The sequence below is a fragment of the Micromys minutus genome (genome assembly GCF_963924665.1).
Source record: "Micromys minutus genome assembly, chromosome: 16".
NCBI lineage: Eukaryota > Metazoa > Chordata > Mammalia > Rodentia > Muridae > Micromys > Micromys minutus.
In genome coordinates this window covers 54949281-55071176 of record NC_137985.1, presented here as the reverse complement: position 1 = coordinate 55071176, position 121896 = coordinate 54949281, and the positions used below count along the sequence as shown (strand labels likewise).

Genomic DNA, 121896 nt, shown 5'->3' with positions numbered 1-121896 from the left:
ATGAACCATGGTCTCTGAGGCTGCTCACTCTTCCCTTCTCACTCTGACATGAAGTGCCTGAAAGCAGTTTGTAAACTATGGTGGAAGAAATAAAATAAGACTGAGCTATTGCCCATTTTAAAAAGAAGTATTTCCCTTCTGTAAGCTAAAACACAATGCAAGTTATATATAGGAATAAATAATGCTTGCTAGTTGCACCATTAAATAATAATTATCAGCATGAAGTAAAAATAAGTATTTATTGCCTAAAATGTTGAACCAACATTTTCAGGGTCATTTCTCTATGTACAAAATGGGAAGACTAGATAACTTTTTAGTAAGATAAGTTGATAGTTATGGGGGTTTAAAGGTTAGGAAAAAAAACAGAAAACCAAACATAACCAGAAGATGAATAGCTACATACTGTGACATCTGGCAGCAGGGGGAAATGTTGAATGTTTAAAGTAGTATGTACATACACAGAGTAACATTCAAACCTAATGAGAGTCTTAAACTATATTAGCAAGAGCATGGTTTATTTCCAACAATTTAAACACAAGCAAAACCAAGAATGGAAAATAAAGAGTGGAGGGGAAGGACACCACTTTCCAACACTAGTGGCCATAATTTTCCAAAATGTATGGTAAATAAAAAAAAAAAAGTAAAACAGCTTGTATTAAATTGTCCCAAAAGATGATCCTTATTTTAGTTTTCTTTGGAGCAAGACTGACTGAGTTCTAGTCCACATTTAGATATTATTTTTAAAAATTATCTTCGTACAATGATATTACTGGGGATTAAAAGCAGGAAAAAATACAACTTTATTCAGAGACAGAGAACAGAACTCAGGGCAGGGGTGGGAGGCAGAAACCATGCTCAGCTTTCTGAATGAGTATAAAGAACCAGCTTTGCCTCTCCGTGCTTGTCAGATGTTTGAAACCAACAAACCACAGTTTGCGTCACAGAAACTGGAGGCAGCAGTGCAAACTGCTCTCATAAGGGAAGAAAGAAGAAAGCACAGATGACACCCCAAATCCCGTTAGAGGGGATGTTTACCACCAGTGCCAAAGACCTCCTCTTGAACATTCTTAGTCTCCAGAGAGACTGAATATTCTCAGTGACTGGGAGACTGTGAAGCGGTGAGGCCGATGAGGCCATGTGGATCAACAGGAGCGGTAGGTATGCGCGCATAGCACCAGTGTTTTCAAGTAAGAAAGTTCAGCCTCAAACCAACTGAACTCAAGATTCACATTTTATGCTCTCTCCACAACTTGCCAGAGGGCAAAAGCTGTGAATCACTTCAGCCTGGCTACTCAGTGGTGGCAGGGACTGAAAGGCAGCTTTTCTGTGGCTGAACTGGTGAGTCTTGGGGTTCTTAAGTTATTTCTAGGTCAAGCATCATGGACTCCGCTTGCTTTAAACATCAAATTTGGAACCATCCTCTTTTTTTCTTCACTTTAAAATGGCTAGCCTTCCTTTATGAATGACAACCTCTACAAATGTATATAAATACACTGAAAATACATGAATAATTAATTCTAGAGGCCAAAGGAGGCTTTTTCCTTATAAGAAATTATTCAAAGAAAATGATTTTAGAAATAACATAAAAATGGATTTTAAGTCAAGTTAATACCCCTGGTGTTTAAACATTGAGTTTGTTGTCTGATTACGTATAGTTTACATTTTAGATTCCATGAACTTCAGATCCTGAAGCTTACTGAAAAAACTAAGTTCCTCAATATGGGAAATTCTCTCTGGATGTAGTTTTAGACAGTTAATATTTTCTGCTTTCAAAAATACTTTGAATCTCTCTATATATATATTATTAACAGAATACCCCATTAAATCATATTTCAGATACATATTTTATAGTGCAATTTGCTTCATACCCAATATTTTGGGTAAAATTTGGAAGAGTCAGTTGTCAATCATTCCCCTCTGCAAGTTTTCATATAGCATATTAAGATTTACATTGATATTTGGGTTGTGAGCTATTTCCCCTGGGCACCTTTGCACTATTGGAGGAGACTGGCTTCCTCTCTAGCACTCCCTGCACAGGGTTCAACCTCCTCCCTTAGTCTCTCTCACCAGTCAGATTCAGGGGAACTAATATGCAATCCAAGGGCACTGACACTAGCACTGACCTGTTAAAGTTCTTCCTCTCAAGTAATAAAAAAAATATAGGTAGATAAACATACAGAGATCTGCAGCTGTGTGAATTATTTCAAAGAGCAGACACAAAGAAAATAAACACTTGTTTCATAAGTTTAAATTCATTTTAAGTTTGCTATATTAAATTTAAAAATTAAAAAAATATCAACTTACTATAAACAAGTTAAAATATGTATAATAGAACTTCATGATGAAAGTGTGAACAATCCACAAACAGCCCATGAAAGCAGGATACACTTTGATCTGACATCTCTGCTTACGCTCTGTATGTGATTTTCCCACCTGTCTCTTCCAAGAGAAACCAAAAGACAGTCTAATTTTGTGGCAATCAATTTTTTAAAACAAATTTCCTCATCAGAGTACTTAATTACTTTACAGGGGTGATAAAGAAGAAATAAATGGGAAGTAAGTGGCTCTCTCCCTGTCTGTCACTATTTTTCCACAAAAGCATTCTGTACAAAGCCACCTGAACTTTCCAATCCATTTACAAATGCATTCTCAAAAAGTGGAGTTTAGAGTCTAAAAGTGTTACTTTGTACACTGACTATACAATATATACTGAATGTATACATATACACACACATCTTAAAGATAAGGTTCTCCAAAGGTTTTTCGGCATTCCATCACTCCCGTACTTGGTGGCCTGTCACAGTTATGTGTACTCTTCACTTGACTTGGTGTGAGACGATCATAAGCCATCTTGTATTCTTTGTCAAATGCATCTGCAAAATGCCATTAAGAAATAAAACAAGAAATTCATGTCTGATATTGACCATAGTCCAGCTACTATAACAAAGCCACAGGTTAGGAGCCAAGAATGCATCTCCAGGGTGCTTCTGAGTTCCACAGGCTCACAAATATAGAACCTGAAGAAGGGGACCTAAGAGTACTGAACATGGGCTAGGTAGCACAGAGCAATTTTGATCAAGCATCAGTGCTAAAATCCACACGCATTTTTTTTTTTTTTAAATTTGCTTTCCATGGTCAGAAACACAGTTTAAGAGTAGGCAACAGAACAATGCCTATCACAGTCCAGCAGTCAAGGTACTGGGAAGCTGAGGCAAGAAGATCGCTCGAGGCCTGTCTGGGCTACAGTACAAGTTCAAGAAGAGCCTATGTCAAAACAAGGACTGAGTGCTGGGACTACGACTTGTGGTGGAGCGCTTGCTCTTGCACTGTACCTGGTGATGCCCTTGGTTTAATTCCTAATGCCAAGAAAGAGGAAAAAAAAATCATGGTGATTTTTCCCAACAAAACATGCTCATCCATTTCTTTAGATCTATTTTTTTACAGTTAAAAATTTAGCTCTGCCTGGAATTTATGTGTTTTTATCTAAGTTTCCTATTGTGGGGACTTGGTGGAGAAAGTATAGATTTTAATATTTTAATTTTTAAAAGATATTGTCTTTTAATGTAGCATAGGCTGGCCTTAAAGTTACTTAGTAGCCCAAGCTGACTTGTAACTCATAGCAACCTACCTATAGATCTTAGTCTTCTGAGAACTAGGGTTATAGGCATATGTCATCATGCACAACCAAGAATCTTCTGATATCATCTAGAAGTGACTTTCCCTTCTTTCTCATAGGTAACATGTGGGAGTTCCTACTAAAAGACTGCGGTTTTATAACTATTGCTGTTATTCTATTATTTTGGCAGCACTGGAGGTTGAACCTAGGGCCTTGTGCATGATAAGCAAATTCTGTGATGCTTAGCCACACCCCTCACCCTTCTTAAACTTTTTATTCGGAGACAAATTTATTCTACATTTCCCAGACTACCTTCAACTAACTTTGAGGACAAGGCAGTCTTGAATTTATAATCTTCTTGCCTGAGCCTCCTGGGTAGCTGGGATTACAGGCCTGTAGCACAGGTCCAGTTCACTTTAAACAGACCCTGGAGACATAAATGAGCTATGAGTTATGCCTAGATTTTACTCAGATGAAGAAATCCATATTGTCTTATAAAATGTGCCACAGTGGTGCCCAGTGGAGACTTGTGTAGGGTGTCAACCAACAACACAACCAAGGACAGTCTTTTTTGGACATTTAATGAAATGCCCCTTGGCAGAGGGCAAGAGTAAAGTTTGCATATGCTCTGGGGTTCTACTGGGTAGAAAATAAAAAGATGGCAAATGCAAGCTGAGTGCATAGAAAACCTAGGAAAGAGATCAGGAGTCATAGATGCAAGCATCACCAACAGAATACCAGAGATAAAAGAGAGAATCTCAGGTGCAGAAGATACCATAGAAAACATTGACACAACAGTCAAAGAAAATACAAAAAGCAAAAAGTTCCTAACCCAAAACATCCAGGAAATCCAGGACACAATGAGAAGATCAAACCTAAGGATAATAGGTGTAGAAGAGAGCAAAGATTACCAACTTAAAGGACCAGGAAATATCTTCAACAAAATTATAGAACAAAACTTCCCTAATCTAAAGAAAGAGATGCCCATGAACATACAAGAAGCTTACAGAACTTCAAATAGATTGGGCCAGAAAAGAAATTCCTCTTGTCACATAATAGTCAAAACACCAAATGCACAAAACAAAGAAAAAATACTAAAAGCAGTAATGGAAAAAGGTCAAGTAACATATAAAGGCTGACTTATTAGAATTATACCAGACCTCTCAACAGAGACTATGAAAGCTAGAAGATCCTGGATAGATGTCATAAGATGTTTAAGAAAACAAAAATGCCAGCCCAGACTACTATATCCAACAAAACTCTCAATTACTGTAGATGTAGAAACCAAGATATTCCACAACAAAACCAAATTTACCCAGTATCTTTCACAAATCTAGCCCTACAAAGGATAAGAGATGAAAATCCCCAACACAAGGAAGAAAACTACACCCTAGGAAAAGAAAGAAAGTAATCTTGTTGCAACAAACCTAAAACAAGATAGTCACACAATCATAATTCTACCTCTGACAACAAAAATAACAGGAAACAACAATCACTGGTATCTAATATCTCTCAACATTAATGGACTCAATTCCCCAATAAAAAGACATAGATGATCAGACTGGATACATAAACAGAATCCAGCATTTTGCTGCATATAGGAAATTCATCTCAGTGAAAAAGATAGACACTACTTCAGTGTAAAAGACTGGGAATTTTTTTTCCAAGAAAATGGTCCCAAGAAACAAGTTGGAGTAGCCATTTTATTCTAATATTGAATAAAATTGATTTTCAACCAAAGTTATCAAAAAAGATAATGGACACTTCACACTCATCAAAAGAAATCTATTAAGATGAACTCTCAATCCTGAACACCTATGCTCCAAATGCAAGGACACCCACATTCATAAAAGAAACTTTACTAAAGCTCAAAGCACACATTGTACCACACACAGTAATAGTGGGAGACTTCAATTCCCCACTCTCATCAATGGACAGATTGTAGAAACAGAAACTGAACAGAGACACAGTGAAACTAACAGAGGTTATGAACCAAATGGATTTAACAGACATCTATATTACATTTCATCCTAAAACAAAAGATTATACCTTCTTCTCAGCACCTCATGGTACCGTCTCCAAAACTGACCAAATAACTAGTCACGAAACAGGCCTCAACAGATACAAGAAGATTGAAATAATCACATTTATCCTATCAGATCACGATAGTTTAAGGCTGGTTTTCAACAGCAACAAAAACAATAGAAAGCCCACATATACATGGAAGCTGAACAATGCTCTACTCAATGACAACTTGGTCAAGAAAGAAATTAAAGAAGTTTTAGAATTTAATGAAAATGAAGGTACAACATACCCAAACTTATGGGACACAATGAAAGCAGTGCCAAGAGGAAAACTCACCGTTCTGAATGCCTCCGAAAAGAAACTGGAGAGAGCATGCACTAACAGATTGACAGCACACCTGAAAGCTCTAGAACAAAAAGAAGCAAATATACCCAAGAGGAGTAGACAGTGGGAAATAATCAAACTCAGAACAGAAATCAACCAAGTAGAAACAAAAAGAACTATACAAAGAATCAACAAAACCAGGACCTGGTTCTTTGAGAAAATCAAAAAGATAGATAAACCCTTAGCCAGACTAACCAGATGGCATACAGTATTCAAATTAACAAAATCAGAAATGAAAGGGGAGACATAACAAAAGAAACTGAAGAAATTAAAAAAAACTATCAGATCCTACTACAAAAGCCTATACTCAACAAAACTAGAAAATCTGGAGGCAATGAACCATTTTCTAGACAGATAACAGATAACAAAGTTAAGTCAGGATCAGATAAACCATCTAAACAGTCCCATAACCACTAAAGAAATAGAAGTGGTCACTAAAAGTCTCCCAACCAAACAAACAAAACAAACAAACAAACAAACAAAAAAAGCCCAGGACCAGATGGGTTTAATCAAATTCTAAAAGAAGACCTAATACCAATATTCTTCAAACTATTCCACAAAATAGAAATAAAAGGAACATTACCCAATTAGTTCTTCAAAGCCACAGTTACGCTTATATCTAAACCACACAAAGACCCTAGAAAGAAAGAGGACTTCAGACCAAGTTCCTTTCATGAACATCGATGCAAAAATACTCAATAAAATTCTTGTAACCAAATCCAAGAACACTTCAAAATGATCATTTACCATGATCAAGTAGGCTTCATTCTAGGGATGCAGGGATGGTTCAATACATGAAAATCCATCAACATAATCCACTATATAAATAAACTCAAAGAAAAAACCCCATATGATTATCTCATTAGATGCTGAGAAAACATTTGACAAAATTCAGCACCCCTTCATGAAAAAAGTCTTGGAAAGATCAGGAATTCAAGGTCCATACCTAAACATAGTAAAAGCAATATACAGCAAACCAGTAGGCAACATCAAATTAAATGGTAAGAAATTTGAAGCAATCCCATGAAAATCAGGGACTATTAAAAGATGACCACTCTCCCCCTACCTATTCAATATGGTACTGGAAGTACTAGCCAGAGTGATCATACAGCAAAAGGAAGTCAAAGGGATGCAAATGAGAAAGGAAGAAGTCAAAATACCACTATTTGCAGATGATATGATAGTATAATTAAGTGATCCACAAAATTCCACTGGAGAACTCCTACAGCTGATAAACAACTTCAGCAAAAAAGTTGGATATAAAATTAACTCAAACAAATCAGTAGCCTTCCTCTACTCAAAATAGTCTGAGAAATAAGAGAAATGACACCCTTCACAATAGACCCAAATAATATAAAATACCTTGGTGTGACTCTAACCAAGCAAGTGAAAGATCTGTATGATAAGAACTTCAAGTCTCTGAAGAAAGAAATCAAAGAAGATCTCAGAAGATAGAAAGATCTCCCATGCTTGTGGATTAGAGAATTAATATAGTAAAAATGGCCATTTTGCTGAAAACAATCTACAGATTCAATGCAATCCCCATTAAAATTCCAATGCAATTCTTCAGAGTTAGAAAGAGCAATTTGTAAATTCATTTGGAATAACGAAAATCAACAATAAAAGAACTTTTGGGGGGAATCACCATTCCTGACCTCAAGCTGTATTAAAGATCAATTGTGAAAAAAAAAAAAAACCCTGCATGTTATTGGTACAGATATAGACAGGTAGATCAATGGAATAGAATCAAAGACCCAGAAATAAATTGACATACATATGGTCACTTGATCTTTGACAAAGGAGCTAAAATCATTCAATAGAAAAAAACCCCAGCATTTTCAACAAATGGTGTTGGTTCAACAGGCAGTTGCAAATTGATCCATTATTATCTCCTTGTATAAAGCTCAAGTCCAAGTTGCTCAAAGACCTCCACATAAAACCAGGTACACTGAAATTAATAGTAGATAAAGTGATAAAGTGGGGGAAGAGCTTAGAACACATAGGTACAGAAGAAATTTTCCTAAACAGAACACCAACAGCTTATGTTCTAAAATCAAGAATTGACAAATGGGACCTCATGAAACTGCAAAGCTTCAGTAAGGCAAAGGACACTGTCACTAGGACAAAACAGCAACCAACAGATTGGAAAAAGATCTCCACCAATCCTGCATTTGATAGAGTGCTAATATCTAATATTAACAAAGAACTCAAGAAGTTAGACTCCAGAGAATCAAATAATCCTATTAAAAATGGGTATAGAGCTAAACAAAAATTCTCAACTGGGGAATATCAAATGGCTGAGAAGCACCTAAAGAAATGTTCAACATCCCTAGTCATTGGGGAAATGCAAATCAAAACAACCCTGAGATTCCATCTCACACTAGTCAGAATGGCTAAGATCAGTAACTCAGGTGACAGAAGATGGTGGCAAGAATGTGGAGAAAGAGGAACACTCCCCTATTGTTGATGGGGTTGTAAACTGATACAACCACTCTGGAAATCAGTCTGGTGGTTCGCCAGAAAACTGGACATAGTACTACCTGAGGACCCAGCTATACCACTCCTGGGCATATACCCAAAAGATGCTCCAACATATAAGTACACATGTTTCACTATGTTCATAGCAGCCTTATTTATAATAGCCAGGAGCTGGAAGGAACCCAGGTGTCCTTCAGCAGAGGAATAAATACAGAAAATGTGGTACATTTACACAATGGAGTATGACTCAGCAATTAAAAACAATGACTTCATGAAATTCTCAGACTATGGATGGAAGTAGAAAATGTCATCCTGAGTGAGGTAACCCAGTCACAAAAGAACATACATGATATGCACTCACTGATAAGCAGATACTAGCTCAAAAGCTCAGAATACACAAGAAACAATTCACAGACCTTATGAAGCTCAAAAATAAGACCAAAATGTGGATGCTTCAGTCCTTCTTAGAAGGGAGAACAAAATACTCATAAGAGGAAATACAGGGACAAAGAGAAAGATCATCCAGTGACTGCCTCACCTGGGGATCCATCCTATATGCAGCCACCAAACCCAGTCACTATTACTGATGCCAAAGTGCTTGCTGACGGGAGCCTGATATGGATGTCTACTCAGAGGCTCTGCCAGAGCCATACTGATACAGATGAGGATGCTGGCAGCTAACCATTGGACTGACCACAGGGACCCCAATGAAGGAGCTAGAGAAAGGACTGACTGAAGGAACTGAAAGGGTTTGCAACTCCATGGGAAGAACAACAATATCAACCAACCAAACCCTCCAGAGCTCCCAGGGACTAAAACACCAACCAATGAGTACAGATGGAGAGACCCATGGCTCTAGCTGTATATGTAACAGAGGATGGCATTGTCTGGCATCAATGGGAGGAAAGACCTTTCTTTGGTCCAGTGAAGGCTCATTTCCCAGTGTAGGGGAACACCAAGGTGCTGAGGTGGGGGAGGGTGGTTGGAAGAGGGAGCACCTTTATGGAGGCAATGGGAGGGGCATGGGGATGAGATTCAGGGAATGGGATAACATCTGAAATGTAAATTCAGAGAATATCTAATAAAAGAATTAAAAAGAAAGTTAATGCAAAGATATAATAATTAAGACTATCAATGAAAACCCTTTAAAATCCACAATATGCTATACATTGTATTTTGTACATTTTTTTACAGTTTGTACAATAAACTATGTTATTTATGACATTGAGTTACCTATATCAATGTTTTCTCTTCCCAGTGCCACGAGTGAGAGAAATAATATTTCTCTATACAAACTCCTGTGGGCAAAAAGACATGGAGAAAATATTAGAATCCTTAGAGCTTTTATGTTCTCTGCCAACCCTTTTATGCTACATAAGCACAGAGTAGTATAAAAACAATGAAGCAAACAGGATGCTTCTCCTTAGAGAAATAACCCGCTCATTTGAGATAGAGACTTACCGCTGTCTTTTAAAATGCGGACACTTATTCAGTGTCTCTAAAATCTGACTCATGGGTCCATAGACATCATTCATTTTAATGCTTCTCACCATGCTCTTCAACAGTTCCTGGTTAAAGGAGTTATCACTTTTTTGTAACAAATGGACCATTGGATATTTTTGAGCTATAAAAGAACAGAAGAGAGAATGACAGACATGTTCTCTGTAGAAGAGAAAATACATTGAACATCAACTAACAACAGTTAAAGAAGTTACAAAACATTAATAATAAACCAAGGGCAATAGATAAAGAAACAGAAGTTTAAAAATGAAAGAGAAACAGGGAAATAAGACAATTAATGATAAAAATAGGCCTGCAGAGTTTTGTGTCCTCACACATAAAACTTAAAATAGTTTTCCATAATGAATGCAGCTCCCAAAGGAAAGTCTGTATCAGCAGCCAGGGATGAAAACAAAAAAATAAGGAAAAGAAGAGATTGGGACAAACAATGTATTTCAAGCTGAACTGTATAAAACACAAGCAAGCCTTTCACCACTTACAGAGCAGCCCTCCCAAACAAACCAAGAACTCAGCTCCACAGAAGGCACCTGTATCAACTAATTAACACTCACTCTCAAACAGAAGGGTGCGGTTCTGACCTGTAAGACAAAACCACAGAGACACAGAAGTCAATACACAGTGGAGGCTTTTTAAAGCACTCGGAGATTACTCTCCTGAAGTCAGCATTCTATAACAGCACTTACTGTGGGCATTCCAGAGGATGTACAAGGGTTGCCCTGGATCTTGATGTAATTTCATGTTGTCCCATAACATCTGTATTAAAACATACTTGCTATCTTCAGACATACAGTGACGGGGAATCTGGGTTGTTAAATAAAAATTTATTACTGACCTTTATATAATTTTGTAAATATTTTATAAAGTCTATTTTAGGGTTTCCATTGCTATGATAAAAAACATGACTAAAAGCAATGTGGAGAGGAAAGGGCATTTCAGTTATAACTCTCATCACTGTCTACCACTGAGGGAAGTCAAGGCAGGAAGTCAAGGCAGGAAGTAATTCAGAAGCCATGGTGGAACAATTTCGTGTTTGCTCCTCAAGGCTTCCTCAGCCTGCTTTCTTCTAGCACCTAGGACTACCTGCCCAGGAGTGGCCCCACCCATAGTGGGCTGGGCTCTCCCACATCCACCACTAATTAAGAAAATGCACCACAGGCTTGCCCAAAGTCAATTTGATAGAGGCATTTTGTTAATGGAGATTCCCTCCTATCAGAAGATTGTACCTTGTGTCAAGTTGACATAAAACTGGAAAGTACAAAGACTCATAAAAAATGTAAAGACACACACATAGGAGAGAAAAAAAAGAACAGAAAATACATATTTTTACACATTTGATACCCAATGAAGGAAGACCTACAGAGGTGAGAGGCTAATGATCTTTAAGCAGCAGATTTAACAAGGCGCTTGATGCCAATGAGAAAGGACATCACACAGGGCTAATCTTGTCCCTGCTTACAGCTCCACAGAGAAATAAATCCAGCAGGCTCATTCCCTCCATTCACTATTTCTCAGTTCAAGACCCTTGCCTAGACAAGACAATTGTGGCTAAATTAATATCTCTGTCACTCATCTACATGTACTGAAAAAAAAAAATCAAAAGCACATGCATGGTCACAGACATGCATGTACAAGGGAAAAGACAAAAAGTTCCTGAGTGTAGAGACTATACTTTAGTGGTTCAACCTAAGAACAGGTAAGAACACCCTTAAGAAGCAACGTCTCAGGGCTGAGTAGCTGACTCAGTGGGTTAAGTGCCTGGTGCACAAGTGTGAGGACCTGAGTTCAAATCATCAGAACCTCTGTCAAAGCTGGACACAGCAATGTGAATGTCTGTAACCTCAGTGACTCCAAGATTGGAGGTGGAAAGAAGAGATCCCTAGGATCTTGTGGACTGGCAAACCTGGAGTCCACAGCACAGAAGCAACAAAAGGCCCTGCTTCCAAACAAGGTGGGTAGGGAGTAATGACTCCTGAGGCTGTCCTGGGACCAAAGTGTGCATCTGTGCTCACATGCACAGACACATAGAAATGGAAATACAAAATGGCTGAGGCTGAATGTCAGTGGTACAGTCATTGCCTAGTATATATGAAGTCCTTGGTTTGTTCCTCAGCACTAGTTTTAAAAACTGGGTTAAACAAATAAATGAACATAATAAACTCAAGAGTAAGGGAAGGAAGAAAAGGGGAGTGCACACTTACAATATAAATTAGAGACCCTAAAACATACTGATCTTTCTTATTTCTGATGGGGGGGCTAACTCCTAAACCTTTACGTAAGAGTAATTTCCACATTATTTCTCAAGTGATAACAAAATACTCAATCACATTTTGTGTTATTTTGAGAAGGCTGAAACCATGACTATATTACTGCTAGTCTGCAAATTCAACTAAAGGCAGTTAGTTCTATTTATGTGCTGATTCTGATGGTAGTGAACATGTCAAATATAAAAACAAACCTAATTTTGTATCATGAGGAATATGCAAACAATATGACAATGATAGCATTAAGTTAGCCTTCTAACTTTACTTTTCCTACCTTTGAATACTTGTTACAATGCTCAGAAGAAAGAATCAATCCAGGCAGGTTACTGGGCAAGTCAAGGCGTCTAAAATACCACACCAGGTTCCAAAAGACAATTGGATGATGGTCCACAAAGTCTGCCACTGTTATTGCATGGTCACCTTCATTTTCCAATAAGCTCTCAAGTTCCTTCCACACTACTAAGGGACTAAGGTATGGGACGGTGACAGGATCTGGACTTGGTAGGTGCCATTCTAACCCTAAAGAATCCTGTTGAAGAAAACATACATGACTAATATAAGAATGAGGATGCACTATCATTCTAAATGTAAAACAGACATGAAAAATCTGTGATTTCTGTGAGTAGAAAGCTATATCATGGGATAGGACTCTGCAACAATAATGTAATTGTTCTATATTATACAGATTGTTCTATATAACATATAATTCATATGATCTATATAAAACTAATAATGTTCTTCAGGACTAAGGGAACATAATTTTAAAAAAACAAAACAAAACACTGAAATACATACTGTAGGCCCTTGTAAAGTCGCTGGCAGGCTGCCTGTAGGAATGAGTTTCTGTCCTCCAGGATCATCCTTATCCAAGGGGCCACATGTGCTGATGCTTCTGGCCATTGGGAATAATGGGCATTTTGACACAACAGTTTTTGATCGGTGAGCAGGGATCTGAATACTTCGGGCACATGGATTTTCCTGCTGTTTAGATTTGCTTGCACATTAAAAAAAAAAAAAAAGGAAAGGAAAGGAAGAAAGGAAAAAGAAAAGGAAATCCTGTCAGTGCCTAGACTTCCTTATATTATCTCATCTTAGTACAAGAACCATGTTGATTCTTTTCAGAATCAGAGCTGGGCATAGCAAAATAAATCAAAGGAAATGTGCTACTCAGTCCTCAATGAAGAAATAAGATATATTTTAAGCAGTGGGATAATTGGATCAAATAAACTTTTAATTTTGAAGATTAATTTATTCAAAATGTTTACTGAGTAGACTTTACATAGCATCATGACTAATCCTTGATATACACGATAGAGAAAATGGGTATGTATTTCAGGAGTTGCAAAGAGAAGAAAGAGGAACACAAGGAGATATGAGAGAAGGTGGACACAGAGGTTTTGGGTTTTACAGTCTAAATATTTATGATCAAGTGGGTTGTGTTCACCATGAAATACGACATAGGCATTTTCTTTTTCTGCACATGTAATTGAAACATGGCTTTACCTATTTGGTTACATATGGTGAATTTGGCACTTAAAAAAAAAAGAGTCAAGTTTCTGTATTTAAATATATGTTGGGATTCAGACCCGAAACAAACAGCTAAGGTGCATATTTAACATACCAAAATGAACCTGGCCTCCAGGTTCTCCCAGTATCCCTCAGTTCCTATCTGGCATACCCTGCCCTCTACCCTGAACTTTCCAGGCCAGGGAATAATGTTTTCCCCCCACAGGACTCTATATGTCTCCCCATCCATCTATCTATCCATCCATCCATCCATCCATCTATCCATCCATCCACCCAACCATTTGAGGTGGCGTCTTGTTATATAAACCAGACTATCCTTAAACATCCTCTTTTTGCTACCATTCAGTGATGAGATTACAAGAATATACCTTTTCACAGAAACTTATATCTTAGAATAGTCAACTATTCTTCTTTCACATATGCACAAGTATCATATATGCAGTTACAGTTCTCCATAGCTATACTTACTTATTTAGATCAAAAGTCCCTTGAACAGAGAGAGATGTGTCAAGACCAGAAGCTGATGCTGAAATGCAAGACTGCCTTGTCCGATTTGAGAACGAAGATGCAAAGTGCATAGTTTCCGTTGATGAGCTAGACTTCAAGAAATACCTAGAATATGAATCAAAGACATTTTGAGGAAAGAGGTATTTTAGGATACAATATCCTTAAGCGGAAAGAAAAATGGGGCATGCTGTTACCTTCCAGGTCGTCTTAAATCTCTAATTTCAACATTCAGAAAGGGTAAGAAGAGATTGCCACAAAATGGGCATGTGGTATTGAGATTTGAATCATCTGCTGTCCAGCCAGCCATGATTTCCTCATCATGAACAAGACAATCACAAGTCCTACACCGAGAACAACTTGAGATGAGAACCTAGGGAAGAGAACATTTCATGAAGCAAGCTGATCTGCACAGGTTACAAATGAAAACACACACTGGAAAACTAAAGCTCACAAAGATTCTAAGGCAACAATCAAAAGATTTGAGCAAGTACAGCCACATGCTGTTCATAATGGCAAGGCCAGCGTGTGCCTGCACACGCTGCTGTTGCAGTTGATAAGACTTGAGTCCCTGACTGCACAAACACAAACTCTACTCAGCACTCACTGTTTATTTTTCAGCAGAACCCAAATCTCTTCATGTAAATTAGTGCAAAATAGCAACCATATTTAACAAAATATTTAGAAGCAACATCTTTCAGAAAAACTGAGGAACATTTTAAAGTATAAAGAGTAAGTTTCTCACTGTAAGGAAAGAAGGTATCTTCAAAGTGATGGAATGAGAAAAGTTGGCGACAAGGCCAGACTGTGTCTTCACCAGCCTCAAGTTTATTTATACAACAGAACTGGTTATGTTATGATGCAGAATAAATGTTCAAAGAGAACATGTGTATAACAAGCTATAAATACAAATGTTGAAAATTAAAATGCTTTTACATGTTGTTAAATCACCACCAAGCATGAAATTGTCCTAATAACCCAGCATGACAGCAATGATTTAAAACAACAGGTATCAACAACCCTGGAAGTAATAGTACACTTTGTGAAATTTCTGAGGATACATATTCAATGTCAGTCACTCCACCAATAACCATCAATACTAAGGAAATGTAAATTTTATAAAGCAGTGCACACAGGAACTTTCACGAGGAAGACAGTACCTCCATTGCATAGTTCTGGAAGATATTGGTATTACTGGTGTTGAGAGAAGATGCAGTCTCTGATTTTCCAGGTAAGGCAAACTTTGACAGGGATCCTGATTAAAAAATAAAGAGCAAACCAATGAAAACTGAAGGGAAGCAATCTAAGAATAATTTCTGTCATAAACTTTGATAAAACGCTAACTTGTTCTACGAAGCATGCCAAGAGTAACTGAGAAAATCATCTTCATCATTTCCACTCCTTCTTTTTGTTTTTGTTTGTTTCTTTTGGGACAGGGCTTCTCAGTGTAGCAATCCTACTTGTTCTAGAACTCTCTATGTCAACCAGACTGGCATTGACTTCACAGAGATCTGCCTACCACTGCCTTCCAAGCTCTGGGATTAAAGATGTACACCACTACGACCCATCTGAGAGTCTTTTTCAATTTAAAAGAATGGTGTACACTACCAGCTCACCTAACTATAGGGGATTGGTTAAATTCTGTGTATTAGAAACACTGTGTTTCTCCTTTAGATGTTGTGTGTACTATTGTTTTTTCTAGGAAACCCCATTGTGGTTTTTATTGTTTCTATGTGCCCTTTTACCAATAAAAGACGGTCAAAATCATTTCTACAATAGATACACATAAAAACAAAGCTGTGACATGTTCCACACAGCAAAACACAGAAGTTGGTCAACATGCTTAGTCAGTGCATTTATGTGTGTGCATGAGTGTCTGTGGTGTGTGTATACTGGTGTGTAGCATATGAGTGTTCACATGTGATATATATGTGGAGGTCAGAGGTGAACTTGTTAAGTCAGTGCTCTCCTTTCACTGTATAGGTCTGGGAGATACAACTCAGGCTATCTAGCTTGGCAGCAAGTAGTTTTACCCACTGAGCCATCTCACCTGCCCCAACACATTTTGTCATACTGATGAGACCACGGGAAAATAGGCATTCTTACATGCAGGTACTGAAAATGCAAAATAGTATGCGTCTGAAAAAGGAACTTAGAAATACCATTTCAAGGATACATTGGGAACTATAAATATAGTGGAAAATGGCACATGTTGTAGTGTTATTCAAACTGAAGACTTAATGCTCAGCAGTAGTCAGTGGTTACAATAAACTAATATGGCTACCCATGAACTAAACCACTGTGAAAATGGGGAAGGGATAGTCACAGTGATGATCTGGGCACCAACGCCACAGTCTGATAAGTGAATGGAATATAATGGGTGAGAAAGGCTTATTGCCTGTTACCTTTGAGTTTCAAAATAGTAAAGCTTTATAAAAGGACCTGTGCTTACATTCTTAAGTGAAAAGATAAACAAAAGTGAGATAAGCAGTTACAGAATAGCAGCAAACAGTATGAAAGATAGGGACAGGATCCAGACTTCTCTGAAAGTGCCCTGATTTTGCAACCCCCCCCAATTTTGTTTTACATTTCTATTTTTAAAAAATTTTTTATTAGATACTCTCTGTATTTACATTTGAAATGTTATCCCCTTTGCCCACTCCGCTCCAATCCCCTCTCCCCCTCTACTTGTCTTCACAAAGGTGCACTATCTCCCAATCACCTTCTCTACCCCATTGCCTTGGCATTCCCCTACATTGGGAAAACACACCCTCCCTGGACCAAAGGCCTCTTCTCACATTGATGCCAGACACTGCTATTCTCCGCTGCATATGCAACTGGAGTGATGGGCCTCTCAAAGCATGCTCAATGGTTGGTGTTCTAGTCCATGGGAGTTGTGGAGAATTTGGTTGGTCGACAATCCCCCCTCCCAATTTTTGTTTGTTTGTTTACTATGTAAATCTTCTAAGATTGAAAAAAATCAAACCACGAAGAAAGAAAGATCCTATGAATCAGCAGCATAACAGAATCTAGGCGAACCTTCTAAGGAGGCAGAGCTTCCCAGGCTGGCCCGGCTGGCATCAATTCCCTTGGTCCCTGAAGCCGCACTGCTTTCCTGGGAGGAAATGGCTCCTTCCAACTCATGGCAGACATCTTCATCTGTCAAAGAGGTAGATTCAGAATCCTGGGCTCCCACTGAAGAAAGACTGGTACGATCAGAACTTTGATCCTAAGAACATAATTATAAGCTTAATTTCCTTCACATTTAAAATTGTTATTTAAAAGTCACTTCTTAGATAGAAACCACTACCTACCACCTTCTACCCAGATGAGCAACATTACAACTTTTACAAGAAAAACAACCAATTTTACAAAGGCATATCATTCTGGATAAGTATGTTAGAGATCAACTCTGTCCGTGTGTGTGTGTGTGTGTGTGTGTGTGTGTGTGTGTGTGTTTGCACTCTGTTCAGGTGTGAATGCCCAGGGGTGTGTGTACATTGTGTTTAATTACATATGTGTGTACATATGTGCAGCCCAGAAGAAAACCTTAAGTGTTGTTCCTCAGTAGTTGTCCACTCTTTTTTTGAGACAGGGTCTCTTACTGGCCTGGAGCTTGCTAAGCAGGCTACATTAGAGGGCCAACAAGCCTCAGGGTTCTCTGGTTCCCTGCTTGTAAATGACAAGCACAAGCAACTACAGCTGACCTTTTAAAAATATTCATTTATTTAAAAACATTTCATTTATATTTATGAATATGGCTCTTTCGCATGCATGTCTGTCTGTGCATTCAGTACCATAGAGGCCACAAGAGGGCATCAGCACCTCTGTGTGGGTGCTGCAAACCTAGGACATACCACCCTGAATGTGCCAATCCCAAAGGTTCTAAGAGCAGCCAATATTCTTAACCACTGAGCCAACTCTCCAGTTCAGTGATTTTTATTTCTGATTCATGAACTACTTAGAACTTTGGGATTTTTTTGACACCATACTTGTTAATACTTTTACTTTGATTCTGTTGTGATCAGAGAATATACTTTCATTAAAAAATCTTATTGAGGGCTGGAGAGATGGCTCAGAGGTTAAGAGCACTGACTGTTCTTCCAGAGGTCCTGAGTTCAACCCTCGAAACTACATGGTGTATTACAACCATCTGTAATGGGATCTGATGCCCTCTTCTGGTGTGTCTGAAGACAGTGAGTGTATTCACATACATGAAATAAATAAATAAATCTTAAAAACTTGTTGAGATATAATTTACGTTATAACATTCAGAAAATTAATTTTACAAAAACTGACTTCAAAAATTCAAGAAAATTTCTTATTAAGATTTTAAAACAGTTGAATTAAATGTTTAAATTGAATTAAAATTTTTACGTTTATTTATTTTGTGGAGAAGGGATTATTTGACACCACTGCAAAAGTGTGGAGGTCAGAGGATACCCAAGGGAGTCAGTTCCCCCTTTAGGCTTGGCAGCAAGAGTTTTGACCTTCTAAGTCACCCTACTACCAGCCCCAACTGAATTATGTTACTGAAGTCATATACTGGGTACCCTACAGTGTCACAACCTTGTGTTGAGCCATCATAAGTGCTTTAGGAGACTTAGTAAGGCAAAGGCAGCCTTTATGCTGACAACTATTTATAATGCTTCCTTCCTGAAGATCCAAGTTTTCTTTTTAGTAACAATTTCCTCAGCCTGAACTGCAGTGAGCACAGCTTATATCTTACAGAGAGTCTGTTCTCTATTCATTCTCCCCTTTGTCTGAAGTGCCCTTATTTTACCATAAGCCATGGAGAGAACTTCACTACATACAGACTTGGCCCTGCTGTGTCTTCTTTCAACACCCTAAAGATGCTTTCTCACCAAACTCTTTCCTTCATGGTCATTCTTTCTTTATCCCTTTAGTAATTTTTAAAAATACTTTTAAAGAATTAAGCCACACAGTGGCAGCACATGTGTTTAATCCCAGCACTAGGATCCTGGCAGAGATAGGTGGATCTGAGTTTTGGGGCAACCTGGTCTATAGAGTGAGTTCTAGGACAGCCAGGGCTACACAGAGAAACCCAGTCTCAACAAAACAAAAAAATTTTAAAAGTTTGGGTTGTTCTTTATAGATTCCTTTGGTTGTTAGCTCTTTGATTATGATATGTACAGATGCATTTTAAAAAAAAATTATCTACAACTATTTTGGAGGTCTATAGCACAGCTCATGTGGCGGTTGGAGAATAACTCTCCTCTGCCTTTATATGGATTCTGGGAACTGACCTTAGTTACTAGGCTTGTGCAAGTGCCTTCAATGGCAATAAGCAATCTCAATGGCCCCGAATGTGATTTGTAGCTTGCTGTGTCATGTCTATCTGCAAATTTATACATTTTTTTTCAAATATGGTGAGCTATAATGCTCCTACTTTAAGTATCAACCATCATTTTCTTCAGTCCTTTGGAAATAACAACTATATCTATCCTATTTATGCCTTTCATATTGTCCAACAAGTCTTTAAGGCTCTGTGCACTTTTTAAAAGACTGAGTTAGTTTTTTAGTTTATATGTGTGCTTTGCTTGCATGTATGGATGTGTACCATCTGTTCACAGTGCTCACAGAGGTCAGAAAGGGCACTGGATCCCTTAGAACCAGAGCTACAGACAACTGTGAGCCACCATGTAGATATTAGAAATGGAACCCAGATCTCCTGTTATGTGTCTCTCCAGCCCAGGTATGTGCATCTTTATACTTTTTTTCTTTGCTGTTATCTGTATTCTGTTCTTGAATCTATCTGGTGAGTTCATTTTATGCTATGCAAGCACTTTACCACTGAATTATACCCCTGCCCCTGTTTCTTGTTCTGTTTTTCCTTCCTTTTTGTTGAAAAGGTTTACCTATATAACTTCAGTTGTTTTCGTACAGCTGGCTTTGGTTGTTAGCCATTTGCTTATGATATGTACAGAAGTGGAAGTCAGAGGACAACTTTCCTCAGTCTACACCTAAGGATAATCTTTCCTCAGACTCTTGATCACTGGAACTAAAAGGTGTGCACCACAATGCCAGCCTTTCTGGTTCTTTATAACATCCCTTTTGAGAGAAAATTTCATGTAGCCCAGGCTAGCACTGAAAGCACCATATTCTGTGTTGTAGCTGAGAATGACCTCAGCTTCCAGATTCCTCTGACTCTATACCTCATAGGATTACAGGCACATGCCACCATGATTATCTATTACATCATCATCATCATCACCCCCATCACCATCATCTCACCTTGGCTACTGTAAATGTTAGCTTTGTGTAGCATAAGAGTACTGTAATAATATTTTGGGGACTATGGATGCTTTAGTTTTAGCTTAATATAAAATTGTACTTGGGTTGTGTTTGTTTTGATCTCTGTAGGTAGAGTTTTAACCCAGTCTTTTCTGTCAGTCTGTATCTATCTCTTATGTGTGTAAATCAAGGATTATGCTGAGAGTTAAATAGGATTCCCTTCAAACTCTTTAGCCTGCAGAGGCCTCTTTCCTGATTCTTTTGTACATAAAATATGGGTTCTTCTGTGACTTTAGTTTTTAGAGCTATGATGGCCCACCGTGACTGCCCTTGGGGCATGGAGGTATTGGAAGAGAGAACATGAAATTCATCTCTGTGGGGGTCCCTCCTTGAACTTTGTCAGTTCTTTCTTACTTTGCAGAATTTGTAGTTGTTTATATATATTTTCTAGAATTTATAGTAAATAGATGTAGGGTGAGACGAACTGGTCTTATGCTATCACAGTGAATTCAAACTATCACCTGAAGCTTTTAAAAATATTTCTTTTTTGCTAGACATGAGGATGATTGCCCTAGACAGTAGAGGACAACCTTGAGTACTGCTCCCAGGTACCAAGAACCTAACAAATTGTAATTATATGTATGATATCCACACATGAGTGCAGGTGCCTGAAGAGGCCAGAAGTGCCAGATCTGCCTGAAGCTGTGAGCCTCATGATGTAGGGATTTGTCTACTTTTGTTGTGATATATTTGTTTTAAGACTGGGTCTTCAAGAAACAATTCACAGATCTTATGAAGCTCAAAAAGGAAGAAGGCCAGAATGTGGATGCCTCAGTCCTTCTTAGAAGGGATAACAAAACACTCATGGGAGGAAATACAGGGAGGAGCAAGGATTGAAGAAAAGATCATCCAGAGACTGCCTCACCTGGGGATCCATCCCATATGTTGCCACCAAACCCAGTCACTATTGCTGATGTCAAAGTGCTTATTGAAAAGAACCTGATATGAATGCCTCCTCAGAGGCTCTTATACAAATGAGGATGCTTGCAGCTAAGCATTGGACTGAGCACAAGGACCCCAATAGAGGAGCTAGAGAAAGGACTGAAGAAGCTGAAAGGGTTTTCAATCCCATGGGAAGAACAACATTATCAACCAAACAAACCTTCCAGAGTTCCCAGGGACTAAAAAACCAACCAATAAGTACACATGGAGAGACCCATGGTTCCAGTTGCATTTGAAGCAGAGGACACCATTGTCTGGCATCAGTGGGAGGAGAGGCCTTTGGTCCAGTGAAGGCTCGTTTTTCCCAGTGTAGAGAAACACCAAGGTGCTGAGGTAGGAGTGGGTGGTTAGGAGTAGGAGCATCTTCATGAAAGCAAGAGGAGGGGAAAGGGATATGGGAGTGGGAGGAAAGGGGATAACATTTGCAATGTAAATACAGAAAATATCCAATAAAAATGAGGAAAAAAAAGATACTGGATCTTTGTTCTATTTGGTTTTGTTTTGTTTTGTCCCCCTACCTCACCCCCAACATGACACAAACTAGAGCTATCTGGGAAGAGGGATCTCAATTTTAAAAATGCCCCCAATAAGATTAGCCTGTCAGCAAATCTATGGGTAATGCTGTTAGAGTGCTGTGGGTGGTGCCAGCCCTAGGTAGGCAGTCCTGAGTAGTGAGAGAAAGCAGGATGGGCAACTCATGGGGAGCAAATCAGTGAGACGTTTTCTTCCATGTTTCTGCCCCTGCTCTTGCACTTGAGTTCTTGCCCTGACTTCCCTCAAAGATGGACTTTAATTGGAACATGTAAGACAAATAAACCCTTTCCTCTCTAAATCTGCTTTTGGTCATGGTCTTTATCACAGCAACAGAAAGAAAACTGAAAGTCTTACATGCATGAAAGTCAGTACTTAGGTTAGGCTATCTGCCTGGCTCACCCTCCCCTGCCTCCCAGCACAGGGATTACAAGTGTGCTACTGTAGCTGGTTGTTTCTAATGTGAGTTCTAGAGATCAGACTCAGGTCCTTATGATTGTAAGGCAAGTGCTTTACCAATTTAGATATCTGCATATCTCAGCCCCCTTTCTGTATTTTTAAATTTCTTTTCTTTCTCTAACTCAGTACAGATATTTTTAAGTGGCATCTCTAATCTTTCAATTTGTTTTATTTGCTATCAAATTTATCTATTGTGTTCTCAATATATTTTTCAGTTTTTATGGCTTACAGTCTTTTTTTTTATTCCTCCAAAAGATCCTCATTACCTTGTGAAATTCTCCACTTGCATAATTTCTGTTTCTTTTCCTTTGTTTCCTTGAATATTTGAAAATTACATAAAGGTCCCTTGCTAATACAAATATCTGGATCATTTGGGGTTCTGTTTCCATTACTTACTTTTGATAAGGACTCTAGGGATTTTATTCCTTCAAGAAGAGTATATTTTTGATGTGCTAAATAAAAACTAATTATTGTAATTTAATCACAGATTAAGCCAAATCAATTCTAGCTTTTACAGTCTACCTAGGGATTGCTAATACTCCTAAAGTACAGATTTTCTGGGAGGGGAGGGGAGGAGAACTGGAGATTGAATTTAGTCCTCATGCATGCTAGTGGAGAGCTCAGCCATTGTATTTAATCCTTAGCCCTGGGTATATATATGTCTCTCAGAGTTCAGGGACCTGTTGGAAAGAGCTCCTCCTTTTTTGGCAGCTCATAGATACTAGCTAGCTCTTTTCACCACAGAACTCAACTCCTAAACATTGTTTTCCAGAGGCTTTCTGCTTACCTGTCTCATGGAGCATCAGTATTGAGAAAATGTGCTTCCTCACCCCTTGAAGTATTGCCCTCTCCAACCTTGCCTAAGGAAATCAATCCTGCATTGTCTTTAGAATCAGCAATCACTTTCCCTGAAGGAGATGCCAAGCAAGACAATGCTGATATTTCTCCAATGCCCACCAATTGTTGTCTCTAGATGTAACTAGTCTAAGCAGGTTCCTAGAAGTGAAATATAAAGTGTAGTCTATAAGGAGGTAAGCTATACCACTAAAGAAGTAATTCATTCAAGTAGAAGTTTAGGGAATGTGTGGGAATGAATTTTACGGGCGTGGGATAATGTAAAGAACCTAAAAACAGGACCAGGCTGGGTTTATCAGTGTGGACCTATTGAACAGAGACTCTAGATTTAATATGAAAGTTTGAACAGTTAAAAAAGGTGCTGAGAGTTTGACTAGTTGGCTAAAGTATTTGTCAGAAGATGGCCTGATTAAAAGAAACTGGAGAGACCTGACATGCCTTAGTTTAGTATTAATGAAGGGATTTTGAGGCTGAGTAAAACTGGAATGCAGGGATGGATTTGCTGTTTAGAACCTAATACACCATGATGGAGAGGTCCAGAAGACATGGTTTCCCTAACACTGAGAGAGGACAGGGGAACTTTGTCAGACGTTATGGTGAGAGATGTGGCCACTCCACTGCATGAATGAAACATAATAGGTCTAACTGGACCCTGAAGAGCATAAGCATGAGGCAGCACTGGCTTTCCAAAGGCCAGGACAAGACCTTCCATTCCTGAAGCCCTCAAGTTTTATATTTTGTGCTCCCCACCACACCTCTTTCATTCCTCTCTCTCCTCTCAAAAATGGCAAACCTAATGTTCTAGGCTCACAATTAGTAGAAATGCCTTCTGAGGAAAAAGACTATTGATTTAGTTTCTTTGTGTAATTTCTTGCTTTTCTGTTTCCTAACTGTGGTAGTTCTCTGATGATTATAAACACATACTTTCTATACTTCCTCTACATTTTTGCTCTTGGGAGAAATACAAGTCTATCACAAGATACTTCATCCTATCCAGGAGGAGACAGCATACTCCTGGTTAGTAATTTTTGGAAACATACTGAACACTGACAAAAATGTATATTCTGAAGAAAATCTGAAGAACATATACTGCTCTTGCAGAGAACCCAAGTTCACTTTCCAGCACCCGCATGGCAGCTCACTACTGTCTGTAACTATAGATTCCAGGAATCCTGTATCCTCTTCTGGCTTCTGGAGACACTTGAACATAGTTAAGACAGATGTGCTCCTAAGTAAGCTGTAAGTGATAGTGGTGGAGATAGCTTAGAAAAAGAAAAGTAGCAAATGCCAGCAAACCAACCTTTGATGATGTGGTGTACATGGTGAACTTTGAGTACCATTTGCTTGCTTTCTCTGCAACTCCTTTCCCAGCAGTGAACACACTGTGTCTTAGAACATCAAGTTTAGGTACCAGCAGTGTATCTAAGTTAAATGAAGGTGATGAATGGGCTAGTGTGTCTTGAGATCCTTCCCTAAATGGACAAGTGGGTGAGAAGGCTGGTGAAGACCACAGTCTATCCCTTGGTCTTTCCTCGCTTTTGGTGTAACTTTTGGATTTGGTAAGTCTCACTGGCCTCGGAGAATTAGGAGGCAGGCTTGATCTTCTGCAGGCCTTGACCAATGTTGGACTTTTCTTATTGGTTAACTTATCATCACATGTTCGTTGTAAATCAACGCTTGGTGTTCGGCTTGTCAAAGGACTGCTCATGTTATTCATGTACATCTCAATCTCTTCAGCTAAATTTCGCCTGGCAGATGGTGTTGAGATGCTCTTGTTATCATCTTCATCCTCTTCCTCTTCCACTTTCTGCTGCTGCTCAGTCTCAGCAACCAAAAGCGATAAAGGATCAAATCCTGTTACAACATCTTTTTTTTCAGAAGGTTTTACTAAAAAGCTGCTATTCATACGCTGAAGCCTCTTGGGATTTTGTGCAGTGACACATCCTACTTTTGATCCATCTGCTTCAGTATCTAAATCTTCTAAGTCAAAGATAACAGGAGACTCCACTTTATCCAGGCAGTTAGAACTATCGAAAGGTGTGTCATCATCACTAGACTCCTTCTCTAGGCTGTCTCTCTTTGATCTTACTGGTGGTTTTCCAATATCAAGACTATTTGGCCTTGTGCTTTTTGAGATAACATTTGAAAGAATTTTTGCATCAGCTCCTAATTTTTCAACCATATCTCCAGGGTTTGTTTTCTGGTTAATTCTATTCAGCATAAACCCCATCAGTACCCCACCACTAAGGTTACGGTTCCTATTTCCCCAAGGCATTTGCTGCTGCAAATGAGATTCATCATCACTTTTATGTCTTTTCCTAAAGCATCTGCTTGGCATGCTCTGTGCTTCATTTGTGTCCTCAAGAGATGGCATTAAGATCAGCTCAGGTGTGCTTTCTGAAAAACAAAACAAAAAAAAATGTGCTTTCAGTTATGAAAATGGACTCGGCAATATGTCATCTTAAATATTTAAAATACTAGTAATGGGAATGAAAATAGCAGATGCTCACTGGTGCCTGGAACTCCACAGGTCCCATTTCAGGCAGTTTACTGCTATTGTTGTTATAAACATTCTAACACTCAGAGCAGACAAAACAAACATGCAGAGAGAGAATCTATTTAGCCAAACTTACACAATTTTTAAGTAACAAGACTTAGATTCAAATTCAAATTTGCCTAATGAGAAAGGCTATAGTTCTATCCATTAGAATATACTGCTTATAAAAGAAAAACTTACCAATAATATATATATATATTTAACAGTATAAATTTATACTAAATTAAGCTGTAGAACTGTAACTATGCTAGAGAAACTTGGGAGTCTAAGCCATCCCCTTATTACAATGGAAAAAAAGCCCCAATAACAAGTCAAACCAATGGTACCTGGCAACTATATCAATTTTATCCACATGTAAAAGTTATTTTTAAATCTTCAAATCTTTTCTGACTATGTATATAGGTTAAGTAACTTTACCTTTGTTTCAATATAGAAATCTCTGTATTGTATTATGCAAATATTTTTTAAAAGAAAAACATTGATTTTTGGCACTTATTTGTTTGTTTGTTTATTTATTTATTTATTTATTTATTTATCTATCTATATATCTATCTATCTATCTTTGGAGACACTATCTCACTAAGTAGCCTGGGCTTTCTGAAGCATGTTAAGTAGATTAGGGGATCAGGAACTCAGAGATTCACTTGCCTTTGACTCCCAACTGCTGGAATCAAAGGCATGAATGACCATGGCCATGGAATTAGATTCTTAAACTATCTGAAAGACTATTTAGTTTGTCTCTGAATAAACAGGAACTACACTAGACTACAAAAGCATGTGGTTCATTTAAAAGTTGGCTAGATATATGTTCCCCTCAGATTCACTCCTCCCCTCCCCCTTTTTTGCATAGTTTCCCTTCTGAAAGTCCCAACAGTTCAAAACGCAGCACTTAGGCTGCAGATGTGCCTTTATACCTTGTTATAATAAAAGCTTGAGAAAATATGATATAAAACACAAAACCCAAGCTCCTAAGTTTTGCTAGGAGAGGGCACACAAATATATTCTAATAGATAATTCTAGTGCATTAAGATATTTACAAAATAAATATTCACTGGTATCAGTAGGATGGCTCAGTGGGTAAGGATATCTGCCACCAAAAATCAAATCAAATCTAATTGTAAAACATTTAAAAATACAAACTTAGTAGACACAGATATAATCTATTCTGTATGCACAAATGTAAACTGTTAACTTACCCTCACATTCTCCAGACATTTTATCAGCACTGTCATTATTTGCACCATTGAGGCGAACTATAGTAGATGAACTTTGGTAACTGAGAGTAGGGAGGCAATCAGCACTTCCTTTTGTACTCTCATTCTCTGATACTATAAAGGCAAAAATAGAAATGTTAACAAAATTAAACTTATGTATGTTTCAGGATGTATAAAGAAGGGCTTTTAGTCTTAGATAGTTCAAAAAGAAAATTGGTGATAAGAGTATACTAACTGCTTCTCTACACACTTGTCAAATAAACCACTGCACTTAAAGGCCATCAGGTGTGGATCAAATTACTAAGAGCTGGTTATATATAAGGCTCACATAGCATTTTATATTTTCTCTTTGGTTGTAAAAGACACACTTTGGAGTGGGAAGAAAAGGGAACTATAAATTGTAATTCACCAACAAACTTTAAGTAAAGGTATTGTGCTAGCTAATTTTATGTCAACTTGACACAAGCTGAATTCACTAGGGAGTAGGGAGCCTCAACTGTGTAAAATGCCTCTATAAGGCAGGCCTGTAGGGCATTTTTTAATTAGTGAGATGGGAGAGGGTCCAGTTTGTTTCTGTCTTTTTTGTTTCTGCCTTGTTCCTGCCTTGGCTTCTCTCAGTGGACTGTGGCTTGAGGTATGGAAACCAAGTAAATCATTTCCTCCCAAGTTGCTTTTGTTCATGGTGTTTTATCATAGCAGTAAAAGACCTAATTAAAACAAGTAGTATTAAACGTCAGAAAAAGAAATCTGCTCTAAAAAGAAAAAAAATAGACATTTCCAGTACAAGTATTTTAACATGAGTCACACAGCACTCACTTTTTAACAGGGTTTGTTTGGAAAGTGTCTCACCACTGAGCAGTCACACTTGCTACATGATTCTTTTGGGAGAGAGTACTAGGTAGTAAAGAGGATCAGTGAGAAGGAAGATAATTATAACAGGAAGAGAGAAGGCAAAACTAGTACTTTTTTACTTAAAGTTATTTGTATTTCCTGTGCATGAATGTTCACATGTTTACATAAAATCAACTTAAGAATTGATACCTACAGGAACTAGAATCACTCCCGTTTATATCCTTTGCCCCTTGAATGTTTTCAGTAGATGTGCCCTCTTTTCTAACATCGTCTTTAGATAGTGAACTATATCCAAGATCACATCGGCCACCTGAACAGAAACAGAAACAAATTCTATGCTGCTTATAATTGAGATTATTTCTGAAACAAATTTAATGACCAGACAGAAGATTATTCAATTGCAAAAATCCCAAGGCCAACACAACACCCTGAATGAACACCCCTGCTTCCTGTCCTGAGAGACAGCACCCCAGAAGGGGCCTGATTGTGGTCCTCTGAAGGACTAAGGTATTGTCTGTGACAGGACACAAGGTATTGAGTGGTGACATTCCAGGAATGGAGCACGGATTAACATCTTGGGTCTGCTCATCAATCCCCACAACACCTGCACAAAATTCTTTAGTGAAACCAGCTAGAATGGGGTTGCGTGCACTAGTGTTTAGATTTTCTATGGACATCAGGATAATCTCCAGTCAAAAGCATTATTCTGTTGGTTGCCTAGCACCTACTTCCATTAACATACATGAAAGGAAAAATTTCTAGGTAACTTGCTTTTGGTTCCACATTGTAGTCAAGTACATATATGCATTTACATTACTCTGAGGGTACTAAAACCAGGCAAGCTAGACAGTCTTCATTCAAGTCCATCTAGGTAAAAGTCTGGGTTGTTTCTTAAAGCTAGGATCTCCCATATCCCTGACTGGCCTGGAACTCTCTCTGTAGACCAGGCTGGTCTTGAAGAGATCCACCTGCCTCTGCCTCCCGAGTCCTAGGATTAAAGGTGTGGACTACCATGTCTGGCCTGAGTTCTATCTAAGCAATGGAGAACAGAAATTCACAGGGAATTCATAAGACACACACATAGGTAACTGAAATTCAATGTCTAATGATTCTACCAAAGTCAGGTTCCTTTAACTTCACTGACAAATATTTTTTTCTTAAAACTGAACCAAACAGTTATAGAACTATACCTTAGTACAAATATATAGGAGTGAGAAAATATAGTATGTTAAAATTATGTTTAAAGTGATGGGCCTGGTGACACACACCTTTATTCCAGTACTCAGGAGGCAGAGGCAGGATCTGTGAGTTCCAGGACAGCCAAGGAAGAGAAACTGTCTCAAAACAACCCTTTCCCCAGCACTCCACAAAAAGCTAAGGTTCTGAGTGGCAGGTGATGTGTAGGAATGTGTGATTTTAAGTAACTTGCTGTTTTTGTATGAACTTCCAGTTCCCAGATTTATAAAACACAAAGTTATGTTTATAAGAATAAAAATAAGTTTTGTGAACTTGCAAAAAATTCTACAGAGGTTATATCTATCACTCACTCAGAAACTTACTATTATGTCTTTGATATTAATATAAGTTGTTTTGCTTAAAGGACCTTTCAGGTCTTATTTCCAAAGAAATCGCAAATAGAAAAATTTAAAGATATTTTTGTTAGATTTCACAGTATTCTGAACCAACCTTTTAAAAAAAGGCAAACTTAATAGAACACCTCTTCATTTTAAGGAACTAACCTTAAGACTGATTTTCATAACTGATTAAATTCATACTGTAGGATCAAGAATAAAATCAGGTAAGAAAGAGTCAATGTGCTACATTTTAGCAGAACCAGTTCACATTTATAAGTCTTAAAAGTAGACTTAAAATGAAAGAGACTGAAATAATGTTTCCATTTTCGGAAACAGCATTCTTCATGTTACAATGTTTTTTTTTTTTTTTTTTTTTTTTTTTAAGTTTCTGCCCATTAAGAGTTTATGCTCATAATATACTAAAAGTCATATTTTTAAATAATGACAAGTCAAAATTCCACAAGTAATTTAGTGGGTTTAATATTAATGCTTTCATGTGTGTGTAAAATTACTTATTTGTAGTGTGTGTGTGTGTGTGTGTGTGTGTGTGTGTGTGTGTGTGTGTGTTTGGACATGTTTGTGGACCTCCAGACAAGTGGCGAAGCTTGTAAGAAGAGTGGGTCCTCTCTTTTCATGTGGGTGCTGGGAATGGAAGTCAGGTAACTGAGTGTGGCAAGAAGTGTCTTTACTCACAGACCCATAGTGCCTGCCCTTATGTACAAGTCTTGAATATCAATGAAAGTAATGTCATAGTCACTGCTAGGACTTTTGCATTTAAATTGAAACTTTTTCATTTAAAAAGGTTTAATTTAAAAGTTGCAAAAATTTAACAAATTTAAAATTTTAGAGAAAGTTCTTGGTGGTGCTCTTTACCAGTTTTCTCCTAACCATACCCTACACAACCACAGCATAATATTACAATTAGAGAATTAATATTGGTGTAATACTCTTTTTATTTTTCTTTTTCTTTCTTTCTTTTTTTTAAAAATATGGAACGCTTCATAAATTTGTGTGTCATCCTTGTGCAGGGGCTATGCTAATCTTCTCTGTATCGTTCCAATTTTAGTATATGTGCTGCCGAAGAGAGCACTGGTATAATACTCTTAACTCAGACACATCGGTAGGATTTCTTAAGAAAATCTGTCCAAGAAAGTAATATGTCAAGGGGCTGGAAGTACAGCTCATTGGCAGAGCCCTGGCCTAGCATGTACATTTGATTCCTTGCCTTAAAAGAAAGGCACCCCTAAAATGCTGAAGAAATTTGTGGCTACCTAGAGTTAACTGTATTATCATGAACTAAATACTTGAATTAAGTACTCTGTAACCTCTCCAATAAATAATAAAGAAAGCTACATGTAGCAATTAAATTTAATGTCAAGTGTCTAATAGAAATAAAAAGTGACAGTTAAATATGCCATTGAAAACAAAGTAAAAACACAGACTAGCAAATATAGTTTTAAAATGTACTATAAGAAATGTATATAGAAGTACACAAAGATGTCTGTTCTGCAATGTGTGTGCCTTGACCACTATCCATGCAATCATGACTGACAGCATCCGTCACTGCCATATGCTTCAAAAATCTAGTTTGACAGCATTTTAGAAGTACCAACATGACACAGCAGAATTTGTTGTTAAAGCTAATCACTTACTATGGAACCAATGGGGAAAGTGCTACATACTCAGCAAAATTCAGCTACAACACAGAATCTATTGTGAATTACTTATGACTACTAAAACAAGATCACTAAAGGTTGATAATTTAACAACTGGAAAAAGAGGAATCTAGTGTTTCCTAAAATGGGAAGAAGTGTCTAATACAGGTAGGATTTCCTTAATCTTAAAATCTGAAACCTAAAACTTATGCACCAACAAGACATAAGTGGAAAATTCCACAGATGATCTCATATAGTAGATCATATCAAGCCTCAGAAACATCATAAACACAACATAAAATGAACATAAGGTTGTGTGTGTAAGTTCTACGTGGAACAAGGAGGTTTCTGTCTCCCATGTAGTTCATTACACATTAACAAACACTGAACAGCTAAAACTTTCTGACTTCAGGTTTCCAGAACCAGGCATTGTGTACAATAGTTAATTTTTAATTAAAAAGTTGCTGGCTGGCATAAATCCCAGAAAATATTCAGTATTTTTTATGTTTTTTGTTTGATTTTTAAATATCTGAGCACTCTATTTACATATCTGCATGCCAGAAGAGGGTATCATGACCCGCCATGTGGTACTGGGAACTGAACTCAGGACTTTTAGAAGAGCAGCCAGTGTTGTTTTTTTTTTCAAATCATACATTTTTTATTGATTATCTTACTAATTTACATTTCAAATGTAGCCCCTTCCTGGTTTCCCATTTTATCCCCCAACCCCTTTGCCTCTGTGAGGGTGCTCCCCCCCCCCATTCCCACCTCACTGCCATGGAATTCCCCTATGCTGAAGTGTCAAGCCTCCACAAGACCAAGGGCCTCCCTTCCCATTAATGTCTGACAAGGCCATCCTCTGCGACATATGTAGCTGGAGTCATGGGTCCCTCCATATATACTTTTTGGTTGATGATTAAGTCCTTGGGAGCTCTGGGTGGCCAGGTTAGTTGATATTGTTGTTCTTCCTATGGAGTTGCAATCTCCTTCAGCTCCTTTAGCCTTTTTTGTAGATCTTCCATTCAGGTCCCTAGGCAGCCAATGTTCTTAACTACTGAGCCATCTTACCAACCCAAATATTCACTATTTTAAGTACTTAAAATTTTCTAAATATATAAACTTTCACCAATTAGTTTTGAAAAAATGCAAACCATGTGCATACCTTATAACTCTTTAATTACCTGAGAGCGCTGTCTGTGGTAAGTGTGGATGTTTCTTTAAAGCTCTTTTGAACTGTGCAACTCCTAAAACAACATTTCTTACTTTTGTCCAGAGGAAATAGCCGCTACGACTTCTTGAAGGCCATGTACTTTCCAAAACAGCCTATTCATTTAAAAATACAGAATTACTAAAACAATTTTCATAAATGAATATACTTCTGAATCAAGTTAAAGAAGATAAAAGTAGATTGTTAACACATTAGAAAACAAAAGTCTTAATTTATGAAATATATTCTGAACATTCTAAAACAAATACCAGTAGCCCCTGACTATTTTTGCTATTAACTTAATGTTGTACAATGACAAAAACATATTTTTCCTTATTAAATTCAAATAATTACCTTATTGTAATACCCATAAGTGATTGCATTGGGGTCAATACCAGCTTTTTGCATTTCAAAAAGCACTCGAACCGCAAGTACAGGCTGGTCGTACTGTCCACAGAGCTGCATGAGAATGCGGTAGCACACCTGCAACACAGGTTGAGAGGTACAGAGACATAAACACACGTCTGCACAGGCATCTACATTAATAACACATTGGGGAACATGTTATTACCTCATCGGGTGGATCCATCTTCTTCAGCTGCATTTTTTTAAGCACATCATATGCTGTTTTCAGAGCCCTGACTTTGGAATGACAAACCTTCACATAAGCTGGGAGACAAATAAACCACAATCCATAACAGTGACGTAGCAGACACCGAGACCACATCTGAGGTATAGAAGAATACCTCTTTGCAATCTTATGGGCTGATTTGATTTCCTAGAAAGAAATCCAAGGTAGCATCCTTATTAATCTGAATGGTGATCACAGAAAGTTACATGCTTTTTTAAAACTTTCGACAACTAATATATGTTAAAGTCTCCTCTTGAGTTCTATGTGATATATAAAGTTTAAGGTCTGATTACTACAAACTACATTCAGAGCATCAAGCACCTTGTCATCTGCTAAAGATTACATCTGTGAAGTAAAGGTTATCAAGGGAAGATGAACATCAGATGTACTTTTGGTCTGATACTTGATTACATGAGGAACACAGTTTCAAAGCACCTGTTTTGTTCTTCTGAACATGGGAGAAGGGCTGCCAGGACTGCTTGGTTTTGAAGGTAGCTTGTTTTTTCTCGCTTGTAGAAATCCTTCAGGCCTCTCAAATAAATTGTTCCTGAGGACTGGAAATCCATTATAGCTGTTTCAGAGAAGAAGAAATTGCCTTTCAACCACAAAGAGATTGCTACTAGCTAGAAGAATTAACACCAAATAATGCATTAACTTAGAATTTAAATATAGTTTCCTATCAGGTTATAAAATATACTCAAAAATAAATATTGTTTATAATTAGACTTAATAGATCTGGAAATGAAAGAGGAAACACATTTTAATGACCTTGATATCAAATTCCAAAGCAACTCCAGCAAACTTTTTAAAATTAGTGTTCATATAAATACTTAGCTAGTATTTTTGCATATGTTATTGGTAGTAAAGGAATCACAAAATGAAATTCTTTCAAACAAGACAACCAGTAATAATGTTGCTTTGGATAAAGATATTTGCTGGGGATTGTGACACATGCCTTTCCTCCCAGCACTTGGGAGGCAGAGGCAAGAGGATCTCTAAGTTTGAGGCCAGCCTGGTCTACAGAGTGAGTTCCAGGAAAGTCAGAGCTATACAAAGAAACTCTGTATCAAAACAACATATATATTTACATAACATATTTTTCATATATATAATTTATACTGTCTCTTAAAAAGATGGAAACAGCAGTGCAGGTGTGACCTCTCAGCACACTGGGCTAGACTCTCACGTTGTTTTGGTTGGCTTATCAGGTTAGCTAGTGGGTTTAGGATCTCACTTTTGGAAGAAAGAAACAAACTGTGATTCAATGAATTACAGATATGAAACAGTACTAAAATCCTTAAATAAAGTAGTATAGAAGAATAAGAACAATTTAAAATATAAGAGGAAATACAGCCTTAGATAAAAGTACATGTAGATAGCATTGAGAAAAAAGTAACAACTGTGTCCCCATGGCTCTCATCTTAATGGACCCAGGACTTTCCTGTCTCCCCTGAGACACTTGAATGCAGGGATAGCACATTTGTTTAAGTCTATATAGAAATCTCTCAGCAGTCTCTTAAAAAATTCCTAAATTAATAATAGTAGATGTCAACAAGTCTAAAATTTCATGTCTTACAAATTTATAAAACATGAGTAGCTTAAAATTATGTGCCTCACAAACTAAGGCAACAGATAATGAACCTAAATTACATTCATTATTTCTTTATAAATCAGCTACATTAATTAATATGTGTGTGGCCATAAAGGAGGAGTAGGAGTGAGGAAACTGCTTTTAGTGAAAAGTAAAAATCAAAATTCTATAATAAACTAATACAAGTGAGTATTGTCTGCTCTAATTTAACAAGTATTGATAGGTATACTTAAAAAAAAATTAGAGATCTACCCAAGCATATGAAAAATTTATTTTACAGAGAAACCCTATCTTAAAAAAACAAAAAAGTTCTTTTCCCCCGTCTTTGCCTCAAAACTTAATGGATATGGGATAGATTTGCTTACCACCTAAAAATTAGAGATCTTTAAGTTTGTATTTTTGAAAATAACACAGTCCTTAGAAAGCTATGCGACCGATGAAGGATTGCTTCCCTGTCAACTGCATGCGCTGTTTCTTGAATACCTGTACTGTAATGGCGGCTCTTCACCATTGGGTAGATGGGGGATCTCAGGTGGTGTCACAAAAACAGTATGTTCACTTTTGAAAGATGCATCCAGTTCTATAAGTCGAACTTCACCACTCTTGTCTGTATCCACCTGAAGTTTTAAAATGCATTTAAAGGCCATACTGGTTAGGCAACAATTCATTCAAAGAAGAATGGTTAGTTAAATATACCATTTCCACCAATATCTACTAAAGAACTATCTTTAAGAAGTACCCTAACCTGCTGAGCAATCTTGGTAGCCCTATTTCTAATTTTATGTTTATCTATGTCTTTGTTTTAATTGTATTTATTTACTTATTTTGAGAAACCATCTCACTATGTAGCCCAGGCTGGAACTCACAAGATTTGCCTGCCTCTGCCTCCCAAGAACTGGGATTAAAGGTTTGTGACACTATGCCCAGTTCCATGATTATGTTTGCCATACAGATTTTTTTGTATATGTTCTTCCTCCCAAACATGCACACCAACAATTATCAAAATGTTAAATGTGAGTGATAGCATCACTACCAATTTATTTATATTATTCTCTATATTGTTTATTTTCCAATTAAAGTAATGAGTATTAGTGTTACTTAGTTTTTGAAAAACTCAAAGTTATTATTGTTAGAACACCACATTTTTATCCTGTTGGAGGATATTTAAAAACCTGTTTGTACAGAAGAAGCTAACTTTCTTTTTTTTAATTGAACAGCTTTATTTTAAAAACAAAGATAAATGTACAGATTTTAAGCATTTTTGCATAAAAGTATACCAATACATTTTTGTCAGTACTTGGTTTTTTTTAAAGGTTTGATAGTGTGCATTAAGATCTTACTAGTTACAATGAGCATAAAGTACATGTAAAACAAGATGTGACCTGGAATTAGTCAAAGTTTTCTTGGTGTGTAAAGATTAAGCATAATGGTTTTTCATTTTCTTTTTCATTTTTTTTTGAACTTCATATAGTCTGTGAGTTGTTTCTGGGGTGTTCTGAGCTTTCTGGGGTTAGTATCCCATTATCAGTGACTGCATATTATGTCTGCCCTTTTGTGACTGGGTTATCTCACTCAGGATGATATTCTCTAGATGCATACATTTTCTTAAGAATTTCATAAAGTCATTGTTTCTGATAGCTGAGTAGTACTCCATTGTGTAAATATACCACAATTTTTGTATTCATTCATCTACTGAAGAACATCTGGGTTCTTTCCAGCTTCTGGATATTATAAATAGGGCTGCTATGAACATTGTGGTGCATGTGTCTTTGTTGTATGTTGGAGCGTCTTTGGGGTATATGCCCAGAAGTGGAATAACTGGGTCTTCAGGTATTACTATGCCCAATTTTCTGAGGAATCGCCAGACTGATTTCCAGAATGGTTGTACCAGTTTACAACCCCACCAACAGTGGAGAAGTGTTCCTCTTTCTCCACATCCTGGCCAGCATCTGCTGTCATCAGAATTTTTGTTCTTAGCTATTCTGACTGGTGTGAGGTGGAATCTCAGGGTTGTTTTGATTTGCATATCCCTGATGGCTAAGGATGTTGAGCACTTCCTTAGATGAGAAGCTAACTTTCTATTTTCAGCTTGTCAGAAAGACTTTCAGGCTGCCCTGTATGGAGCTTCCCATATGGAAACATTGCTGAGCCTGTCTGTTTCTCTGAATTATAACTTGAGAAAATGTAACTTTTAACTTTATTTTTTATCATTTTCTTTTGGCATGCTTTTTCTGACCCTCTGAGCTTCTCACCCTCCTTCTGAAGTCTCCCCTCTCCTCTGACATGAGGCTTCTTGCTGTCTTCCACTGATACACAGACCACCTTTCCCAGATCTCACTCACAAGGCATGGCTTTGTCTCTTCTCTTCCCTCCCCTGCTCACCCATAGCTGCCAACATTTACAGACTGCTTGCTCCTACTTTTTTTTTCTCCCAAACACTAATAAACTAGTCCTTGAGCACCTTTCTGCAGCCTGGGGAGAGGATGTCTATATTGACCCCAGCAAGGATACAATGAATACAATAAACCAGAGGAGCATGTGCCCTATCAGCACTCAACACTGGTTTGTTTGTGTGGTGCTGAGGACTCAACCAGAGTCCTACACTGTGTAGGCATGCAACCTTCCACTAAATTACAAACCCAGCCTAGTATGGTCATTTTTTGACAGCAAGGTATGTTCAAACATTTCTACTTTATTTTTATTTTAAGAGAATAACAGAATGTGAAAAAAAAAAACCACCTATCAGTGCTATCAATGTTTTGTAGGTTTGTAATAGAAACAAACTACAAGTAATACGTGTGTCAAACAATAGGTAAATAAAGAGCAATTCACCAGATAAAGTATAGTTATCAATAATAAAAAATAATAATTCTATAGCTTTCTGCCTGAATAAAACATATACAACACCTTCATTGCTTCTTAAAGTCCCATGAGAACAACAATAAGAAAGTTAGAAATAAGAAACCAAGATATCCTGCCCCAGAAGCATTGCAGGTGTGGCTGTTAATGTGCATCAGTAGGTGTCAGAGAGAGAAAAGATATGTCTATGCTCAGTGTTCTGACCTGTGAACATTTGAATGATTAGTAGCCTAACTAATTTTCCCCTGGGGGGGAAAAAATGGGCCTGACAGGATAACCAGTTAGGTGCTGTATAGGCTAAGTCACACTCCCAGGAAAGGGAGTGAAGTCTAAAACAAACACCCTTTGCTTAAGACCCAGGCCTGGGTAAGGAGCCAGCCAGAGATGACCACTAGACTGGTGCCATGGGTCCTTGATGGGGAACTAGCCTGAGATAACCACCAGTTTGGCACTGCACAGATGCTGGGAAGCAGACTATGCTCAGATAACCCCTGCCTAGTGCTATAATGTAAGAGTGGGCACAGTACTCCCAAGAGAACCCTAGAGACCCTGGGTGCCACTAAGAAGAGCAAGTAAGTAGTAGAGAAATGGAAGAGAAAACGAAACAGAGGATGTGGGTACAATGAAGAGAGGCAGAACTGGAAACTATGGGATAGTAAAAACAGACTGCTGTGAGTAGCCATTGATGCTATCTAGAAGCATAGTGGCCTGTGCTGCTACCAGGGACCAGGTTTGGGTCCGTGGCTCTAAAGTAGCAGGCAGATATCTCTGGTCTGGTCTTCTGCCTGGGAACATGTTGATGTCTGAAGGTTGTGCAGAATTGGCCCCACTCCTCACCTGGGCATCAAGAAAGAGCTCATCCTAGGGTGGTGTGAAAGCAGAAGAACTGCCCCTGCCCCTAATCAGCTGCAGTACTTGGCCCACACATTGTGGAAATTGTGGGTGAGCTGCCTTGAGGATATGAGTGTGGGAGAGCTGGCCCTGCCACCTATCACCTGTGCCATGGCATGTTTGGTGGTATGGACCAGGGAGAAATTCACCTTCTCTCCCTTTGGCCCTTGTCACCGTTGGCAGGAGGGAAACTGGCTCCAATGGGGTCATGAGAGCTGGAGAGCAGGCCCTGCCCCTCACCTGCTGCAGTACAAAAGAGCAGGCCCTGCACCTCAACAGGACAGTACAGTTGAGCTGGCCCTGAACAATGGGGTTGTAGGTAAGCCAGCTCTAAGGGCAAGTGCAGGAGAGCTGGCACTAGCACTTGTCTGCTGTGCAGTAGGTGGCTTGGATGAATGAATGATGCCCCCTTCCTTTTTCCTCATCCTTCAACACCTATGGCAGACAGTAGAGCTGGCCTCAGGGTCATGATAGTAGAAGAACTGTCCCTGTCCCTAGTGGCTGCAGTACTCAGGAGAGTGGGTCCTGCACTTGCCTGAGCAGCAGGGTAGAGCTATCCCTGGTTGTGAGGGTTGCTGGTAAGCGATCCCTGAAAGCAGAAAAACAGGCAGGCTGAACAGCTCAGATATCTCTCAGGCCCAGATCCAGGACTTTGAATTGGCCACCCCAATATCTACCCCATCTATGAACTGCTGGAATGCATGAAGAGGCTGGTCCTACAGATCCAAAACTAAAGGATCTCCATGACACAGTGCAACAGCAGGATATTAATTAGAGTGGCACCCCAGTGAGGTTCCAGAATTGGCAGAGTAGCAGAAGCCAGAGGCCTTATACAGATTTTACAATAAACATTTGCAAACAAAGAAGCATAGACAAAGGAGTATACTGTGGGGCACACTTTGACACACTACAGCTTCTTTAAGATTTTTTTCCTCTGTTGATGGGGAGGTTACAAAGCTACAGGGTAGGAATGAGAAGAGGGGGATATGAGTAGGACTGAGGTGCATGATGTGAAATTCACAAAGAACCAATAAAAAAGAAACCAAGACAAAATGAACTGGAGGGAGACAACAGCAGAACTGTTCAAACATTGACCAGGCACTGAAGAAAGGAAGCAGGAGGATGCCAAGATACAAGCTGTTGAGTGCTTTGGATGTTAGCCATAAAACATGCTGTGTGAGCTGGAGAGAGGGCTCAGTGGGTCAACTGTCTGTCACACAAGCAAGAGGACATGGCACCATGCATCTATAATCCCCATGCTGGGGGAATGTGACAGGAGGAGTATGACAGGAGGGTCCCTAGTCCAGTGAGAGCAGTGGCCTGAAAAAACAGAGGCAGAGTAAGTTTGCTGCACTCTGGTGGAAGGCCACATAGCCAGGTGTATGGGTAGCACCAACTGTATTCAATGGGTTAAAAACAAAGAAGGACACAAAAAATTGAGTGGGTAGGGAAGGCGGTTAATCTGGGAGGAATTGGGGAATAGGAGTTAATAATGATCAAAATACATGTTAGGCAATTCTCAAAGAACTGATAAAAATGATCAAAAAATATGTTTTTAAAAATGTAGGAAGCAATAAACAAAATACCTAATAGTGACCTTTGGTCTGAACATACACAGTACACAAACACACACACACACACATATATTTATATCACACACACCATGGACATACACAAACATACAAATATCACACACATACCATGAACATATACAAACTTACACATATCATATATATATATATATATATATATATATATATATATATATATATACACACACACACACACACACACACACACACACACACACACACACACATATATATATATATATATATATATATATATATATATATATATATATACATACACACACACCATGGAAAACACAAACATATATACACACAACCATGCCCTTGAAGTTGGAATAAAGGTGAGACTGAAGCAAGAACATTAGCACCTTCATTTAAAAACTCCCATAACTCAGGAGTTAGAAACTACCTCTTATCAATGCTAGGAGAAGGCTAGGCATTTGCTGCTTTGTTTTCCAGGGTGAATCAAAAGACTTTGTATTTAGAGACAATGGAGGAGCTGAGTTACTCAGAAGGGAAGATAACCAGGGAGAAGAAACCTTAAAAACAATCACAACAAATAAGTCTACAATCAGGAAGCAAGAACAAGATGTCAGATAAAAAAAGAAACATTCAGTATGTTTGTATGGAAATTGCAAACACATCAGAAATAAAAGTATATTATAAGGAATGTCAAAGAAATCAGTTAAAAAGCAGAAAGATGGGGTGGAAGGATAAGACAATAAAGAAACTATCAGGGCACAAGTGAATGGGGCGAAGAGGAGACTCTAATCAGGGAAGGGGAAATAGAGGAGGACAGAGCATAAAGTAACAGTAAGGATACCTGAATGGCTCATAAGGAATCATACTATTAAGTATCCACCTAAAAAATACCTATAATACATTTAAGTTGATGTGTAAATATGCACATATAGCTTAAATAAAAATGTCCAATATAGGCTGACAATGCTTCTCCCTAGAGCCACAACCATGAAACAAAAATTCCAACACCAGGTATGAGATGCTCTCCTTTGAACTGTTGGTTAGGATTGTCTAACAGACTCACAAAATATTATAGACTACTGACTGTTATTACCCTTGGACATCCTCCAGATATAGAAGGTAAGTCTCTATTGTTAAAGACTCTGGGAGAGGTGCCAGAAGCCTAGAGCTGAATATAACCTGAAAGCCTCCTCTCTGAGGACCAACAACCACAGTACCAGAAAGCTCCATGCATGCTTCCAAAGGAGAGAAACAACCAACAGTTCTGTTCAGCTATGACACTTGTGAACCCAAGGGTGAGCAGCATGGCAAGACAACAATTGAGTGAAGGGCTCAATAGTCACATGCATATCTTAGCAGGATCCATTGGAATTAAGATCTTTATGATAGAAATTGTGCCAGTAGTGAAAACTTAGCCAACTACCCAGGGTTGGTGAAGTTCATGAGTCTTGGCAGAGAACCTACAAGCTCCATTAAAACAGCATAATCCCTAGCTACTTTCTAAATAATAGTCATACCCACAGGTAAGTGTAGTTTTCAACCTCCATCAAAGAAACTTCTTTTTGCAACTGTCAGAGAGCATTACAGAAAACCACACCAATCAAATGCCGAGATGAGAAGCCTCATCTGTCCTGACCAATATATCTACAATACAACTTGTACATGTAAGTAAGGCTCAGAGATCACTGTGAAAGAGAGGGTAGAAAGATTGAACAAGCCAGAGAAACAGAGAACTTGCTATGAGACTATGTCCCCTAGAAATGTCAGAAGCTATGCCCATGATTGAAATCTTACCAACATGGCTTCCTAAATGTGATTTGAACACGTTCAATACCAATAGACATGATAAAGTAGAAAGGGAAGCTCATGAGGTCCCAGCCCTAGACAAAGAACTACAGACAACTAAAGAGCTGAGAATGGGAGACACAGACTCCTCTAGGAAAGAGCTCTGATTAGTTATCCATGACCTGGTCAGCCCTGAAAACATGTATATATAACTGACATTATACAGACCGAGCTGGTTGTAATTATGTATTTAGGAACACACACACACACACACACACACACACACACACACACACACATACACACACACACACACACACACACACACACACACACACACTACCCCATCACCAATAGTCACCAGAAAAAGGACATAAATTTGAAAGAAAGCAGAAGATATACATGATAGGGTTTGGAGGAAAGGAAAAGGGGAAGAGATGTAACTATACAATAATCCCAATATATATATTTTTAAAAGTAGAAGATGAAAAGGAGAAAATTATGAGGATCAGGCTAGGAGAGTCAATATTCAAATAATACATATTGAGAGTGTATGTGCATAATAAAGGAAATTAAAAAATTCTAGAAGTGAAGGAAGTGAATTCCCAAATTAAAAGGATCCACACACATCCATTCACTGAATAAAGAAATGCTTATAAAAGGCATTTCCCCATATTCCCAGAGATTCCAGGATAGCAAGGATCTTCGAGGTGCCCTGAGAGAGAAAGAGATCAGACAGAAATGTCTAGAAGTCAGGATGGCATTAGACTTTTTGTCAGTATCTCACAGGGTAGTAAAAGACAATGCAGCCATGAATTTCAAATACCAATTCAACTAAGTTTGCAATCAAGGGATAGAGGAGAAGGCATTTTCAGACAGCTTCACTATAACAGGGAAATACTCTAAGTAGTTACTGAAATACAAGCTGAAAGTAGGGCATCCAGCTCCAGCAAGAGGCTAATAAAATTACCAAGGTGCTGGAGGAGGAAAAGTCTAGATGGTAGACTAGAAAGCAGTCAGTTCGTATTAAAACAATTAAGATGAAACATTACAGTAAGATTTTTAAAACATAAATGGATAAGTTGGTGTACTGAAGAGAGCTTCATTCTTCTTAAGTTTCCAGATGAATCAGTGTTAGGCTGAGGACAAAAGTAGCATAACTGTTCACTTTAAGGGAGAAAGACAATGTGCTTCTGTATTTCTCTGCACTACAAAATCAAATTCAGTCTGAAACTGGCCCATAAATTCAATACTTTGGCAAAGACATTGCCCTTTAATTGTATGCCTAAATTTTGCATTGAATTATAAATATAGCAATGTCACAAATCCTACATTTATCACCTGGACATCTCTGTCTTTGGAAAGTATAGTCATAACTGTCTAAATTGAGAGAAAAATAGATCCAACACCATGCAGAATAAAATTAAGATATTTTCATATTCCCTTTGTATCCTTCCAGAAGACACTGATATGCTCAGGAAATGCTGTAAATGAAGACTTGAAAAGCCAGAAAAGCCTCTTAGCTGACAATCCGATACAGACTGCCTGCAGCTGAGTCCCTTCTAATAGAAGCAGACTACATGGATTTAAAATATAATCACATGAAGAACAAGGACACATGTTCTTAAATTAGTCACAAATAAAATGCAAATAATTCTTATGTTGTTATTATTTCTATTCATCATTACTCATTTCAAAATAGACTCAAGTATTTCTAGTTTGAATATGCTAAGGTCAAAAGAGGAATATGTCTAACTTATGTTCAAGCACAGGTATGGGTTGGTGGAGGGAACTAATATGTTTGTTTGTTTATTTATTTATTTATTTATTTATTTATTTATTTTCCATTGTTAAAATTTCAGAGGTAAGAAAATTTGTTTACTTTAAAAAAATGAGTTCAAATTTACCCAACTAAGAAACAGCCTACACATAAATGTTTTTTTTTTCTCAAAGAGTAATAAGACATTCTGAAAATGCTTGCAGCTTAAAATTATTTATTGAGTTATGTTCAGTGTTCTTATAGGGGTACAGGACTATGAAAGGCAGGAAGATTATACTTATATTTCAGGGAGTTCTGTTCTGTAACTCCAGAGATAACTAACTTCTACTCCAACTTTACACATAAAACTTATTAAAATACACATTAGGTCTTATGATATTTTATTTTCTCCAATAAAGTGTCTCTTGAATTATAACAAAACAAATATGAATAACCGTGGTTTATTATACTCATTCTCAGGATTTCATTAGTTTGTTTTTGCTTAGCTTTGTTACTAATCTAGACCTGCACCGTACTTCTTAGCTTTGATTTTCTGCTTAGTCAGTAAAATCTTCAAGTAGTTCAATGTATGTATATAAGAAATTTTTCATAGAATCCTGACTTCTTAAATAGGTGTTGGGGATTGGTTCTAATGCTATGATTCAATAGGGAATCTGCGTGAGTAAACACTGAAAGTCCTTGTCCCTAATTGGCTTATGATTGATCAATAGAGATGCCAGTGACTAATGGCTGGGCAAAGGGAGATGGGTGGGACCCTTAGATTAGCACAGGCTAGGTAGGACAAGGGAGAGAGCAATAAACAGAGGATCATCATAATGTGGTGGGAGGCAGATCAGATTTAGAACTGCAGGAGATAAAGCCAACAAGCCATGTAAGAATTCGGGTAGGTGGCCACTGGCTACTGGTTACTTCCCACTTCTCTAATTGGGCCTGGGATAGCAGGGGGAGGTTTAGGAGTGTCTAGCCTTTGAGGTAGCCAAGGCATTTTAAAATTAATTGGTGTGTGTGTGTGTGTGTGCACGCGCGCGCGAGCATGTGTGTGTGCCTTCCATTTGCAAATCCAAAGAGTTCCTGGGCAAGTAGTTGGAGGCATGCAACCTGGCTGGAGCACAAAGCTGTGTTGCTGAAAACTCACTGGTACAAATAGGTTACAAAAAGAATGTTAGAATGTGAACTCAGGTCCTTTGCAAGAAAAGCAAGTGCTCTTACCATTGAGCCATCTCTCAAGCCCCCTGGAATTTATATTTTCAAAGAAATTGTTTAAATCATCTATTGTCAGAGCAGAGCCTGGCCCATCTGCCACCCGGAACGGTGGCTCGTAGAGGCTGAGCAACTGGTGGGTGGGAGACCTGGGCTGCTGGGGAGCAGAGAGATCTCTGCGGAGTGTACACAGAAAGTGCACACCCTGCCTTGCCCTGCCCTGCCTTGCACGATCCAGCGACTGGGAACAGAAAATTAGAACTTCTGTTTCCACCCGGAGGCGACTTCAGGACGCAGAGCAGAGCCTGGTCCATCTGCCACCCGGAATGGCGGCTCGTAGAGGCTGAGCAACTGGTGAGTGGGAGACCTAGGCTGCAGGGGAGCAGAGAGATCTCTGCGAAGTGCACGCGGAAAGTGCACACCCTACCTTGCCCTGCCCAGCCGTGCCTGATCCAGCAACCAGAAACAGAACGTTGGAACTTCTGTTCACACCCGACGACTATGAGGCATAAAACAGGGCTCGGCCCATCTGACACCTGGACCAGTGGAGAACCAGGGACACAGACCAGATACAAGGGAAAGGCAAGAACATATCACTGACAACAAAATGGCAAGAGGAAAGAGAAAGAGTATATCCCAAGGAAACCAAGACAATCTAGCAACACCAGAACCCAGCTCTCCCATAACAGCAAACATTGGAATTCCAAACACTCCAGAAAAAGAAGACACAAACCTGAAATCATACCTCAAGATGCTGATAGAGATACTTAAACAAGAAAGGGAGGAAAAGCAAAAAGATTCAGAAGCTTTTAAAGAAGAAACAAGAAAAACATTCAAAGAACTCAAAGAACTAGAGGAAAACAGAACCAAAGAAATAAAGGAATGGAAGAGGGAAATTAAAACAGAAATTGACACAATAAAGAAAACACTAAAAGAGATAACCCTAGAGTCAGAACACCAAAAAAAGAAATCAGGAGTCACAGAAGCAAGCATTTCCAATAGATTACAAGAGATCGAAGAGAAAATATCGGGGGCAGAAGACAACATTGCAAACATAGACAAAACAGCCAGAGAAGATGCAAAAAACAAAAAGCTCCTAACCCAAAATGTCCAGGAAATCCAAGACACAATGAGAAGACCGAACCTAAGGATAATAGGAATAGAAGAGGGAGAAGAGTATCAACTAAGAGGCACAGTAAATATCTTCAACAAAATCATAGAAGAAAACTTCCCTACCCTCAAGAATGAGATGACCACGAGCATAAAAGAAGCCTTCAGAACTCCAAATAGGTTGGACCAGAAAAGAAATACCTCCCAACACATAATAGTAAAAACATCAAGTGCCCAAAGCAAAGAAAGAATACTAAAAGCAGTAAGGGAAAAAGGTCAGGTAACATATAAAGGCAGACCAATCAGACTCACACCCGATTTCTCAACAGAGACTATGAAAGCTAGAAGAGCCTGGACAGACATCATGCACTCCTTAAGAGAGCACAAGTGCCAGCTCAAGCTGCTATACCCAGCAAAACTATCAATCACCATCGATGGAGAGACAAAGATATTTCAAGACAAATCAAAATTCACACAATATCTGACCACAAACCCAGCACTACAATGAATTACAGGTGAAAAACCCAATACAATGAGGGAAAATACAGCCTAGTAAAAACAAGAAAACTCCTAAACAAGAAAACTAAAAGAAGAAAAAAACACAGACATCCAAAAAGGCAATAATGGCAGGAAACAGAAACAACTATTCCTTGATATCTATTAACATAAATGGTCTCAACTCCCCAATAAAGAGACATAGACTATCAGACTGGATACATAAACAAAATCCAGCCTTTTGCTGCATACAGGAAACTCATCTCAGAGACAGAGACAGACACTATCTCAGAGTAAAAGGGTAGGAAAAAAACTTCCAAGCAAACAGCTCCAAGAAGCAAGCTGGAGTGGCTATTCTAATATCGAATAAAGTAAATTACCAACCAAAAGTTATCAAAAAAGATAAGGAAGGACACTTTTTACTCATTACCGGGGAAATCTGTCAGGAGGAACTCTCAATCCTTAACATATATGCTCCAAATAAAAAATCACCCACATTCATAAAAGAAACCCTACTAAAGCTCAAAAAATACATTTCACCCCACACAATAATCGTGGGAGACTTTAATACCCCACTCTCACCAATGGACAGATCAGGGAAACAGAAACTGAACAAGGACACTGCAAAACTAGCAGAGACTTTGAACCAACTAGAATTAATAGATATATACAGAACATACTATCCTAAAGTAAAAGAATACACCTTCTTCTCACCACCCCATGACACCTTCTCGAAAATTGACCACATAATTGGACACAGAACGAGCCTCCATCGATATAAGAAGATTGAAATACTCCCATGCATCCTCTCAGATCACCATGGTCTACGGCTGGTCTTTAACAACAACAAAGACAACAAAAAGCCCACATACACATGGAAACTAAACAACGCTCTGTTAAAGGATAGCAGGGTCAAAGAAGAAATAAAGAAAGAAATTAAGGATTTTCTAGAATTCAACGAAAACGAAAACACAACATACCCAAACCTATGGGATGCAATAAAAGCAGTATTGAGAGGAAAACTCATAGCCCTAAGTGCTTCCAAAAAGAAATTGGAGAGAGCTCACATCAGCAACCTGACAGCACAGCTAAACGCCCTAGAACAAAAGGAAGCAGATATACCCAAAAAGAGTAGACGGCAAGAAATAATCAAAATTAGGGCAGAAATAGACCAAATAGAAACAAAAAAAAAACCATTGAAAAAAATCAACAAAACAAAGAGTTGGTTCTTTGAGAAAATCAACAAGATTGAAAAACCCCTAACCAGACTAACTAGAGGGCAAAGAGAGAGTATCCAAATTAACAAAATCAGAAAGGAAAGTGGCGACATAACAACTGAAGCTGAGGAAATTCAAGAAATCATCAGATCCTACTACAAAAACTTATACTCCACAAAATTGGGAAATCTGGAGGAAATGGACGAATTCCTAGACATATACAAGATCCCAAAATTAAACCAGGACCAAGTAAACCATCTAAATAACCCTATAACACCTAAAGAAATAGAAGAAGTCATCAAAAGCCTCCCAACCAAAAAAAGCCCAGGTCCAGACAGGTTCAGTGCAGAATTTTATCAGACATTTATTGGGGATATAACACCAATACTTGCCAAACTATTCCAAAAATAGAATCAGATGGAATATTACCCAACTCATTTTTTGAGGCTACAATAACCCTCATACCTAAACCACACAAAGACCCTACAAGGAAAGAGAACTTCAGACCAATCTCACTTATGAACATTGATGCAAAAATACTCAATAAAATCCTTGCAAACCGAATCCAAGAACACATCAAAACGATAATTCATCATGATCAAGTAGGCTTTATCCCTGGGATGCAGGGATGGCTTAACATAAGGAAATCCATCAACGTAATCCACCATATAAACAAACTCAAAGACCAAAATCACATGGTCATATCACTAGACGCTGAGAAAGCATTCGACAAAATCCAACACCCCTTCATGTTAAAAGTCCTGGAAAGAACAGGAATCCAAGGTCCATACTTAAACATAATAAAAGCAATATACAGCAAACCAACAGCCAACATCAAACTTAATGGTGAGAAACTTGAAGCAATCCCACTAAAATCAGGGACTCGACAAGGCTGCCCACTCTCCCCCTACCTATTCAACATAGTACTGGAAGTCCTGGCTGGAGCAATTAGACAGCAAAAGGAGATCAAGGGGATACAAATCGGAAAGGAAGAGATAAAAACATCACTCTTTGCCGATGACATGATAGTGTACTTGAGTGACCCCAAAAATTCCACCAGAGAACTCCTACAGCTGATAAACAAGTTCAGCAAAGTGGCTGGATACAAAATTAACTCAAACAAATCAGTAGCCTTCCTATACTCAAAGGACAAACATGTGGAGAAAGAAATTAGGGAAAAGGTACCCTTCACAATCGTCACAAAAACTATGATAAAATTTCTTTATGTGTATTTTCTTTTCCAATATGTCAACAAAGAACTATAAATACAATACACTGTATTTTATAAAAAAAATCATCCATTGTATTGACTCCTATTATATGAATAAGGAACCTATAGAAATCCCTAGACAATCTAAAGTATTAACTACTAGGAGATCTCCTTAGGACAGAATGTAAAGAGATTGAGTAAAATTACAAGTCTTGTACAGCTTACAATATTAATACATATCTCATTAGACTATGTGACATTAGTTTTTGTTTAACTAAAACACATGACTTGTGAATAAAATACAATAAATACATAAAAAAGAAACACTAAAAATTCTCTTTTTAAAACTTAAACTAGAGTCTTGCCACCTAGCTCAGTGCTCCCAAGTGGACTAATGCATTGCTGCATGTCTCTAGATAAGTCCTGGCCATCAGTTAGGTCTCATATGACTCAGTTAGCTCTCTCTCTCTCTCTCTCTCTCTCTCTCTCTCTCTCTCTCTCTCTCTCTCTCTCTCTCTCTCTCTCTCTCTCTTGCACACAATTATTTTTGTAAAATGGCTCTAGAAAAAAAAACTTACAGATATGCCTTCCCATTTCTTTCAATATTTTATTTTATAAGGCATGCTTAAATATTTATTAAAATATTGGAAATGGTGCTGGAGAGATGGCTCATCTGCTTTTTCAGAGGACTGGAGACTGGAGTTCAATCCTCATAGCCCAAATGGGTGGCTCACAAATTAACAAGAGGAATTGTGAAGGTTAGTGTTAACTGTCAACTTAACTGAATCTAGAACTATTAGAAATATGGGCTTTAGGTATATCTGTGAGTGATTGTCTTGATTAATTAAGGTGAAATGGCTCATACCACTATGGATGGTACCATTCCTTAGGCAGAGGACTCTGGACTATGTAAGATAAAGCAAGCTGAAAATTCATGCATGCATTCACTGCTTTTGTCTTCTAACTATGAAGCAGTGGTCTCAAGCTCCTGATGCCTTGACTTCCCTCACATGATAATATGAGCTAAAATAACCCCTTCATTTCTTAAGTAGCTTTTGTTAAGAGTATTTATCCTAGAAACAGGAAAGGAAACAAAGATATCATCTTTTAAGGACATGATATTTTGTTCTATTATTGATGATGTCCACTTTGACCACTTAATTTTAATGTACTGTCTGTCAAACTTTCCCACTATACAGTTCAGTTCACATTTATTTTGTAGGCCAGTACAGCACACTATGTTAAGATCTTGCTTATCATCAGACTTTAAATTATCAATTGATGTCTGCATAGACATGATTTCCCATTTATTCAACAGGTTAATTCATTACTAACATTTAATGCTTGAGTTGTCTCAGATCTGAGATATATGTTATATGCCTCTATCATCCTTGGGGTAATTTCTTACTCCCTACTACAGGGTATTTTAGAGTTTATCTAGGACTTTTCTTTGCCCTAAATCTGTGGCCAATCATTTCTCCAAAGAGTCCTGATCCCTTTTGCTATTTAAAAGCCAAAGTCTATGCCTCTTTGGTATGAAAGTGTGGCTACTCCCAGGTTCTCACAATATACAGAGCCACGGAATATATGTGTATGTACATAGATACATGTACTTATTTCTATAGCTGTTTCTATCTTTGTTTATCACGGAAAACCAATAATGTGTTTCCGAATTCTCTCTCTCTGTCTGTTTCTTGGTTTGTTCTACTTCTTTCTAAGTTTGTATGTGTAGATGCCTTTCCTGACCATGGCAATCTTTATCAGTTTGAATACATTTACCTATGTAAACATCTTCCCTACCTTTGTATAACCTCTTCCCCTCTTTGGTACTCTGCTCCCATGCAGATGACGTCTTCATCCTAATCTGACAAATTTGTACACACTGAATTTCATGCCTACCAGGCCAGCATCTCCTTCATCCAAGTTACAGTCTAGCATCTCATTTGCTACGTCCAACCCCTACTCTGTTGACCCTGTGTAGGCTCTGAGCTCCACACTCCTCACCATTGTATTCTTCAAATCCTGGTTAAGTTCTGATACCTGTCTGCCCCAGGAAGGATGTTCTTTCCTTCTTGTTCTGAGTCCCGTGTAAAGCTAGATTTCTGAATGAAAGCTCTTTGCTCGTGGCTGTGGCTCAGGTATCTCCTCTAGGCAACTCAACTTTCTTAACCATACTCAAGATTAGACAGTGTGTTCAGAGCCACTGTTTTCCTGCTTCCTTTGGTTCTAGCATGAACCCAACTTCACCTCACCTAATAATAAAAGGATTGAGCAAAAAATGAATAATTTCTTTAAAATAGAGTTAAAATAAGGTATAAGTTCACTCTCAATTATAAAATTAGTTATATGATGTCTATTATGCTATGCTCTCTACTCTAAGCATGTAATATCCCAGGATGTTAGAGGTTCATGTGCTTGGGAAAATGTCCTACTCTATAAGTGCAAATATAGGGTTAGGAACCTAACCTTAACCTTATCAAGATAAAATTCTTACAAAACACCTTTAAGAGTATGCTTTTGGGGATGGAGTGACAGCTCAGTGGTTAAAAGCACTTATTGCTTTTGCAGAGGACCTGAGGTTGGTTCCCAGCATCTGCAGCAGGTAGTAAACAACTATCTATAATTCTAGTTCCAGGCTATCCAATGCCCTCTACTGGCCTCCCACACTCTCGTATACATATGTATATAATTAAACAGTGATTTAAAAATTTTTTTCAAAAATAAATATGCTTTAAGAAAGATGGCTTAACAGATATAAGTGCCTGCCACATAGGCTTAACAACCTTGTTCCCTCTCTGGAACACATAGTAGAAGAGGACTGTCTCTCAAACTGTTCAAGACTGTTCTCTACCCTGCCCACATGTGCACAGCTGCACACACACACTTACGCTACTACTAACAATAAATAAAGTAAAATTTAATAAAAGTATGTGCTGCAATTTCTAGGAGACTGCCAAAATTCTCATTGTAAGTGGTCAAGTATGAAAATAAAATTATTTTAGACTTTTGTTACGAGCTATAAATAGAACAATAACATAACATCTATAGCAGTCACATAAAATAAGCCATGGCACTGCAGATTACTGCAGACTACTTACTTTATCCACACAGTCATCAAAAAAGGCTAGGCTTGCATCTTTATCGCTGACAAAAGAACATTCCTCAATGAAGCGAATAAACATTTGTGTTTTGGTCATCATGTTATAGAATTTTTGATGTGATCGGTCCCGGCTTCTTAAGAAAGCTATTCAGTATAAATAGATAATATGAGAATAGATTCAGAAAAATTTTTGCTAAAAAAAACTTGATCAACAATATCATCTATATTCTCTTTTTGTTCATTATTTTACTGAAAAACAAAACAAAACAAAAGTTCTTTGATAAATGAGGAAGAAATAGAGAAAACAACAGAAAAGGGACACACAGACAGTGGAAGCTTTCACCCGGAGTTATGGTACTGTCTTGATAATTAGACATAAACTAGTATAGCTCAGCCTCTACAACTGCTGCTGTGGACAGCATGTTTCGTGTTGTGTGCATACTTTCGCTGCCTCTTGTTCTCTCTCTCTCTGCACTTATTCTATTTAAGGTCATGACTAAACTGCTCACTCTCTTACCTTCTAATTGTTCATCTTCTTGACTACATGCTCTATGAAAGAAGTACCTCTTTTGTTACTGATATATTCTAAATATTCAGCATTGCATGGCACCAAACACATACTTACTAGATTAATTTCTTTTTCAAATATTAAATACAAGAGAAAATAAATATATAGCATGATACCAATTCATTGTACTATGGGCTTCCCAACTTCCCTTTTATCCCCTTGTAGTATAGACAGAAAATAGTATTTGTAAAGCGAACTGAAATAAAACAAAAAAGTCCATTCAAGCCTGGAGATGACCATCCCAGGGGTTTGTGGCAGCCCTAAAAACAGAGACAGTTGGTACCTCAACACAAATGTGACACAACAAAGTGAAATTAAATGTGCTTGGGAGGTCCTGTAGTTCTCAAACAGAACTTCTCTTCTTAGGACTCCAATTAATGAAGAACTTCCCTACAGAGCTGGCACTCACACGGCCCTCAGAGCAGGTGCCTGTTTTGCTAAATATGAACTATTAATTCAGAGAACCAATGATTTGTTACAAGTTTAAGCTTAACAACATGAAAGCTATAACATTACATTATCACTCACCTTGAAGGGCAAAAAGAGAGGTTGCATCTGTTGCTGTCTCAGATGGGGCTTGTGTTATTGGCCTTAAGTATGATCGATAACCTTTTAAAATAGAGGCCATGAAAAACAAGAATGCTTCCTGGATTTCCAGATCTATCATGTGCAGCCTCTTTCCGGAATTAAAATCATAATCATTCATTGCTAAGTCCATTAGTCCATCATCTCTTGGTCTCTGCTGCACTGTGAAGAAATACAGGGTTTGAAATTTTGCCTATGAAAAATAAGGCTCACACTAGTTTTAATGAAATGTATCTTTTTTCAAAATTGTTCACATAACCACAACTCTTCCATTTACATCACTTTGTAGTATGCAAACCTCAAGAAAAACTTCTCTACCACATTTAGGTTCTGTTGAGCATATTTTATCTAATTTACAACTAAAATTATTCCTGTAAATTTATCATCAGAGTAAGTTCATGCTCTAACATAACTACATATGTATGTGTGAGTATGTATGTGTATACACACACAAGTAAAGAAAGTTCCTAACAACCACAGCACTAGAAACATAGAATCATTTTGATTCCTTTCTTCATAAAATCCAAGTGCCTGAAGGATTAAAAACAAAAGGACTAAGAAAACTAAAAGCCTCTTCATTGACAACTCAATGACAGGGCCAATAGATGGTAAGGAGTAGTTTACAGTAGAGGAGCCTGGCTGAGGCACTCTGTCCCTTCCAGTACGGTGGATTGAAAAGCCCAGTAGCCGTCAAGCAGGAGTAACCAGAGCACACTGATGAGAGGTGGAGGAGGGAGCATGGCCACTGAAGCACTCCTGCCAATGACACACAGCCTGATTTTACAAGTATTCTCCTAGATAAAAAAAAAAAAAAAAAATCACGCCAGGGACCATTTGATAACGTAAGTATAATTTTATAAAAATTTATTTATTTTACTATGTGTATATTTTGCCTGTATGTCTTTATGTATATCAGGTCTGTTGGATTTCCCAGAACAGATGATTGAGAACCATCATGTGGATGCTGGGAGTTAAATCTGGGTCCCCTGAAAGAGCAGTATTGTGAAAACAATAATAATATTAAAAACTATTTTAGAGAATATTCAGAAAAAAACTTGAAACTACCTGCCTCTGATTTGGAACTAGATCCTCTTGCTATAAAGAAATGTATTTACAAAACTCAGGATAAGGAAGACATGGCAGGTTGAGTGTTTATTGTGCACACATGAAGGCATGCATTTAGATCCCTAGCCCATATAAAAGCCAGGCATTGCCACATGCATCTGCAACCCTATGCATCTTCAGAGGCAAGCTGAGGGAAGATGGAAAGATACAGGGAGATCTCAGGGTCTCAGTGGATAGCCAGATTCCAGGTTCACTAGGATTTTTATCTTAAAAGTAAGGTGGACAACAATAGAGGAAGATCTCCACACATAACAGGTAAGTGCATTTATATCCACACTGAAAAACAGAAAAAAAAAATAGTAGCACTTGAATGTGGTCTGTAGATAAGGATGCTCAAATTTAATTCCTCAAGTTTAACAACTTAGTTGTAGTGATGTCAAAAATGCCCTGTTGGTAAGAAATGCATTCCACTTAGGTACAACAGAACACTTACTCTCAAAGGGTCAAGACAGAAGTTCCTAATATTTCAAAACTTAAAGAGCTTTTAGGATATTAGAAACAGTTACTTATCTAAACTCCCAGTATTCCCTTTTTTAAATTTTTTTATTATTTTTTCCAATACATTTTTTAAGGTTGTAATTAAGTAATTGTGGGTACATATACATACACATATGTGTGTGTACTTTTGAAGAATCAGAGCATATTACAACAGCAGAGACTAGCAACACAGGGTCCATCTTTGGTACTTTACACAGTCAGATGGTTCTAGAAGGGCTCATTCACAAATACTAACTGAGAAAATACTTCACAGGACTTCAACTTTGATTAAAATAGTAAAACAGTAAACATCAACAAAAGATAAAAATAAAACATAACCAATACTACAACTGTTCAAGAGGAATAAGGGCCTTTAGTCTCAAAGCTTCCTTCTGTTGGCCCTTAAGCACCTGAAGTCAGTGTGGGCAGGGCTGGAAGCTTTCCTTCGGGGTCTCAGGCAGCAGCCACTATACCCCATTTTCATAGGCAGCTTTAATACTCTGTTCGTTTTCTTGGCTTGGGTTTTTGTTGTTGTTGCTTTAGTTTTTTATTTTTCAAGACAGGATTTCTCTGTGTAGCCCTGACTGTTCTGGAACTTGCAGTCTAGACCAGGCTATAAACTCAAGAGATCTGCCTGCCTCTGCCTCAGCGCTAGGATTAAAGAACTGCACTACCAGCACCAGGATTAACACTCTGTTCTTAAATAGTCTGATTCACAGCTGAGAATCAAGGCATGCTTACAGGACCAGCATTCTGAAGGAGGAGGTAGGAGAACTGTAAATTCATAATAAACATAATAAACCCTGGGCTAATAGTGTTCCTTGGAACACGTCTCTCATAGAAAAGACAAACCTCTTTGACTCACTCAGATAAAGCTGAGGCTCAAAAGGGTGCAGGGCATGTCTTGAAAGCTACTCAAGACGTCACAAACGTTTCTTCTTGAAGCCACTTCCCTTTCACAACACATACACAGCCACCTTTCTGATGCCTTACCTCAGGCTACTCCCTGAGTTCTCTACACTGTCTCCACACATTTCTTTCCCATAACTTCCCCTCTGGTGAACAGCGACTGAAATTGAGAGTACTGGATTCTCCCCTACCTCCTACCGGCCACAGTCTGCCAAGGCCTCTGACTAAGGCTAGATAAGCCAGCTTCAGATGCTGTGTGATGCTGACTAATCCAATGTTCTACAGTTTGTGAGTCTGGAATAACAAACCATCAGCTGAAGTCACTGTTGACAGGTTAGAAATTATCATCGCTGCTATCAAAATCCGGGTCGCAGAGCAAATTTTTCCCTCCCTTCTTACACAGAGGAGGCTCTAGGTTTTCAAAGCTCAGGTCACTGAACCAATTTATCTGCTGGTCCCCCTGGGAACTGCCGTCTGTGGAGGAGCACTGGGAAGACTGCACAAGGTTCCCTTGGGCTACCCTTGCTGTCTTACTGGTCTCTCCTGCCCCTCCTGAAATATGACAGGCTGACTTTGTAGAGCTTCTCAGAGTTGGACAGCAGATGAGGGGCCCCTGTGAGCTACAAACTGGAGCCTGGGGACAGTGATGCTCAGTCATGAAAGCACAGTCGTTCCTTGAAGTCTGTTCTTGCTTCCTAGCCAGAAGCCCGCCTTTCTTTGGTCTCCTAGATTGCTGTTTCTTGCCTCTCCTCCTTTTTCTGCAGGTCCTACCTTTCTGTTCAGCTGCTGATGGTTCAAGTAAGTCAAAAAAACACAAGCTTTGGGCCTCATATTCGGGACAGACATTCTTCCCTCTTGTTTCAAACTTATTTAAGTCCAGCTGTGAAGCTCTTTGGGCAATTAGATCCTGGTCATTGCCCACCTTCTGGCTTGGGAGGCTAGAGAAGTGGTTACTGAGGCTTCTGGTGGTCATAACCCAGCTCTTGCAGTAAGTCTGCATGGTCTTGTTCTTTACAAGCTCATTGCCTCTATGGTGTCCGTCTGTTGGCAATGATGCTTTTTGAAAAACATCACTTTCTGCTCTTTCACCCAAGACACCAAACTCCTCAGGCCTCTGGGAACTCCTACTGGGATTTCCTGTAGGAGACTCCTGGGCCTGAGAAGTAGCTGGCTCCTCAGAGGGATACTTTTCCTGCCTGGGAAAATGGAGGCTCTGGATCAGAGATGGTGAGGTCTGAGAGGTGCTGTCTTTCAGCTGCACAGTCACCTGGGGCTCAGAGGTGAATTTTTTCAGCTCTTCTAGGACACCGGGCACAATGAGCTGGCCTAGACTGTCACAAAGCTGCTGGAAGTTCTTACTCTGCTGGACCACTAAAACTTCAAGATTCTTCAGGGTGGATTTCATCTCCATAAATTCTGCTTGTCTAGCTGCGCATGTCCTCTGTATCACAAGGACGGCCTGTTCCACGATGCCTTTGTCTTTCACTGCCTCAACCATCAGGTCATGCTGGACCCTCGAAGTCTCTTGAAATCTAGAGAATTCTTTTGTGTCTGTTTTGGGTGTCTTAAGTAAGCAACAGCATCCAAGGATGGTAACAGAATCTCTGAATTTTCAGGACAGAACTGAGATCCAAAGAGGAACTGGGAATCGCTGAGAGAACAGTCAGTCTGATTACTACTCCAGTTAGATGGTTTGGAGATCCCAGAGCCTGAGGGAATACTGAGCATCTCTTTGACATTCCAGACATTAAAATTCATTTTTTATGCTTCTCCACATGTACCACACAGGTTACCACACACACACCTTCCAGCGACTTCCGGGCCATTCTTAGTGTCTTAAATCTTCACAAGTGTAGGCTTTTGTATGCCCACATTTCATAATAAAAACATGAGAACTGTATATATTGTTTCAGCACTATTGGCCATATTTCATAAAATAAGTATTAAACCTTAGATACTGAATAGACCGTTGTTATAATACTGAGAGAATTTAAGAAATAAAAGCTTAATTTTTATCAGAAATTCTGGGTCACTATCAAGATATGTTCTTACATAAGCTTTTTTCGTAAAACATTTCATATCCTAAAATCAATTTTTATCTTATTTTTAGCAAATGGCAGATGGCTTCAAGACAGGCATTAGAGAAGAGATTGGGACCTGACTCTTCTTTCACTGACAACAGCATTTTCTAATGTTCTTTAAATCATCTATCTTAGATGTGTAAATCTTTCTGTTTTATATATGAAGAAAATATACCTGTGGCAATCCTTATTTCCTCATGTTATTTCAGTAATGGAAAATTCAAGAAAATGACCACTTCAGTACCCTTTTGGATTTTATTATCCAAAGGTGGTTTTATGAAAATCTGAAAGTTGTGAAATACTTATTTATAAATTACTCATTTGGCTTCTAACATACTTTGCTTTGATATTTATTTGCCCTAAAGACTGTAAACACTTTCCTTTCCACAGGCCTCCCTCTGTCATTTTTTTCTCTCAGCCTTATTTATAATAGTCAGAAGCTGGAAAGAACCATGATGTCCTTTAACAGAGGAATGGATTCAGAAAGTGTGGTACGTTTACACAATGGAGTACTACCAGCTATTAAAAACAATGACTTCATGAAATTCTTAGGCAAATGGATGGATCTAGCAAATATCATCCTGAGTGAGGTAACCCAATCCCCAAAAAAACCCACACATGGTATGCACTCACTACAAAGTGGTTATTAGCCCCAAAGTTCAGATTACCCAAGATACAATTCACAGACCACAGGAAGCTCAAGAAGAAGAAAGACCAAAGTGCAGATGCTTCAGTCCTTCTTAGAAGGAGGAACAAAAATATTCATAGGAGAATATTCGGAGAAAAATTCTGAAGCAGAGACTGAAGTATAGGCCATCCAGAGACTGCCCCACCTGGAGATCCAGCCCATATACAGCCACCAAACCCAGACAATATTGCTGTTGCCAAGAAGTGCATGCTGACAGGAGCCTGATATAGCTGTCTCCTGAGAGGCTCTGCCAGATCATGACAAATACAGCTGCAGATCTCATAGCCAACCATTGAACAGAGAACAGGGTCCCTGATGGAGGAGTTAGAGAAAGGACTGAAGGAGCTGAAGGGGTTTGCAACCTCATAAGAACAACAATACCAATCAACCAGAGATCCCAGGGACTAAAACCACTAACCAAAAATGAATGGACCCATGGGCTCCAGCTGCATATGTAGCAGAGGTTGGCCTTGCTGGGCATCAATAGGAGGAGAAGCCCTTGGTCCTGCCAAGGCTCAATGCCCAGTGAAAGGGAATGTCAAGATGGGGAGGTAGAAGGGGGAGCATCCTCATAGAAGCAGGGGAGGGGGCAGGGATAGGGGGTTTAATGGAGTGGAAACTGGGAAAGAGGATAACATTTGAAATGTAAATAAAATATATCCAATAAAAAAAAAAGAAACAGAAAAAATTGCATCAACTGACTTTTTAAAGACAGGGTCTTGCTGTGTAGTAGCCTAGAACTTGTGAGCAGAGGCTAGTCTTGATCTTACAACAACCTAGTTGCCTCTGCCTCAGAGTGCTGCTGGGGCTACAGCTTCTGTAACTGTAAACCATGCTAGACTAAAATAGCTTTTTTTTTTTTTTTTTTTTTTTTTTTTTTTTTGGATAGGGTCTTACTAGTAGTTTAGCTAGCCTGGAACTTATTATGTAGTTTCAAGGCAAGCCTTAAAATTTTGGTGATTATCCTGCCTCAGTTTCCCAAGCGCTGTGATTATATGTGTGAGTTATCATATCCAGTTACCACTTTCTTTAAACAAAATCAGTATCAGTTCCAGAGTCATGCTCACTTTAGCAGCATAGTTACACAAACTAGAATTCATTCAGAACAGATGGGCCCTGTGTAGGGTGACATACAAACATTCTCTATTTCCTTTATTACCTATATTTCCTTAGCTAAAAAAGAAACATAATTCAAAGTCACTCATTTTCTCAGAATATGTTACATTCCTTAATAAGTTATCCACTTACATTTTGCCAACTGCTGGTGCAAATTATTCAGTGTATTCATCAGGTTTTTACATGGCTTCTTTGGAAGAATCTTCCAGGCTACATTTTTTTTGTCACCAGTTCTGAGATTAAAGGACAACAAAACACTTGTTACACGAACCTTTGGAGGGTATATTCCTGTCACATTTATACATAAAGGGGAAACAGTAATCAAACAAAAAATGGAACACATTTTGAATAGTCAGGTTAATGAATAAAATCTGACAGAGGCAGATTGGGATATGGAATTAATTTGCATAAAGGTGCAATCCTCAATTAAATACACACAAGCATTTACTGTTATGTTCATAGAGCATCTATTACAATTTGCTGGATTATGCTAAAACAGAAATCTTGATGAGGTGAGCATACCCTTTGCTTTCATGTGTGAAGGCTTAGATGCCTGAACAGCAGAAAAATCTAACTGTAGCAGTTTTTCCTAAGAGAAGATAAATATTACTGAATTTTCAATGAACCTAGAAACTACAGACCTTATTAAAACACATTGCTATATGTTTAGTTTCTTAGTTCCCAACAAGTAAATAAAAATATTCTGGGCTTTGCTTCTAAAATATTAAATTGAACGAGTATAATATTACAAAACATTTGATAACTTTAAAATAGGTTATCTGCTTATAAACTAATATCTCCATCTACAGGAGGAACATATAATCTCCTTCATTATAACCATCATAATACTGGAGGTTTCTACCTATGGGCCAGGAGGTACCATAGAGATTTTGAACTTAACTATAGTTTTTCTTTAGTATACTTATTTATTCAATATTTTTTCATTTAAAAAGTAACAAATACTCATTTTGGATGTTGAAAAATAAACAGAAAAAGAGAAAGCAAACTCATTCTGTTCTATGCACCAAAGAACAATTCAGTACAAGTGGGTACTAGAACTTCCCAAGATAATGCTTTATCTCTAAATGTCCCTAAAACTTTTCACAGAACAAATATCATTTTGAAAAATAAGCAAAAATAGTAGACAAGAAAGCCTAATCTTATAAAAATTAATAATCTTATAATTTATCTTCTTTTCCAAGGAATGAAAATAAAAATAAAGGCAGAACAGGATAAAATTGCAGATGTTTTACTATGAAAGAATTCATAGTTTTTACATTTATAATGTGGCTAAGAGCACTGTACAGGGAGACTACAATGTAGAAACATTTTATATCACTATCTTGATAAAACATTGCCAAATACTATCCCTTACCTCTACCCACACCTGTCTTAAACTAGAGGTGGAGGAACTCAGAGAAAGAACATTTATTTTGTTTGCATTTTTGTTACCATTCTACAGAAGTGACAGTCAAGATATGATTTTAGCATAAATGGATACAAAAGTATCGCATTGTCATTTACTCATATAATTTCTTCCTCTTGTCTAGGATATTGTTTCTGTAAAATGCAGTCAAGTAGGGGAGCTTTTCCTAGCTTTCTGGAGTTTTAAATCTCTAAGAGCCCTCTACATTTTTGCTCATGGTGTCTCCATTTACAAGATTATTATCTGTCACTACCTCATCTGAGCTACCTCATCATTAGTGGCAGATGTCTTAGTGTTACAGTGAGATCAGCAGTTTAGAAACTGAGTGCCAACAGAGTAAACCTGTCCTTTAACTGCTTACAAAGTCTAAACCCATGCCTTCTTATATGTCAAGAGGAATTGTAAACTTTTTCATAAAGGACACAGACTAAAATGGGGTTACTAGGCGATACATGTGACTTTATGCATATTACATTTTGTAAATATTAATTTATTTCCCTCTTCAGAAATTTTTTGAAATTTAGAACTTAACCGGTATTGTGTGTACCTGGGGTAGAAAAAGGAAACTAAAATTCCTATATCGGGAATTTATTTTTCTTTCAAATTTCAGGTTGGAGTTTCAGAAATATGGATGAATGAAAACAGAACTTCAGTGCACTTGTAGCCCCCCCCTCCGCCTCAAGGCTTTAAATGATCGATATTAAAGAAAGAGTCATGTGCAAACAATTCATATCATTTTTTAACTCTTCATTAATTAGTGATCAAAGTAGAAAGAAAGTACCAGATATTATTAGGAATTAGCAAGACAAGGTCTTACTAAGTAGCCCTGGCTCTCCTCAAACTCACTACATGGACCAGGCTGTCCTTGACCTCACAGGGATCTTCCTGTCTCTGCATTCTGAGTGCTGAAATTAAAGTTATGTGCAACCATGCCCAGTTAAGAAGAGGTTAATTTAACAAACTAAGAGAGAGTATAAGAGAAGGAGAACTTTGCCTATTATAATAAACACAATGTGCACTCACTGGTCTTAATATGTCCCATATTTTATTGGTTAATCTTTTTTAATGAATAAAAGCCTTTTGACTGTGCATATACTTCCAAATAAAATATTTTCTAAAAAAAGATTTATTCATTTATTTTTGTATATAAATATACTAACCCTAACACACCAGAATTGGGCATCAGATCTCATTACAGGTGGTTGTGAGCAATCATGTGGTTGCTGGGAATTGAACTCAGGACCGCTGGAAGAGCAGTCAATGTTCTTAACCACTGAGCCATCTCTCCAGCCCACAAAATAATTTTTATCCCCCAATTTTTCTAATGGTTCAAGAAACTGAGGTTTTGATACATGGCAAAGGTGGAGAGTCAATATAAAATTCTGGAATTAAATGAATATACTTTATGGTGTACTGCTCTTACTAAAACAGAGAAGGTCTAAGGGGGTACCACAGTGACAGAGCACATGGTCAGCCTGCATGAGCACTGGGTTCAGTCCCCAATACCAATAAGTAAACAGAAGAAAACCTGTTCTATATTTCCTTATTACATACAAAACTAAACTAGCTTTGGGGATTTTCAGTGGGACTAAATGGTGGTTGTTTAAACTCGATCTGGAGGGTACCATGCGGTTGCAGCCATTTCATCCTTCTTTACTGGCTGATGAAAAACTAATCTGAAAAATGTGAATTCAAAGAAATAAAGAAATATTTTAAAAGCTGCATTCAAGAATGTGAAAAGGGGAAATTACATCTTAGTTTATAGATTACCGTGAAATTAAAACATGCTAATTTTGCTATGATGCACTAGAATTCTGATAGTGTTATACTAAAAATAAGATTCAAGTATTAGTACAGGAGTAGATTTTTAAATTAATTGTGATTCTCCCATACTTATCTGGCAAAAAAGAAAGTAAAAGGTTTTAAAATACCTGGCACTATTTTTTCTTAGCTTCTCAATCATCATCTGAAGATATTTTTTATGTTCAATTTTATGTGCAGTCTCCACATGGCCAGAAGAGGGCACCAGATTCCTCCAAAATGGAGTTCTGGACAGTTAGCAGCTATGTGAGTGCTAGAGACTGAATCCATGTCCTCTGCAAGACCACTTGAACCACTGAGCCATCTCTCCAACCCAACTTCTATCTGCCTTGATTATCCTGTGCTAAATTTTTAAGTAAGCACAAGATTATGTTTTTTAAATATTTAAAGCCTGAGGATTAAAAGTGTGTTTTCTTTCCAATACAACCATCTCTAACATCCTAAATACACTCTACTAAAGCACAGGAAGACCTGACAAGGAGATGGTAAACTCATATATATCAAAGGAACACTAATTATAAACTGCAAATTCACAGAGACAACAAAGTTATGGAGTCTTAACTGTAAAGTCTCAAGTGTACTTACTGAGAAATGGTGTTGGTATCTAAGTCAACACAACTGACATCTGGCGGAGGGTCATAAAGATCAAAGTATCTTGAATCAATGCCTACTATGAATGGACATGGTGCGCTGAGAACATCTGCGAGAGCCAATGGGCAGAGAGGGACATATGGGCAGGGCCAGTGGAAAGGGAAAATCATCTTGGATAAACAAAAGATGGAAGAATATTAAACATTTGACATTGAAGCATAAGTTATCAGCACATACACAAATTATATTATTATAATATAGATTATTACCTATGGTTTAATGTTTGATAATGAGTTAAATAATTATAACTAAAATTAAGAGTTATGAATTTAAAACTGCTTCAACAATGTATAAATCCACTACTTTCTAAAATGTAGTTAAGCATTAAAATAACTTTCAATTGCATGAGTAAATTAAGTTTAAGCTGAATTGGCTGCCTGTAAGAAATGGTACTCACAGACACTAATGCTTCTGTCACACTGGTGAGCACGGAGGGCCGTAGGGAATGGATGAGGATTTTGTGTTCTGTGACTGCAAACACCAGCAGTGTCACAGCATTCTCAGGGCCAAGATTCTGGAGTAGTGTTGAAAACTTTCCACCACTGTCAATACAAGCAAAATACACAGTAAGAATCCAACAACTTAAACCCCTAATAATCTAGGAGAGCAGGGTTGTGTATGTTCAACTTTAAATGTAATTGCTGCTCTTAGGCAGGAAGACACTATCACAAGCAGAATGAAAGAATGGGTGGATGAGCTTTAAGGTCCTGCCCTTTCCAGCACTGCACTCAGTAGGAAAATGACAAGTCTCTGCCTGTCCTGCTCATTCTCATTTTTCTTTTGTTGTTGTCTTTGGACAGGGTCTTGCTATATAGCCCAGGTTGGTCTCCAATTGTCAATCTTGTCTTGGCCTGCTAATTGCTGGGCTTACTGGTGTTCACTAACACATCTGCATATCTGCTTCAGTTTTTGTAAAAAGATCTGCTGTATTCATAGTATCCTCTCAAAAGAATTCAATTAGTTAAAAAGATTGCTTGGTTAGAAGCTAATCTTTTAATGGAAGAGTCTTTGGTTTTTTCTTTTGAGTAAGGGTGTTGGTATATAGTCTTGAGTGTCCTGGAGCTGACTATGTAGACCAGGCTGGCCTTAAACTTATAAAGATCTGTTTTCTCCATCCTCCCCAAGTCTGAGACATTTAAAGGTGTGTACCACCATGTCTGGCTTTAATCAAAATTTTTTAATTATAGTATTCCTTATTATGAAACCATACCTTTTCATGGTGGTCTCCCTTTAAGGAAATACAAATATTTAAGTTGGAATTTATGAATATAAACTCCTCACTATAATAATGAAAACAGTATTAGGAAATTAAGAGATATAAAATGGTGAGATATACTTATCAATAAAACAATAAGCTTAGATGTTCTAGATAGGAAAAAATATGGACTAGTCAAGTAATCAAGTAACCAATTAACATTTTGCCTGTATAATGGTAAATAACTGGTTTCACTGGGTTAATTTTTCATGAAGACAAACTAATAAGGTTTGTAGAAAAGATGAAAACATGCTCACAAAAACTTGTTCAAAACAAGTTTATTTACGATAGTCAAAATATAAAGGCTTCCTAAGAGATAAACAAGATGCAATGTATTCATACAATGAAATACTAGTTGGAGAAAAAGGACTGAATAGGTGGTGTATGCTACACTTGAATGAACCTAAAATGTATTCAGTGAAGGAAGTGAGAAATAAAACTTCTAAATATAATATCATTTCATTCACATAAAATGTACAAGAGACAAATCTGTAGAATAGTAAAGAAGATCAACAGGTGTGTGTGTGTGTGTGTGTGTGTGTGTCTGTGTATGCACACACAGACACACATGCTTACATTTGCTTGCACTCCTGTGTGTATGTGTTTGAGCATATATATGTAGGAACAAAGAGAATCAAGGTTAGCAGTAACGAACACAGGGCTGGTGTTATAGAATAATAAGTAATGCATCCTAAACTTTATTACAATAATAGCTGCAGAATTTTGTGAGTAAAATCATTGATTTGCACACTTTACTTGGGTGACTTTTGTGATATGTAAATTATATCTCAGCAATGCTGTTACCTGCATAAAGTCCTTTTGGCCACTTACAATCATTTGTAATCAGTATGCCCAGCTTATTTTCAGCTCAGATAAAAGCTTAGAAAACACTCATCACTCTGGGCTAAGGGCTAATGATGAAATCATCTGTAATTCTTACAAAATGAATGTCGAAGATGGTCTCCCTAAGGTATGTGCAATATAATAGTTTAATTATACCATAACTATTTCTGACAGAAAAATTACATAGCTAATTAAATTTCAAAAAATGATACTATAGGGAAAACATATTTTGCAACTTCTCGTAACTTTTAGAATGATGAGTTATGCACTGTTTAATAAGTATTTTTTAAACTTTGGATTGAATTAAAAAATGTATTTTGAGTCAGGCAATGGTGACACATAGCTTTAATGTCAGCATTTGGGAAACAGACATAGGTGGATCTCTGAGTTCTAGGCCAGCCTGTTCTACAGAGAGAGTTCCAGGATAGCAAGGGCTACACAGAGAAATCCTGTCTTGAAAAAGAAAAATGTATTCATATATATTTTAGAGAACAATTAGAGCTAAAAATAAACTGCCTTTATAATCTATTATCACATGGTATTGATAACAAGGATACACAGAAATACCAAACACTCTTGTAAAAACTTTCTTTCTTCTCAAAAACTAACCCTAACATTAAAGTAAAAAGAACCTGCTAAAAACAGTTAAATGAATAGTGCTTCCATCAACATTTGAAATTTTAGCTAAGAAAGACAATATACATAAACATTACTTTACTTCACACTAGACTTAGAGAAATGATTAGGGTGAGAGAGATGGTTGAGTGGCTAAGAATGCCCACTGCTCTTCCAGAAGATCTGAATTCAGTTCTGAGACCTATATTGGGAAGCTCACAACCTGTAACTAACTTCCAAGAAACCCAACACCCTCCTCTAGACTCAGTTGGATGCATGGATGTAGGAATGTGTATACATAGATGTAAAGAAACAAACAGAACTGAAGCTTTACTTGCCTTAATGGAAGAGGTGAAGAAACAGGCTGACTGAGAATCAAATTATCATGTGGGGATAACTGGAAAATTTAAAACAAAGCAAATATAAAGATGAACTCTGACACACCATGTGCTCATAATAGACATGGACTAATGAGGCTACCCATGAAGCTTCCCAGATCACCAGCATTAAGTGTGGTTAATACTATTTGGATTCTCTAAAGGATGTCCGGATCTCTGGCTCCTTCCAACTTCTTACTCTGAATTCTATCTCTTATGTCTTCAACTTTCCCCCAATTCTATTTTAATAAATTTATGTTAATAGGTTAAACTTAATAAATAACATACATTTAGTCAGTAAACTTATGGCCTATAACAAATCCATGGGCTCTCTACCTTGTGACCAGTCTTAACAGAATACAGCCATGAGATTTCCCCCACACTCTTTAGCTGATTTTGTGCTATAACAGCAGAGCAGAGCCCTGCAGCAGACTGAATAACTTGCAAAGATTAATATTTAGATAAAATCTATCCAGGAAATGGGTACCAGCTTCTACTATAAAACGTGTGTGTGTGTGTGTGTGTGTGTGTGTGTGTGTGTGTGTGTATTTGTGTGTGTGTGCATGCGCTAGATAACACTCTGGCACTCAGTTTCTTGAAGTAATGAATGGCTGTGCAGACCAACTATCAATGTCATCAAAAGGTATGCTCTAAAAATTTTTTCTGTATCAGTATAATATTGCAACTAATTTAATCTGTATTTTCAAATTTATATGCCTTTCTACCAATCAGCAAATATCTGTCTGCTAAATTATCTCTAATACTAGTAATTCCATCTTCAGGGCTGTGGTAACCAGCACAATACAAATGGTGTCAACACATGAAAATATTTCCCTTTTATGAATCATTTCATAGATTAAATAAACAGACAATTTAAATTATCAAGACCTCAAACAAGATAGAAGCAAAAGAACAAAGATGTATTCAACTATGAACACATTTATAGTCATTTAAACTTCCCTACTGCATCCAAGGCACAGGCATTTCCTCTCTCCTGTAATTTAAAAAAACATACAACTATTTCTGATAACTATTCTAATATATTTAACCAACTATATGATCGTCAAAGGCACAGACTTTCAAATATTTAGAAACAATGTGTGTGAGGGGAGAGAGGTTGTAACCTGCATACTTTTCTTTTTTTCTTGAGACAGACCCACTATGTAAACACAGCTAGCCTAGAAGTGACTATGTAGTCCAGGCTGAAATCAAACTTTCAACCCTCCTGCCTCTGCCTCCCAAGTGTTGGGATTACATGTGTGCCCAAAAATTTCTCTTCTGTGAATGAACTTAATAAAATTTAAGAGCTTGGATTCCAGCATTAACAAACATCTGGTTTTCTCCAGAGCTCATTTTACTTTCCCCCACAATAAAGTTGTCATTGTTACATGTTGATGGTGCTATTAATAATTCATATGGCCTTCATAGTAAAAGAACCTTACCTGAACTAAAATCCGTGGCCTCTGAGGAGATGGAAAGGGAACTTTATGCATAAAATGAGAAATATGCCTTAAAAACAAAAACAGAAACTCAATTTATTCCAAAATTAATAGCATTTGCTACGTGTTTAACAACATGCCACCACAAATTCAAGTTCCTTAAGGTCCTGTGCACTTAAACTCCAAAGGCCCTAGTACTGTGGAAACAAAGTAACATAAAAAGTTGTTTGAATTGTTAAAGTTGCTTTTGACTAAACTGAGTAACTTTATGTTAATAACATTATATGCAACAGTATGTTATTTTTAGTGTCTTAAAAATAAAATAAATAATAAAATAAAAAATTAAAAACCATGTTTTCTTTTTCCCTATGCAGGTAATAACCAGCATTACTAAAGAAACTAGATCTAATATTTGTAATATATTTTTAATTAACCCCTTATATTTTGTGACATAACCATCTGAGGTGCTAAAAATTAAATGTTTGTAAATGATAAATAAGCTGGGTAAGGTGCTGTGTGCCCTTAGTCCACCTACTTGGGAGACTTCAGATCACTTGAGTTCAGGAGCTCAAGGCAGCCTGGGCAACAAAAGACTTCCCCATCTCAATAAGCCTTCCACTTAACAATGGGTGAAAATCTACATCAATGAGATGGCTTTTTGATGTTTTGCTTTTTGTTTTGTTTGTGGTGACAAGAATCAAATCCAAATCCTTGCACACACCAGCAAGTATTCTTTCACTGAACTACATGATATGTGTCTAAGGGATTTGATCTTGGTATACAGCCTTGAACTTGTAATCTTCCTGCCTCGGCCTCCTGAGCACCAAGATTACCGTCATTCACCAATCAATAAGTTTTGTTTTGAATATTAAAGAAGGGGGGGAGAAGAACGATAAAAATATTTTATTCTCTTTAGAAATAAGTTGTTTTTCTTGTATAATTTTTCTTCTAAACATTAGTTAAAGAGTATCTTATTTTTAGAAGTGAGATCATTACAAATGAATGAAGAACTGGACAAGTCATTTATTGATTCTGTGTTTTAACTACATACTGTGAAGACTCTGAAAAGCTACTAGTCCCTACTATTACTTAAAATCTGGAAGGAAAATAAGGACTAGAGGAATGAGTTCCCCAAGATACACATCTGCTTGATTATCTGAAGCAGTCAGGAAATCAGGACTTTTGTATGATACATGAAATTCTAAAAGTGTCCAAGACCCCACTCAGGGAGGAAGGGCAAGGTCAAAACTCTTTTTATGGTAATTGAGAGACTCCATTTGCCTTTCTTACACACTTGGCAATGGCAATGATAGTGCCAAAGCACTGTGAATGAAATTGCTAACACCCTATGAGAATCAAGGCAGGGGTAAGCTGGTAGGTGCTGTACTTTACTGCTTTACTACTATAGACTAAAAGAAATGCCAATATCATTTAAGAATGGCTCTGATTGGGGCTGGAGAGATGGCTCAATAGTTAAGAGCACTTGCTATTCTTGCAGAAAACTTAGTTCAGTTTCCAGCACCCACATGGTGATTTATAACCATCTATAACTTTAGTTCCAGGAGACCGGTACCCTTTTCTGACCTCCAAGGGCACCAGCATACATGTAAAAAACAGACATACATACAGGCAAAACAATACGCATATAAAATAAAAATAATAAATAAATCTTGAAAAAAAGAATGTCTCAATTGATTGAGGTAGTACATATCTGTCCTGTATCATAATTCTGGAGTATATATTTAGCATATTCTGTGATAAAGGATAAGTACCCATAAAACATTACTATTTCAGACAAATCATGGTCACCATCTTGATTTTGCAAAAACTTTTACAGGGCTGAGTTATGAGTGAATTGGTTGTCCTCCCCCCATTGCCCCCCACACACAGAATTTCATTTTTGTTTGGAAGATGATAGGCAAATTAGGCTTATCCAGTGTTAGTTATTTAACAAATATTTTCCACATAGAATTAACAAAGTGCTATTACTTCAAGGAAAACAACTAAAATATGTGCTAATAATTAAATTAAAAATTTCAAATGAAAAGTAAGAACTTGTCACCATGAACTCAAAAGCTTTCCAATATTCAAAAACTTTTCTGAAAACTAAAAATGTAGCTAGGAGGGAAAACATTTGCAGGGCCTGGTTTGATCCCTAGCACCATAGTCACAGTGAACTTTATAAGACAACAAAACAACAACAACAAAAATAGCTTGGGGGAGGGTGGCAGCTAGCAAGTAAAGGTGCTTGGTGTCAAGTATCATAATCCAAGTTCAATCCCCAGGACTCACAGACTGACTGAAAGAAGAGAATGAGTCCTACAAGTTGTCCTCTCACCTCCACCTATGCACCATGGCAAAGATATGCCAATATGCATGGATGTGTGTGTGTGTGTGTGTGTGTGTGTGTGAAATAAAAATGTTAAAAATCCTCTGATACTATAGTGATATTAACAAGTGTTTTTCTTATCTTAAAGAAGACATCTGACTACATTCCAATGATGTGATAACATCAATGAATCATTGCTGTGAAAATGACCAATACACAGTGTTACAAGATCATGCATGCATGAGTTAATATTCAGTTAAGACTGAAAGAGACCTTTAGATTTTAATAGAACACAGAAGGAAATTTTATTGCTTAGGTTTCATGTTTTGCATTACTAACAAGTTAGAAGAAACTACCACTTGCCAAACTTTGGAATAATGCCAAAATATCCACAATCCTAAAATGACTTCTTAGGTGCCCCTCCCTTTTCTATTTATATTATCTGTGTGAGGTCATATTCTCTTCACATACCTCTACCAAGACAATAATTCAGAATTGAGAAAGAAAACTCAGCTGGGCTCAATTAGCCAAGGCATTAGAGGTTTCCCAACAGAGGGAAGATAGAACCTGTAGAGACCACCTCCAGTAGATAGGCACAACCCCTAGTTGAGAGATGGGGCCACCCATCCATCTCAAAATTGTTAACCAAGAATTGTTCCTATACAAAGGAAAGACAGGAACAAAAAATGGAGCAGAAACCAAAGGAAAGGCCATCCAGAGACTACTCTACCTAGGGATCCATCCATCTGCAGACACCAAACCATGACACTATTGCTGATGCCAAGAAGTGTTTGCTGACAGGAGCATAGTATAGTTGTCCCCTGAGAGGTTCTGCCAGCACCTGACCAAAACAAATGCAGATACAGCCAACCACCAGACTGAGCCTAGGGACCCCAATGGAAGAGCTAGAGGAAGGTCTAAAGGAGCTTAAAGGGATTGCAACCCCACAGGAAGAAGAATATCAACTAACTGGACCACCCAGAGTTCCTAGGAACTAAACTACCTACCAAATAGAGGGATCCATGGCTCCAGCTACATATGTAGCAGCCTTATCCAACATCAATGGGAAGGGAGACCCTTGGTCCTGTGGAGGCTGGATGCCCCAGCATAAGGGGATGCTAGAGCAGTGAGGTGGGAATGGGAGAGTAGGTGGAGGAGCACCCTCATAGAGGCAAAGGGAAGGGGAAAGGGGGTTTGTGGAGGGTAAACTGAGAAGGGGGACATAATTTGAAATGTAAATGAATAAAATGATTAATAAAACTGACTTGATGGCTTGAAGTGGCAAAGATCAAAGTATGATTGCAAGCCTGAAAAGGCAGAAGTCAAAATGCAGTAACGTACTCACTCCCTTTGCATGGTATCTCACTGCATGAAGCACCGGCACATTTTAGTGCTCTTAGTAAATCATTACAATGAAAAATGTCTTTATCAAATTTTTCTTTTAAATTGCTATCTAAATGTAGGACTACTTTAAAGGTTCACTATACCTTAATTATACATAAAAATTACAAATGCAGTTTAAGAGTTTTAGCATTTTCAAGCTGGGGTGTGGCTCAATGACAAGGCACTTACCTGGTCTGTGCAAGGCCTGGATTTGTTCTCTAGCATTGCAAGAAAACCTAGTTCCAGGATTTCTCTAAATTAGCAGCTATAAACACCATAAGAGTATTTGATATTTATTCCAAATAACTCATTTCAAAATAAATTAAGACATTTGCTGGCAGAAATAAAATTGTTTAAAATAACAAGACTGTAAAAATATAGAGTTTTACATAAATAAAGTAACCAAATGTTTTTAACAAATAACTCTAAAGGACCCCAACTTCCATGTAAAATTGAACCAATTTTATATTCAATTAGGAAATGGCTGACAATGTTTTTGAGACAGTCTCTCTATATAGCCTTGCCCATTGTGGAACTCACTCTGTTAACCAGGCCTGCCTCCAACTCACAGAAGTGCACCACCATGCCCATCTTGGAGTGTCAGATTTTAAACCATGGAACTTATAACTTACTTCTCAATTGGAAGGGCATGAGGTCCAGAGATGGAATAACGATACAGAAAAGTCAGAAATTTTCTGAATGCATCAAAAAAAGGCCAGTGAGAAAGCAGACAGATGCATTTGTTAGTGTGAATCGTTCTAGAACTATCAGACTTTCCATCCACCAGAGACGTTAAACCCAAAAGAAGTCTCTGTTTTTCTGTAAGGTTCTCCTCAGAGTATGGTTCATAAAACTGAATAGCAGCACCATAGACCTGTAAAACAAGAAAGCATTTAAAAATATACTTTATTTTATTTATTCAAAATAGGCAATCAGCTGACTATTAAGTACAGGTAATGTGCCAGGGACTAGGAACACCATGGTATAATCAATCTTGCTTTTCTTAAAATTAAAATAAAAAAATTACAGGGTCTTCTAAGACTGGTCTCAAACTTGTAATCTTCTGCTTCAGCCTCCTGAGTGCTGGATTTACAAGCATGAGTCTCCACCCCTGCTGACCTCTTTCTTGATAAATCTGCTAGCTGTATAGTAATATTTTCATGTATCATTATTACTAAAAATAGTTATTCTGATTAAACTATATTTTTAAGTAAAAAGTGAAAACAAATTGAGGCGCAGCATGGTGATTTGAACTTAAAACCCTAACACTCAGGAAGTAGAGGACTAAGCAAGCTCAAGAGCAACCTGGTCTATACAAAAAGATGCTGCCTCAAAACAACAAAACCAAAAAAAAGAAAATATTATACCAATATTTTTGTATGAAATGTTTGAAAATTATTTAGTTAGAAAGTGAGATAAATGAGAAATGTAAACAATCCACTACATTTTTCTGCACCATGATATCCCTATCCACAAAATGAGAATACTGGCTGAGGTGATTCCAAGCTCCTTTCTCTACTACTCTGTCCTCCAGGGTTGGGATGTAGCTGAGCACAATTCTAACCTGCAATCATAAGGGTTGGTACACAGAACAACAAGAGAAGTCTGTTTCCTAAGTCATGTTCTACATCATAACCCTCTGACATGCTTTAGGGGCTTCTCTGTCACAGAAAGTGAACCATGAGGAATCAGCATTTTAGGATGAAGAAAGTCTTCACTAATATTTAAAAATAAAATGGTTTGGGAAGATGGGAAACTCTCTTTTCCTGTCTCTGAATATAGAAAATTCTACCAAATGGAAGAAGTATATATTATTGGTTCAGTGTAGTTAGTTCTTCCACTACTTCTTGCAGATATGAAGCTTATGACTTAAAAATACACAAACAAAATCAGCAAACACACCATACCTTTTCAGCTGAGGCTCCAGTTAATACAAACGTAGAAAACACAGGAAGAGGGTATTTGCTATCTGGTGGCCAGCATTCAATAGTTGCCCCCATTGGTAAACAAAAAAGGGGAACAGATTCTGGCAGTGAGAACGACTCATAATCTTCTTGAGGATATCTGCAAATTAGACCTATGACAGCAGTGGGAAATTATAGGTCACTGTCTTGAATGTAAGTATTTTTAAGTTGAATGACAATAAAATGCTTTCTTATTTCACACATCTAGAAAGTTAAAAAAGCTTGCATGTATATTCATCATATAATTCTGAATATGTCAGTAGGATTTATATGGATGTTAACTTTCAAAGATTGTAACTATTAAATTACTTAACATTTATCAAACTTCATCTACAAAGGCTAGGTTAGAAGTAACAAGGAAAGAAGAATCTTCTAAAAACACACACCTAAAAATTCACTTTATGCCATACACCTTAAAGCATATATTTAAAATTTTCAATACACACACACACACACACACACACACACTCACTCTATCACTTTGTTAATGATTACTCTGTGGGGGAGGAATATATATATATATTCTCCTGTAGGAGTCTAAGTGTAAATTCATGCACAAATAGAAGACAACCCACAAAAGAGTAGATAGATATATAACAATGGTGTCACCTCAAACTCAGCTTCTAAATAATTCTAAATTATCCCTACTTATATGTAGATAATTTCAAGCAACCCAGTGTTTCATGCTAATCTACTCATGAAAATAAAAAAGATATCTTCCACTGACATATCCTAGAAAGAAAGCTTTATACTGAATATTGTGGGGTTGAAAACAGGCCAAGTGGTGGCACACACTTTTTTTTTTAACGACTTTATTTTACAAAACAAAGATAAATGTACAGATTTTAAACATTTTTTGCTTAAAGTTATACATTTTTGTCAGTACTGTTTTTTCAGATATTAAAATAATTTTTACATAAAACTATGTGAATATATTTTTTAGTCAGTACTTGATTTTTTCATGGGCTTGACAGTATGCATTGAAAACATAATAGTTACAATGAGCATAAAGTACATGCAAAACAAAATGCAACATGAAAATAGTCAGTCTCCTTGTTTTGAAAATATATTTTTTTTTTTTTTTGTTTTCTTTATTTCTTGGACTTCATACAGTCTGTGAGTTGCTTCTGGGGGAGTGCAAGCCTCTGGGGTTAGCATCCCAATATCAGTGACTGCATATTATGTCTGTTCTTTTGTGACTGGGTTATCTCACTCAGGATGATATTCTCTAGATGCAGCCATTTTCTTAAGAATTTGGTTAAGTCATTGTTTCTGGTGGCTGAGTAGTATTCCATTGTATAAATGTACCACAATTTTTGTATCCATTCATCTTCTGAAGGACATCTGGGTTCTTTCCAGCTTCTGGCTATTATAAATAGAGCCGCTATGAACATTGTGGTGCATATATCTTTGTTGTGTATTAAAGTGTCTCTGGGGTATATGCCCAGAAGTGGAATAGTTCGGTCTTCAGGTAGTACTATATCCAATTTTCTGAGGTATCGCCAGACTGATTTCCAGAGTGGTTGTATTAGTTTGCAACCCCACCAACAGTGGAGAAGTGTTCCTCTTTCTCCGCAGCCTCGCCAGCATCTGCTGTCATCTGAGTTTTGAATCTTGGCCAATCTGACAGGTGTGAGGTGGAATCTCAGGGTTGTTTTGATTTTCATTTCCCTGATGGCTAAGGATGTCGAGCACTTCCTCAGATGTTTCTCGGCCATTCGGTGTTCCTCAACTGAGAACGTTTTGTTTAGCTCTGTACCCCATTTTTTAATAGGGTTATTTGATTCTCTGGTGTCTAGCTTTTTGAGTTCCTTGTATACCTTGGATATTAGGCCTCTATCTGATGTGGTGTTGGTAAAGATCTTTTCCCATTCTGTTGGTTGCCATTTTGTTTTCTTGACGATGTCCTTAGCCTTACAGAAACTTTGCAATCTCATTAAGTCCCATTTGTTAATCTTTGACCTTAGAGCTTGAGCCATTGGTGTTTTGTTCAGGAAATTTTCTCCTGTGCCTATGTGTTCTAAGGTTTTCCCTACTTTCTCATCTAATAGTTTCAGTGTATCTGGTTTAATGTGGAGATCTTTGATCCACTTACACTTGAGCTTTGTACAAGGAGATAAGAAAGGGTCTATTTTCATTCTTTTGCATGCTGAGTGCCAGTTGGACCAACACCATTTGTTGAATAGGCTGTCCTTTTTCCATTGAATGTTTACTGCTCCTTTGTCAAAAATCAGGTGACCATATACATGAGGGCTCATTTCTGGATATTCTATTCTATTCCATTGATCCACATGTCTATTTCTGTACCAGTACCATGCAGTTTTCAGCACAATTGCCTTGTAATATAGCTTGAGGTCAGGGATAGTGATTCCCGCAGATGTTTTTTTTATTGTTGAGGATGGATTTAGCTATTCTAGGTCTTTTGTTATTCCATATGAAATTGCACATTGATCTTTCCAGTTCCATGAAGAACTGGGTTGGAATTTTGATGGGGATTGCACTGAATCTGTAGATTGGTTTTGGTAGGATGGCCATTTTTAAGATGTTGATCTTTCCAATCCATGAGCATGGGAGATCTTTCCATTTTCTGAGATCCTCCTCAATTTCTTTCTTTAGAGGTTTGAAGTTCTTGTCATACAGGTCCTTCACTTGCTTAGTTAGAGTCACACCAAGGTATTTCATAGTTTTTGTGACGATTGTGAAGGGTACCTTTTCCCTAATTTCTTTCTCCGCATGTTTGTCCTTTGAGTATAGGAAGGCTACTGATTTGTTCGAGTTAATTTTGTATCCAGCCACTTTGCTGAACTTGTTTATCAGCTGTAGAAGTTCTCTGGTGGAATTTTTGGGGTCACTCAAGTACACTATCATGTCATCGGCAAAGAGTGATGTTTTTATCTCTTCCTTTCCGATTTGTATCCCCTTGATCTCCTTTTGCTGTCTAATTGCTCCAGCCAGGACTTCCAGTACTATGTTGAACAGGTAGGGGGAGAGTGGGCAGCCTTGTCGAGTCCCTGATTTTAGTGGGATTGCTTCAAGTTTCTCGCCATTAAGTTTGATGTTGGCTGTTGGTTTGCTGTATATTGCTTTTATTATGTTTAGGTATGGACCTTGGATTCCTGTTCTTTCCAGGACTTTTAACATGAAGGGGTGTTGGATTTTGTCGAATGCTTTCTCAGGGTCTAGTGAGATGACCATGTGATTTTGATCTTTGAGTTTGTTTATATAGTGGATTACATTGGTGGCACACACTTTTAGTCCTAGCACTCCGGAGGCAGATGGATTTCTGAGTTTGAGGCCAGCCTGATCTACAGACTGAGTTTCAGTACAGCCAGGAGAATGCAGAGAAACCCTAATTTGAAAAAGAACAAAAACCAACCAACCAACAAAACAAACAAAAAAAGAAAAAGAAAGAAAACAAAAAAAGAAAAATCAGGTTTCATGACTGAGAAGTCCTTAAAATCAGGTAGAAACTATCACTGGTTGAGCCATGATAAAGTGGGAATCTAAACCACAGGTTCTACTGCTATCTCTGATTCTCAACAAATAGGACTCAGGTTCAAGTCATCTATAAGGCAAAATGAGCCAGATAAACTATGGTTCTCTCTCATCACATGTCAGCTAGCCAGAGAGGTCCCCTGAGGATTCACAGTTAACTCAAGTCCTGATGCAACCATGCAGATGTAAAATAAGAATAGAAATAATTGTGAACTCCATTCCCTGGAAAGTCAAAAGGAGAAAAGAGTCCAGGACTCTAATTTTAAATGGTTGAATCTGCTTTCTTATAAATAAGACCAATATGTTTGACATTTTGAAGTCTTTTAAAATTGAAAACTTCAACAACTCATCATTAGTTTTAACACTATTATTATCATAAAATATAACCATTAAATTTGACTAAATTAATATTAATATTAAAGAAGCATCTTTGCCATATTTTGCACTGGCTTAAAAATTAAAGAGAATTGACTGTAGTCAAGTTGCTATTTAAACCTAAGGCTTAAAAAAAATAATTCCACCTTCTTATCAAAGTGATCTTTTGTGAAATATCCAAAACACTTTAAGACAAACTGAGAATCAAGAGACAGGGGCTGGAGTTTAACTCCAGATGCTAAGACATCCTAACATGGCACACAACCTGGTTACAAAGAGGTTTTATCTTTAACCTTATGAACCCCACAATATATATAATTTCTACATAAAGTATTTTCCCCCAAAATGATACTTACCTGCTTTGTAAGATATAGTGTTAGTCTTCGCCACTGATTTTTTATAGCATAAATACACTGCAGATCCCCACTGAAGAGAGAAAAAAAAATAGCACTTAATTTTTAAAAGGCAGTAAATTGATGAAATGGAATGTTTGAACTCTCCCATATGAATTCACTACCGTGTAATAACAGATTTCACCTGCAAACTATTGCCAATCTACTATTTTGTTACCATTTGTTAGAATCACTGCTTACTTTTCTTTTAGAAGATGAGAAAATGACAATTCCCCTCTTCACAATAACAGGAAAATTTGATACTTTAAATAAAACTAAGTCACAAAAATTTAGACTTTATTCTATGTTCCAAGTTTGGACAGAAGTATCAATGACCATTTAACATTTCTTTCTATAATCTTTTTTTTTTTCATTAAAAAACTTGGGTCAAATTTAACAACTAGACAGAACTTTAAAAAGCTCTTCTATAAAAGACTGAAGGAAAGGAGGTCCAATGACCAGCCCAACCTGGGATCCATCTCATGGGGTGAGGGTTAGCAGGGCCTGACACTACTATGCTATGATGTGCTTACACACAGGAGCCTGGCATGGCTGTCTGCAGAGAGGCTCTACCAGCAGCTAACTGAGACAGAAATAGATACTAACACCAAACCATTGGACTGAAGCTGGGGACCCCTATGGTTGAATTAGGGGAAGGATTGAAGAAGCTAAAGGGGAGAGTGACCCCATAGGAAAACCAACAGTCTCAACTAACCCAGACCCCAGGGAGCTCCCAGAGACTGAGCAATCAACCAGGAGAATACACAGGCTGGTCTGAGGCCCCTGGCACATATGTAGCAGAGGTCTATCTGGTCTAGCCTTGAGAGCCTTGAGGTCCCAGAGAAGGGGGAGTTTAGGGAGATAGAAAACACCCTCTTGGAGGCAAGGGAGAGGAGAAATGGGATAAGGAACTGTAGGAGGAAGGAGATGACAGGGGCAGTGACTGGAATGTAAATAATAAAATAATTTGTAAAAGAACTCTTCTAAATATTAAACACATAAAAAGAATTAGTAGTAATGACATTTATATATCATTTGCTATTGTAGACACTGTCCCAAGTTCTAATACTAATTCATTTATTCTTCAAGAGTGCCTATGTACACACACACACACACACACACACACACACACACACACACAACTCCCTATATTTTTTAGTCTCTGAATGAGGAAACTGAGGCACAAATGGTGAAGAAATTTGTCCACTAGACATGGGAGATTCAAACCCAAGCAGGTTGGCCAGAGTCTATGCTAACCAAGCTATTAACAATGCCTCTTTATGTAACAATGCCTCTTTTTGTGAGCTATAATAGTATTTTATAAAATAAAAAAAATGCCTCTTTATTCTCTGTAGAGGAGAATACATGCTCTGTGGCAATGGAGAGACTACTGTCTCATGAAGAAAAAGAGACACATTCAATGGCAAAGGTTTAGCTAGAACACTTTGATTAGTTAATAAGACTTAGAAACAGTTCTAATAACAATGTCAATTACTTCCAGATGAAAACAAATACATAAATACATCTGTGGGCTTGTACAGTGTCACTAAAATAACAAATCAAATCTGAAATATTGTATACTAGACCCCATATTCATGAAAGAGTTCAAAAACATTCTTTGTCCTAACTATTGCCATATGTAGATTTTTAAAACCATTTGTGGATCAAATGTGTGGCCTGTACTTGGAATCTTAGTGCTTGGGAGAGTGAGAGAGATGGGATCACCATGAGCTGGTGGCTAATTTGGCTACAAGCAGGCTGAGCTAAAGAATGATGCCTTTTCTTACCTTGGACCAGTCCCAACCCCCAAAATTCTATTTGCTACCATGATTTTCTACTATAATCACAATAGTGACATAATATTGCTAAATCATAATAATCTACAGACATTTTCTACAAATTATTAGTTATAGTAAAAAATGCTCATCTAATTAGGGGTGACATATCTACAGGTGAATTATTTTATGATTAAGTTAGATATTGTCAGTAACCACTTTTCAAATTGTTTCTTACAGAAATGGCTCAGTATGACTTTGTATTAACCACCAAAGGGATGCCCTGATAATTGCTATTAAATAACCTATAATCTGTAAAGTGCTTGTTTTTACATGCTGAGAAGTTAAATTTGAAAACTGGTAATTAAAAGTTCAACTCTTAACAAAATTATAAATTGACAGGAGCATAAATTAGTTAAAGTTTCCCTGATATAAATCTTGGAAATGAACATAGGCTTTGAAATGGGAATTATAAGCCATACAACAGGGCATCAGCAGTGTAGGCCAATGCTTAGCTCTTGGTTCTGCAGTTTTATACCTTGGTATGGGTCTTGCTTCACCAACTTATTGAAGGTGTTGGTATAAGGAAAAAAAAAAACACTTTTTAATTCCCAAATTTGCTTCTCTGTAAAATGGGGGTGATATAACTACTAAGGTCACTGGCAGGAGTGAAGAAACATTTAGAATACCACATAGCACAAAGGTACATCCAACTTATTTCATGCAAAATTTAGTGATATCAACAGCTCACTTCTAATATTAAAAATCAGAATTTCAATGTCTTACAGTAGAATACAGAACAAATTATAGAAAAATTCATCCAATCAATGCAGCAATCTTATTAAAATTGCTATATCTACTAGACCTCCCTTATCTACACATTCAGTTTTCACAGTTCAGTTGCCTGTGGTCAGTTTGGTCATAATGACTTTCCCTTCCTCTATCTCTCAAATTCTCCCTTAACTCCCAAATTCATGTCCTTTTGTTTGTCTGTTTTTAATAACTTCACTCGTGTTCTATATATGTGCATCAGTGTTGGGGCATCAACTCAACCAGGGGCTGAAAAGATGGTGCAGCAACTAATAGCACTGGGTACTCTTGTAAAGGACAAATTCAAGTCCCAGCACCCACATGACAGCTCACAATTATCTGTAACTCCAGTCCCAGGGCATTCAATACCCTCTTCTGACCTCCATGGGCATCAGGCACACACACTTGGTACACAGACACACATGCAGTTAAAACATTCATAAATAGTAAACAAAAGCAAAATAAATTACTTTCATTCCCCAGCATCCACCAACTGTCAAAAAATTTCAATTTGAGATGGGGCCTCATTAGCACCTCCCTCATCAATTTAGAAGTTTTAACCTGCATAGCATTTGTGATGGAGACTTGCACTATCCTGCTCCATCCTGCCTAGGACATGAACCTTCCCTTTGTCCAGAATATACTTGCAGTGTTTGCTATCTGTCCACTACTCACTGAACAGCAACAGCAGTGCCTCTGTTTGAGAAACATACTTAAAGATGGATCTAACATATCAGAGCAGTGATGCTGGCTATTGCTCTACTGCTTTGTTACATACACTTCATTACTAGTCACTGATGCTAATCTCTTACCATGCCTTATGCATAAGTTAAATTTTATTAAAAATACATATAGGGAAAAGCACAGTATCTAAAGAGTTAAGTGTTATTCAAAAATGCAAGGAAAAGGTCAGAGAGATGACTCAGCAGTAAAGAGCATGAACTTCTCTCACAGAGACCTAAGTTCTGCTCCTAGTAATTACATCAGGCAGCTCACAAGCCTGTAACTCCAGCTCCAAGGAATCCAAAGCTTCTGACCTTTGTGAGCACCTGAACTCATGTGCACATACCCAAATACAGACACACAGACACACAGTTACAAATAAAATCTTTTTGAAAACCTATAACTACCACTAGGAGTCTTGGAATGTGTTTTCCACAGATGCAGGAGGAAGTTATATACATTAAAAGATGTTCATATGCCACAATAGCCAAAAAAAGTATAAATCATAGTGATTTATATTTCATTAATTCAAAAGACATTAACTGACAACAATCAATGTTGGCAAAGTGTAAGACTAAAGAAGGTGCATTCTTATAAACTAAGGCTAGAGGAAATATAAATCACCACCATGTTTTCAAAGCAATCAGTCATGTCTTTCAAACTACATGGTAACCAAATAGATATATCAATTCTATGTTCTTTTGTTCTTTTGAGTTATTTATTCATTTATGTGTATGAGTGTTTTCCTGCATGTTCATATGTAGACCACATGCATACCTAGCACCCTTGAAGGTCAGAAGAGGGCATCAGATCTCCTTAGAACTAGAGTTACAGATTGTTATGGGACACTATGGGTGTGCTAGGAAACAATCCTGGGTCCTCTGCAAGAGCATCAAGTGTGCTTACCCTGGGCCATCTATCAAGTCCCCAGTTCTTTTGATTACTTCTTCTTCCAGTGTCTTTTTAACAAACATTCATAGAAAAAGGCACAGGGTTGATCAAAGCTGTACTGATGGTAATATGGAAAACTAAAAATGACTTGTACTTATCATCCTATATTTGCAGTTTCTAGAACAGTTTATAAGTATTTTAAAAAGTAGGAAGTTACATAAACTAAGATAGATGAATAGTAAAAAAGTTTGTTTTAAATAGAAATCTCTCTCTCTCTCTCTCTCTCTCTCTCTCTCTCTCTCTCACACACACACACACACACACACATGCGTACTCACATTTGTGTGTGCATGCGTACATGCACACATACAAATAAATGGGGACCTGGACTGGTGCAACATAGGTTTAATTCCAGCACTTGGGAGCCAGAGGCTCTATGAGTTCAGCCTGTATACACAGTGAGCTCTGTCTCAAAAAAAAAAAAAAAAAAAAAAAAAAAAAAAACGAAAACAAAAAAACAAAAAACAAAAAAAAAAACCAAATAAGTACATGTGACTTTTAAAGATTATTATGGCTTGGATCAGGCTTACAATCCTGCAGTGGTTAAGTGATCAAGATCAAGGGGATATAGTACGTAGAAAAGAAAGGTTCATATTTCTCCAAGGTTTATTTGTTTGAGTAAGTTAATTTTTTTTTATTTATTAGACAAGCAAGACAGTGAAAATAAGATCTGAAAAGGTACATCAAGATTTCACTGCAGGTCGTGTTAAATTTGAGGTGTTCTATTAAGTAAGATAACTAACAAGAAACAATAAACTAGAGAGGTCTAGTCAGACACAGAAATTTAGAATTCACCAGCACATTGTATTAGAGTAATTAGATTAAAACGGTGTAAGCTTTGTTTGTAAAGATGAATGTACTAAGGACTGAACCCTGGGCACTCCACTGCACAGGAAGCTGGGAGACAGAAGGGAAGGGCTGGTGATCTGAGAGAGAAAAGACTCAATCACTGTCCATAACAAACCTTAAAAGGCTGAGATCAGGGACTGACTATAGGACTTAGTAACAACAACAACAACAAACCTTGGGATGAGTACAGTCAAAACTTAACTGAAGCCAGGTTGTGACAACACACACCTTTTATCACAATGTTCAGGAGGCAAAGGCAGGCAGATCTCTGTAAGTTCAAGGCCAGCCTGGTCTACAGTGCACTCAAGGACAGCCAGGGCTACACAGAGAAACCTTGTCTAGAAAAACAAAACAAAAAGCAAAAAAAAAAAAAAAAAAACAAAAAAAACAAAAACCAAAAAACCCAAACCAAAACATCAGCTGGAAAGAGCCAAGGTGAAGGATAGAATAAAATATACTTAACTCTTTCTTGCAGGGAATGAGGCTGACAAGGTCTCAAGTAGTTTAGAGTGACTTTGAACTATGTGGCCAATGGTGATCTTGAATTTTTGATCTTTCTGCCTCAATTCCTAAGTGTAGGTATGTTCCATCATACCCAGTAACACAGTGCAGGGGCTGGAAACAGGGCCTTAATGTACTAGACTAGTACTATACCAACTCAGTCATTCCCAGTCCAACCTATCACATACTGAACTCTTGAAAAGTTTGACTATAGAGAATGGTAAAATGGGACAATGGAAGAGAAGGGAATATGGAATCAAAAACTTTTATTTAAAAAAATGGTGATCTATTTGCATGTGCCTAACAAAAGAACACAGAAGACCACCAATGGCTCGTCTGCAGAGCTGTGTCTATATGGGATCCAGCATGAAAGCAAGGGGACAAGGAGGCAGACATGGTGTAAACTTACTGATTTTGTAGTAATAAGGAAAAGTTATTTAAGTTAGAAGGAAGAAGGGGAGAGGGAAAGAGAAGACAAAGATTCTTATGCAGTTTTTGTGAAAGTACAACTAAAGAACTTTCAAAAACAATAAAATACCCAACATCCTTAAAAACATATTTTCAGGTCTGTTACGGCTTTTTGTTTTCAAGAAGTTTTATAGTCATGCATTTCTCCACTGGTGAGTGGCTAAGTGTACTTGTGCTACAGAATTAACTTACCATGCTATTGTTGAGATTCTTGTCGACCTTGCAGAATGTATGTGGTGGACTCTCTCCTTTACTGGGTATGATAATGCATATATCTGTGACAGCCAGCGTATTCTGAGTTGTGTTTTCAGAGGCTCTTCGGTAAGTGATGTAGATCCTTTGTGATGAGGTACTGCCGCTAATATTGGCAGGTCGTCCATAGGGAGTGCTCTGAATAATCTCACAGCCCTGCTTCAATCTTTCTTTCCAGTCATATAATACCCTAAAACATAATATTTTAAAGTAAATACACAAAGTTCCCTCAAACTAGAAAGTACCATTCTTAAGTATCATGCATGACTCATCCTAAATGCAGCATTATGTATGTGTTGGTATACGCCAATGATTCCAGCACTCAGGAAGAGAAGGCAGGAGGATCAGAAATGCAAGATCATCCTTGGCTTCATAACAAGTTCAAAGCCATGGCTACTGCAGATTCTGTCACATCTCCATCTTCTGCAAAAAAAGAATTGGATGTATCCCGCCCCATTTTTCACCTTGATTCTTTCCAGTTATGTTTTTAATAAATCTTACAACTTATTTTAAAACTAAACATACAATCCTATGCTAAAGGATAACTGTTTCCCTACTAAAACTTTAATAATAGAAAAAAATCATGTAAAGCTTTGTGCTTATTAATATAACAGAGTGTGACAGTGATTAGATACAAGAACACTTAATATTCAGCATTCCATTTAACTGAGTTATTTATTAATACATTTACTTACCTATATTCCATAAAATCAAGCACATTCTATGGGAAACATAACCTGTATTTTTGGTCACAGCTAAACTCTACAGAAGGTTGCATGCCTAGATGGTACTTTCCTGTATACTTTCACTCTAATACCATGAAATATCCCAATTGGGCAAATCTATTAAGCAAGGCAGAAAATGGTGACTGCTGAGGGCTGAGAAGGTTGGGAAACTGGACAGAGCACACAATTGAGGCAGGATTTCATTCTGACATGATAAAATATGTTGTGGTGATAGTTGTACACCTCTGACTATACTGAATTATATGTTTCAAATGGCTAAAAAAATTGAATGGTATATATTTATATCTCAATAAGGTTATTATAAATAGGAAAGAGCCCCCAAATCCAATATAGCAGGACTCTAATTTACTCCAAGATCCTTATTTCGTACACAGTTAAGTATACATGTATTCTTAAGTGGTTTCATCCATTTGAGAGGTTGAGGCAGGAGTCTAAGAAAGCCTGGGCAATACAGAACCTTAACTGAAAATTCTTTTCAATTTAAACTTTGTGGTGAGGATGATCCATTAGTTTCCTGGTACCCTCTGCATTTAATATATTTACTCTCTCCCTTATATCTAACAGGAAGGCGAGCACTAGGACCCACAGGACAGAGATGAAGACAGTGTAAATATAAAACTCTGTGTTGCTTTCTTTTTAATTCTCCTCCCACCCTCACCCCCAATTTTTATGGGTAACAGGGGCAGAACAGGTTTTCACTATGTAGCTCAGCTGATGTCAAATGTAACAATCTTCTGTCCTAGTGTGCCAAGTGCTAGGATTACAGGCCCATAGCCTACACTCAGGCAAATGCATTTGTTTCAAAAGCTAACATACTATTAATGACTATACAAAGCTAACTTCAAAATCTACAAGGCATACAATTTAAATTAATAATAATAATAAAAAACATACCCCAGATCTGTAAGTGGAGGTTTGTCTCTCCCTCTTTTATAGCAAAGATAAATTTGGGGTCCCACAAGGCTTCCATTATTAAGATCTGCTGACAATCCAGTTGGAGTAACATCAATACATACATAATCCCGAGGTACCTCCTCCCCAAGGGATTTGATGATAACAGAAACATCTGTGATGGGTTCTTTTGGTTTTGCCACTTTGTGACAGGCATCATTGAAGTGAATTTCCTCTTCAAGAGGTTTTGAAATGTCAGTTAAGCCCGCTACAACAAAGTAGTCAGCAACACGAGGTCCCTTGTCTTCAATCATCTCCCATCACAGAGTTTATATCTAAACAAAAAATAAAGAATCTTAATTCTATAATCTGCCAAGTCAACAGTACAATTCTAGAAAGAATGCAAGTCCTGTTCATACCAGTTTTAGATATTTACCCATGAGGTGAAAAACATGCCTTTTATTATAAATCTAATGTAGGAATTCTAATTTTGGTATCATGGAAACCTAGATCATTGAAGTAGATAACAACAACAAAACCAAATTCCAGAACTTTAAATATGTAGATGAACCTTAAACATATAGTGTAAATTCCAAATGCCAGAATACAATCTAAAAGCTAAATTTGAACCAGATAATCTGCTCTCCTCAGTAATCAAGGAGCTATGTTCTAAAAGCCATTACTAGGACAGAGACAAGGCTTACAAGCCAAATTAGACCAGGAACTGAAATGCAGACACTCACAGAAATCCAAAAGCTCCAAATGACTAGAGTATTGCTTAAAGAGTGGATTTTAAAATCTGTCCACTAAGCTTGGGTGTGGTTCAATGGCAGAGCATGTGTGAAACAAAACATTCCCTACCCACTGACACAGGCAGATAATGAAGTCTGCTTCAATGCATCCCTGACTTGTGCTGCAGGTAAGACTCTGGAGCATGAACTTAAGCCATTTTTAAGGAAACATATAATAAAAGTGTTCTGAAACAAGTGACTCCCTTCCTCATGGAGCAAATGCAAGCCAACTCTTGAGGCTACACCCTAAACCTAGGTTTCCACAGACAAGACCCAGTAGAAGATGAGCTCCAATTCTAAAACACAAAATCATAGACGAAAAAAATATATCTCAATAGATACAACAAACAAGAACTCAAATAAGAGAGTGCAACACTCTTATAATAAATTAAAAAAACAAATGCATACATACATCTATAAGCATTTAAGGGTAAAACCTTCAGTTGTCTACAATCAGCATTATTTTCTCCTTTAGGATAATATGCTTCTGGCTTTGTAAACCACTGTTACAGGAGGGAAGTAATATTTAAAACAACAATCGAAAATATGTCTCATATAGGTCTTGGTTACAACAAAGGCAAACAAGAAAAAGAATTCCAAAGACAAAAAATTAGGCACACACACACACACACACAAGCCTCTTTTTCACAGTTACCATATATATGACAGATGGGACACACAGATGACTATAGCATATTTTAAATATTTAGAAAGGGAAATAATAAAGTTAGTAAGTCATTTGCTTAACCCCAGGGTTTCCAAAAATGTACTTGAGCAGTAACCCTATTTTACCACCTAACAACTAGAAAACTTTACATGTTATAGAAAATGCTAGTTCAAAATAAATAACCTTCCCTGAGGGAACTTGTGCTGCACATCAGAGTAAAACCTTCTACACTGGGCTGAGAAGTTGGCTCAGTGGGTAAAGTACCTGCTGTGTAAACCTGACAACTTGAGTTCAGATCCACAGCACCCGTGTAAAAGTTGGGAGTGCTTGCGGTAGGGAATATAGACAGTAAATCCCTATGGACCCAGCTGAGTTCCAGGCTCAGTGAGAAACTCAGGGTTAAAGGATATAGTGGAGAGACATTGGACAATGACCTCTGGCCTCCATGTATTTTTTTACATATATGCGAATGTATTCATGCTTAACAGACACACAAACCAGCACTCACCCATATAAGCTACACACACACACACACACACACACACACACACACACACTTCCTGCTTGCTTTTGGGGTTTTTTTTGTTTGTTTGTTTGTTTTTTTATGCTGATGGGGACTGATGCCAGGGAACTGGTCTACCATAAGCCTTTAGCCCCAGAAAATACACTTCTTTACATTAATTTTTGGAAACTGGAGATCACAAAACCATGCACTTAACCCAAAGGGTCTCTAGTAATAACTTAACCCAAAGGTCTTAATACAAATGATTTAAATCTTATTAACTTGAATTAACAATACTGTGTCATAAACTAATAGTTACTTAATACATTGCCTTTTTTCAAATATTTTAAATAACTTTATAAATGTACTCGTAAGATAGAATGTTTAGGAGCTGGAAAAATGACTCAGAGGGTAAAGGCACTTAGTGCTAAGCCTGATGACTTCAGTTCAAACCCCGGGATCCCCAAGGTGGAAGGAGAGAACTGATTTCCACAAATTGTCCTCTGATTTCCATATTCCTATCAGTGTGTATGTGCCCACCTATGTATATATAGATATATACAAATAAATAAAATATAAAGAAGATGAGATATTTACAGGCCTCTTAAAACCTTATATACCTCAGAGAAGAGGATGAGGTGAAGGTGGTCCAAATGTATTTTATGAAATTCTAAAAATTAATAAAAATATTGTATTAAATTTGTAAGTCTGGTTAGCTAGTATCTCACTTATTTTAAAAATAATTTAAAGAATATGATAACACCTTCAAAGTTTTTGTTTCTAACCCACCCACCCCCAACACTCCTCACCATGACAGGGTTTCACTATATAGCTCTGGCTGTCCTGGAACTTACCATGTAGACCAGACTGGCCTCGAACTCACAGAGATCCACCTGCCTCTGCCTCCAAATGCTGGGATTAAAGCTGTGTGCCTCTATGAAAAACAAACACTAGTTTTTCATAGAAAATATATTTGAACCTTGGTAAAATCCAAGACCAGGCTAAGTAATCATCATGATGTGCTGAGGATAGAAGCCAGCACCTTGCACATAACAAGGTAAGTACTCTGCCATGAAGACAGATCTACTCCCCAGCCCGCATATTTCACTTTAAATGGAGTCTATATTCCTTGAAAATAGAAAACAAGAAAGATGTATGCTCTGTTCATAAGAATATAAAATGACTAAACTATAAGCCATTACAAGAAGGTTCTTACCCATTCAGCAACTAAAGGAGATTGGTTTGTTTCTCTCCCTTTCAATCTCTGGCCAATCCAGATGCTTTTGATTTCTTATCTCACTCCATTAGATCAACATAGGCAAGCATGTGCTACCCAGACTGCCTCTAAAGACAAGAGGTGAGAATGAAAATCTGAGGGAACACACACTATTATTTATATTAAAATTCTGAACACTTAAAGTTTTATAAAATTAGTAACTACCAGTGCTAGCTAGGTACAGTGACCACACTTATAACTCCAGCTTATAAGGGTCCAAGGATTGAGAGTTTGAGGTCTAGATTCTTTTTAAAAGTACCAAATACTACCGAAATTTCCAGATATGATATGATAATCATACACTTAGACTTATATATGAAAATGGTCAGTACTATAATGGACCAGTTGACTAGACTATAAGAACCTTTTTGCTGCATTTGAACTCACAATCCTCCTACATTTTCCTGAATGCTGGGATTTCAGAGTGTGCGTGATGCTCCTCTCCAAGAGGCAGCTTAAAATACATTTTAATAAATTATTTTCTATCACCTGTTACTTACAGTTATCATATAATAACTATATCCCAAATCCTTAAAGTTCTGACAAATTAAACTTCCAGTGGTTAACATAGAAGAAAGCCAACTGAAACAAATCACAAGAAAAAACAAAATCTAATAACACATTACTGAAGTTTTGGTTGGAACAAAACAGCTCCTAGTGTGTGAGTTCTTAGGATTTGAGAAATACTGTACTGAAGAGAAAAAAAATGAGGTTAAATTAATTCTGATAAAATACTCCCTAGTATATATGTAGATACTTGAACATCTACTACTAATAATTTTAAGGTAAATACCAACTTCTTGAAAACCCACATTTTAGTCAATAACAGATACAGACTTGACAAGAAATAAAGACAGGATTAGGAGAAGAAGAATAACAAATGGGACAGACGACCATGTGTGGGGCAAGGGAAGGTGACCATCATATATATATATATATATATATATATATATATATATATATATACCACCTAATTAATCATCTCCATTTAATTTTTTTTAACTTTCAGTTTGCTTTATTTTTTTAATGAAAGAACTTTATTTAAAAAAAACAGAGATAAATGTACAGATTTTAAAAGCATTTTTGCATAACAGCATAAGAACAAATTTTTCTTAGTACTTGATTTTTTTAAAGGCTTGATAGTATGCATTAAAATCTTACTAGTTACAATCAAGTACATGTAAAACAAGATGTAACCTGGAAATAGTCAAAGTTTTCTTGGTCTGTAAAGATTAAGCATAACGGTTTTTCATTTTCTTTTTTTCTTGAACTTCATATAGTCTATGAGTTGTTTCTCGGGTATTCAGAGTTTTATGGGGTTAGTATCCAATTAACAGTGACTGCATATTATGTCTGTTCTTTTGGAACTGGGTTATTTCACTCAGGATGATATTCTCTAGATGCATCCATTTTCTTAAGAATTTCATAAAGTCATTGTTTCTGATAGCTGAGTAGTACTCCATTGTGTAAATGTACCACAATTTTTGTATCCATTCATCTACTGAAGGACATCTGGGTTCTTTCCAGCTTCTGGCTATTATAAATAGGGCTGCTATGAACATTGTGGTGCATGTGTCTTTATTATATGTTGGAGCTTCTCTAGGGTATATGCCCAAAAGTGGAATAACTGGGTCTTTAGGTAGTACAATTTTAGTATGTCTTTAGTATGTCCAATTTTCTGAGGAACGGCCAGACTGATTTCCAGAGTGGTTGTACAAGTTTACAACTCCACCAACAGTGGAGAAGTGTTCCTCTTTCTCCACATCCTCGCCATATCTGCTGTCATCTGAATTTTTGATCTTAGCTATTCTGACTGGTGTGAGGTAGAATCTCAGGGTTGTTTTGATTTGCATTTCCCTGATGGCTAAGGATGTCGAGAAGTTCCTTAGATGCTTCTCAGCCATTCGATATTCCTCAATTGAGGACTTTTTGTTTAGCTCTGTACCCCATTTTTAAATAGGGTTGTTGATTCTCTGGTGTCTAGCTTTTGAGTTCTTTGTATACTTGGATATTAGGCCTCTATCAGATGTGGGGTTGGTAAAGATCTTTTCCCAATCTGTTGGCTGCCATTTTGTTTTCTTGACACTGTCCTTAGCCTTACAGAACTTTGCAATCTCACTGAGTTCCATTTCTCGATACTTTGTTGTAGAGCACAAACTATTGGTGTTCTGTTTAGGAAATTTTCTCCTGTGCCTATGTGTTCTAAGGTTTTCCCTACTTTCTCTTCTAATAGTTTCAGTGTACCTGGTTTAATGTGAAGATCTTTGATCCGCTTGCACCTGAGCTTTATACAAGGAAGTAAGAAAGGGTTTATTTTCATTCTTCTGCATGCTGAGTGCCAGGTGGACCAGCACCATTTGTTGAAGGGGCTGTCCTTTTTCCATTGAATGTTTTCAGTTCCTTTGTCAAAAATCATGTGACCATATATGTGAGGGATCATTTCTAGATCTTCTATTCTATTCCATTGATCCACATGCCTATCTCAGTACCAGTACCATGCAGTTTTTAACACAATTGCCTTGTAATATAGCTTGAGGTCAGGGATGATGATTCCCACAGATGTTTTCTTGTTGTTGAGGATAGATTTTGCTATTCCAGGTCTTTTGTTATTCCAGATGAAATTTCACATTGATCTTTCCAACTCTATGAAGAATTGGGTTGGAATTTTGATGGGGATTGCATTGAATCTGTAGATTGCTTCTGGTAAGATGGCCATTTTTACAATGTTGATCCTTCCAATCAATGAGCATGGGAGATCTTTCCATTTTCTGAGATCTTCCTTGATTTCCTTCTTTAAAGATTTGAAGTTCTTGTCATACAGGTCCTTCACTTGCTTAGTGAGAGTCACAGCAAGGTATTTCATATTGTTTGTGACTATTGTGAAGGGTACCTTTTCCCTAATTTCTTTCTCCACATGTTTGTCCTTTGAGTAGCGGGAGCCTACTGATTTGTTTGAATTCATTTTATATCCAGCCACTTTGCTGAACTTGTTTGTCAGCTGTAGAAGTTCTCTGATGAAATTTTTGGGGTCACTTACATACACTATCATGTCATCTGTAAACAGTGATGTTTTTACTTCTTCCTTTCTAATCTGTATCCCTTTGATTTTCTTTTGCTGTCTAATTGCTCCAGCCAGGACTTTGAGTACTATGCTGAATAGATAGGGGGAGCGTGGGCAGCCTTGTCTAGTCCCTGATTTTAGTGGGATTGCTTCAAGTTTCTCACCGTTAAGTTTGATGTTGACTATTGCTTTACTGTATATTGCTTTTATTATGTTTAGCTATGGGCCTTTGATTCCTGTTCTTTCCAAGACTTTTAACATGAAGGGTTGCTGAATTTTGTCAAAGGTATCTGAGCATCTAGTGAGATGACCATGTGATTTTTTTTCTTTGAGTTTGTTTATATGGTGGATTCCATTGATGGACTTCCATATATTAAACCATCCCTCCATCCCAGGGATGAAGCCGACTTGATCATGGTGAATGATCGTTTTGATGTGTTCTTGGATTCTGGTTTGCAAGGAATTTGTTGAGTATTTTTGCATCAATGTTCATAAGTGAGATTGGTCTGAAGTTCTCTTTCCTTGTAGGGTCTTTGTGTGGTTTAGGAATGAGGGTTATTGTGGCCTCGAAAAACGAGTTAGGTAGAGTTCCATCTGACTTATTTTGTGGAATAGTTTGGAGAGTATTGGTATTATGTCATCAATAAATGTCTGATAGAATTCTGCACTGAACCCTTCTAGACCTGGGCTTTTTTTGGTTGGGGGGCTTTTGATGACTGCTTCTATTTCTTTAGATGTTATAAGATTGTTTAGATGGTTTACCTGGTCCTGGTTTAACTTTAGTATCTGGTATCTGTCTAGGAATTCATTCATTTCCTCCAGATTTTTCAGCTTTGTTGAGTATAGGCTTTTGTAGTAGGATCTGATGATTTCTTGAATTTCCTCAGTTTCAGTTGTTATTTCTCCACTTACCTTTCTGATTTTGTTAATCTGGATACTCTCTCTTTGCCCTCTAGTTAGTCTTGCTAAGGGTTTATCAATCTTGTTACTTTTCTCAAATAACCAGCTCTTGGTTTTGTTGAATCTTTGAATGGCTCTTTTTGTTTCTACTTGGTAAATTTCTGCTCTGAGTTTGACTATTTCTTGCCATCTACTCTTCTTGGATGTATCTGCTTCCTTTTGTTCTAGAGCTTTCAAGTGTGCTATCAAGTTGCTAGTGTATGCTCTCTCCAGTTTCTTTTTGAAAGTACTCAGAGCTATGAGTTTTCCTCTCAGTGCTGCTTTCATTGCATCCCATAGGTTTGGGTATGTTGTGTTTTCATTTTCATTAAATTCTAGAAAATCCTTTATGTCTTTATTTCTTCTTTGATTATGGTATCGTTTAATAGAGCATTGTTTAGTTTCCATGTGTATATGGGCTTTTTGTTGTCTTTGTTGTTATTAAAGACCAGTCTTAGACCATGGTGATCTGATAAGATGCATGGGAGTATTTCAATCTTCTTATATATATTGAGGCTTGTTCTGTGACTGATTATAAGGTAAATTTTGGAGAAGGTGCCATGAGGTGCTGAGAAGAAGGTGTATTCTTTTGTTGTAGGATGAAATGTTCTGTAGATGTCTATTAATTCCAATTGGTTCATAACCTCTGCTAGTTTCACTGTGTCCTTGTTCAGTTTGTTTCCATGATCTATCCATTGATGAGTGGGGTGTTGAGGTCTCCCAGTATTATTGTGTGGGGTGCAATGTATTTTTTGAGCTTTAGTAGGGTTTCTTTTATGAATATGGGTGCTCTTCTGTTTGGGGCATATATGTTTAGGATTGAGAGTTTCTCCTGACAAATTTTCCCTGTAATGAGTAAAAAGTATCCTTCCTTATCTTTTTGATAACTTTTGGTCGGAAATCTACTTTATTCGATATTAGAATGGTCACTCCAGCTTGCTTCTTGGGGCCGTTTGCTTGGAAGGTTTTTTCCCCAACCTTTTACTCTGAGATACTGTCTGTCTTTGTCTCTGAGATGAGTTTCCTGTATGCAGCAAAATGCTGGATTCTGTTTATGTATCCAGTCTGATAGCCTATGTCTTTTTATTGGGGAATTGAGTCCATTTATGTTAACAGATATTAAGGAATAGTGGTTGCTGTTTCCTGCTATTTTTGCTTTTAGAGGTAGAATTGTGCCTGTGTCTCTTTCTTCTTTTGGTTTTCTTGCTTAGGTATTTTCTTGTTTTTACTAGGATGTAGTTTCCCTCCTTGTATTGGGTTTTCCACCTATAATTCGTTGTAGTGCTGGGTTTGTGGTCAGATACTGTGTAAATTTCGTTTTGTCCTGGAATATCTTGGTCTCTTCATCTATGTTGATTGAGAGTTTCGCTGGGTATAGCAGCTAGGGCTGACACTTGTGTTCTCTTAGGGTCTGCATGATGTCTGTCCTGGATCTTCTAGCTTTCATAGTCTCTTTTGAGAAGTCGGGTGTGATTCTGCTTGGTCTGCCTTAATAAGTTACATGACCTTTTTCCTTACTGCGTTTAGTATTCTTTCTTTGCTTTGGGCACTTGGCATTTTGACTATTATGTGTTGGGAGGAATTTCTTTTCTGGTCCAACCTATTTGGAGTTCTGTAGGCTTCTTTTATGCTCATGGTCATCTCATTCTTAAGGGTAGGGAAGTTTTCTTCTACAATTTTGTTGAAGATATTTACTGTGCCTCTTAGTTGATATTCTTCGCCTTCTTCTATTCCTATTATCCTTAGGTTTGATCTTCTCATTGTGTCCTGGATTTCCTGGATATTTTGGGTTAGCAGCTTTTTGGCTTTTGCATCTTCTCTGACTGTTTTGTTTATGTTTTTCATGTTGTCTTCGGCCCCTGAGATTCTCTCTTCCATCTCTTTGTAGTCTCTTGGAGATGTTTGCATCTGTGACTACTGATTTCTTTTTTTAGGTTTTCTACCTCCAGGGTTGTCTCTTTTAGTGTTTTCTTTATTGTTTCCATTTCCATTTTAAATTCCTACTTCAATTCCTTCATCTCTTTGGTTCTGTTTTCCTCTAGTTCTTTGATTTCTTTGAATGTTTTTCTTTTTTTCCTCTTTAAATGCTTGTATTTCTTTATGCTTTTCCTCCCGTTCTTGTTCAAGGATCTCTATCATCATCTTGAGGTATGATTTTGGGTCTGAGTTTTCTTTTTCTGGAATGTTTAGCATTCTGCTGTTTGCTGTGATGGGAGAGCTGGGTTCCGGTGTGGCCAGGTTGTCTTGGTTTCCATTGGGTAAGTTCTTTCGCTTTCCTCTTGCCATCTGGTTGTCAGTGATTATACATGGTCTTGTCAGTGATTGGTTCCCGTCTCTCCTGTGTACCTTGTCTGTGTCACTGGATCTCCGCTGTTCCCAGTGGCAGATGGCCTGAGCATTTGTTCCGCAAGCTCGGGCCCTCTGGGTGGAAACTGAGTCCCTAAGGCAGAGTTCCAGCTCCCCTGAACCAATTGAGGGGTGCACTTTCCACGCTCAGCCCAGACTTCTCTGTGCCCCAGCTATTCGCAGTGCAGTCTCATCAGGCCTGTATCCCTGGATCTCCCGGAAGGCTACCATCTTAAATGGCTATTCCTGAGGCACTATGTCTAAGTGTCTCATTCATAAGACAAGAAATTTTAAGACAACTTAAGAGCAGACTCAGAAAAGTTCCATTCATAAATAAATCCAATGTAAAAAATGATTTTTCCTTTATTACAAATGTTTAAAACTATCTTAATATAACTGACATATCCATCCTTAACAACAGATACAATAGGGATAGGATAAAGAAACCAGAGTTGGGCTAGAAATGTTACTCAGTGTTGCAGCACTAACCCAGTCTACAAAATGTTCAATTTTTAGCCCTACGGATAAACAAACAAAAACTCCAAACCTTAGGTAGAAAACAACAAACCCTGTTATGTTGTGAGGTTGCAAGCCATGGTCATATTTTCTTTAGACTGAGTGGGTTTTTGGGCTGTAGTTATGAAGAAAAGGTGGCCTCACTGATAAAGTTTTGGGAGGGTAGTAGTTTTGAGTCAGCTGGGGTTCTACCATAGCTCCCTTGACCCCTGTATCACGTGATGATCCCCCGTATCCATCCTCTTACTCCTTCTTGACTTAAGAAAGACTAAAGACCAACAACCCTTTCAGAAGAAATGACTTTGCTCTTTCCTTGTACTAGGCCAGTGAGATTGAGGCAATATAATTTCTCAGAGACTTCTACAATGTTCCTTTCTCAAGGTGTGAGTAGAACATCCTAGGAATTTTCATTAAATATTTATCACTTAACCTTAAAAAAAAAGTTTCACTAGGTCAAAGAATTTTCAGAAAAACAAGTTAAAGTGCAAAATCATCTGTCCATCAAGAAGGGAAATTTCTGGACCATTGTCTAATGACAGAGAAATAGTAGCAGAAACATAAGCTTTTAATGACTGGTGGTAGGCAGATGCAAGTGGTCCTCTAGGAGTTCAAGGCCAGCCTGGTCTACAGAGTGAATTCTAAGCCAACCAAGTCTACCACAGCTAGCTCTTTCCTGGGGGGGGGGGGGGGGGGGAGGGAGAGGGATAGATAAATAGAATCCATGACTCAGTTGGTCCTAGATGCCAGTCTGGTAAATGGGAGATAAGAGAACTAGAATGTTTCAGGTAAAAATTTGAACAATATCTTAGCTGGAAAAGTGAAAAGAATTGTGAGAAACAATGTACATACAATCTTGTTACCTTTTGTTTTTAGTGTTTGATTTCTTTTTAAAAGACAGGTTTCTACAATATATCTCAACATAGCCTTAAATTTGTAATCCTTCTGCTTCAGCCTCCCAGTATTGGCATTACATGTCTGTGCCACCATGTTTGTCATTGTTACCTTTTAGACTGTTAACTGTGATCAAGACAAATGTATGGGCTTTTACAAAGTAGGATAGTACTCTAATTCAGGCTCACTGAACAACTTCAAGCAGCACATATGGAATAGAACATGTTTTTTTAAATATTTCTAAATCCTATTGCTCACTGGTAGCAAGGAGTTAACACAACTGCTGATCTGGTGAAACATTTAAAAAACAACAACATTATCATATACAATTTCAAGTTAAAATACTATATGTGCGAAAATACCTGATAGGATTTCAGCTTGCTTAGATTTCAATATGAATGATAAGTATGCTAAAAACAATTCCAAATACATTTTCTTTAAAATTTTTTGACATTTATCCCTCGTGTGTATATGTGTGTGTGTGTTTGTGTGTGTGTGTATATGCCACTGTGTACAAGTGAAGATCAAAGAATGACTCATAGGAGTTGGTTCTCTCCATTATATGGGTTCCAGGAATCACACTTAAGTTTTCAGGGTTGTCATCAAATGCTGTTACCCTCTGGAGCCATCTTACCAGCCACCAAATTTATTTTCTGTCATTATGAATTCTTTAATACAGGAAGAACACTGGTCTGACTGTGACTTTAAACAATATTTGTATTATTATTATTCAAAAACAAATATCATTTCCTTCCATTTTGAATTTTTAGATTAATTTATTGTCTCATTCCCAATATCACATTTTCTATTGACAGAATATATTTCTCAAAACTTTATTCTGATTCCATGAATTATGTTAAAAAAGATAGATTTTAGAATTAACTGATTTTCTATTTATTACATTAGTATTTGCATAGTATACTTCTGCTAATGGAGGCAACATTAAAGTTACTCCTTTACTTTCTATACATGCACAAGGAAACAAAAAAGAGGCAACTAGTTAGCTTTATTTATTAGCACATCCACCACTGATTATGAAGCACATACAGTGCTCTCTCTCTTAATCATACACACTTTCCTTCAGATACCACATCCTGTCTTTACTTTCTGTAGCATGCTTTTATATACTTATATATTTAAAAAAAAACAAAACTATATACCGCCCATGAAAGGAAAAGATGTTTCCTAAAGCAATATCTCCTTACAAAAGGTGTGCGGAAACAAGCCAAAGTACAAGGAATAGACATGGCCCAGAGAGCTCTGCAGTTCACACTTACTCCGTCATCTAGCCCATTCCTTCTGATCATGATTCTACAAACATATGCAAAAGCATGCATGTCCATGCCCACAAAAGATCACTGGCAGTGATCATCTTGCAACTCACAACAAAGACCAATCTCCTCAGTTTAAAGTTTAAGATCAATATTTATCACACAGAAACTATGGACTAGAAACAAAGAGGCAACAAAAGATGCTACAGAACAGGTACAATGGTAACCCAGGTGTGCAAGAACTAGAGAAGTCATTTTTTGTTCAAGGACAATTTTGCCCCTAAGCTATTAATTAGGCTAGAGCGGAAGTAGATAGTATTGTCTTGGGAATATGCATCTGTTCTCAACAGAACAGGATCAGACAAGAAAGAATTTTTAATACACAGTCACCTGTCTCCAGACAATTCAAAGGCTGCTATGATTTCTGTGTCTTCTATTATACCTCATGCATAGCAGTTAGAAACATGTGGTAGGTGTGCAAATATTTAGTAATGAATGAGGTCAAAACAGTAGGAAACAGGAAAGTGGAACCATCACAGAATCATGATATTTTGGAGCTACGAGCAAGACCATGGAGATTTTGTTTCAATTACTCTTTTTATAATCGAAGAAGTTTTATAATTACACTATAATAGTTTGCCTCTAGCCATAAATCAAATTGTGACTTTTACTTTGGAGTTCTACTACATATACTTCACAATCAAGGATGGAAACAAAAAAGTCTGAAGAAATTAGTGCTTTTTAGTGAACCTAGGCTTCAATAGTCAAAAAGTTAGTATACAAAAGGTCAAGTTAAACTTGACAAAAGGAAAGGAACTAATAACAAAAATAAGACTAGAAAGTAAAAGAAAAAAAGAAAGAACTTGAATTGAAAGATATGGGAAGAAGGTTCAGCAAGCCTGCCACCAAACCTAATAACTTGAGTCCCACTGCCAGGCTCCACATGGTAGAAGGAGAGAACGAACTTCCACAAGGTGTCCTCTGACCGCCACTCTAGTGTCATGACATGCGTGCACACACACACACACACACACACACACACACACACAAATTAAATTAAAATGCAATAAAGTTTTAAAAACTAATTAATAAGAGGAGGGCAGCATAAAAGGGCAAAATAAAGGGCTGAAGCCAAGCATGTGCAGAGCCCTGGGTTAGAAGCCCAGTAAAATCCCAAACAAATAAATTAACTGAACAATGACAAATATCAAAAACAGGAAGTGAAGAGTTAAAAAATGACCACAGTGGGATGAAGAGAAGGTATCTGGAGAATGTTTAATGCTAGACATATTCTCTTACAATAATTGTATTTTACTATTGCCACAGTAAAATCTAGATTACCTGCAAATAAAAAACTCAGCTACCAATCTGACACTGAACGACCATTTGTACCCAGTGTGTCTGTGAAACCCAAGTGTCCTGGCTCACCAACATGAAAGGAAGTCTGGTTTTAAGTTTCCTCTCTAGCAGTCTTTTGCTTAATTTCCCCCTTGCACATGATCCCTACATCTCTAACTTTTTACTTCCTCTTTGAATTAGCATCTGCATTTGTTAACCTGGACATAAAAGTGAACTGCCATCAGCAGGGGATAAACTGTTTGTCTCAGATAACACAGTGTTATCTATTCCTCTCCTTACAGCTGTAAACAAACTATTCAAAATTGTGATTCTACCTTAAATATTTAGAACTCTGTCATGTGATCAATGTTGAACATCCCAATTTCTTACCAATTCTGTCACCATCATTTAAAAAGGCTTTAGGACTGTGATTCTCAACCTACCTGACACAGTTTTAATACAGTTCCTCATGTTGTGGTGACCCCCCCTCCTCAACCAAAACATTATTTTTATTGCTACTTCATTAATAACCATAATTTTGCTACTGTTATGAGTTATAACATAAATATCTGTTTTCCAATGATCTTAGATAATGGCTGTGAAAAGATCCTTTAACCCCAAAAGGGACCCTGACCCTAAAACTCTACAAACATGACATACAAAATGGACTTTGAGAGCCAATTCTTGAAAACAACTTTGAAAATTACCTTACTCTTCTAGTTAATAATGATCGATGTAATTTTTAAAATTCATATGACATATTAGATGATCAAAACCTAAAAGCAAACACTTCAAACAGAAACCTAATCACTAAGAGCCAGGCATCTTACATATGCATGTGATCCCAGTGTATTGGGGAACAGAGAGAGGTGAAGGCCATCTTTGGAGTCTGACACTGGTCTGGCCTACAAGAGTCCTTGTCTCACACATTAAAAAAAAAAAAAAAAAAAAAAAAAGCCTTAGTTCAATCCTAGGACCAGCATGGTTAAAAATGGTTAAAAGGAGAAAACTCCCACAAGCTTCCTCTGACCTCTACAGTGCACTGTGGCATATGTACAGAGGCACAGACACACATGTGCAAAGAAATAATGTTAAAAGGAAAGAAAAGGGGGCTAGAGAGATGGCTGCACGGTTAAGAGCACTGGATGCTCTTTCTGAAAACCCAGGTTCGATTCCAATTGTTGCCATCCATTTAGAAAGTCTGCAACCTCAGTTCCAGGAATGAAATGTGGGCTCTAAGCATGAGGTTCACAGACACACCTGAAGACAAAAACCACACACTCATAAAAAATTAAAAAAAAAAAAAAAAAACAGAAAACATATCAATACTAAGATCCTTGGAAGAATCATAAATCTTACAAATAATTAAACTTTGGGATACTAAATTAAATTAAACAAATATGAATAAAAACTTTAAGCCCAGCGCTGGTGATGTTATAGGAGAATGAGCACACTTGAGAAGTGTTAATAGCACTGTGCATTAGAAGGTTGGCAGGCTTGGAAGAAGGCATCCTTACCTGCCACCTTGTCAACCCACAGATGATTCTTCTTAACATCCTGATGACCATCCCAGCCCCAGACTTAGTATCTTCTTTCTATTAAAAAATACATACTAGTCTAAAAAAGTGTTTAGTCTCAAATTTATGTTACTAGGTGTGACTCAGTACTGAGATCCAAAATGTCTACTTCATGACTCTACTATATATCTATGTTTTTCAGTCTTCCACCTTAAGCCCAAGCCCATGTACACTTGTCCTCTATATAGAGTCACTAGAAAATACAAAGACAAAATTTGTAATAGTTACAATGCAGTCTCTCCTTCCTTAACTTTCTCACTTTATCATTTTCACATATATATTTTTACATGCATACCTATACATAAACACACACATTTATACATACATATACACATACATACGTATGTATGATGAGGCCAGCCCTCTACTCTTGGGCACTCCCATCAATCCACTCCCATCCTACAAGGTACCTAGCCACAAATTTAGCAAAGATCCAATCAATGACCCTCAGCAGGGTCATTTCAGTAAAGTGTTGATGTGAAGGAAGTCTAACTGGGATGAGAAGACCATGGGAAGTAAGAAAGCACAGTCATCCTTGGAGGAGCTCTAATGGGAAGAGGCAGGGGAAATGGAGTAGAAACTGATAGATGCCATGAAGCCATCTCTCCAGCCCCTCAGGTTTGCTTTTACAGCCATCATCTCTGGTCTCATCCCCACTTTCACCCTCTCATGAATGTTTGCTATAGGTATACCTACCTTAAATCTGTTCATTTTTTAATAAGTAAATCTAAAATAATATTTTCAAGTAAGCCTGAGAAAGTGTGAAATGATCTGAAGTAGAGAACCTGATCTTAAAGATCAGGTTTTATCTCATATTAAAATGTGCTACCCACAGTGAAATATATAAAAATAAGAAATTTATGTATGTACCTGTGTTTTTTATAGAAACATGAACTAGAAGAACTAATTAATGCTAAAAATCTCTTCCAAAATACACAAAGATGTGCAGATAAAACCCAGTTCACAACCTAAGGGGCTCACTTAGCTTTGCTCCCCAATTTAGTCCATACACAGGTCTGTTTTTATTGTTTGGATTTTTAAAATTTTTATGTATGTGAATGTCTTGATGTATTTATGTGTGTGCACCGCATGTATGCCAGGTACTACAGAGGTCAGCAGAGGGCATTAGATTTCCTCAAACAGGTTTGTAAGCCACTGTGTGGGTGCTGGGGACAAACAACAGTTCTCTGTAAGAGCAACAAGTGCTCTCAACTGCTGAGCATCTCTCCAGGCCCATTTTGATTCTTTTTAACTAAAGAGTAACATGAAGAAAATAAAAGAGCTGGACTCTTCACTCTCCATTACAGACACCTCCAGCTTTACCAACAGACAGAAAACCCCTTCATTTTTCTGGAGAATCACCATTTTGAAACTCTAACGCTAGATTTCTCTTTTTGTGAATATTATAAATGTAGGACATGGAATGACTCCTGTAGTCTATGGTGGGAGATGGGAAAGAGGAGGGCTTGCTTTTTCACCTTACATTGTTTTGGAGATTAAGCCACATTTGTTCTATGCAGCAGTAGACTGTTCATTTTCATTTCTGAATTAATTTTCATCTTAATGACAATTTTAAACAATTCTGAATAACTTTACTTATCTACCCTTTTGTTAGTAGACATCTAGTTTGTTTCCAGTGTTAGGCTACTGTCTTGGACAGAAGTTACTGCATATATGTTTTGACATATAAATGCATACTTAAAAAACAAGAATAAGATTACTAACACACAGGTATATCCATGTCCAGTTTTCTAAAACTGGTTATTGTAAAACCTTATATGGCAGCTTAGAGATGGATAAATTGACTTATTTTTCTAACATAGCAGTTGTGTGCTCTAGAATCATCTGAGCAGAGTTCAAATAGCAGTTCATTCAGTGTCCAATTGCCAGGTAAACCAAAGCTTCTGCTCTGACACCACACACAGAGGCAAGTAATATACCTTAAATAATTAGATATCAAGGGATGATTTTGCTTATCTTACAGCTTTTCACTGATTTAAGCTTGAGAACACTGGCGACCATACTTGAATGCTTGATGACAAAAAAGGCTTAGAGATGAGGTATCATGGCTCTGGCTCTTACTCACTAATCAGATGGCAACTGAAATGGACAGATGCCAGTTTTACTTCTCATTGCCCAGACTTGAACCAGCCACTCCCTCTGCTTAGAAAACTTGTCCTGTGTGTCTGAAAAGAAAGTAAACTCTAGAATCAACCACAGAAATTTAACCAGTCACAAGGCCAGATACTTGTGTGCCATGCTCTGGCACACTGGCCAATTCAAGGCACTCTTGCAGAATTTAAATTGAGAGTCAGTCCTGCAAGGATAGGTTAGAATCCGATCTTAGAGTTTTTGGGTCAAGTGTGCATATGACTTGGCAGTCTGTCACCCACAAGAAGACTATCCTACTACAACTTGATCATGATTCAGGACATTCAGTAGTTAGAAGTATGAAAACAATTTCTATTGTTTTTTTTTTTGTTTTGTTTTGTTTTGTTTTCTATTGTTTATAAGCCAAATACACACTCACTTCTTAAATCAATGGCATAGTGCATCAATGAATAATGTCTTGGGGGAAGGATACTATGGCTTTTCAGTCTTGCTATGGTCTGGCCCTGAAGTTTGCTTCCTATTTTTTCCTCAACATGTAGCTCTCCACTCTTGTAGTCAGTTCTGGAAAATAAGTAATATCTTTCTAACAAATTCATTATCTCTTGCTTCAGCTGACCAAAACTGACTCCTGTTTGCAACAAACACTCCTACTATGTGCCAAAATGTGGCAGGAAATGACAGCACAAAGACAAAATGGTATGGCTGCCTCACGGGAGCTTAGCAGACAAGTCAGAAAAATAAATGAGCAATATAGAAAGTGAGTAGTCTAACCAGGAAGACAGAAAAATGAGAAGGAACACAGTTCAGGCTTGAGGTCTGAAAAGAAAGGCATTGTGCAGTAAGAGATGGCAAGGCAGTATACACAATAGGAGAAACAGACCACAGTCCATTCTCTTCCCCTTCTCTGTGCATTACCTCTGACCACACTGTCAGAGGGCACACTACAGCTTCCACAATAAGATTCTTTTTTCTTTGTTGCTGCAGAGGTTGCAAAGGTAGAAAGCAGGTACAAGGGGAGGGGTGGTAAGTGGAACTAGGATACATGATACGGAATTCACAAAGAACTAATAAAAAGTTTTAAAAGAAGACTCTAAAAGGACATTATTAATGACACTTCATTCTCAATAGTGGCATAAAACAAGTCAGGCAGTGGTGGTGCACACCTTTAAACCCAGGACTTGGGAGGCAGAGGCAAGTGGATCTTTGTGAATTTGAGGCCAGCCTGGTGTACAGAGTAAGTTCCAGGACAGCCAAGGCTACACTGAGAAACCCTGTCTCCAAAAGTGGGGGTGGGGGCAAGCATAAAGCTAAAAAAGAAGTGGTCGGAGTATTCTAAAATCTACAGCCATCTTTCCAAAAGGACTATAATTTCAGACATATCAAGGGCATGCTTAAGAACGGGGTTTAATTTCAGTTTCATTAAATTAAACAGTACAGAGTTCCCACAGGTACCTTTGCAAATTCAAATTCAGCTCCTCCAGAACACTCCAGTCAAATGGTCAACTCCAGTGAAATGCTTCCTGCTCTGTGCTTTCCCTGTGCAAGACTGCCACTTTCTAATCTTGGGCTTTAAGACTAGATACACACTGTATAGGATTATCACACTAATACTGTAAGGACCTCTTTGAACATCTACTCTTTTCCACCAGAATATGAATTCTCTGAAAGGAAACAAAAGTAAAACTTGTTTTATAGAACAATCCTTGGCATTACACAAGCAATAAGCAAATGCTTGCTAAATAAGGAATATTATAATATTATTAAGGTTAGAAACAGTGGCACACCAATAAAGAAGAATCTAATCTGGAGGCTAGCCTGGATTACATATCGTCTAAGACTAGTCAGAGCTACATAATAAGACTACAACTATGAGATGCTTTTTAGAAGCTGATGTATTAAAGGCAGTATATATTAATATACAAGAATTCATAGAATGAACTGGATTACAAATTCTATACACTGGAGGGTAAAAGGGTGCTTCTACCACTACTGGTTTTCACCTGAAAAGGGAGATATGTTCACAGCTTTCAAAATGAAATGAATTGGAAATGAATTAATTCAAATTCTTTGGTATCATGCAACAACACTAAGAGGTTTCTTTTAATTTCATTTAAAAATTAATTTTAATTTTCATCATCTAGTATCCTTTTGTAACCAGCAGCTTTTAGAATGTCTATTCATTGTATTCACCTGTCTTTGGGAAGCGGATGTCTTGTCCTTTTCCACAAAGCTAGTGTTGAGAGTCATTTGCCAGAACACACTAGATGAGACAGAAAATACTTGCCTTGTGTTGCATTTTCTCTATTGGGTTTTAGAATAAAAGCACAGAATCATAAGACAATATATGAATTTAGGAGTCAGAAGACAGCCTGACAAAGAGGTATAGGCCTTCAATTGGCCAACCTCACCCGAAGCCAGCCAAATTACATAGAGAGACCTTGCCTCAAAACAACAAATAAGTCAGAAGTCATGTCTAGCCCTACAACAGTGAAAGACAACATGCGGAGAGACAAAACTAAAATGAACAGGTAAGGAGCAGGGAGGACTAGCTACCATGAAGTCCCCAGTATCCTTGCAATTAATTCCCATCTTTAATGAGTTAGGCTAAGTTTGGCTTCTACTGCCCACAAACAAAAGAATGTTGATCAAACAACAACCCTCAAAACAAACAAAAGTCAAGAGCATGGTATCTTACTACTATAATTCCAGCAATCATGAGAGGGTGAGGCAGGAAGAGGATTTAGCTTGGTCTATATAGAGAGTCTTCAGAATCAGAGTTACCTAGCAAGACCCCGACTCCTAAAAAATGGGGGTTGGTCAAGATATTAAAATTGAAGATAAGCCAGAAAAGGAAAGGTCTTATTTTTTAAAAAATATTTATGAAATTAGAAACTTCAATCATTCCTTAGGCTAAAAGAATGAAAACTGTAAGTCAATAACAGCAGGTTCACACAATCACCCATGGATCTAACTTTAGTAAAATTAATCACCAACAAATTAACATGAATAAATACTATACAAAGCTGGGAGTGTAGCTTAATAATAAAACACTTGCCTAGCAATTATACCCAGGTTCAATTCCCAACACTACATTAAAAAACAAATTAACTAAAACACTATTACAAAGTTCTGACATCCAGAAAAAAAATGAAAAATGTAGGGTAGGAATATCTTAGCCCTTATTAGAACAAAAAAATAAAAGAGTTTGTAATTGTTTGGATGTGTCTCACTGTATATGCTAGGCTGGTCCAGAACACATCACCTTAAAGCCTCCACCTTCACTGCATGATATGTGCCACCATACCAACTTAAATTACTTTTTACAGGAAAACAGTATCATTTAACTATGATCTTCACTAAAAATAGAGTAAGGGTTAACTCAACATTTCTGTTGATAAGGACCAGCTCTATCTCATTTTTGGTCCCTCAAAAATGAGGACCAGTTTTCCCCATTTGTCTATACCCATTCTCTTAAAAAACATACTACTTCAGAGTCTTCAACTAAAATGTGCAATGCTAAGACAATGGCACTTTAAAAACACAGTTCCCAACACTACAGTCATTATATGGTATTAGCTTCTAACATAAGACTGATACATTAAGATTTCCACATTAATTTGATAATCATTTTTTAGAATTTTTCTTTAGCAATTTAAGACCTTTTTAGGGGAAAAAAATCTAGTTTCTCTAGCAACAATTTTCAGGTGGATACTAAAGAATAATTTTGTACTGTTCCTATGTTCAAAAGAAGACAAACTTATTTTCATATAATCAGAAACAGTGAGACAGAAAATCCTACAAATTTAACAGCAAGCTCAAAGATAAAAATAAAACAAACATGACTTCTATCAATTTGCCAAGATTATACAGATGGTTTTGGTATTTATAACAAAATAAGGAATGCTAAATCTAAGGTAAAAGAAACAGACCCTGAAATAATAAAAAGAATGACTGTAAGTAAAATGTCTTAATCATTTGCAGTAATAGAAGAAGACAGGTTATTGATATTTTTAATGTCTTATATTACCTTTGGAAAGTGTTTACTGAAATTACATCTGATTGGAATTATCCAATAATCTGATAACCTATCTTAAAGCAAATAGTGAAGGTATACTAATCATGTCTGGCTCAGGGGTATAATGTTTTACCCTCATTCTACCCCCTTTGTTCGGCTCCTCACACCTTAGTCCATATTTGGAAAAGTTAGTTAAATGCCAAACAGACTAAGGGAGGCTTAAAAGTAAATGGTATTCCTAGAGTTCCAGTAGAACTACTAAGTAAAGCATGCAGAGTCTTAAATAAGCAACCAATTATGAAGTATAATTAAGAAATGCTTATTACCATCAGTGTCAGTTTCACATGTGTGGCAAGATACCAAATGTTGCCGTTGCTAGAAAAAAAATGGACTTAGATTCAAGTTTTTAGGACATTCTGAAAGGTTAGAAATGTTCTCTTTCACTTAAGATCCAGATTTCTTGGTGTGTTCCTTCACTCACTGATTCAAAGTCTAATGAGGGAAAGAGACACATAAATTAAGATATTCTAAAGTCAACAATAGTTTGAATAGCTAACTCACTAGATATAAGACATTGTTTCAAACACTTCATTTGTATTATCAAATTTAAGTGTCCCAACTCAATAAATGCACCCTTTTCTCAATTTTACTTGGGAGGAAAATGAGGTATAAAAAAACAAGAGCCAGGCTAAAGTTTCAAACTTTAGCCAACTACCTGGTACTCCCTCTCATACTACAATAACTAGCTCAACAAATTCTTTTTAAAAATTACATTTATTTGTCTTCTGTGTGTGCATGTGTGTCACAGTACACATGTGGAGGTCAAGAAACAAACTTCTAGAGTCAATTCTCTCCATAATGCAGGTCCTAAGGAGTCAAACTTAGGTTGCTAGGGCTTTGCAGCAAGCATCTTTTACACACTGAGCTTCTTCCTGCTCTCTCTACAAATTCTCACTGAGTGATTTCTCTGGAGCTTGAGACATGACAAAGTACTATAGATTACTCCAGGAGAGACCCTATAATTCAGATCTGAGAAGGCTTTCTGGAGGAAGTAATAATGCCCTGATTTTTTTTTGTTTTAATTATTTTATGTGTATGTGTGTTTTGCATGCATGTATATATGTGCAAAAGAAAGTGTTTCTGCTGAAACTGGAGTTACAGATGGTTGTAAACTGCTATGTGAGTGCTGGGAGTTGAAACTGGGGCTTCTATAAGAGCAGCATGTGGTCTTAACTTTTTATTTGTATTGTATTTATTTGTTTGTTTACTGAGACAGGGTTTCTCTGTTTATCCCTTGCTGTCCTAGACCAGTCTGGCCTTGAACTCAGAGATTTGCCTGTTTCTGCCTGTCACTGCCTCTGCCTCCCAAGTGCTGGCACTAAAGGCCAGCACTACCACCACCTATCCCTGGTTCTTAAAGAATATAAAGGACCTAGCTGGACAGAAGAAAAAGGAAGGGAGGAATGACAGCATTCCAGAAAGATAGTTCTATCCTAGACCACACCGCAATGCAACACTTCAGAAATAGCAGGTATAGACAAGGATACTCCAGGAGGAACGCTACAAGGCTGGAGTGAAAATACAAAGTTAATATTAGGGAGCCAGACAAAGGCCAAATTGTGGAGAACTTTAATGACCTGGTAAGGAGTGTTGGCTTCATCTAGTTAACAATGAAGTCAGTAAGGAATTTTCAATTGGTGTTTTAGACATACCATTTTGGCAATTCTGAAAAAGTAAATTTCAGGAACAAAAGTGAAAATAAGAAAACCAGTGGAAACAGCTCCTTAAAAAGGAAAGCATGGGAATAAGGATGCTATTTAAAATAATTCAATGGACAAAGAGATGTGGTTCTGTGGACAAAGGCCTTGCCACCAAGTCTGAAGACCAGAGTTTGACCCCAAGGAACCACAGATAGAATGTCAGAACTAACTCTAGCAAATTGTCTACTCACGCTCATATTCAGGCATATAGGCATGTTCATGTGCCCACAAGTGTACACATACATTCACACACACACACACACACGTCAGTAAATAAAGAAGTAAAACAAAAATTGTTTGTAAAGTGAGCTAGAGGCCAGATTGGGGTACATGTACCCAGATAAATAGAAATTTTAGTGAATGAGTGAATATTAAAGAGAGGGAAAGATAGGAAGAACTTATACATGATTACTAAAAGCCTCTTCCTTGAACTATGAAGTCAAAAGTGTTCCATGTTATCTATGAAATACAACAACAAATAATAATAATAATAAACAAAACTTTATTCAAGTAAAGTTTAGTCTGGGTAAGAGTTTGAGGAGAAACTGACAAGTCAGATAAGGTATTGTGATTTTAATCCATGCTGTTTCAAAAAGTTAGAAATATCAAAAAAAAAAGAAGAAATAAAACAAAAAAGATAGAAAGGAAAAAAATAGGACTCTAATATTTGTAAATGTACTGAAAATATTTTAAAATAAGTAAACAATATTTTTCAAATAAATAAGAAAAAGGCCAAGTAGAAAATATGTAAAGAGAGACTGGGGAGATGGTTCAGCAGGTAAGAGGATGGCTGAGTAACCATGAGGGCCAGAGTTCAGATCCTAGAACTACATAAGAAGCCAGGCATCCCATGCATGCCTGCAATCTCTGATCCAAGGGGGGTAGAAACAGGAAAATCAGTAGAGCTTGCCTAGCAAAGAAGAGACATTTCCCAGGCTCAAAGAACTAGGTAAAGAGTGTCAGAAAAGGATACCTCACAAACCTGAGTTTGCAAACAGCTGTACTCCCTTACACATCTGCACATACACTTAAACACACACAAACAAACCTTTTTTAAAATATATAAAAAATAGGTAGGTACACACAAATTTACTGACAAGATGACCAAAAATAATAATACTTTTTATAAAAATGAAGAGAAATAAACATAAAACAAAAAAATGCTATTTTGTTTTACATCAAGCAAACTAGCAAAATCCAAAAATCTAATGACACCTAGATATACAGAAACAGAAATAAATATTGGTTGTAAAAATCCTATAAATAATTTATAAAGGGAAAAATACTTCTATCCCAGGACTCAACAATTTTACAACCAGGTCCATGACCTGGAAAAACTCTGGCATGTTGCTTTAAGACTGTTTTCCTAATGCTGTGACCCTTTAGTATAGTTCTTCATGTTGTGGCGACCCACAACCATAAAGTTATTTTCTTTGCTATTTCATCACTGTAATTTTTCTACTGTTATGAATTATAATGTGAATATCTGGCATGTGACCCCTGTGAAAGGGTCGTTTGACCTCCCAAAGGGGTTATAACCCACAGGTTGAAAGCCACTGCTTTAAAAGATAGAGGGATATTAATGAGGCATTGTTTACACCACACAGAAAATGAAGACCATGTAGATGGCTATCACCAGAAGAAATTCTAACTGGCAGTACTACCCAGCAATAAATCAATAAAGATGGGATAAAATAAAGAAAATTCAACGACTGTAAACCAGGACACAGAAGTATCAATGCCTACTTAAAATTATCAGTATTTAAAGAAAAGAAAGAGTAACAAATATGTAGATATGATACGTCTGTATTTTTTTTTAAATGTACCTCTGACTGTCCTGGAACTCACTGTTTATTTCAGGCTTGCCTCTTCTTTTTGAGTGCTGGCATTAAAGGCATGTGCTGGCTTTTTGTCTTGGCTGACATGGTTTGTCTTAATTACTGTTTTATTGCTATGACAAAGGCAAATTATAAAAGAAAGCATTTAATTGGTGTCTCATAACTTCAGAGTGTTAAAAACCATGATCCTCATGACAGGGAGCATGGCAAGCAGGCAGGTGTAGTATGGAATCGAAACTGAGAACTTACATCTACCTGATCTACAAATATAAGACAGAAAAAGAAAATGCTAATGGATGGCATGGACTTTTGAGGCCCAGTGACACATCTCTTCCAACAAGGCCACACCTTCTAATCCTTCCCAAGCATTTCTACCAACTGTGGATCAAGTCTTCAAATGTAAGAGTCTATGGAGGCCATTCTCACTCAAACCACCACATTTCTTTTTCAGGGTTACGTAGATAAACTCATTGAATTTTTACAAAACCTTATAAAATAGACATTGCTATTGTTCCGATTTGATAGGATAAGAGCACTGAGGATATAGTATAAATAACTATAAAACCACTAAATAGTAAAGTCAAGATCTAGAGTGAAGAGGCTGAAAAGATGGCTCAACAATTAAAAGTGCTTTTAACCTTTGTAGAGGACCTGAATTTGGTCGCTAGTACTCATTTTGTTGCTCAGAACTGTTTGTAACTCCAATTCCAGGGAAGTCAATACCCTTTTCTGGGCCTCTGCAGGTACAGGCATGCATATGGTGCACATACATGCTCATAGGCAAAGTACTCAGTTTCATTAAATACAATGTAAATTTTTTTTCAAAGATTCAAATCCAAAAAGCTTGGTCTAATACAGATTTTGACTTTCTTTACTAAAATTTCAAATCAACATTCAATGTCCTGGGTTTCATCATGGCATTTTTTAATACACATCACTATACTTTGTTCTCAGCGCTCAGAGTAGAGCCAGATGTGATGGTACAATCCTATAATCCAGCTTTGGGAGGTAGAGACAGTAAGATCAGGAGTTCAAGACCAACACAGGCTCCTATCAAGTTAGAGTTGAGCCTGACACTCTCACCCAGTCTGAAAACAGACCAAGCACCAGAACCATACTACATGCATAGTGTGGTTCTTAAACAGAGACAGAGGATAAAGAGGAGTGAAAATGGATGGGACAAAAAGATCTTCATATGAAGTATAAAATCCTATACTGCTCTTAGAATTCCATGTGGTAACTGTGATATACATAGTTCTTTTATATTAAATATGTATCTGAAGCAAAAATGAAAAATGTCAACACTTCATTAGCCATGTGGGTGTGTACTACATATTTTCGTAATTGTGTTTATTTTTAAAACTTTTCAAGAAGAAAAATGTCTCTTCTACAAACAACAGTTACAGTCGTGCCTATAATCATAGCTATCTAGAAGAGGAGTCCAGAAGCTAGAAAGGTCAAGGGACACACTGTTTCTAAAAACCAGTAAGAGAGCTGGAGCAGTAGCTCATTAGGATAAGCACCATGCCTAGTATTCAGGCATGAGGACCAGAGTTTGCATCCCAGCATCCACATAAGAGTGGGTGATGTTTCCCCAGTGTTGGGTAGGTGGCAGAGAAAAGCTCTCTCAGGAACGCACAGTCTAGTCAATTGGCAGACTCTGGGTTTACTGAGAGACCCCCCCCCCCCCCCGCCGCCGGCAAATAGTGACTGAGAAAGGCATCTGATGCTGACTTCTATCCTATACAAGCACATGCAATACAAATTAATCAAGTTGAAGTTAACCACAGAAATAAAAACAAATTTCTGATCTCTCCATATTACAGACTTAACTTATAAACACACTCCAATATGAAATCTAATGCTCCAAAAATATATTTTAAAAATAGTGTCTAGAACCCAAAACACAGTTTCCCACTAGGAAAATTACAAAAGGCTATGACAATGGGGGTGGGAGTGAAGGGGTGGGGATGGGAATCCTACCAAGTATTAGCAATGAGACAGGAAAAGCAGGGGACACATGTACTGTTAGCCCCAAAAGCAAACAACACTTCTCAGGCAGGGTTGAAGGGCAGAAGTCATGTTTTATTCACCTTTGTATCCTCAGTAACTAGCAAAATATTGGTATCTCTGAAACATCCCAATGCTGTTGCCTAACAACTCATGAGGTAATGAGGAAAAGACGAAGCTCATTATCAGTAGGTGGCACTGTCAACATGGAGCAGTTTAGTACTGCAATCAAAAAGATCCCAGAAGTTAATGTGCACAGATGCAAAACATCCACAGACATCCAAAGAAGTCAGGGTTGGCACTGACAATCCACCCCAACAGCCACTTGTTTCTGCTACTATGAATGCACCTACACACCATTCTGCTAACCCTAACCTTAGAGATCAATAGTGCTTTAGATTTCCAATATTTTCTCTTAACCCTTTAATGTCACTTTGTGATTATAAGACTAATTTAAGTAAAATTTAAGTAAATTCAGTAATTTAACTGAATGTGGCCACATATACCTATAATCCCAGCACTTAAGTGGTTGAGGCAGGAAACTCTAGGCCATTATAAGCATCATGGTCCTGTCTCCAAAACAAAAAAGAAAAAGAAGAAGAAGGAAAGAAAAAGAAAGAAAGAAAGCAAGAAAGAAGAAAAGAAAAAGAGAAAGAGCCTTCTACTATTACAGTAACCCCATATGTAAATGAATAGTATCTCAAATATGAGGCTTCACACTGTTCTTTGAGAATACAAAGTGATATGGATAAAATACAGTAATTAAGTCTAGTTGTACTCTCTTCACCCCACCCCACTAATTCTAATGAATAAACTCTAACTAGGGATGAGGGGAGCAGATAAGAAAGGAAGAAAACTTGATTCACTTCTTCTTAGAATCTCCTCCTTCTACCTCTCGCAGGAAAGGATGGAATCCTAAAAAGATAAGTCCCTGACATGGGAAAAAATAGAAATAGCAAGTTCGTATCCTCTGGAATCACTTATATTTACAGCTTACAATTATGAGGTACTAGTATAAACAAGAACGAAAGATCTGTAATGTAACAATCAGCTCTGTGTTTAGTGATGGGTATGAAAAACTAGGCTTCCCATAAGCAGAAGGCTTAAGAGTCTACAAACAACTAAAGGCAATGTAGTTTGTATCATGCAATAAGAAAATACTGTTTTCTTCTTTGTTAAAATGTTTACTGTTTTCTGAATAAATTAATATGTACTCTGTCCCTTCCCTCATATAATCTCCCAATTACACTAAACATTATTCAAGTTGCCAAAATGGGATAAAAGTTCCAGGAACCTCAGAATCAATAACTACTGAAGCTGGTGGTAATTCCAGTAGAAGAGATCAAAGCAGTACCAGCTTTCTGGCTCTCTTGTGTGGATAGAAAAGTTGTACTCCTTCACCAAACTTCAAAAATGTAAACTGTGCACTTAAGCTTGAAATGCAATCCAAAATTTGTTCATTTTTATCCCTAATATTAGGTGTCAAGATCAATTAACCTCCCTCACAAGCACATTCTTTCAAAATTCCAAAGCAAAGTAGGTCTGTGTTTAATCACTGGGGGGGGGGGGGGGATTATGTAACACATATAGAATGATGATGATAACTATATGCTATTCTAGACTCTTGCTGGGAGCTGCAGTTCAAAGGGAGTTTGTAAAAATAAAAAGCTGCCTCAAACAATTATTAGGTCTCACCCAAACAAAACAAAGTCCCATAAAAGAAATCAAATACATTTTTATTTTAAGTTCAATTAGGGCTCAGATCAGAAATTCTATTCACTTTTTTCAGAAGCTGTGTCTCAGAACTACTGTAAACAAAAATTGATCAACTTGCCCAAGAATCCTTACTTATAATCTTGGGTTCCCCGAGACTCCTCTTTATAGTAATCTCAAATGCACCACAATAGCTTAGAGTAACCTGGGTTACTATGTTTACAGGTGTCTCCACCCCTCCCCCCAAGGAAAAAGAAGGTAGGATGGGGAGGCAGAAAACTGATTAGGGCTGTATATACACTAGAGAAAAGCTTGTAGTCGTGTAATATTGTTTATTTTATGTTTGGGTTACCCTTTTCATTCATATTTAATACACTTAAAAGAATAATGCATTCACAGAGTGACACAATTTCTGCCCTCCTGTGTCTCTGGCTGGCTGACACCCGCTTTCCCCTCAAATAAATACAAGCCTGTCCTGTTTTGCAAACAAGAAATAACTGTCCTATAAGACAATTAAAAGCCCTCTCTATGGCTCTAAAGCCACCATACGTCTAAAGGAAAAGCACACTGGAGCAGCAACAGCCAAATTTCCCTTTATGTCCTGCCATTTAAATTAAGCACCAAAATGAAGAGATATTGCTGCGACCCAATTCTAGGTCACAAGCTTTTTTTGCCCCTTCTTTCCCCCCTCTCGCCTTTCCCCTCTAGAAAAATAAAGTTCAAAAGGAGTGGTGATGAACAAAAATTGTGCTCGCGTGTGCGCGCGCGCGCGCGCAAACACACACACACACACACACAGAGGGAGAGAGGGAGAGAGGGAGAGAGGGAGAGAGAGGGAGGGAGGGAGAGAGAGAGAGAGAGAGAGAGAGAGAGAGAGAGAGAGAGAGAGAGAGAGAGAGAGAGAGAGAGCTAGAGAGAGAGAGAGAGAGAGCTAGAGAGAGAGAGAGAGAGAGAGAGAGAGAGAGAGAGCTAGAGAGAGAGAGAGAGAGAGAGACAGAGACAGAGACAGACACAGAGAGAGAGAGAGAGAGAGAGAGAGAGAGAGAGCTAGAGAGAGAGAGACAGAGACAGAGAGAGAGAGAGAGCTAGAGAAAGAGAGAGAGAGAGCGAGCGAGCGAGAGAGAGAGAGAGAGAGAGAGAGAGAGAGAGAGAGCGAGCGAGAGAGAGAGAGAGAGAGAGAGAGAGAGAGAGAGAGAGAGAGAAAGCTAGAGAGAGCTGATCACTTGGACGCTGGCCAGGCTCACGTGGAACCTGAGCCCCAGCAGGGCCCGGCATCTGGACTGAGCAGCCGCGGGAAAGCAGCCCCCGCCGCGGGTTTGAAACCCAAAGCAGGTGGGATTCCGGAAAGCAACCTTACGTAACGGGCTTGTCAAAATCCCAGCCTCAGGACCTTCCCACCGTCCGCCACCACCACCACCCACACCACCCCCCCCCCCGCTCCATCACCCCAACAACGACAGCTCCAGGCCAGCACCGAAAGGCCAGTCTGGAATGACCCCCGCTCCAGCCCCGCGCGCATTCCCACACGGAGGCGCGCGAACGCCATCGGCAGCATCTCGCCATCCTCCGGGACGAACGGAGCCCTTCCTAGCAGCTGCCCGTGCCTAGCGGCCCTCCGAGTCCTATCGCTCGGCTCGGCGTCCCCCTGCCAGTCACCTCCTCAGGGCCGTGACAGCTCGCTTTGCCACCGATGCCCACGACGCCGCCCCCGCCACTCACCTCCCCGCTGGCCCCCGCGCGAGCACCGGGAAGAACCCGAGATGCGGGGTCCAATCCACTCACGCGCGGCGGGCGGGACACGAGGGGGCTGAATGCCGCGGCGCTTGCAGCCACCTTAGCTCATCTCCCGGCCCGGCGCTCCGCCCTGCCGTCTCAGTCAGACGGGACTCCCCCTCCCCGCGCGGTCGCCACAGCCTCCGCCTCCTTCCTCAGCACCAGCCGCCAAACCAGCCGCGGCCGGCGCCATCTTGGGAGTGACGGTAAAGACTTGGGGGCGGGGACTATGGCCACAAAAACCAATCACAGTCCGAGCCTGACCCGGGGGCAGGAGAGGGCCGAGCTAAGGAGGTGGGTCGTTGGGGAGGGAACTAATAAGGGCCCCCCCCCGCAAGTGGGCGGGCCGGGGGCGGGGCAGGGCCGAGCTGGCTGGTGACGCCGGGTTGGGGAAACGCGTCGTGGTTCCCCTTCAGGTTGGGAGAATCCGAGCCTCTGGCGAGTATTATGAACAAGGTGCACTGACTGTACCTTCCTCTTTCACAAGGATCCAGCTATGGAGAACAGACCTGTTTCTTTCTCCCTCCCCGGCACTGCCTGTAGTTCTAGCCTTGCCAGAGCCTGGTGCTGCGGTCTGAGCTGAGATCCGCCCACCAAAGTCACTAGGATTCTGCAGGAAACCCCCTGAGCGGTTAGCAACCACCAGTAGCTTTCAGTCCCAAGACAGAAGGTCAGGGAAAAGGGGGAATTCAGAGGGGGTCTCTGAAAAGCAGGTTGATAAAACAGCTATTGTTGACTGAAGGGGTGTCCATTACATTGATTAATTGGATATGGCCTACTTAAACTAGACTACAGATCCACAGTTAATGGCTATTGGCAAGATGCCTTTGAAAAATGCGGATAATAAAGGTTGATTACCTCTACAGGGTTACTCATAAATGTAATGTGTATGCCTAAAAAGTATTAAATAATGTTAGCTGGCATTCCTCGGACAAATGAAGAAAGAAATAGGACCTTAAAAAAAGATCCCTCAAGGTTCAAGATAATCAATGCAAAACAGGCTTCATCTTTTTTACTAACTGGAGACTACAGTTTTATTTATACCTCCATTCCGTCTATTGTACTCATTCATCCGGACAACACTGTTGGAAAACCCAGCAGAGGGGACACAAAAATAGTCAGGGAACCAGAAAAGGTATTCTTTCAGGGAGTTGAGGTCTAGTAGGAGAAGCACAACAACAACAAAACAAAAATATATTTCACGCTTGGAGAAGAAACATAAAAGTTACAGGAAGAATTCTGGGTAGCAGATAATATGGTGGTTTTGAAAGCAGAATGGTCAAGGCCGTGCCTATCTGAAGTGCAGGAAGAAGCCAGTAATGGGAAAAAGGCCCTGGAGAATTGAATAAAGCAAAAAGATCGTGCAGAGAACCTGCAGTAGGGAGGAGCTTGGCTTTTAGAACTTAGAGGAATCTGTGTTGATGGGAAATGTATTTTGCCTGGAGAAGCCTTACATTAGATTGGAGAGGGAGTTGAGAGCTCAGTTCTACAGGGCTTAGAAATATGTAGAAACAAGACTTGCCTTTATTCTAACTGCAGCCTGAAGCCACTGAATGGTAAGTAGGGAACAAAGGAGTTGGGAACGGTGAGTGGTGCTTGAAGTATGACATCTATATTTACATTCTAGACAACATATGGACCAAAGAACCTGATTAAGAGGTTTTCTTTTTTTGTAAATCTAAGTTTGAGCCTCTTCAACACTGAGTTCACCAAATATAGTTCAGGTTGTTTAAGAATGTGTGGTATCACATAATATTGTATAGATAAAATATACTAATTTCACTGAAAATTATTAAATGATACTAGTTTTCATCCCCAACCCCCATACAGGGTTTCTCTGCATAGCCCTGACTGTCCTGGAACTTGCACTGTAGAACAGACTGGCCTCAAACTCAGAGATCACACCTTCCTCTGCCTCCCTAGTTCTGAGGGGATTACAGTTATACACCACCATGCCTGGCTTGATGCCATTTATTTTTAAGCATTTTATATAGCATTTTGTTATAATGTATAGTTGCCTGTACAAATCAGTATTATTGATGTGTTTTTTATCCTTTTTTATTGATTTCAGGTAGTATTCCAAGTTAGTCACAGTCAGTCATTTTTGACTATAATACCAACATGTAATGTTTGATGCTATAATTCCAAATGTATTTTAATAAGTATTTCCCTTTCTTCTTATTATTTTATGCCCATCACATGCGTGCAATACCTGAGGACATCAAACAAAAACTGAAGTCTTTAGACCTGGATGGATTCTCCCTTCTGCCAATGTCATTCATGATGTTTTAACCCCAATGTGAGAGCATGGCTATCTGCCTATCAGTGGTTGCTAGAGAGAGTCTATATCATGAAGGGGTACAAGTAAGATTCTGGGGTGATATGTGTGTTTACTATCTTGATTGCACAATGTCACAGGTATATGAATATGTCAAAGTTACTAAGTTGAGCACTCTAAATATGTGTCTCCTTTAGACCTTAATAGCACTACTTAAATACTTTTACTTTTCCCCTCTGACAAGGCCACTCTGTAGCTCAGGCTGATGTCAGACCCATTACAGTTCTCCTGCCTTCCACCTTCCGAGCGATATGATAACAGGCTTGTGCCACCACACCTACTTTATACAGTGATGGAACCCAGGAATTGGTGCATGCTAGGCAAACACTTAAGCAACTCTCTGTTTAAACAAACATCCAAATAAATGTTTTAAAGGTTCTCTTGAGAACTCCTGTTCTTTTTTCACTGGCCATAGACTTAGCCACTAATTGGTTTGATTGTTATGAAGCATACCCAGTCAGCCCCCCTTTAAAGGTTATGTTAGTATATTATATCATCAACAGTATAAAGCACTCTGAGTTGAGATATTGATATATTCATCTACATTATAGAGTTGTAGTTAAACTATAAAACTTTGGGCTGGAGAGATGGCTTAGTGGTTAAGAGCACTAATTGGTCTACCAGAGGTCCTGAGTTCAATTCCCAGCAACCATATGGTAGCTCACAACTATCTGTAATACATATATAAAATGTGTGTGTGTGTGTGTGTGTGTGTGTGTGTGTGTGTGTGTGTAGTTTCAGGAGTTGCTTTTTAATGTGAGAGTCTTTAAAAGTTTCTAAAGTGAGGATTGAGAGAGAATTCAGTTGTTAAAGTGCTTATCACAAAAGAATAAGGACCTAAGTTCATCACCCCTCAGAATCCATGTCAAAAAATCTGGGCATGGTGGCTGTGCTAGATAGTTTTGGCCAACTTGACACATCTAGAGTCATCTGAGAAGAGGGAATCTTCATTGAGAAAATACCTACATCAGATTGGCCTGCAAGGCATATTCTTAATAAGTGATGATATGTGAGGGCCCCAACCCACCCTCTTTGTCGCTACTTCTAGGCAGGTAGTCTTAGGTCTAATAAGAAAGCAAGCTGAGTGAAGCATGGAGAGGAAGCTGATAGGCAGCACTCCTCTGTGATTCTGCTTCAGTTCCTGCCTCCAGGTTCCTTCCATCAATCAATAATTAAGAAAATGTTTTACAGGCTGGCCCACAGCCCAATCTTGTGGAGGCATTTTTCTCAGTTAAGGTTCCCTCCTTTGAGATAGCTAGACTTTGTGTCAAGTGTGCCAACACACCTAGATTTTCTTTTGGGAGTACTGCAGATCACTCAGGTTCTAATACTTTACCAAGTAAGCAATCTCCCTAGCCCCGTAACTTCTGTCTCTTGAAAAGAGAATAATATCAAAAGGTAGCAGAGGTTCAGGTGTGACTGAAGAGTATTTGCCTATTATACAGGAAGTCCTGTGCTTGCTCTCAAATGCTTTTTAAAGTGATATTTTTATTGTATTTTATATGTGTAAGTGCTTTGTCTGCATGTGTGTCTGTGCACCCCGCGCATGTCTGCTGCACACAGAGGCCAGAAGAGAGTGTTGAATTTCCTGGACTTGGATTTACAGATGGTTGTGAGCCGCTCTGTGGGTGCTGGGAATCAAACCCATTTCCTATGGAAGAACAACAAGTGCTTTTAACCACTGAGCACTCTTCTCAAGTACTTTGATATTACAAATAATTTTTTCTGCTGCTGTAGGCAAACATTAATGGCAGAAACCCAATAAGAAACACTTGACTGTGTATTTAAAAAGTATCTTCAAGTACTGTGAGCCCTTAGCAGTCATATCTCAAGATCTGGCAACATTCCAGGCATATGTCACTGCAGTCACAGCTAAAGAAACCTAAGGCCCAAATGTGTCTTAGACAAGAGGTTATAACAGTGTGGACATGAACCAGATATACAAATATGGCTTATAAATTTCACTCCCATGCCATTTCTGAGATGATGTCACCCCTTTACACCTGGAACTCTCTCTATCTGACTGTTTCTAAGAAGCTATTTTAAAACACTGTAGTTCAAATGATGCATGAAGGAAAACGATGAAAGCAGGAACCATTTATAGTGCTGGGAGGACAAGCTGTTTTATAGCCTAGTCCTGTCCACCTGTTAAATTTGGTACTTTAATTACTCAACCAGACATTTCAATGTTTTTTTTTTAAATGAAAACCTGTAGCCTTAAAGTAGTCCTTGATATCTGTGCCACGGGGCTTCCTCATGGGTGTGAAAGCCTTCCAGCAACCACTTATGAGCTTTCTCAAGTGCTTTGGATAACTTCCAAAGAAGAACCCACATTTGCCAAATTGTATTCATTGTGAAACAGTGTTAGAGTGACATTGTCATGCACTTAACCTACAAGCTGAAATGTATTAGTCACGTGATTTTATCAGCAATTTATTTCTTTAAATAGACCAATCTAGTGTAATTCTTTTTGAAATACAGTATATCTTACAATTTAAAAATATGGCAGTAAGAAATGTTATAATAGCAATGATCAATTCTAGGACTGGAGAGATGGCTTAGGCAAATAATGGCACCTGCCAACAAGCTTCGTGATCTGAGTTAGATCCCCAGAACCCACATGGTAAAAGGAAAGAACCAGCGCCTTCAAAAGTTGTACACACACACAACACACACACACACACACACACACACACACACAAAATGTAATACAAATTAAAAAGAAATAATCAATTCTAAATCTGATAATTGAGAGAAATAACCAGAAACAGGAGGATCCTGTTGCAGTCTGTGGTCCCTGCCCTTGGGTGGCCGTCTGAGGCACCATCTTTGACTCAGCACTTTCTCATAGATTTGAAAATTATCACTTCTCAACATTCTCCTCAAATGAGTGATTCACCTCTTTCAACAGTGCCTCATAAATGCAGCTTTTACTTTTGGTATTATCTTCTAAATAGAGTTATCTTTATGTATTGTGTCTGTTTAACATCTCATCTGTGCCTCCTGACTCTGATGGTAAGACAGATTCTTTATAACTTTTAACATCTTTACCTCCGCCAGAAATTATGTTCCAAGTATCATGCAAAACACAGAAGGAACATAGCGGTCCATAAACAGGAACACCCAAGAGGCAAGAGGCATGCTCCCAGACAAGGAATTTTAATAAAAGTCAGACTAGAACAAGTTTCACACTAAGCAGCTCACTGCCTTGGAAGCTCAAGGGATTAAATACTCATTGAGAAGTCTAAAGGTATGGGGGAAAGATGACGTCTGAACCAAATCTGACATATCTTACTTAGATTCTCTATAAAGTGGAGGACATCATGGAGCCTGGAGATGAGTGTGGGTCAGAGTAGAAAGGG

The 121896-nt window shown here is 37.9% G+C and overlaps 2 protein-coding genes across 3 annotated transcripts; both read right to left on the bottom strand.

The window, feature by feature from the left end:
- Positions 1–389: 389 nt before the first annotated feature.
- On the bottom strand, positions 390–116310 carry DENND4A (DENN domain containing 4A). Of its 2 annotated transcripts, XM_080930743.1 has the most exons (32): positions 116143–116310; positions 85804–86135; positions 84104–84353; positions 77799–77868; positions 73516–73685; positions 72241–72482; positions 67900–67966; positions 66419–66477; positions 63765–63909; positions 63302–63477; positions 59602–59702; positions 53017–53235; positions 51919–52064; positions 35183–35316; positions 33544–33679; positions 33049–33255; positions 32832–32960; positions 32452–32593; positions 28235–28351; positions 27172–27303; positions 24719–25815; positions 17356–17545; positions 15477–15571; positions 14514–14689; positions 14281–14424; positions 13081–13279; positions 12560–12814; positions 10708–10825; positions 10576–10602; positions 9965–10127; positions 9737–9801; positions 390–2873 (listed from the first exon to the last, which is right to left on the bottom strand). In XM_080930743.1, exons 2-32 carry the CDS (start codon positions 86112–86114, stop codon positions 2737–2739), a joined length of 5619 nt encoding a protein of 1872 aa, XP_080786869.1. In that variant the 5' UTR covers positions 86115–86135; positions 116143–116310; the 3' UTR covers positions 390–2736. The 2 variants fall into 2 exon arrangements, with proteins under 2 accessions (XP_080786869.1, XP_080786870.1); XM_080930744.1 differs by lacking the exons at positions 66419–66477; positions 67900–67966; positions 84104–84353; positions 85804–86135.
- LOC308431326 (interactor of HORMAD1 protein 1-like) lies at positions 55919–57103 on the bottom strand (the record flags this gene model as incomplete). Its single annotated transcript, XM_080930745.1, has 1 exon — positions 55919–57103. The coding sequence occupies exon 1, from the start codon at positions 57080–57082 to the stop codon at positions 55919–55921; it is 1164 nt and encodes a 387-aa protein (XP_080786871.1). The 5' UTR covers positions 57083–57103.
- Positions 116311–121896: the final 5586 nt, after the last annotated feature.

Coding starts and splice junctions, on each gene's coding strand:
- DENND4A (XM_080930743.1), bottom strand. CDS start 86,114: ATGATTGAAGACAAGGGACCTCGTGTTGCTGACTACTTTGTTGTAGCG. Junction 84,354..85,803: donor CCTCCACTTACAGATCTGGG/GTATGTTTTTTA, acceptor ATTATGTTTTAG/GGTATTATATGACTGGAAAG. Junction 77,869..84,103: donor AGAATCTCAACAATAGCATG/GTAAGTTAATTC, acceptor TTCTCTCTTCAG/TGGGGATCTGCAGTGTATTT.